The sequence below is a fragment of the Colossoma macropomum genome, unplaced genomic scaffold (assembly GCF_904425465.1).
Source record: "Colossoma macropomum unplaced genomic scaffold, Colossoma_macropomum, whole genome shotgun sequence".
NCBI lineage: Eukaryota > Metazoa > Chordata > Actinopteri > Characiformes > Serrasalmidae > Colossoma > Colossoma macropomum.
Genome location: NW_023494804.1, coordinates 33439384 through 33583562, shown reverse-complemented (window position 1 = coordinate 33583562; position 144179 = coordinate 33439384). Strand labels below are relative to the sequence as shown.

The window sequence follows — 144179 nt, the reverse complement described above, 5'->3', positions numbered from 1 at the left end:
ACATGACAGCACAGCGACAGCGGAGCATCCAGACATGGCATGAAACCACTTTTCATTCTGCAGTGCCAACACTGCAACCTTGAGTAACGCCTCATACTGATACCAATGTTTTTTCACTTTAAAACCTATTAAACTTATAAATCTTAAACTTTTCTGAACACTTTAACAAACTCCTTGAATCATGTCAACTAAAAGCACTATAGACCTCTGAGGTTGTGCATCATTCTGTAGTCGGCGTCATGCGCACATCTGGATCTAAGCTGGATTTCTGGATTTCAAAAATGAATGAGGTTTTCAAAAATTGCTGCTATCAAACCCTGTGCTAAACAAAAAGGTTCCACACCTGGCACATGTTGTGCTTTTTCCAGTGAATGTCATGGGAGCCTCTGAATTATAAGGTCGTTCAGCAGTCAAAATACAAATCATGCTATGTACATGCTACAAGCAAGCTAACGCTCCAGCTACTCAAACTGCTGCCTAAAGCTGCCAGAGCCTTTTAACTACCACATTTGATGAGACTTGTTGATTTGTGTGGGGTATCTTGGTTTTATGATGCCTGCATGTAACAATAGTCATAGTCAATAGTCATGGGGGCAGTCGTGGGCTGGAGGCTAACCCCCAACTGCTCCCTGGGTGCCGTGGATAGGGCTGCCCACTGCTCCGGGCAAGTGTGCTCACTGCCCCCTAGTGTGTGTGTTCACCAGTGTGTATGTGGTGTTTCACTGCACGGATGGGTTAAAATGTGGAGATGAAATTTCCCCGTTGTGGGACTAATAAGGGTCACTTAATTCTAGTCTAATATTTCAGATTCTTAATGACCTTGTAATTCAGAGGATCTGGTGACATTCAGAGGAAAAACATCTATGCAGCAAAATCCATCAGCTTTGGATTATTTTAGTTTACCACAGGATGTAACAGGGGTGATTTTTGAAAACCACATCCATTTTTGTCACAGAAAAATTCCTAAAATGATGACACAACTTCAGAGGCCTATGTTAAAACTTCTTAAATACACACTCTACTACCCTACAGGAAGATATACATGTAGCCACTGGCTATTAGCCAACAACATGACATGCAACTTTTTGACCAAAAAAAAAATAAAATAGTGGGAAAATGTGACAGGCATAATTTTAAAAAGGGAACTGTAATTGTAACGTAATACTTATATTTGTAGCGAGCTACACATTGTTCTTATGTTAATGTTAGGCTTTGCTGCTAGAATCAGATATAATATATTCTTTCTTTCCTCTGATATCCAGTCAAGTATTTTCTGCTGTTATTGGCCCGATGTCAACACTGGGTATCAGATCAGTGCCATCTCTACAAATATCATATGCAAGGCTTTACTCCATATAGATAGACAGGGTCTGTGCCCTGGGTTCTGGGTTCTAAACACTAGAAATCTAGAAATGCTAGATATATATATATATATATATATATATATATATATATATATATATATGTGTGTGTGTGTGTGTATGTGTGTGTGTGTGTGTGCGTGTGTGTGTGTGTGTCTGTGTGTGTATAGTCCTTTACATTGTGTGGGCCAAAAGAAATGGCCCAAAATTACCTGGAAAAATTTCTGGTTCCATTGACTTACATTAATAGTAAATTATGCTTTTTGCTATTCCTGTAAAGTTACCATTTTGGGATATATTTGGTGATATATATACTATATCATTGTTTTTAAAAACAAATAACTAGGAATGGGACCACTTATCAATTTATTGCTAATTACTGATAATAGCCATGATATCTATAAGATTGTTTTTTTAATTCATTTTGTAAGCATGACCATTATCAGCAGTAGGATGTCCTGAGAGTGAATGTCACACTAACAAAACATCTTCAGAAACAGTATTTTTAATTCTTAACGTTTAGTCGTCATGAGGCCGACATCATTTTTACAGATGAAAAAGCAGATGTGATTTTTTTTTTCACTTCAATTCACTTTTTATTAAACAATCACATGAAAAAAGTGAAGAAATGGATTAATCGATCAGTTAAAGCAACAAAGTTATCATTTTTATTTTAGCCAATGCGAGACAGAGACACTGGGTAACAGCCCATTCTGTTAAAAATGGTCAATGCCAAAAGGAAGTCAAGCACTGCAGCAGCGCTGTGAGTGTGCTGGAGTTGTCAGCTCTGCTTCGGTTTGGAGCTTTAAAAGAATCAAATGAATCACAGGAGCAACCAAGAGCTCCGAGGTGAAAGATGCTACTGGTGTTAATGCTTATGTTGGTCTGTAAAACCATGTTCCATATTTTATTTCAATAAGCCTTTTGAGTCCACTTGGCAATAATTTGTATAAATTTTGATCCTTCTGATTGAATAACGACTCCTTTTTTCAGAGATAATGAATATCAAGATATATACTGTTTATCACCAAAAAAAGGCTGAAAAATATTGAGATACAATTTTCAACCATATTATTCTACATGTGAGTCAATAAATACCTTAAATCTCACATTATAACAAGAACACAAAGAACAGTTAATGTCTGACCAGGCCATAACAGCTTTAACAGTGTCTAACTAATACCGAGCATAGGCTGCTTTAGTGTAGAGGACCTCACCCGTTTCAGCAGATTATCTCTGTGATCTCTTTTTCCAAGAATGTAGGTACAGTATATCATGTTTTTCATCTAATGCACTAATAGAGAGAACAATATGGTCATTGACACACAGACGCGCATACTCAGATGCATGCATAAATGCCCATATTCGCACATCCATATTTCTCATTCTTTCCATTGCATGTTTAAATACTGGTGCATTAACCCTCTATTGCATGAATTATTAGTTTTAATGTGTTTTTGGTATTTAAAATTGCTTAAATAATGGAAACGTGAAAAAAAATACATTTTTTTTTTTCAAAGTGGGGTATTTGGTAAATTGTTGCCATATGGCAACAATGCAATCATACCATAGCACTATAAAATCTAAAAAAAGCACCAGAAAATCTAATTTTTCTCTAAAAACATCTTTTTATTAAAAAACAAGACCAAACAAGTCCAACTTATACTTAGTAAAAACGTACGACCCAAAATTCACAAATATTGTAAATTAATACATTTTCAATTGGTATTTGGACTATCACAACATCATACTAAGAATTCCTGGTCATGTGATGTCATACATTATTTGTCCTTTCAAAGTAAAAGACCCTTTTCCCACAATTAAATAGGAAAACACAGTTTTTATATAACTGCTTTTTAGTAAAATTGAGATAAAGTAATTGTTGCCATATGGCAACACCGTGCAATAGAGGGTTCAACTAAAACAGTTTAATTTAAAAAACTACATTCGGTTCAAGCCTACATAACAATGTAGCAATATAGAAAAGAAATAGCCTGCCTTTCCTATGTCTTATTAGCCCTCTATTGTATATTGTTGCCATATGGCAACAATTAGTTTATCTCAATGAAAGAAATAAAAGGCAGTAATACAAAATTCATAAAATCAAATTCATGCTCTACTGTTTAATTGTGGAAAAATGGTCTTTTACTTTGAAAGGACAAATGCTTGATGACATCACGTGACCAGAAAATCCTGCACTTGCTTTTTTCCACAGACACTTGACACTGAGAAGGTCATGACATAAGACTCCCAAAGTTAAATAACTGTTTAATATTTAGGAAAAATTCCTTCAAGAAAAAACTGAAATACTGTCTAGTTTAAATGAACTTTAACATTTAAAAGGAAAAAACATTATTTTTATTTAAATTTTCTAATTTTAGACATTTTGTAACTTCAATTTATTATCTGGATTATAAATTACACCACTGGAAATCATAGTTTTAACAAAAGGAATTGTAGTATCCCATCCGACTTATACATTGGTTCACTGTTGTGTAGATTTCTAATCAAAAAAACTTGTTGATGATGACTAAATGAATGATATTCAATGAAAATAATTAAATAAAATTAAATAAGAAATAAATTGGTTTCACATCAAGAAAATTATGTTCAAATGTCTTACTACTGATGTATGTAACTTGTATGTAATGTATCTTATTACGATGTTATTATGACCCACATTACCACATAACAATTGAACCCGTATTGATTAAACTGTGTATATATTGGGTTATAAATTCACTAAGTATAAGTTGAAATTCGATAGTCTCGTTTTCAATAAAAGGAGGTTTTTAGAGAAAAGTTTGATTTTACCAACTACCACTCTTTAAAAAAATAAAAATTATTTTATTTAAAATATTTCCATTATCTAAAAAAATGTACATAATACAAGCACATTAATACATTTTTATCATGTTTAAGTAATAGTTCATGCAATACAGGGTTAGATCAGTCCTAGCCCATCAGAAATATATTAAATGTGTAAATACCACTCTTGTCAGACCCCTTAGTAACAAGAACTCAGTCATTAGCTGAATGTCAAATAGCTCCTTACTCCCTATATAATCTACAAGTCATACAATAATGTCTTCCACAAATATTCCACTAAATGTCCAAGTAGATTCAGTCTATCAGACTTCGTCCCAAATGCCTCCTTATTCCCTATATGGCGCACTTTATAGGTCATGAACTAAAGGCTTCTACAGTCATTATAAGTCCAGCCTCAGTCAGTCAGTCTGTGAGTGTCAGGTTTAGTCTCAATTGTCTCCTTACTATCTACCCAGGCGAATTCACTACGTACTCAAAAAGTTGAGTCTAATGAACAGTTTCTACCCACAGGCTGTTAGGCCCCTGAACAAGCTGTGATGCTGTGGGTCATTCCCCCATGACCATTTCACTCGGTCACTTTGTTAGTATTGTTTATTATATCATATCGCTGCTATGGGCAATAACACCAGCCACAAGTCACTTTAAAATGTATATATATATTCCTCTCAGATTATCCCTTGTTTAATGTATTTGTACATAGCAGAGAGTTTTTCTTACATAGGCCTCTATATTTTGTGTATATTTCAGTTTTAGTCTTTTCTGTTTGTATTGTTTTGTTTTGTCTGCACTGTTTTTAGTATGTATATAACGCTGCCCTGCTGTACAGTGATTAGCTGAGCCTCACCACAAGCATCTCAATGCATGACTGTCCTGACATGTTGTGCAAAAGACAAATAAACTTGAAGTTCACTTGGAAGCCATTTATGATTCACAGATTGTGTCAAACCAAGCCATTTAGGCTGCGTCCAAAAAAGCATACTAGCATACTAAATAGTATGTCAGAGTACAACAGTCCAGTCATTAGTGTAGTATGGATAGTGCAGTGGTGCGTTTTTTGGACGCAGCCTTAGAAGAGCTTAGAACTACTCGTCCAAAATAGTATGACAGTTTTAAACATGGACTCAAAGACTGCTCAGTCATTTAAACCGAATATTTACAGTGGGATAAAATAATACAGTTCGAGTAAAGAAGTTATCCGTGGCGGTTTGGCCGTCACGGCGCAGGCGGCAGCTGTTTTTCTGCTCTCCCACAGCGCAGCGAGTTGTTTTGGTGCTTTCTGCTCGCGTTGTTTGTGAGACTCTGCGGGTCGTACCACCACCAGCACCGCGGCGCGGCTGCCAGCGAGCGGCTCGCACCGAGATCTCACGGAGACAGAAGCTCTCGAAAAGTTTCATTCACTTCAGCCGCAAAAGCGTCGACTGACAGTCTGAAGCGTCTTTCCCTGGAGAGAAGCGCGCGTGACCTCAGCGCCACCCCCACCCCGCGCCCCCCCCCCCACCCCGTGGGTCCGACCGAACAGGAGATAAGACAGCGGTGAGCATCCTCAGAGAGGAGCTCAGAGAGGGAGAGAGAGGTACGGAGGCTACGGGCTACTTACAGTGAGGAGCGAAGAGGAGTCGAGCTCAGGAGCGGCCCCGCTGAGTGGAGGAAGATCACAGAGCGCCAGCCAACAGACATTAATGCAGATTGTACGAGTAGAAAAACAAAAAAAAAGCGGCAGAAACGCGTGCAGTCGGACGGCTGAGGGCGCGAGCAAAGTTTAGAGAAAAATAGTACTGCGAGGGCGAGGAGAGAGAGAGAGAGAGAGAGAGAGAGAGAGAGAGAGATTAGTGTGGAATTGATGTCACTCGAGTCCCAAGTCAGAGCTGCATGTGATGTGTGAATGCAGACTGCAGTGTTTTTTTTTTTCTTTTTTCTGCGCATTACGTGAGCTGTTCTTTCTCGAGACTGAACAAATTGAACTTAATTTGGAGGTAATTGACTTTAATTGCCTCCTCACGGGCAGAATCTGTCTCTAATGGCTCTGACTGTCTCCAGCAGGGGAAAGGAATCTGCTGCTGCTGTAGTCTCTGGCTGTAAATGAGACGTTCACAAAGGCAAAGCCACGATTCAAAAAAGCTTTCAAACCTTTCTCTGTTAGTTTGACCCTTTTTACTGCTCAGACCAGATATTTAGGCTATCAGATTTTACAGCGGCTCATCCAACTTTTCTTCCACAAGTCAAGGGTATTACTAGAGGGTTTGCCCCTTTGCTGCAGTAACAATTACTGGTAATAATCATATTAATATTAATAATAATTATTGCATTTTGCAAAGAAAGTGCAGAGTTAAGGCGCAGCTTCACCTCTTATTCTCCAGGGTATATTTTGGTTTGTCCATCTGAATTTACATGACCAAATCGTAAGGCAAATTATTCAGTAACTGCATGAAATAAATGTAAATTTTTATTTTATTTTTTATTTTTTTGTAAAAGCTCCCCTCAACTTAACAGAACATGTGTTTTATGATCACACATATTGCCATATGCTTACAATTTACTGCTGAAAGCCAAAAATCTTAGACGCTCTTTGTATTATTTTATAAAAATAATTTGTACAGAGCAGATCACTGAAGAGACGCCATCTGTTTATAGTTTATAGCCCAGATTTGTGGAAAAATGGGTCGACTTTCAGTAGAAAAACAAATAGTGAGTTCAGCTTCTTTTATCATAAGGGTTTAAAATTACATCACCCATCTATTTGACTGGAAAGAAAACAGTTACAGCTCTCATACGACCCCCACCTTTTGAATGTAGCTTATGAAATATGAAAGTTATGAAGAATATGACGAAGTGCGTTTTGGACTCACCGGTGGTCTCAAGGAGTTGAAGAGGTTTTAAGCAGTTCCCAGGGTGTTGCTACGTGTTGGCGAATAGTTGCTATGGTATTTTAGGTGGTTGCAAAGGTGTTGATGGTTGCTGTGGTATCACAGGTGGTTGCTAGGTGTTGGCGAATGGTTGCTATGGTATTTTAGGTGGTTGAAAAAGTGTTCATAAGTGGTTGCTATGGTATCCCAGGTGGTTGCTAGGGTGTTTCTAGGTTGTCATTTAACTATAATTGTATGAAAACTGAATGTCTGATCAAAGAGCTGTATACTAGCACACCATTACCATTATCAGACCGAACATTCTGGAGTTGGAACGATGGTGTCGATATCTCGGAAACTGTGGGATGAGTGAGCAGACAAATATCTGGAAGACAAAGAAGAAGAAATATATACTGATAACAATAGTGTTGCACACTTATAATAATAATAAAAATAATAATAATAATAATAATGATTTATATACACAAATAGCCCATAACATTACAACCACTTTCTTGTTTCTACCCCCCACACACAATTTTCCCTTTTATCATCTCAGCACTGCAGTAACACTGACGTGGTGGTGGTGTGTTACTGTGTGTTGCGCTGGTCTGAGTGGATCAGACACAGCAGTGCTGCTGGAGTTTTTAAACACCTCAGTGTCACTGCTGGACTGAGAATAGTCCACCAACCAAAAATATCCAGCCAACAGCGTCCTGTGGGCAGCGTCCTGTGACCACTAATGAAGGACTAGAGGATGACCAACACAAACTGTGCAGCAGCAGATGAGCTATCATCTCTGAGTTTACATCTACAAGGTGGACTGACAAGGTAGGAGTGTCTAATAGAGTGGACAGTGAGTGGACACAGTGTTTAAAAACTCCAGCAGCACTGCTGCGTCTGATCCACTCGCACCAGCGCAACACACACCACCACTACGTCAGTGTTACTGCAGTGCTGAGAATTATCCACCGTACAAATAACATCTGCTTTGTTGGGGGTCCTGACCATTGAGGCAAGTCTTCAGAAGAGAGTAAAAGAAGGAAATAGGATAGTTTTGAAGAGATTGTAAGAGGGAATTCCACAGTTTAGGGTCTCCAGCACTGAAAAATCTGCCCCCCATTGAGTATAAGGGACTGAGTAAACTGCTGCTACTGGACCTGAAAGTACGAGGAGGGCTCTACTCTTCTGGGAAGGCTTTGCACTAGACATTGGAACATTGCTGTGAGGATTTGACTGCATTCAGCCACAAGAGAATTAGTGAGGTCAGGTGCTGATGTTGGATGATTAGATCACAAATGTCACTCCAACACATCCCAAAGATGGCGTTTAAACCCCTCAAGATGATTTAGGCTTATGCACAACAGGTCCAGAGCATCTCCTTCTATTGGCAAAGCTTATTTGTAGGGATTGTATGCAGTTGAACGCCTGTATCACCAATGTGTGCACTTCAATTTAAAAGGACATCTGGATACCTAGCGACTTATTTTCCATGTGAGTGAGTTTGGAAACTTTGTCTGAAATTCTTACCATCTTTAACTGGGATACAAAAGCCTGTAGAGGGACTGGACACACTCTCCCTTTTGGGGCAGTGTGCGCAGTTTTGTCGAGCGTAGTCGAGGGTGTAGCTCTCAGTGCTGTCACCGAAGGGGTGTTTTCAATGAACGGCGAGTTATTTTAGCTCCAGACGTGTTTACATTTCTGTGGTCTAGTCTCGAACTTTCCCTCTTTCCCTCTTTTTTTCGCTCTCTCGTTTCAGAGCACAGCAGCAGGAGAGCGGCGGCCCGGTCCCACTGCATCAGACATTCCTTCGGTCGGCCAGAAAAACGGAGATATAATATAAAAGAAGCACACAGGGAGAAAGAGAGAGAGAGACCCCCAACCCCCATCCCATTCCATGTCTGGGTCGACAGAAACTTTATGGACACAGAATTATCCCCTCCCCACACACACACACACACACACATCTGGGTATGTTCCCAAATTTCAAGAGTGCTGACTCAGGACGCAGTTTGCTCTGTTAAACTTGCAGTCATTTCACCATAGAGCATAATGGACTAAGCAAGACAGTTATATCTTATAGGTCTTTTAGAAAATGCCACTCTGATAGTCAGGTGTGAGAGTCTGCAGTACTGTGCAAAAGAAAGAGACCACCCTACATCTATTTAATGTCCGGTCAATATCTCCATTAAGTACAAATTATTCATTTTTATATCAAGAAAATGTTGCTCTTAAAAGTCATGCAAGACCTGCTGGACCTCCAGAACTGTCACTGTCAAATAAACAGCACTTAAAGCTATCATCTTTGAGAGACAGGAGAAAATCAAGCTCCACTCTGAAAACATCTACAGCTGTTTCCGGAAGATGGAAAAGTAAAGTTACTAATAAAGAAGAAATTTTTAATTGAAGCTGCTGGAGTTCAAAAAACAACAAATTGGCCACCAGAGTCCAGACCACAACATCATTGAATATGTTTGGGATTATTTGGATCAAAGGAGCAGAAAATGCAACCAACTTCTAAGACTCAATTTTTGAGGTGTGTAAAAATAACCATGCAGATTTCTTTAAACGGCTGAAAGCAAGTGTGGTAAAAATAAAGGCAGCTGTAATAAAGGCAAAGTGTGGACACAGTAAATACTGAAAAATGTTGAGGCTTCTGTGTAATTTTCTGTTAAATACATATATTCTGCCTTTTTCCTAGTGCTGGAATAACTTGTACTTAAAGGTTGTTTTGACTGGAAATTACATAAATGAAGTGTGGTCTTCTGACTTTTCCAGAAATGTGGACTTTTGCACGTTTATTCTGAAATCATGGGTATTATTGGGAAGTGTGTCACTCCTTTGCTGCAGTAATAGGCTCTAGTCTTCTGGGAAGACTTTAAATGTTGAAACATTGCTATAAGGATTTGATTGCATTCAGCCACAAGAGCAGTAGTAAGGTCGGGTACTAATGTTAGATGATGAGATCTGGATCGCAAACGCTACTCCAACTCATCCCAAAGCTATTGGATAGTGGATCACTCCAGAAAACGCAGTTCTACTGCTCAACAACCCAGTCCTGGGGGCTTTGTACTCCCCTAGTCAACACTTAGTATTGGTCATGATGACCTCAGGCTCATGTGTGGCTTCTCCAGAGTATCCCATTCATTCCAATGACAATGCATTTCGATGGAGATTATACCAACTGTGTGTGCACAGTTGAACACCCGTGTCAGCAATGGGTGTGCCATAAAGTATACATACATACATCATCTAAACCGCTTATCCTTCTGGGTCGCAGTGTGCCATAAAGTAGTTGAATTTAATGATACTTTTGACACTCTAGACATTTTTACTTATATAAAGAAATCTAACCAGGTTAAATTATTCTACCGCACTGGCAGATCATTATACTTCCTTCAGGCATTATTTCTTAAACCAAGCAAAATTTCAGTGAGACAATTTGACAATAAACTGCTGAAAATAAGTTGTTACATAGAAATTGGTTGAATAAGTGCATAATATTTTTTCAAATCCTCGTAATGAACAATTCAAGATTCATTAAAGGGCCCATATCATGGAAAACTAAGCGTTGTCATGTTTTTGAAATGAAAGAATTTGATGTAGTTTATAACCTCGGGTTTTACTCGGATATCAGCTCAGGTTTCTCTTCATTCACACACAAATCTTTCGTCTTTTACTACAGATTTCCGTGGAGGGGAACGTCGATGAGTTCTTATTTTTTAACACTCTGCTTTCACAGTGCTAACTCTGTGGGGGGCAGTCATGGGCTGGAGGTTAGTGAACCAGCCTAGCCCCTGAGCCGACAGTACGTGAATGAAGTGCCCTTGAGCAAGGCACCTAACCCCCAACTGCTCCCCGGGTGCTGTGGATAGGGCTGCCCACCGCTCGGGGCAAGTGTGCTCACTGCCCCCTAGTGTGTGTGTGGTGTTTCACTGCACGGATGGATTAAATGCGGAGGTGAACTTTCCCTGTTGTGGGACTAATAAGGGTCACTTAATCTTAAACACTGTAAAAATTTCAGAACGTATTGTTCTCCCTCCAGTCCATACAGGGCTGCTTTGAATGTGTTGTTTCTGTGATGTCACAAAATACAATTCATTTACACTGTTGCCCATTCACACTGAAGACATAAGGGGCATTTCAATGAGGGCTGCTTTTTAAACAAGGCTTAATACAGGGCAACCAATCCTCTAGGATTTAAAAAGAGGTTGGAAGATGGTCATATAAACAAGAATTACTACTGTGTTTGGTGCATAAAACCACACAAACGTCATAAGTCAACCTCAGGGAAAAATTAACGTGTTAGGAAATAAATATCAGCGCCTACGTTCACGAAGAAGGCTGATATAAAGAGCCGCTCTGTCTACTGGACAAACCAATCAGGAATGCTTACAGAGACAGAGCTCTGCAGCTGGAGAGTGAGTACTTCTGCACAAAAAGAAAACAAAAATCATGGTAGAAAAGAGCAAGCGAAGAGTTTACTGCAGCCAGTTCACACACACACACACACACACACACACACACAGACAGTCATCTTCAGCAGTAAAATAGCTTCTTCAGGCTGCTGCTCTTAAGGTCCTTAATATATCTTGAAACACAATCTGTAATTCTAAAATAAACTAAAAGGCCGCCATGCTACGTACGTGCTATTCAACAACTTTCATTTGCTTCAGTTCAAAATAACTGTATTTAAGTTATAGTGAAGTTTAATTTGAAAATGTATTGGTTATTATAAATGGCTTAAATATTGATGACATATAATTCTATATCGTACCACATACAATTCTGTGTCTTGTAACAATAGCAGAAACCTTTATGGTGCTATATAGAGCCATATTTAAAGGGTTCTTTAAAGAAAGATATACAGGTTCTCAATTGTCATCATGCACAAAAATACTAATACAGGTAGAAGAAAAAGAATTGAGTCATATAATAACTGACCATCAAAACCTTGTGGAGGTACATGTGCCATCTTAGCAGTGAATGCTTCTTTGAGTTGTCATGGTTCCATATACAAGCATTGCTTTCACTGAAGAACCCCTTTTTAACAATGTTAGGCTACGTTTAGGCTGCAGATTTCGATAATCGAGATTGAGATTCATCCTAATCCTTTCTTGCTTTATAAAGCATACACTGTGCTATGGCTTTTTCTAAAGAAGAACTTAACGAACAGCTTCCATGTTCCTGCTAAAGCCTGAGTAGACTGATAAATCAGTGTGATGATCAGTTATTAATCTCAGTGTTACTGAGCTCTGCTAAAGCCTGAGTGGACTGATAAATCAATGTGATCAGTTATTAATCTCAGTGTTACTGAGCTCTACTAAAGCCTGAGCAGACTGATAAATCAATGTGATCAGTTATTAATCTCAGTGTTACTGAGCTCTACTAAAGCCTGAGTAGACTGATAAATCAATGTGATCAGTTATTAATCTCAGTGTTACTGAGCTCTGCTAAAGCCTGAGTAGAGTAATAAATCAATGTGAAGGTCAGTTATTAATCTCAGTGTTACTGAGCTCTGCTAAAGCCTGAGTAGAGTAATAAATCAATGTGATGATCAGTTATTAATCTCAGTGTTACTGAGCTCTGCTAAAGCCTGAGTAGACTGATAAATCAATGTGATCAGTTATTAATCTCAGTGTCACTCAGCTCTGCTAAAGCCTGAGTAGACTGATAAATCAATGTGATGATCAGTTATTAATCTCAGTGTTACTGAGCTCTGCTAAAGCCTGAGTAGACTGATAAATCAATGTGATGATCAGTTATTAATCTCAGTGTTACTGAGCTCTGCTAAAGCCTGAGTAGACTCATTTAATAGTCAAATTGTTTGTACAAATTATTTTTATTTTCTTGTAGGATGAGTTTAGCAGGAGCAGGAGCAATATGTAAAAGGCAAATCGCACACCTAGGTTTTAGTGATTCATCCTATAATAAAATGAGGTATTAATCTCTATGTTAATATAATCATGCAATATTAATATTATTTACCACAAAATAAAGAGATAATAAACAGATATGATGGAAAAATCCCTTGTACTCCTGAAGCTGCAGTCGTCTTTCTAAAGTCACCCATTGTTTTTATTTCAGACAAAAATAGTACTTTTAATCACTGATATTACAGACAACAAAAACACTTTTTAAAGGCAGGTCAATAAACATTGTAACTGCCAATCAATAACAGCAATGTGGCTAATTAAAGGGCCCATATTGTAAAAAAACAGAATTTTCCTATTTTTTTTTTAATAAAAGATTTTGATGTAGGATGTAGACACTGCAAGGTTTCGAAACATACCATTCTCTTCCCAGATCATATACAGGAACTAAGCCTGTTTTGCATTAATAATTTTGATGATGTCACAAAAACCAACATATTTACCTATATCTACTTATTCAGCCTACAGCAGCTTAGCTCCGCCCATTCATACTGAAGTTATACAAAGTGTTTCAGCCCAGTCTACCTTTTGAATAAGACATAATACAAGGCAGCCAATCAGAACAGAGCTCATTTACATATCGCTGTTTTCGGAAGAAAACCTTGTATCTGCATTTTTGTCATTTTTCAGTTTTTGACCTAATTTGAAAACACCTGTTGCTCTTTAGATTGTGTGTAAATTTCATGGTGAATGAACCAAAAGAAACGGCCCAAAATGACTTGGAAAAAGTCTGGTTCCATTGACTTACATTAAAAGTAACGTAGTTTTTTTCCTTCTCCTGTAAAGTTACCATTTTGGAGATACAAGGTTTTCTTCCGACAGCAGTGATATATTAAACTTGAAGGCATAGCAACAAACTCAACCTAAAGAAATAAAGGAAGGTTGGAAAATAGCCATGATAAGTTATGAAACTACATAAAATTACAAATTAAATAAAATAAAATATTCTATGTACAAAATGACATAGAACTGCAATGACATTATAAGTGGACCTCAGGGAATAAAACAAAAATGCAAGAAAAATGTAGACTGAAAATGTAGACTGAGGGCCTTCTGAGGCATATTTTAAATGTGTTCTCAATATGTTACTTTTCAATGCTTTGTAACAGAAAACATTACTGCATACATTCAGGACAGTGTACCTAATATTCAGCCAACAAGTTTTTAAAGTATTCTGCTCAACGGCTGTTTTGTTGAAATAAAAGAGGATTGTCTGCAACCAGAATGCGTTGCTAAATGATTTTTTTTTTACATTTGTGCCACCTCAGAGGAGTCAGTGTGCAATTATTCACACACGCGTTGGCTGTAGTGCTGTGCTACAACATCTGGCCTGCATGATTTTGTCACATGTCTCTTGAGGCTCCAGATTCAGCTACTGAGAAGTACTCCAGCTTAGGGCATTCAGTGTGTAGAGTGTGCAGGGAGGAGGGGGGTTTAGTGTGTGTGGTGGAGCAGGGAGGAGGGATCAGGGAAAAGGTGCAACGTAGAGTCTAGACAGAAAAGATTGAAGTGAAGTCTGGAAGCCATTGCGCTTAGCTCTGTGTGTGTGTGTGTGTGTGAGTGTGTATGAGTGCCTGAAGAGGCCTCTCTCCAGTGAGGGATCACATTTCACTGCCTAATTACACATGAAAAATGGCCACATTATATTTTCACTTTTTTTTTTTTTCAACAACGCAGGGTGGGGAGAGAGCTCTGAATAAGCTGTTCTGTGGGTGTTGGAGATTTTGTGCTTTTCCTACAGCGGCTCTGGGGATTTTATCAGAGCAGATGGCTAATAATACTTTTATTACCATTTCTGAGAGTAGCTGAACAGTTTTATATGTTTCTTGAACTGCTTTAGAGCAGCGATATGGCTTCATGAACGTCAACATGAGAAGACAATTGGTTTGTAAACCATTATTTTAACTCTGCGATTAATTCTAAGTTATAAAAATAGAGGAGTGCAATGGTGTAAGTGCTCAGTTTACAGCTGAACAGGTGTTCACTGGAGGATACAGGAACTATTTGACCCACTTCTGAAGTGCACCAGCACAACAAAACAGGAATTTCCATAATTACAGCTCTCGGCAATGAGTGCACTTACGCGCTTTTGGCCACCAGATGGCGCCATTCTGCCACAATTTAATATATGAGTTTTTTTTACCTAATGAGTTACAGCAGATCACCGTGAATAAAGGATTATGCAATCATACATGTGGGAGCTGTGGAGAGTTAGGAGCAGTTATTCAACAGGGCTAATTTACATTTTCATTTGTGTTTATTTATATTGAACCTCCCACGCTGCAATATCATTTAGGGAGGCGGGACAGGGTGTCTTCTCCCAAATGCGTCATAATATCATTCACCAGTGAAATGACTAGGATTTAGTATTAAATTAGTAGTCAGCCACACATTTAAAGGGCCAATATGCTCGTTTTTTACTTTTCATTTTTTTTACACTTATAGGCAAATAACATTTGTGTCATAAATCATTTTATATGATCATTTTCCAAATTTACTTTATTCCTTATAAAAAACTAGGCTGTGTCTCCAAAACTGGCATATCATTGCTGTAAAAACAAATTTTCTAACTGGTAACTTTTAATGGAAGTTAATGCAAAGAGCTTTTATTCCAAGCAATTTTGGACAATTTCTATTAATTCATTCCTAATAAAATGTTCATACAATGCAAAGGACAGCTGCTGTGTTCAAATGATGTTATGTATGTACGTATGTATGTATTTGTTTGTTTGTTTATGTATGTATTTATTGGGCGGCAGTGACATATGAAATGATATGTAGCCCATAATACAGAGCAGCAAGCCAAAAATAAGCCTTGTGAAACACTGCTTGTAACTTATACCTGTAGGTTAAACAAATACGTGGTTTTTATGACATCACAAAAACAATGGATTCAAAACAGTCTTTTCGTGACGTATATGAACCGTACAGATGGGGGCGTTAATGGAACATTTTGAAGCTTTAACAATGTTTACATAAAACTTGCCCATTTATTTATTTATTTATTTATTTATGAGGTCTGTTGTATTGGTTTAAGTACCTAAAATAATTCATTTGTATATGAATATTTCCACCCTCTCTTTATCCCTTAAAATTAAACAGGCTGTTTTTTTGCTACTGTGCCTTTAAGGCCGATAAATGTAAATGACATCTCTTCTGATTGGCTGCCCTGTATTATTATGTATCTCATTCAAAAAGCTGGACTGAAACACTTCTTAATAACTTCAGTGTGAGTGGGCGGTGCTAAACCTGCTGTGGGTTGAATAGGTGGACTTAAGTAAATGCATTGGCTTTTGTGACATCACAAAAACAATGAGTTCAGAAGCTGTTTTTGCAGCTTTGTTTCTATATGGACTGTATGGACAGGGAAATGAGGTGTATGGTTTAAAACCTTCACAGACTTTACATACGACATCAAAGTGTTTTGTTTAAAAACGTGAGGACACATGAGATTTTCCAGAATATGGACCCTTTAAACTCTTTCAACTCAACCCTCCACTGCACAATGTTGCTTCAGGGCAACAAACCCACATTACAATAATATTATTAGTATTTAACGTATTTGGTCATACTGTCACTTTGGGCACTTTTAAACCTCTTTTTAACATTCAATATAATTATTTTTCATTATGAGAATTTGAAGAAATATTTAAATAAAAAACTGTGTTGCCTAGAAGCAACATTGTGTGACAGTGGAAAGCATTTAGCCAGTCACAAGCACATGGCATTATATCATTTCTTCTCATAGTTGCACAATGTTGCCTCAAGGCAACAAACCCGTTTTCCTCACATTACAATAACATTACACGTATTTAAAGACACTGGCAAGGTTAAGAATAAAGGGAAGAGGTTGAGTAAATTAATAAAAAGCACGTATTTGGTCATACTGTCACTTACGGCACTTTTAAACCTCTTTTTAACATTCAGTATCATTTTTTTCATTATGAGAATTTGCAGAAATATGTTTGTTGCCTAGAAGCAACACTGTGTGACAGTGGAATGGATTTAGCCAGTCATAAGCACATGGCATAATGGCATCATTTTTTCTCATAGTCGCACAATGTTGCCTCAAGGCAACATACCCCAAAAGAACCCTTGGGCACATTATTTTTTTTATGTTTTTTTAATTTCTCTGTAACTGAATGAAAGCATTCGTAATATGCAGGAAAAGGGCGTCTCTGCTTTGATTTTCAATTTGATTTGGGCCCAAATGACAGTTGTTATGAAAACATCCCAGGGGACTCTCTCAGTCTCTCTCACTTTAATTGCATCATGACATTAAGCACAGTAATGAGGAGTGTTCAGTTGTTAGTTGACTGTGAGTGATTAGTATGAAACAGAAGCAGATTATTCATAACTTACACGAAGATGTGCGCTTACATGCATAATGTAATGTATATAACAGGGAGGAAAGAGTCTGATGGAACAGTACTGATGTAGCGAGCCTGACCCACCTGCGGCTCGACATGGAAAAATGATCATGCAGACAGAACAGAGAAAAGGCTCAGGGGAGATGAGATAAGCTTTTCTGTTTCTCTGAGAGCACTCAAGTGCTTCTCTAGGATCGCTTGTTTTTATTGCGTTTCCCAATGAATATTAATATGGACAGCCTAGATCGGCTCACTGTGATGGTCAGTGCATGAAGGCGGTGAAGCAGGGCTGTGTTGTGATAGAAAGCTAATGGTTTGGTTTAAGTGAGGACTGCAATTGGCATGTTTCATGAAGTAATAAGTAATGAAATGTGTGGTAAATAAACCTGTGAGCATGTTATATGCAGCATATCACTGCTGTCGGAAGAAAACCTTGTATCTCCAAAATGTTAACTTTACAGGAGAAGGAAAAAACCTACTTTACTTTTAATGTAAGTCAATGGAACCAGACTTTTTTCCAGGTAATTTTGGGCTGTTTCTTTCTGTCCATTGATCATGAAATTTACACACAATGTAAAGAACAGCAGGTATTTTCAAATTTTGTCAAAAACCAAAAACCAACAAAAATGGAGATACAATGTTTTCTTCCAACAACAGCGACATGCTTTTCTGTGGACAGCGACAGTTTTAGGGATTTTGGGGATTTCTTGGATTATGAGACGCAGAAAATGCAACCAACTTCTAAGACTGAACTTTGGAGGTGTTGAAGCTTTTGTGTACTTTTTTACTAAATATACATTTTTCCTGACGCTGAAAAATGATGAACTTACTGGCTGTTTCGAATGAAGTAGGCCAAACAGACCATAGATCAGCAAGCTTGCTGTGAGAAACTGCACATGTGCTGCGGCCTGCAGGAACGGCGTGAGCGATGATGGTGTGTGCATGAGGGAGGGAGCGTATCTAGCATGGTTGGTTTTATGAAGGCGTTTGTCACGCTGTGTGTTTGGCCCTGATGCTTCACCACAAACCCCGACCTCATTCTGTGTACTAAACAGACTTTGTAATACTCAAACTTGATCTCCCATTTGAAGATAAATGACCAGGATTGTGTGGTGCTTGTGTGATGGTGTGCAGTTGGTGGAGCGTTCTCACACGTTGCATTTGTTGCATGAGTATGTGCAGTGGGTGTGTAGCATGCACTGAAAAAAAGTGAGGCTTGGCAAGCAATGCAGTCATGGATTTGCAGATGCTCAAATTAAAAATGCATTGAATTGACTTCAAATGTGTTCACTGTTTGCTCATTATCAGCACAATTATCACCAAAAGTAAACTGGAGGGCAACATGCTTATTAATGTGCAGATCAATTAACCACATTTTTTCCCCACTGTGGGCTTCTGCAAGCATATGAGTGCACTGCTTGTGTGCGTGCAGTGCTTGTTTGTGCATTGGTCATATTATCTGTGAGTACATTTGCATATGCATTGCATGTCTGCATGCTGTGTGTGGGTGTGTTTGTATGTACATGCAGTGTTTATGTCTGCACTGTGTCTGTATCTGTGTGTGTGTGTGTGTATGCGCGCTGAGGGACTTGTTCTCTTCACTCATATTGCTGTTATGGACAGAAGATGAAGGCCACGGGTTGCTAAGCAACAGTCAATGTGGTGAAAACCAAAACAATACAAAACGTGGAGCGTTCAGCGCTTCTAACAAGAACGCTCACCCCCAGGCCGTCCATTTAAATGCTTCAAATTACACTTTATAAAAATGAGCACGGCTGCAGAAGCTTGTCATCGTTTGCAGGGCATGATGGTAATGCACACACGCTCTAAATGACAGAACTCTCGCTGCACAGGGAAAATTATAAACGCATAAATCTACACTGCAAAAAATGCAAGTAAAAGCATCTTAAATGCAGAAAACATATGTGCTGTTTCTTGTTATGAGACTACTGTAAGAATATTCTAAGATTATTTAGCCTATTTCTGGACACTTTTAATAATTTTAAGACAATATTTGGTAAAATGATCTCACAATTTTGTTTAAAAAAGTAATCCTTCACAGAAGTAAAGTAATCTGCCAAATCAGTGAAAAAAAAATCTAGAACTACAGTTCTCTGCAAAAGTCAGGGGCACCATCATTTACGTAACGTCCAGTCAAAATTACAATTAAGCACAAGGCATTCATTTTCAGCATCAGGAAAAAAAGCAGAAAGTTTATACAGGCAAGGGGGGCCCAAAAGCCTGAGACCAGTACTGACCAGTATTTTGCATTCCTTACAAATTATGTCAGCATAACAATTTAAGTGAAAAGTCAATTGAAATTTCAATACGAATTTCAGAATTAGTTATTAGTATATTAATGTCCCCCTTTTGCTTTAATGGCACTCGAGCTGACAGACTCCACAAGTTTGTGTTTAGGCTTCTGATCAGTAGATCAAATCCACCTAAACATGAGCCTCAAAGGAGGAGACTAAAATAAAAATCAGACCTTTTGTACAAAGATCTTAAAATGGTCAGTATCACAAATTTGTTTCAGTTTGAGTAGTGGCCTAGAAACAGTGCAGAGTCTTCCATATTTGTTCCTCATTTTACTTCCTATAACTTTTTTTTCAAAATTCTAAATGTTTCTGTTTTTTTCCAGGTTTAAGGGACAAAAAAAGATTTGCAATTCCAGTGTGGTCTCAGACCTTTGGACCCCACAGTATTTAATAGAAAAATACAAAGAAACTTCATTGATTTTTTTTTTTCACACCTCCAAAGTTCTTAGATGTTTGTAGCATTTTCTGCTTCTCATGATCCAAGTGATCCAAACACATTCAGTGATGTTGCGGTCTGGACTATGGGGTGGTCAGTCCATTGTTCTGAGAACACCAGCAGCTTCTTTGATTTGCAAATTTTCTTCTTATTTTGCCTATTTCCTCTTCTCAGTGAGGGCTTCTTGACAGCTACTCATCCTTTCAGACCCACAGCGCTGAGTCGTCTTCTCACAGTGGAACACCTGTGGATATTTTCAGATCTGAAGCAGCTTGATTTTCTTCTCCTTATCTGATGGGGTAGTTTTGGTGGTCAACCAGGGCTTGCATGGTTGAGTCTAATTTTCTCTGTATCTTTAAATAATAATTTGAACAGTTTTGGAAACTTCTGTTTTTTCATCTTTGACTTTCATCTTCCTCATGCAAGTGGATTATGTCCTCAGAAGTATCTTCTGAAAAATATATAACTTGTATTCAGTGGTTGGTTTGACTAGAAGTTAAATAAAAGAAGGGTGGCGTCTCATTTTTGCATCGTACTGTATGTCGAATATTCTTACAATATTTATAAACAAACAAAAAAAATGACATAACTCCACTGGTGGACCAAAATCTTGTACTTTCAAAATAGCAACTTAACAGGAGACCAAAAATCGTTCTTTTTAAATTTAATTTTCAATTTTAAATTAATGTAAAAGGTTTTCTCTTGACATACTCGCCATTAAATTGTCACACAAAGCTGGTGTTTTCAAATTATGTAAAAAAAAAAATCAAAGATGAAGATAAAAAGTTTTATTCTGACAGCGACTGCATACTGCCTATACTTGAGACTTGCCAAGATATGACATTTGTTATAATATCTCATATTATCTCTCATCTTATATCATGATCTTCTAGATAAAATACAAAAGTTCTAATGAAACCTCTGTTCTGCATGGTCTGCTGCTGTTCTAGCAGGTTCTACAGCCTGATACACTTTCATATCCGATGTTATGAGGACGCTTTTTCTGCTGGATCTCTGCTAGCATCCATGTGTCTGTATTTCCATGTAAAAGAACCAGGTCACACAGTTTGAAGAGTTATATAAACGTAGAGTTTATATAACAGCACTGCCTTTGTGCCATCAAACTCAAGGTTCTACCTCTTAGGAGATTTATCAAGTACTAAATTGCATATCACCTCATTCCACAGAGCGAGACACTGAACCCAAAAGAGAGAAAAGATTTTTGAAGGTTTTTGCTTTATAAATATTGGGTTTTTCCCTCTGCTGTGTGTTCTTTGTCTACTGTTTATCTCAGTAAATGGGTAAGTTTTCACTGTGCGGGTCTCAGTCTGACAGAGTGAGTCACTGGGTTTGCTTATCTGAAAGGCTTTAATGCATTAAAAACACATTATATGAATACTTGCTTGTGTTTTGCACAGTTTAAGTAACTCACACATTTCTCTCTCAGGCCTTTATTCCTCGAGAGCAGAGGTGGGCAGTATGGCATTATCTCTATTATGATAAATCACATCACAATAAGTTTGTGTGAGTATATTATGGGTGTCGTCAGTATATCTAGAACAACTGTAAAAAAGAAAACAATTCAGATTTACAGCAAAGAAGATTTATTCCAATTGTAGAGAGCCGGTAAACATCAACAACCAGTGTATAGAAACCGCATAAACTGCAAAGTATCAAATAGCTAACTGGAAGTCGGCTCATTTTGACATCATCTTATTTTTTGAATTTAATTAACCAATTATTTACATTTTTCTAATGTGTCTTCTTTTATTTTTAGTTTACTTTTTCAAGGGTTAAATAAAAGCAATATTTTTCCTGCCCTACACTGTTAATAAAGGTAATGTGCAGGTACATTGTTTGTTCATCAAAGTACAAACAAAGTAAATGTCCCCTCAAAGGTACAACAGTGGTTTTAAGGTCTGATTGTGAACCTTAGATATGTTTTTCCAGGTGAAAAGTACAGATTTGTACCTTTTCATAACCGAATGTTTTAAAACAGAGCAATAAAGTAAAAAGCCTGGAGACGAGACAGGGTGTGTGGAGTTAATACAACTCAGAAAATATCATTTTAATGGATTATTGTACAGTATTGTTTCCTGACTAAAGGTACTGAGATGTACCCTTGAGGGTCCCACCCCAGTGACAAGAGGGGTACTGCCCCAGTGACAGTTTACTACCTTTCTGAGAGTATATTATAAATGTGGCAGTGCTTTTCTTGATGCTGCATTTTGTCTGTTCCAATGTGTTATCAAACATGAAAAAAACAAAATATTGTATATCATGAAAACGTCTTTAAGTATTGTGAAGTTCCAGGCAGTTCCACAAATGTTTAGACAGTAGGTAACATGCAAATCAAAACAGAATGCAGTAGTTAACAACAGTCTGTTACAGATATGTAATTGAAAGTAGCACAAAATAAAAGATATTCAATATTTCAATATATCAATTATATTGATTTTTGAAGAAATATGCTACCGCTATTTTGATGCTTGTGACATTACAAAATTCCGGACAGGGCCATTGTAAGACTGGGAAGTTGGTAAAATGATGAGGTGAACTGGTGAAAAGGTAATGTGACGCTATCATGATTGAGTATAAAAGGAGCATTCATAAAGGCTGAATCACCACTTTCGCCAAAAAACTGTGTGAGTGAATAGCCCATCAGTTTAATAAAAACATTTCACAATGCATGAATTTGCAAGGAATTTTGGGATTTCACTGTCTACAGTCCATAACATTATTTTTAAAAATGATATATTTAATGATTTTGTTTACAATAACAAATGATCACTCACCGCACTAGTAATGAAAAGAGGCTGCAAAAATTAAAGAGAAGGATTGAATCAGACAATGGTTGCAGTGTGGAAAAAAGGATTACTGACAAAAAGAAAAGATTCCAGGTTGCAGTTAAAAAAGTAAAAGGAAGAAAAAAAATTAAAAAGCTATATGGCAGTGTTACTAAAGAAATGGCAAAACTGAGAGGCTGTGGAACACATATGGAGTCAGAGATGTGAAGAACATGGAGAGAGAATGTAAATGCCAGAAACATAATTCATGCCCCTTCCAATTTCTCCTATACTGACAAGCAAATTTGGTATCTGTGATAAATCTTTGGTATGTATGAAGAATCTCAAGTGAGGGAGTCAATAGGAGCAAAAAGAGTCCATAATATTATTAAAAGATTAAGAGAACCCAGAGAAATCTCTGTGCTTAAACAGCAAGGCCAAAAACTTATATTGAATCTGTGACTTTTGATCCCTCAGCATTGCATTAAAACCAACATGCTTCTGTACTGAATAACCACATGGGCTCTGGAAAATTCGGAAAACCCTTGTCAGTAAACACAGTTCATTGCTGCATCAGTAAACACAGCAACACCCAGAAACGCTGCCGATTTCTCTGGGCTAAAGCTCATCTGAGACAGACTCATGCAAAGTAGAAATGTGCTATGTTCTGACAAGTCCACTTTTCAAACTGTTTTTGGAAATGATAGAGGTTGTGTTATCTGGTTCAAAAGCCAATGTCTGTCATGGTATAGGGGTGTGTTAGTGCTAGTGGCATGGGTAACTTGCATATCTATGAGGGCACCATTAACACATGCTACCATCTAGATCACATCTTTATAAGGGATGTCCCTGCTTGTTTCACCAGTACAATGCCAAGCCACATTCTGCATGTGTTACAACAGCATGGCTTCGCGGTAAGAGAGTGCAGGTGCTAGACTGGCCTTCCAGCAGTCCAGACCTGTTTCCTCTAGAAACCATGTGGCGCATAATGAAGCACAATATACAACAACGGAGACTGTGGACTGCAAGAATGGAAAAAAATACAGCTGGTGACCTCAGTTACCAAATGATTACTGAACATGTTTAAAAGGAAAGGTGATGTAATACAGTGGTGAAGTCGTGTCCCAACTTTTTTTGGAACATGTTGCCACCATTAAATCAACAACAACATTAAATCGTCTTTGTACTGGTTTCATTTGCATACAGGATCATAAGGATTTCAGGGGAAAAAACTACAGCAAGGACTCAGAACTAAAATAAAGTGAAAGTAAAAGCACATCTACACGAAGATGGTACTGAGATTGCTGGGCTCTGTTTTTGACACAGAGAGAACACAAGCTTGTGAACAACTAAACAGCAAGAGCACATTAACGCACGTTAACATGCAGTTTTCTCTGTTAGTCTCGGGGCCTGCTGATGTTTTGTAACCTAGGATGTAGCAGCTGTGAGTCTGAGTGCCTCAGTGGGATTGAGAAGTAGAGGCGAGGGTGACGGGGGTCTGTAAATAAGTGATGGTGGCCAGCAGTGGGAGCAAGGAGGCAGCACAAAAGTGGAGAAGGCTGATCTCATTCACACTGCATAATGAATGAATGTGAGTGTAAAGCAGCACAGACGTGATAAACACTGGGGTGGGCAGGTGTGAAGCCCCCTGCTGTTGCTCACACACACACACACACACACATACACTCACACACACAAGCACACACTAAAGTGAATATGTATAGATTTCAAAGGTGTAAAAGGTCTTACAAATGTACCCAGTCACACTAACAGGGGTATCTTGAGCTAGACAGTTACATGTTTAATCACAAAGACATGATTTCTCTTTTGAAAAACAACTACATTAATATTACATAAATCTCTTCATAATTTCTATAAGACTCAACAGTAAATGCTGACAATTACTATAGTTTACTACAGGGTCCTATGCAAGTATTATAGATTACTATAAGAGAGTACCTCAGGAATACTATCAGAGGTGAAACAGAAGTATTACACAGCACCATATAGTATTACAGCTTAGTAGTAGAAACATTGAATTATACTACTACTACTACTAATAATAATAATAATAATAATGATGATGATAATAATAATAATAATAATAATAATAATAATTTGAATATACACAATTGTTTCTTTCTTTTCCACTGACTTCTGTTTTACTGTACCTAAATAACGCGAGTAATGCTGAGTAGCTTGAGCATCATAGTCCATTTTAGCTGCACGTTTCAATCAAAATTAGCTATGTTAAAAAATCGGAACAATATTTTATTACTTTATATCAGCTGATACCAATAGCTTTAATATCAGTATCGAAAAAGAAAACGAAGTATTGTTCCATCTCTAATTCTAAGCCCAACTGCAGTCTCAAAAAACCAATGGCTCTTTTCATTTTTTAAATCTGATTTTTTTGAAAAATAAATAACTTCTTTGTCGAGGCTAGCCGACTGACCTCACCAAGAGCTAAATATGTCATTATTTTTGACATAGTAAGTCATGATTTCAAGAAAATGGGTCTATTTTGAGATATGAGATTAAAAAAAATACGTAATTATGTCGAAAGAGTGAGTCATTATTTCCAGTCATAATTTCAAGAAAATAAGTAATTATTTTGAGATACTAAGTCAAAGTTTTGACATAGTGCTGCCTGAGGTCTGTTCTCTCCTCTCCCTGACTCTCTCTCTCTTTCTCTCTCTCTCTCACTCACCCTCTCTCTCTCACTCACTCACTCACTCTCTCTCTGTCTCTTTCTCTCTCTCTCTCTCAATAGCTGTATGAGCCGTGATGACTGTGAAGTACAGCATTGCTAAAGCATCACAACAGTAGCAGCGAACAATGAAAACTGAATAAAACAATAAAAAACTAACAGAAATATAACTATATTAATTATTATAATCACAGTGTTAAATTATTATTATCATCACTGTAATTATAATTATACTGATTAATAAACTAATAACATATTTGCAATTTTTAACGTGTATTAGTTATGTAATGCTGGGGGTCAGTCTCTCTCTCTCTCTCTCTCGCTCTCTCTCTCTCTCTGGCTCCTCCCTCTCAGACTCGCCTCGCGCTAAAAGAGCAAAGCTGCTCCCGCGGCTCCTCCATTCAGCAGGCGGATCTACAACGCTGAGCTTATAAAGCCTGAACGCTCAGATTTGCTGCGACGTTACAGAGAAACACACACCTCAGCAGAGAGACACGCACCTCAGCAGAGAGACACCCGGAGAAAAGGCTCTACAGCGCTGTGAGGACTACACGGGGCTGCTGTTCGCCGCCTGTCCGCCATCGGATATTTCGCCGCCCGCTGTGAGGAGACGCTCAACAGGTCAGTGCGCTCAGCTAACAGTGCCGCAGTGATGAGAAGAGACTCTGCTTCATGAGCGAATATCGATACAACATTAACGCGCTTTATTTCAGCCGTGCAGTTCACTTACAGAGCGACATTCACGCAGTATCTGTGCTTTAACTTAATGCCCTCACAGCTCACAGGCTACCGGCAGGTCAGCAGAGGCTGAGACAAACGGCCCTTTTTGCCTAGTGTGATTGAGGCTTGTGTGTAGTAAACCCATTATGTGGTGCCCGTTAATCTAATCTGAGAGGGACCATCCGCCACCGGTGACGACCACCATGAGTCATTTCTGGAACTCATTGAAACCTGTGGGCCTGTGCTTTTCAGTCTGGAAACTGAAATTCAAACTAAAGAGGAACAGAAAATGGCACTTAGCTCCAAGAAAACCCATCACGTAGACGTAATAATAACGACAGCCTTCTTAGAGCAGTTTTATGTGGTGCAGCTCCCTTCAGATTTAAACCTGTGATCAGTGTGTTCAGATGATAACCAGCTTCTTTTCAATCCACAGGTTCCAATGTGTGACCTCAGCATGGACCAGGTGACCCCCATGTCATCAGGCTACCGCTGCCTGAAGGTAAGACTGGCAGACTGAGCTTCTTTCTCATAAAAGTGGTAAAACAGCTGGTAACAGACGGAGCTCTGTAATATGTGAAAGAGGGCTTTATATATGCATTCTACGGATTTTTTTGTGGTAAAGTTTACAAAATAACACCACACAAGTAATGTAGATGATCATAAGACAGTGCTAGAGGAAAATTATACAGAGGCAAGAAGATCATAATCTTATAAATGCGTTATTATTGAAGTATTACAACTCTGTATAAATATAGTTTTTATTGTATCACTACAGCCCTTTTTTGCAGTCTCAGTGAGTTGTGCTTAAGTGTAGAGACAATCCAGGTGCTTCTCTCCCAAACTTTCCTCTCCACACTCTCAGAAATAAAGGTAGTAAACTGTCACTGGGGCAGTCCCCCTCTTGTCACTGGGGTGGGACCCTCAAGGGTACATCTCAGTACCTTTAGTCAGGGAACATAATTGCACCATAATCCATTGATATTATATTTTCTAAGATGTACTGACTCCACACACCCCGTCTCGTCTCCAGGCTTTTATTTTATTGTTCTGTTTTAAAACATTCGGTTATGAAAAGATACAAATGCATAATTTTCACCTGGAAAAACTGCACAGTCGGACCTTAAAACCACTGTTGTGCCTTTAAGGGAACAGTTACATTGTTTGTACCTTGATGAACGAAAATTGTACCTGCACAGAACCTTTATTTTCTAACAGTGGAGTGCATGCAAGAGCCCACCACCAAGCTCGTAGAACTGCAATCTTATCTGTTCTATTTTGGTGGTTCGTTTTGTTTGACACCCCCTGTGTACATCTGATCTAATGTATCTGATATGAACCTGAAGTGCTATGTTAACAATTAGAAAGGTTGTCAAAAAAAAACGAGCTTGTAAAGTGTACATGTCACTTGCAGTTGACAGAAGCAGCTTATTAAAAAAGCTTGCCAGAGATGTTTGTTGGACATCTGTTTGCACCTTTGCAGAATCATAATGAGGACGTGCAGGAGAAGCTTCGCTGCAGCAATCATGGGGAAAATCTGTGTTGACGCTAATCTAATCTAAAGAGAACAGTGGTTGATTTAATCTGATCTGAACAGAGTAGGGTTGCTGCTGCCTGATTGGAGGAGAACTCCTTTGGACTCTGAGCGGCCAGCGCCCACGCAGCCCCGCTGCTGCGGAACAGGAAAGCCAAATATGGTCGTGTGCTGGCGCTGGCTCGGGGCAGTTCACCCAGGCAGCTCGAGTTTGAGCAATCATGGCAGTTGAGAGAGGGAGTGCCTGCTGGGTTTTTCCTGCTGCCTGTTATCTGTGTACCAAATTACCAACGTGACTGTCAACAGCCAGTCTGAAGTTTTAATGATTCATTGTCTGGGTTCTATGAACATAATGAGTCTACCTGTCAATCAGCTCTTAGTGAACAATATATTCTTCACACATAATTTACCTCAATTAGTGACATAACGTAATGGCCTTTTAATGCAAGGCAGCAATAACTGTAATGTGCTCCCTCCCAATAAAGTGATCTGTTCTGCTTGTTTTCACAGAGGCAGGTAGCCTTTGAGCTGTTTGACGACCCCATGTCTCTGTTCTCTGGGTTTTACCCATCAGTGGAGGAGGAGCAGGCTGCTCAAGAGGTTCCATCAGGTCTGGACTGTGTTCCACAAGGTGAGATACCAACACAGCACAAGAGAAATGCCTGTTTATATCACTGGTACACAGTGTACATAAGATCTACTGACTATGTAGAGTGCAAACTGCTGACATATACAGCCACTCCATTTTCAGAGGCAGGTCAAGTAATTTAAAAAAGAATTTTAGCGGAAATACTGAGCCCACCAAAACAACATGAGCAACCCAAAGCAGACAAAAACACTGATTTATTCCTGTACTGTTTGACTGTGCTGTGGCCGCTCATCCAGGTCTTAACTGTGTTGTGTTTTCGTCTCTCAGACCTGGGCCCATGCTCCGTGCCTCTGCTGACGCCATGCAGTAAAGCAGTCATGAGTCAGGCTTTGAAGGACAGCTTTAATGGCTTTTCCAAAGTGCAGCGTATCTGCGGCATCTCCAACAGTGAGTATTTCCCCAGCCTTCTGTAGAACTCACTCATGAAAATAGCTGTGTAGGGAAACTACATTCAAATGCATTCAAATTCAGTAATGTTACATTTAAACATTTATTAACCAGACCCACGCAAATGGAGCAAGCAGCATGTCCTGCAGTGGCTGCACTGGGCCTCCAGTGAGTTCAGCCTCACCAACGTGAACTTCTTCAAGTTTGACATGAGCGGCCAGGAGCTGTGTGACCTCGGAAAGGAGGGCTTCCTGGACCTGGCTCCGGATTTTGTTGGCGATATCCTCTGGGAGCACCTGGAGCAGATGATGAGAGGTAAGCAGAGGTCTTCTCTCCTGCACAGTGTATACAAATGCATCCTGCATCACACGGACAGATCTAACCTGGACCTTTCTCCTGCAGCCTGTCAGGAGAGGAGTGAGGTGAAAGCGCTTTCCTGCCCTGCTCCAGGTGAATCAAACTGGAGGAGCAACAACTCCGTAGGTGAGTATTAAGACTTTTCTGTACTATAGAAACCAACTTTTATTTTTAAAGGAAATGAAATCAGTTACGGTTATTTTAAGAATAATATCTATCAGATCATATCTGAGCAAATGTGTTTTTATCTGAAGGTTTCGGACTAGAGGACACGCAGTGTGCGCTGCAGGTTTCAGACAGCAGTAGTAGCCTCCTGAGGGAGCTGTTTGAGGCTCCAGAGAATCCTACTCATTTGATCTCCGACCAGGACTTCTCCATGTTCCCCAAGCCTCAGCTGAGCACTGTCAATGTCAGCTACATCAGCCAGGAGTACCCAAACAGCAAAGTAACACCATGCCTCACCACACCTTGTAAGTGTCACTATCTCTATGTTCGGTTTTGCTTTCTTGTCACTGGTTAATATAGTAAGAATGTAGTTCCTCAAGCATCCTGTCAGTCCAGTTATTAAGCAATATCACCTTCTCTGCTCTGATTTTAAGTCAATGTGTCTGTTTTGTGCTACAGTCTCATCCCATGAGAAGACCTCTATAGAGAGTGTGGACAGTGTGGATGGATCAGAGTGTGTGCTGCGTTCCTGGGGCAGTCAGTCCTCTCTTGCCGACACCCAGCGCGTCCCCTCTCATGACAGCTTTGATGATGAGTACAACGCTGCGCCACTGAGTCTTGGCAAGCAGGGCCTGTCCTTTAAGGACTATGTTCAGGAGAGAAACGAACCACTGGAGCAGGGCAAACCTGTCATCCCTGCCGCTGTGCTTGCTGGATTTACTGGTAAGTGTCGTGGCTATTCACTTTTAATCTCTGCATTCTCTGGCACACTCGGTCTAATTAAACTCCTGCTTTTGTGTGCTCCTGTTTAGGAAGTGGACCTATCCAGCTGTGGCAGTTCCTCTTGGAGCTTTTGACCGACACAACCTGCCAGGGCATCATTAGCTGGACGGGAGATGGATGGGAGTTCAAACTCACCGACCCTGATGAGGTAAGAAGGCTGAGTTGGCCAGGAAAGAAGATTAGGGTGAAATGGGCCGCAAAATGCACTGATTCATTGTGATGCATCAGTCTAAGAGTGGAGATTAAACTGCATTAATCTTGAAATGTTAAAGTCTATTGTTATCAATTATAATAACGTCTAATAAAGCATGCACTCATTTACTACATTATACTACTGTAATCTAATCCAATCATCCACATTTGAGCCATTGAATGGCTTCTTTTAGAACTGTAATCAAATTGTAATCAGATTTACATCTTTAGTGTGACATGAAGGCACAACTGAACCAGAGGCCTCATTTTTTGGTCTTGTGTCATCTGCAGGTAGCACGGCGCTGGGGCCGCCGAAAGAACAAGCCCAAGATGAACTACGAGAAGCTCAGCCGTGGCCTGCGTTACTACTACGACAAGAACATCATCCACAAGACGTCCGGGAAGCGCTACGTCTACCGCTTCGTCTGCGACTTGCATAACCTTCTGGGTTACACTGCAGAAGAGCTGCACAGCATGCTGGGAGTGCAGCCCGACACAGAGGACTGAGCCAAGCGACTGCCTCTGAGGAGGGTGTACGTGTGACAGAGCAGAGGGGGAAAAACTCCTCAGGTCCGCTGTCATGGTCTAGGCCTTTTTTAAAAGGTCTGCGTTCTGAGTGACGCAGCACTGCGGTTGCACTTGAAGCCTCTGCCCCGGCTGAAGGAGCGGAGCGCCGATTTTCTTTTTCCAGAGCTGGACGTACCTCTGGCTGTTTATGACTGACTGCCATGCTTCAGCGAGACAGGGCCGCCGAAGACGGCCAAATGCCTGGTGTGAACCAAAAAACCTCACCAGGCTTTAAGCTGCACAGATATGACTTAATCTCATGCTCTATCCTTGGGAAATGATTATTTCTTTATAAAAATGGATTGCTTAAGTCAGCCAATCTGGGTAAAAAAGGGATCCAACTGAAGTCTGTTTAGGCCAGTCTTTTTACAGAGAGAATTGTTTTTTATGTCGTCAGGGAGAGCCCGGAACGCCTGTGTATCAAGACTGCTGTTGTATGACGAGTGCCATTGCCTTCACTGGCTTGCTAAGTGCTTTAAATTCAGTGCTGGTGTGCTTGCAGCCCTGCACGCCTCTGCTTTCTCTGCTGCGAGAGCGAGAGCCAGCACTGTGCCTCATTCAGTCATGTGACTGCAACTTCTACTGCCATCAAAGCTTACAGGCCGCATAGGTTTAGCTGTATATTTTGTTGCCATCTGATTACGATCTGACTTTTCACTAGACTATGATTGTAAATGAAATACATTGTACAATTAATTTTATGAATGTTTTGATCGCAGCTGCTGTATTGAGGCACATTTCGTGCAAGGTTTGGTTGCTTTTGCATAGGCCAAAGTGACATTCCAGTCAGTATTTATTACATTTTTTTTGTGCATTAATTGTGCACTAAAGTTAATGTCAAGTAAATAGAGAACAACACACTTGTAAAGCCTTGCCTGTAGGATTCAGATGTCAGATAGGATGTCATATCATGAAAAGGGAGGAGAGATTTGTGTGGGTTTAAACCATAATGTAAATCTTATCAACATGGGTTGCTCAAATGAATTACATTTGCTGTAAGTAAATTTTATTTATCTTTTTTTTTTTACATCTGAATATTTAGTTCTATTTATGTAAATCAAAGCCATAACGGCATTAGATACTACAGATGCTAATGATTGGAATAGTTCTTCTTTCTTGTGGCTGGTCCTCTTGTGTACAGGGCATTTTGATAGGAATAACTGACCTTGCTGCTCTTAGCATTAAGAAGTATCACTGCTATTGAAAACAATTAAGCTATATTGTCTACTCTGCAGCCACGTCTTGGGATGAAAATGCATAAATATAAAAGAAATTGTAATTTTTTTTCATTCTTAATATTACGTGTTAAAATTAAATGTTAAAAGTGATGCCTTCTTATGAAAGACAACTTGTTTGTGAATGTTTTGTTGTAAAAATTAAACAAGGTCATATTACTAGTTTAACATGTATTGTGAAACTGTCTGCTTAGACCTGTTTAATAGTCAAATGTTACCATCGTTCTTGCCTCATGTGTTCATAAAAAACTATTTTTCTACGTATTTTCCTTGTTATTCTCATCTATTCCTGTGTTGCAATCATTGGTGGGCTGTATTTAATACTTTACTAAAGTCGGCATTTTGTTTTTAATAAAAAGGGATTGTGAGAAGCAGCAGAGTGGAGCCATTAGCTCTTATTAAAGAATCATCTTGCAGTGATAGTGGGATCAGCTGTTATATCTTCAAATATAAGGGTCCATATAGATAAGAAAGACACAGCTGACCCTAGACCAGCACACTTTATCAAAGCAGTTTGACAACAGAAACAACTCACAGTCCAGGCACGCAGCTCGAAAGACAAATACAGCCACGTAATATGTGTGGAAATGTCAGAGAAAGTATGTGTCGCTAACACCGTGACACCCGCCTGTCATGAGTCAAGTATTCAGCAGTTTCACTGTTTTGTCTGGAAACAATGCAGATTAGACTTTAGGGAAGGTTTGAGTGACCAAACTACATTCTAATGTCCGTCTAATGCTTGGTCCTTATTACTGTGACAGAATAGTGCTTGACTAATAAGCATGGCTCTGCTTTGCTCATTGTTAGTCAGGTGGCTTGCATAAATTTTGCTATGTTGAAATTCATCGTTCATCGTTGTGGAGACACTGTTGTCTGTATTTGCTGTGAAATAAACATTTTTCAAATGACTTGATGTGTGGCTGCACGTCACTGTTTTTAATTTAAAATAATAGTGCGGCACTAGCTACGAAGCTAATGTGGCTAACAAGTAGCAGTGCCCCAAACTGTGTCAAGTTGTTGTTAACACTATATGGCCAAAAGTTTGTGGACACCTGATCATACCAATATGAACCCCCACCCCTCCTTTTTGGCTAAGGCAGCCTCTACTCTTCTGGGAAGGTTTCCCACAAGATGTTGGAGTGTGTTTGTGGGAATTTGTGCCCATTTAATTGAACAAGAATTAGTGAGGTCAGACACTGATGTTGTTCGAGAGGGCCTGGCTCACAATTGATGTTCCAATTCATCCCAAAGGTGTTCATGTGGGGTGGAGGTCAGACTGCTGCCACGAAGTTGGAAGCATATAATTGTCTAAAATGTCTCAATGCTAATGCCTGTAGCATTAACATAACCCTTCACTGGAACTAAGGTGGCGGTCCGAACTCTGATAAACAGCCCCAGACCATTATCCCTCCTCTACCAAACTTTACTGTTTGTACTACGCAAAGCCCAGATTCATCTATGAAAGTTCCTGATAGTAAAGTGTGATTTATCACTCCAGAGGACACATTTACACTCCTCCAGAGTCCAGTAGCGGAGTGTTTTACACCAGTCCAGCTGACACTTGGCATTGCACATAATGATTCTTCGTTGTTATCGCTTCTCAGCACTTTCATTTAACAATATTAGCATTTTGACCAGGGCAGATGTAGCAGATCAGAAATTTCACAAACTGATTTGTGGTCACTGAGCTCTTCAGAACAACCCATTCTGCTACTAATGTTTGTCTGTGGGGTCTTCATGGCTGTGTGCTTGATTTTATACTTTATACTGTTAGCAATGAGTGTGGCTTAAACACCTGAACTCAGTAAAATACACTTTTGGCCATATTTGCATATATATACATATGTGGCTTCTGAAACTATGACATACTGTCATCAAATATGACAAAAATGCAGACAAAGGTGAAGCTTTAAAATGACTGCTACTACTGTTTTAGCAATGTGTCGCACTTCTGTCCTTTTTCATAGATAACAGAGGGTCATATAGTGTCTGAAACCACATAAGCAAATCATTTTGAGATTACTTCACTTGACATGGTTGAGGCAAGTATGTGGTGATTTAGGCTACGTTCACATTACCGGCCTTATTGATCAAATCAGATTTTTTGCTCAAATCCGATCTCTCTGACACGATGGTTCACTCTCGTTTAGGTAGGTGATTCAAATCTGTCATTGATGTGAACGAACCGGCGTCCTGAAACGACCCACATGTGCACATCCTACTCAGTAACGTCACGTGAATGAATCACGTTCATCATTAGCACAAACTAACGAGCAGATCTGAGAAGATAATTAACTCTGATCAGCTCTCAGCTTCATTATTAGAGCGAGACGAAGGTGAAAAAGGTGAGATGTGTTGCTTTTCCACTGTTTACAGGCTTAAACTTCTGTTCGGCGCTGTTGCTATGGTAACACTGAATGATGGCACACGCGCAGTGGAAAAAAAGCACATGAATTCGATCTGAGCGTCACATTAAAGTCACATGGCCACGAATCGGATACGTATCCGATCTAGGACCACATATGAAAGTGGCTCAGGTCGGATATGAAAAGATCAGATTTGCGTGTCCACACAGCCCTAAAAACATCAGATCTGAGTCACATTAAGACAAAAAAATCAGATTTGTGCCACTTTAACGTGGTAATGTGAACGTAGCCTAATGCAGTTTGAAGCTAATTGATGGAGTTGAGGCTTCCATTACTTGTTGGCTACATTAACCTTGAAGCTCTAGTGCAAAATAAAAGAAACAAACTCTCGACGCCATGCTTTGGCCGATTAAATACCAATTTGATAATTCATTGAATTAATCAATTTGATTTTTTTTTTTTTTTTACCAAAGCAGTACTTTCATGTAAAACAGAGTTGAGTTTTACAGCACCAGCTTAACCTGTGTGTGTTCTATGACAAAGGCCTTCAGGCTTACATTCAACACTTAATGCCCAGACTGCAAAGGCTCACACTTACACAAAGCATTTAACAGCCCTCAGTCCTCCGTCATACACACACACACACAGACACAGCATGCAGCTCCACTCAACAGTCAGGAATCGCACTGAGGCAGCAGGGGGAGGGGAGGCTGTAAGCAAACTGACACATACTTGCACAGTCAGTTTTTTTGTGTACTGACATGGTGTGAACAGTGTTGTAAGAGTTTGATGTAAGTACACACTGTGCCCAGTGTTGACAATCCCTGATGTAATCCCTGTTCTGTACAGTAAATCCTATAACCCATATAACCTACAGGAAATCCTACAGCTCACATTAAACACAGTTATGAACAGTGGAAAAAGCCATCACAGGAAAATTGCAGCAAACATACAAATAAACTGTAGTCATCACTGAGAATGAGGGCAATAAAAAGTCTGCTACTCACCTCCTCCACTGTCTGATGCGTTATCTCCACTGCAATAATGTGAGTTTCATAGAGCAAAACAGCAGATTATTACACGGTGTACCTTTAAAGAAATTACGTTGGTGTTGGAGTCATTTCGTCTGCAATAAAACACAGGCCTACCTGTAGTTTTGCTAAACATGAAGAAAAGAGTTTTATTCTTCTATTTCTTTCTATAAATTCACTGAACACTTTATTAAAACACCTACCATTTACATCCAATCAATGGGCCTCATTTACCAACACACTGCTAAGTTTATTTCTTAAATGTGTTCTTGAGAAAGGTCTTAAAAAAAGTCTGCATCAGATTCGTCACGTGTTCTTAAAGTGCAGAACTGTTCTCACCTTTGTGCTCTTGAGTGTGTGTAGATTCTGCTCTTACCTAAGAACAAAGCCCTAATAAGAAAACACTGGTGAATGTCAGAATCTTTATAAAAAACGTTCTTAAAAGTTTGTTGTTTGTTCTTAAAAGTGGGTTTTAAGAATACATTTCTTCTTTGATGAATGAGGCTCAATGTTAGAAAGTAAACTTGATTTATATAGCACTTTTCTAAACCAAGGTCAGAAGAAAATATTACAGCAAATATGTAAAAAAACACAATAAAATAATACCGAGGCTCACTAAAAAATACCTAAAACACATTATAAAACACCAGAAAAACAACTAAGGTACACATTAAAACACAACATGCATTGGAAGGCCTTAAAAGTTGGGTTTTTATTAAAGTTTATTTTTTATTTTATTATGGCTGTTGAGTGTCTGATATCAGTGGGAGGATGGTTTCCGAAGTTTAGGTGCACAAACAGCAAATGCGGAGTTAACCCTTGGCTTCAATTTTGCCTTTGGAACAGTCAAAAGCCCATGAGAAGACCTCAAATACCTCAGTTGTATAGGGAATTAACAGTTTATGAATATCGCTGCTGTCAGAACAAAATTTTGTCAAAATTTAGTCATTTTGCAGTTTTTGACATACTTTGAAAATGCATGTTGCCCTTTATACTGTGTGTAAATTTCATAAAGAAGTGCTTCAATTGACTAACATTAAAAGTAAAGCAGGTTTTTTCCTTCCTAGTAGTCTGTCTGGCTGCTAAGAGTACATCAGGCTCAGCGGTGTTGCTGGGTTTTTTTACACACGTCATTGTCACTAGGCTGAAACAGTCTACCACCCAAAAATACCCAGCTAAGAGTGGCTCTGTGGTCAGACACTGACCACCGATGAAGAACTAGAGGGATAAAACAAGCTTCGCTTTCAGAGATACAGTCTGTAACGGCGCAAGAGGAACATAAAGCTACAATGTTGGGGGTTTCCAAAAAAGTGGCAGGAAGTGTCTCATGCAGTGTTTAAGTCAGGCATTGAAAAGCAGGTTATCATACACTGTTATGATCAGACTTGTGTATCAGAACTGTGTATTCACTGTATTTCAATATTCATAAAAGAGAGAATTCCCACACAAAGGAACAAAAGCTCCACCCCTTTTTGCCTCTCTCTCTCTCTCTCACTCACTCCTTCTCTCTCTCTCTCTCTCTCTCTCTCTCAGAGACTGGCTCCTCACGCCTCTGCTCCGGCATCCTCACGTGTCCGAGCTCTCGTCAGCTACACAAGGTTGAATAAAGTGAATTCGGGTGAAGGACCAAACAGAAACACACAGCGGCTTTTCAGTACGGCCAGATCCTGCGAGCTGAGACAGCTCAGCCACTGTTTGTTTTATTTCCCTACATCACATGTATCAGCAACGGGTGCACCTTAAACTGGCTTAATCCACTGATTGGATACGTTTGCATGTTTGCAAGTACATTTGCTTATGTGAAAATGTAAACCAGTGCTGGGGCAGTTGCGGTTTCATTTGTTTGCAATTCAGTTCATTTCATTTTAACTATACTTTACTATATTTTTCTCCCTGAGGTCACTTTCCAACAGTTGTCTATGGTTTATGTACCAAACACACACACACACACACACTTTCTAAACCACTTATCCTTCTGGGTCACATGGGGAGCTGAAGCTCATGCAAGCTGTCATTGGGCAGAAGGCAGGACACACCCTGGACAGGACACCAGTATACATATACATCCACACCTACAAACACACCTACGGGCAATTTAGCATCTCCAACTGGCCTGACTACATGTCTTTGGACTAAGGGAGGAAACCCACACAGAAACAACATGCCACCTCCACACAGAAAAAACCCTGGACTCCCAGCCGGGAATCAAACCTAGGACCTTCTTGCTGTGAGGCAGTAGCCCTACCCACTACTATAATTTTTCAACCTCTTTTTGTTCTTTAGAATAAAACAGGCCGTTTTCATTACTGTACCTTTAAGACTGGTTTATGTAAATAAAACACTCCTTATAACTTCAGCTTAAATTAGCAGGGCTAAGAAAAAAGAAAAAAAGTATCTCCATTTTTTGTCTATTATTTATTTTTCTACATTTTCAACACAGCAGCTGTCCTTCATATTGTGGAAGTTTCATGATGAATGGATCAGTAGAAATGCTCTGAATAAAAGACTTCACATAAATTCTTGTTACATTAACTTGCATAGAAAGTTAACATCTTTGCTTTCTGTAAAATTAGTATTTGGTAGGTACATGTTTATCTTTGGATGGCGATGTGCTTTTTGTGACATCACAGATACAAGGCTACAAAACAGGCCCTTTCATACATGTACAGACAGAACCAAACTTTGCTTCTCCTCCAGAGATAGTTTTAAGTTTGACAAAAGTTTTGTGCAAAACTTTTTTTTAAAGACAAAAGGGGCTGTCGTGCCTCCCCTCCCCCAGTGCTGGCTCCACCTATTTAGCCCCCCCCCCAACAACACACCAACTTGCTTTACCCTTATGTTGTCTAAGATGCTTGAGTGAGGGGCAAAAAAGCTACTGGTTAATTATGTCTTAAAACAGAATGTACGCATCTGCAGCCAGAAACAGGAAAAGAAAAATACATAAATGTTCATAATTTAGACAGATTGCAGTAGTCATTGTTATTAGTTAGCCTCTAATTTTACAATACATCAGCTAGCAAGATGCCCTCCCCCAGTGCCGGCTCCAACTATTAAGCCACGTAAGCAGCTGCTTTGGCCTATTTGGCTGCTATGGCTCCCCTAACAACTTCTGGGTTACTACTGTACATTACGTTGTCTAAGATGCTTGAGTGAAGTAGAAAAAGCCACTGGTTAAGTTTGCCTCAAAACAGAAGATACACATCTGGAGCCGAAAACAGAAAAAGAAGAAGAAAAGACAGAAAAGAGAAAAGCCTTAAGATAAAGGTATGTTTTGTTTATGTGGTGTTAACATTATGCCGTTTGTTTTTCCTTGTAGACGGACAACACAAGGTAGGGGATCTAGAGTCAGGTTGAACTTGAACTTTCTGACTAAGGTTTAGCTTCACAAAACCTAACAAACAAATGTGGTTAACTTATTTTACAACAACTTTCTCTGTTAGTCCAGGTTTGGCTACTCAGGCTGTGACTAATCCTTGTGCATGTGCAGATGAAAGCATGGTGTTTATGACGAATGGCCAATCGGTGAAACAGTAAGAAAGGAAAATAAATCATTCTATGTAAATATGTAGAAAGTAAAGCATTTATAACAGTCAAAAAGGAGCAGGGTTGCCACTGCCAACAGGGTTTGATCCCATTTAGCTTAAACTTAGGATCCAGAATGCTGAGAAGGATATTACTAATTTAAAGTACAGTTAGAATCCCAAACGAGCATCCAATCATCAGAAATATATAATTATCCAAACATCAACAATACATAATGTATATAATTTAGATAGCTTGTGGTAGTCAATGTTATTAGTTAGCCTCTAATTTACAATACACCAGCTAGCAAGACCCCGCCTCCCCCCAAACATCACAACATCCTGTTTAAGTAAGGCCCCCAGAAGGCTAGAGCCGCCCCTGCCTCCCCCCTCGGACATCATTGCTGCATCTACAAAAATCAGGATTTGGGCTGCTTCTGCTGTTTTTAGCCATTTAACTTACTTGTAGTTGTTTAATGGTTTAAAGTTATGTACATTTCATTATTGGCCCAATAAAGAGGGACTAAAATGGTATTATTAGCACTATACGCTCAGCAGCCATGTTATTAATTATACAGCTGGTGTAGTCAATCGAAAGTTGGAATCGACATGTTTTTGCTCCATTGTTGTGTGTTCAGATGACCAAGGTGTGTCTGATTGCAGAAACACTGCCACTAGTTCTCACTGTTACACTGACGGAAGGAATTTACTTGAAAAACTCGCCTCTCAATCCATGCAAGTGTTCTTCTCACCACAGCAGAGAAGCAGTTAGTGATACAGTAGCATGTTTGAGAATTTGTGTGTGTGTACGTGTGTTCGTTTCACGGTGAAGATCACTCGGTCCATCTGAATCACAGCAACGCCTCCAGAGCAGCTTCAGTGTCTAAGGCACGAAATAATATAAAACCCTCTCGTTTCACACTAACCACTTCTCTCTCTCCTTCTCTCTCTATGTGCCTTGCAGTGAGTCAGCAGTGGGAACTGTTTGTTTTGCACATTCAGGCCTACCGAAGCAGTTACAGCCTCAAGTCAAGGGTATTGCGTAACCTGTAATATTACTTTGAGCCAGGTTATTTCTTTTTAGTACTTTCTTGAGTGCTCATACAGTAAAACTAAGAGTGCTGGATTAACTCATGGAGTTAAGTTGACAGTAGGAGTAAATCTAGCAACTTTCTTCTTTCACACTTGATTTAATACTGATGAATGTACTAGGCATTTCTATTACACATTTGAAAGAATTCCAAGGCCTGTCTCAGAAGCCATTTTCCATACACACGTCTTCTTAGTGCTTTTACTGGCATAGAGCAATAAACTGTGAAACAGTGATTACTCACGGCTCAAACAGCCTCACTAGAGGCCAGTATGTGGGTCAAACGTCACGAGAACCCAATAAAAGAACAGTGGAGAGGTTGCTCCAGAGGCATCTGTATTTATCTCAAAGTAATCTGCTCCCCATTGGATAATAACAGGATTATTACTGCATTAAGCAATAAAGTTCACAAACTATGACAAAGCCAAAGCCAAAGTTACGAGATGTGACTAACCCTGGCAAAATAAAAGCCAAAGTTATGATACATCAACACCTCAAGCACAGTAAAAGCCAAACTTAAGGTTAAGAAACATTAATATCATAGATAATGTAAATGCTGAAGTTATGATACATCAACACCTCAGGCCTGTAAAAGGCAAAGTTATGATATATCAATTGCTTAAACACTGTGAAAGCTAAAGTTATGATACTTCAGTAGTATTCAATACTACTGACACTATAAAAGCCAATATTAAGACACATTAACACCTCAGGCTCTGTAAAAGCCAAAGTTAGGATACATCAATAGCTTAGTCACTGATAAAGCCAAAGTTAAGATATATCAATATCTCAAGCATGTAAAAGTCAAAGTTAAGATGTATATTAGCACCATATTCACTGTAACAGCTTAAGTTAAGGTGAATCAATTGCTTAAACAATGTATAAGCTTAAGTTATAATACATCAATAACTCAGGCACTATAAAAGCCAATATTAATGCACATCAATGCCTCAGGCACTGTAAAAGCCGAAGGAATACCAATACTTTAGGCACCGTGAAAGTCAAAGTTAAGGTACCTCAATACTTTAAATACTGTGAAAGTCAAAGTTAAGGTACCTCAATACTTTAGGTACTGTAAAAGAAAAAGTTAAGGTACCTCAATACTTTAAATACTGTAAAAGTCAAAGCTAAGGTACCTCAATACTTTAGGTACTGTAAAAGTCAAAGTTAAGGTACCTCAATACTTTAAATACTGTGAAAGTCAAAGTTAAGGTACCTCAATACTTTAGGTACTGTAAAAGAAAAAGTTAAGGTACCTCAATACTTTAAATACTGTAAAAGTCAAAGCTAAGGTACCTCAATACTTTAGGTACTGTAAAAGTCAAAGTTAAGGTACCTCAATACTTTAGGTACTGTAAAAGTCAAAGCTAAGGTACCTCAATACTTTAGGTACTGTAAAAGAAAAAGTTAAGGTACCTCAAAACTTTAGGCACTGTAAAAGAAAAAGTTAAGGTACCTCAAAACTTTAGATACTGTAAAAGAAAAAGTTAAGGTACCTCAAAACTTTAGATACTGTAAAAAAAAAAAGTTAAAGTACCTCAAAACTTTAGGCACTGTAAAAAAAAAAAGTTAAGGTACCTCAATACCCTAGGCACTGTAAAAGCTAAAGCTGAGATACATCAATCCCTCAGGCCTGTGACAGCTAAAATTATGATACACCAGTACCTCAGGCCTATAAAAGCCAACATTAAAGTTTGTCGATACTTTAGACATTGTAAAAGCCAAACCATCATTTGTTTAAAAACTGTAAAAGCTAACCTTACAATACATTAATACTTTAGACACTATATAAGCCAATATTATGGTACATAAACACCTTAGACATTGTAAAAGCCAAAGCTACAACACACTAATACATTACACATTTTAAAAGCCAAACTTAAGGTACACCAATGCCTTAGGCATTTATTTGTATACATTTACAAATAAAGTTTTAGGGAATAGATCAATTATTCTCCAATAAATGACTTCACAAAATAAGATGTAAGAAAATACGCTCCAATAAGAAAAGGTTCAATCTTGGGTCATGGCTGGAACGTCTTCAGAAATACGCTAAACACACATCATTCCAGTAAGTCACTTGGGGCTTTTTGCAGTTCTGTTATTGTGCAAATTGCATGCTTTGTCCTGCAGTATTTCTACTACTTTGGCGGCGGTGCACTCCATCTGCAAGTTGTTACCTGTGAGAAAGCCAGCGGCGCTGCTGCTCGCGTCACTAGAGCGGTTCCTCCTCCTGAGTAAGCCGGAGAGTATGCAGGGCTGGAATACAGCCAGACAGAGTCAGCGTCTTTCACACACATGGTCTCACACACTGCTAACAACTGTTAATGTTAAGGGCAAACCTCGTGACAGAGTACGTTCTGATCTCTGACTATACAGTAAGTCATATCAGAGGATTTTTTTAATGATCTGAGTTTGAAGTTAAAGACCCAATCAGGAGTTTCCAAAGCAGAGTCACAGCTACCAAAGGATTCACTCTATTTTTACTGTCATAGTTTAGGCTTTGTGAGAGGTCCTTTAGTAAAGGGAATGGTTCTGTTTAGAACCATAAGTTCTATATAGAACCATTTCATGCTTAAATGGTTCTTTGCATAGTGAAAAGTTTCTTCAGACTTATGTAGAATGTGCTGCATATGGTTCTACATAGAATACTGGTTCTATATAACACTAAATAGGGCTTTTCTGTTGTTACAAGCTTGACATGCTAACAATAACAGAACCCTTTTTTGGTTCTACACATTCTACATCAATCTGAAGAACCATTTCACCATACAAACAACTATTTAAGCATTACATGGTAATACATAGAAGTCAAGGTTCTAAATAGAACCATTCCCTTTACTGAAGAACCCTTGAAGAACCATCCTTTTTAAGAGTGTGGTATGTGGCATGTAAGATGATGCAACCTGTTGAATTCATACTCCACACTCCAAACAAAGAGGGGGCAACATGTCACCTGAAAGTTGTGGTGTCCTCCCCTATGGTAAGAAACAATGAAATGTACAGTCCCTCCTCCTCCCTCTTCACTCCTCCCCCTCCTTACTGGTCTAGAAGAAATGTTGCGAGTTCATCACTTTACTCGCCAAGAGCTGTCTCCAGCGGTGGAAATGTTGATGTTAACCCTTGTTTTTCCTCTGTTTATATGTCACGTCTTTTCTTTGCTGCTAAACATGGTTTCAGGCACTGTTGCGTTTACTATTCCTCTCACTGACTACCTGTGCTTTAATGGTCTAACATGATTGACAAAAGTTTATAATACACCCTCGAGGCGGTGTTACTTCTTCATCCTCTTACGTTAAGCTACAGTGACTCACTATTGCCTCCAGAGGTACAAAGTGGCATGCTAACTTTAGTAGATATCTCTACAACATGATACAAAGATGGATTTCATCACATTTTGTTGATAATTTTAGTGAATTCTGGAATGTTTTAAACTAAAAGTTTTACAAATTGCACCTTTAATCTCTTGCCAGTAAAAGGGGCAATGCACCTCCTGCTAGACCATTGGCTCATGAACTGCTGAATAGTTTTCTTTTATTGGCTCACCATCTTATTCATGTGCATAAATTAGGACATGCTTCATGTAAATGGTATGTATATGAGGGCAAATTGGTTTCCATGCACACAAGTATTATCACTGCTTGTTTTGTGTGTGTGTATATATATATATATATATATATATATATATATATATATATATATATATATATATATATGTACATATGTACATAATAAAGAAATAATTAAAAATTAAAGCTTAGTAGTTTCTAAAGAAGAAAACTGGGACTGCTATCAGTTGATATTTAAACCTACACTTGTGACTTGTGACTTGATTTGGACCTCTCTGGTGGAAACGTGTAATTGCACGCAAACTGTGGATGAATGTTTCGCAATATCGGTGGTGTTTTGAACCCCTTGCCCAGACAGACAAATCTGATGATCGCAAGTGAGTTGAAAGATCCAAAAACTCTTGCAAAATCCGACCCGACAACTTTAGCGTTTAACCGATTATTTCAAACTTTTCAGGGTGACTCACATCAGCACATGCACAGCATATCTTAGTGTTTTTGTTCCTCCTGACTAAGTAATGCTACTTCTTTCAATTTTAACAAAAACATAGTGCAGCTTCAAAGTTTCAATATCATTATTAGTACTTGAAAAGAAGAAGTGGTATCACGCCATTTACAGTAAATGTCAAGACTCACAGCAGAGAGTTACTATCAAACTTAATGATAAAGAACAGGAATACTAGCTTAGTGTCCTGCTTATCGCCTTTCACTTAAATTTCTCCTTAAGTTACTATGAAATTCATGCCAGTATTACATTCAATGACCAGACATTTTTCATTGCAAATCAATTCATCTTCCTTCATGGTTTGGTTTCAAGTTGACATTAAGCACCTCTTACATGCCTGCGCTTGCAGCTATTAAAAGCTAAGTGAGATAACATCACATGTTGGAAAGACGTTGCCTGGAGAAGCAGTACATCTACACTGATCTGATATCATTGTTGTGGCTTCTTTTGTGATAGCAAAGCTTTGTATTAAGACAAGAAAAGCTGGTCCCAAACCAATGCAAAGCAGTGTGAACTTAAAAGGAATCGAGCTTTGACTTGAACGGTTTTATGAACCTCAAGAAGAAACCTGATTCTTCTGGCTTGAAAGAGAAAATAACCACCATGTCAAGCAGCATTCTTTAATGTGATCAAGCGCTGCCATTAACCTGGCCCATGACGTCAAGCTGTCATGGAAACTGGTCCAGCATTTCATTAAGAAGGGGAAACAGAGTACCAGCACCACTGGAGCACAGCTGGGTGATTCTGTGATGTATCTCGCAGGAGTCAGCAATCTCCATAAATGCGACAATGCGAAAAGCAGGAAGAGATCTGTGGCAAAATCTACGGTTTATGTTAAGCGTGCGCTGAACCAACATTTTCTCTCTCAGTGCCGGTTCTGACGTCTGAACTCTGCTGTTGCTGAGGACCAACCCAATACAGGGTTCTGTCATGGCACTATGAACACAATCCATAGTAGCAAAACGCATAAATATGAATATACAGTAGAGACTAATGTACCACAGTGAAGACGGTCATACACCAACATTCTTTCTTAAAGTTTGTGTAAATATTTTACATTTGTTAAGATATTATTCTACAACAGGCCTATCAAACTTGTTTTAGGTAACAGGCCACATGACAGTCTGTCATGTGAGCTGGACAAAAAACCAGTTTAGTAGAATAATAACACATTAATTCCTCCTAAATGTGTACATTTTATGTCATTTGTTTAAAAGGTACATTCTGAACAAATAAACTGATCACGTACAAAACAGATTCAAAACAAGGTCAGACTCAAATTGTGCACGGTTCGATTCTCAGGATATGCCGTCCTTTACGCAAGGTCTTTTAGCTAACTTCAAAGAATGCAAAGGATTGAACAAACACAGTAATATTTCTCTTGAAATAGAACATTTCAAACCCAAATAAGAGCACTGCACAGTCCTGTTTAACTCCTTAACAAAGCATGGGCCTGCTGGTGGGCCCTAAGTTTTATTACACACTTCTATAACCTAAGAATAGCTCAATTAGTTTGCATTGAAGTCCCTGTAGTTACTGAATAATAAGGCTTGTATGTAAACCTGGAATGTTAAGGGGTTAACCTGACTGATTTTTTAAACTGGCAGCAATGAGAGCAGCATTGTTCTACAAGATTATTTATCATTTGATGTTAGTGTTGTAGTCAAGACCACTAGAGGTGGGCCCGAGTTAAGACCAAGACCTGGACACATTGAGTCAGAGTCAAGACCGAGACTTTGTAGCCATCAAGTTTGAGTCAGGAGCGAGACCAGTAGTGGTGAGACCGAGAAAAGATTAAGACTTTTTTTTATAGAATATAAAAATAAAAATATTTTTTTAGAATACAAAATTACACATTCATTGTCATTCTTTATACATGATTTATATTAATAACTAATATTTTATTTTGTAATATTTTGTAAAATATAACAAAGTTAATTAGTCTAAAAATATTAGTACCTATTATTATCTTATAGTCTTAGTCCAAATTGTTGGATTGTAACCTCTGAAACCAAATGATGGTGAGGTGATTCTCTGTCCCTTCTTCTCTGAAAAATATTTGGAATTACCACCTAAAGTCAACAGAATATAAACCCAAAAACAACCATCCATTTTTATTATTAAATGAAAACAAAGCAATAATAACATGCTGATCTGCCTTCAGAGGATGTTTGAATTTTGATACCAATGAACATCAACAAATACAGTTACCCAGTTAAGCCGTCATGGAAAGATTAATTAGATCCTGAACCGGCAGCAACAGATTTGATTTAAACATGTAGAGAAAGGACTGTTTTATTCAGTTTGAAGATTGTGTTGATATTTAATAATGATATTAAAAAATTCAGTTTCCGGTTACCTCAAGCAGGCAGTACACTCGGCTGGTCTTGACAACAATTTCTGAGACAATTACCATAAGACAGAGTCAAAAATGATGAGACCAGGCTTGAGTCCTACACTATTATGTCTCTTAATGCAGCAGTTGTGCATAATTGACTAGTTTTATTCACTTATCTGAATAATCGGTTTTCAATTTAGAACATAAATTCAAAATTTGTCCAGCAGGCCAGATAAGAATCACGATCGGGCTGGTCTCTGCCTGCAGGCCATATGTTCTTGGACAGGCATGTCAAAACTGGGGAGCTTCTGGGCCAAAGTGCTGCGGAGATTAGCGTTTACCTTCGTCTAACGCTCTGAATTCAGTCCATAAAGGCTGTACTAATTGGTTGATGAGCTGAATTAGTCTGAGAAACAGCTTCAAATGTGGATTAATTACATCGAACTGATATAAGAACCATATAATAAGGTTAGTATCTGTACTCATATCGATCCAGTATATTGGGGGAGCTGTATCTATATCTATATCTATACCCCATGCTCATGTACGATTCCATATAGTCTAGGCTTAAGCCTAACGTGGGTCTAGGAAACTGGCGCATTATGTTGAAATGCTTTTGCTGTTTGTTTGTTATTTTGGAATTTGAATGCACGAATCTGTCTCTGAAATGCAAATTTTTCTGGGGGAGGACCCTCTAGCCCCCCTCTTCGGTTTTGGAAAATCTCTCTTTTGGATTTGCAAGTTTTAAGGTTGGCACGTAAAGAACCAACTCCCACAGACATTGATTGAATCGAACTGAACTGTGGGCGTAAATCCAATACTGCAAGGGTTTATTTAAGACCGATGGCTTTATTGTGCATAATCTTTCGCAAAAGTCCAAAAATGCCTTTGTCTCTAGCCCACCGAAAAAAGGAGATAAAAAACTCCACGTGACCCGTAGGAGAGCATAACCGTTACAGTACGTGCCGAAACAGAGCCTGAACTGTACCAGTTTGCGCTGGAGGCCCGGGCCCAGCCTCTCTGAGGTATTCGGAGCTACGGGCTGCCACCCCCACGCTGCAGCCCACGCAGGCGCTAACTTGTGGGAGGGTTAATATCGCACACATCTGATCAAAGCAGATTGCTGTGTTTGTTTAAGGTGGCAGCGTTCCAGCTGTCCTCAAGGCTGAGCAGCAAAATAAAAGCGAGACAAAAGAGCAAATGTTTAACCAGGCCAAACAGCCCTTTTCTCTGGAAGTGTTCCGCCCAGCCTCCATTTACCGTAAGAGTGCCCGCCTTTCTCAGGCAAAGGAGGAGGCGGATCGCTCCTAACAGGCAGGTAAACAGGTAACAAGCTGTTGAGGATACAGTTTGAATACGGGGGTCTCTCAGGCAACAGCAGGTTTCGATTAGGGTCCGTTTCAGAGGGCTGAGGGTAGCTTCCTGGAGACAGATTAAGTTCAATGTTGGATAAGAGGAAATTTCAATGAAAGAACAGGTAGTCATAAATATGTACCTATGTAAATAATTATTACACATACAAAAAGAGGGAATAAGAGCCATAGAACTAGTGCAGCCTTGTAAATTTACTACCTAAAATCGTCTCCCACAAGTATTTAGATATGAGATATGCACTATTCATTGCAATGAATATATTGTCATATATTTTCGCTACATTCCAAAATGTGTACTGAATACGGATGGGTTTGGGCTGGTCAGAGTCCTGATTTAAACCTTATAGAGAATATTTTTGTCTCACATTAAACACAAACTAGCTTGGCAGTGTTTTGCAACTGTCTGAAGCCATAGATTCTGAGTGGAACACTATTCACTCTTATTTCTGTAAAAAAAAAACTGTCTGCAAGTTTATCCACAAAACTTCACCATTTAAAGAAATCAAAGGGAAAAACTACCCATACTAAGTTCTTCTTAAACTGCCTGATCCAGCTAGTGTTGCAGTAGCAACAGTGAAAGCAGAGAATCCCAGACGACCCTGTACAGTGCAACTTCCTCCAGCTCATTCTGGTGGATCCTGAGCTGCACTCAGGCCAGCTTTAAGATATAATCCCTCCAGTGGGCCCTACAACCACCTCTCGTCCCAGTTGTCCAGGCCTGGTGAAGCTCCAACGGGAGGCAGCCAGGGGGCAACCTGAACAGATGCCCAAACCACCTCAACTGGCTCCTCTCAATGTGGAGGAGTAGCGGCTCTACTTTGAGCTCCTCACCCTGTCAAGTAGAGTGTAGCCCCCCATCCTGCGAAGAAAGCTCATTTACGCCGCTTGTATCCGTGATCTTATTCTTTTGGTCATCACCTAAAGCTAATGACCATGAGGGTTGAAGGCTGACTGGTAAACAGAGAGCTTTGCCTTATGGCTCAGCTCCCTCTTCACCACTACAGTCCAGTACAATGACCACATTACTGCTGCTGCCTGTAAAAGCTCTTCCCATCACCTGTGAACAAGACCCCGAGATAACCCCCCCCCAACTGGGGCAGGTCTTCTCCCCTTACCTGGACTAGGCATGCCATGCTTTTCCAGCTGAGGACCATGGACTCAGACATATAGGTGCTGATCCGCATACCAACCATTTCACACTCAGCTGCAAAGCGCTCCAGTGCCCGCTGGAGGCATCCAGGAGCCAAAAGGACAACATCGTCTGCAAAAAGCCCAGACGCCAGCGTCCGGCCTCCAAGCACAGTGCCCTCCTGACCTTGGCTACACTTTGACACCCTGTCAATGAATATCATAATATAGTCTTACCAACAAATCATTAAATAAATAGACAAAGTAACTAAGTATGAATATTCCTGATACTGTTCCTTTATCTATTTAATGATTTGTTGTTAAGAACATTAAAAGCTTAATGTTTTGCCATTTTGGGCTCAGACCATTTTTCGCTTGGGAGTCAACATTCAATATAGTCCTATTCTGTATGGAATATCACAGAAAGTTCACCAATCAAACTTTTTAAGAAGTATTTTGCAAGTTTTGCCCTTTAATATGTGCTTTATAGCTGCATATAGGGACAGTCAAACATGATCAGAAAAAGTACAGGAGAAAAGCCCTCTCAAATAACCAACAGTTAGGCTAATGGTGTGTCTGGACCCCTCTGTCATGTGTAGAGGCCCAGACAGGTGAAAGAGGCAGATGAAATATGTTGTTCAGACGTTTCTGCTTGACAAACAGCTGGCAGGAGGTGATTCTGCTGGTAGAAATAGTTCTGGAATAGGCTTTAAACACAACTAAGGTCCACACTTATCAGAAAATATTCTGATATTTATCTGAACTGTTAAGCATAGTGCTGTAAACATAGTCTGTGTGTTACAGTCAAACATGTTTTTGCTCCACCTTTAATTAGACAGGTAATTAGTAACAGGCCATTTTCATTAGACCTATAATTTGTTGTGTGCACATTTTATTTCTCTTCTACTAATCAGGATAATATTTTTGAGTGTGGATTTCTTGCTGCTGTCATTTTCTCTTCTCGTTGTCCTGCACTTGTTCTTTGTGTAGCGGCTTCTTGTATTGGATTAGGCTTTGACATTGCACACCATTATAATCAAATGTAGTTACAACAGTGATTTTGTTTACCATTATAACCATTACAGGTTGTTGATAAAATATAATGATTTATCAGTATATTTTTCTTCACTATTTCTTCTTCATATGCTTTGTTATAGGTGATCTCACTCTCCAACAATTTAAGCCTTCCTGTCCCTTAAGAGCAGAAGCGGAAACTGTTTGAAGTCCTTTCTGCCGATACAAAAAGAGGCTGAACGTCTTGTGTGGTTTCCTTAGCAAGCCCTATCCAGAGCTTTGGGCTTTTTGCCAGAAGCTGCTCTTTTTGTCCCATGGACAGGCCTCTGTGAAGCGAGGCTTCTCTGTGAACAAAGAAGTGGAGGCTTGCGACATGCAGGAGAACACTGTTGTTGCACACAGGCTGGTGTGCGATTATGTCACTCTAAATGGGGAGGTTACCAAGGTTCCCTTGACAAATAAGCTCTAGAAATCTGTGGGCTCAATCAGGCCCAGGTACCATGTCCACCTTGGTCAAGAGAGAAGGAAGCAGGAGTCTGAAGCACAGGGCCAGAACAGGGAAGAACCTCTAAAAAGAAGAGGAAAACCATCCAAGAGGTTTCTGATAGTCTGGCCAGAGACGTAGAGAGGCTTGTGGAAAGCTGAGGGCAAGGCTGGCAGTCAGATGGCCAAGCTAACAACAAAGCTGAATGCCCTGAGGAGGAGCTCAAGAATACTGAGGAGGAGGAGATTGTGGTCAAGGGAGAAGAGCTCAGATTAATGTAGCCTAGTTCTTGTGTACACGCACACTTACACACAATTGTGTACACACAGTTCTGTGTGGTCATGCTCAGTTGAATGTTCATGTTGAATGTGAATAAATGAATTTACTTTGCAAATAATTCTGGGATTTTCCGCGTGTCCTTCAAACTCTTTTGCCAGTACGGACGCGAAATAGGTCTTGAAATGCATTCGTAAAGGTCTTAAAATGGCCTTAAATTTAACTTGTTGAAACCTGCAGAAACCCTGGAGGGAGACTGGCTGTGGGACGAGAGAGGCTGGAGTTCTGGCAGCTTCTACTTGGAACAAGAAGGCCGGACCCCCCTTCAGCTGTGATAGGACTGAAACAGGACTTAGGAACAGGGAGGAAATGGGGTGGTGGGTGGGGATTGCGAAAAGGAAACGGAAGGTAGAGATGGAAATTTACAGGACATTAGACTGGAAGGAAGAGGGTCCGCCCCCTCCCAAACTTCAGCTATTACACAACTCCGTTTAAAACAACAGTGGAATGTAACGCTAGAATGAAATGGTTAGAAAATTGTACATACAAAACATTTATTGAAACATGAGTCCAACTGTATCCTTACAGTATCAACACAAACTACAGAGCAGCTCTGTTAATCAAAGCATTCATGTTTGATGTGAAACTCAAAGTGCCTTATATAAATTTCTGCACTATAGTAACATTAAGCTACTACTATGAACGACAATAACCTAATGTTGTTTGTTGAACAGTAGAAATCATGTGTTAAAATGTCATTCTGTACTACTAGAGCCTACAATAAACTATGTATAATAAACTTTTATAATAATAAACTTTATTTATACAGCAGCTTTCATACATTGGCATGCACCTCAAAGTGCTCGACATAAAATCAGGAGAAGACAGACATCAGAGAAAATAAAAACAACGAGTATTAACGGGAGTAAGAAAATGAAAAATGAAAAAATACTAATAGAAAATGTAAAAAAAAAATGAAATAAATGATTAAATAAATACAATAAAATTAGACTAGAAACCACAATGGGTCAAATAATATAACAGAACTAGTAAAAAGCTAAAGTAAAAAGATACAATTTAAGCTGAACATTGTTACTGAAGACGCTTGTCGTATGTCTTGTGGGAGGAAGTTCAGCATCACATACACTAAATGCCACCTTGTGACTTCTTCTGTCTTTTGCTCTAGCAACAGAGACGAATCCTGTGTTTGCTGAATCTGTGTTTGGTGTATCTAACAAGGAATTGTGCAATCATTCGTCACATAATGACAAAGATCATTACATATTCCACATGTGTAACTCTTGTTTTGTCACCATGTGTACGCGGAACCTTGGAGCTTACACAATTAAAAAAGACGGTTCTTCAAGAGTTCTTTAGTAAAGAAAACGGACACTCAAAGAACCCTTTGCATGTTTAAAGGGTTCTTTGCATCATGAAAGGGTTCTTCAGACTAATGGAGGATGTGCTTTAGATGGTTCTTTATAGCATCAACAGTTTTTCTACTGTTACAATGTCAAGCTTACAACAGACAATAGAAGAACCTTTTTCAAAAAGGTTCTATATAGAAACATATACAAAAGATTCTCCATAAATCTGAAGAACCTTTTCACTTTGCAAAGAAAGGTTTAATCATGCAAGGGGTTCTCTGAGTGTTCATGGTTCTTTTATTTACTAAAGAACCCTTGAAGAACCGTCTTTTTTAAGGGTGTAAAAGGGCTGTGTGGTGTGACAACAACACATTGTAAGAGATCCCAAACTAAACTGCCAGAGATTTACAGAAATTTACAGAAATCAATCACTCACTATCTGACATCATCTCGGTTAAATATATCTGAGTTCCAAGAATTTTGACTACTACGTGTCCTGCCCACTGAACAGTTATCATGCGAAATCAAAGGCTATGTCTTCAGTTTTACCTAAAAAAAGAAAAAAGAAAACACCTTTTTGAAAGCAGACTCATTTATTTTAAAAGGTACAAACTTTATATTCAACTGTCAGTTAGGTGTGTTTTTTATCATAAGCAGATATTAAAAAAAATTGTATTCAAATATGATTTCATAAGGGTGTTCAAGCCTGGATCATCAAGTTATCGGCCCCTGGGCACAAATATTTGGTTGGCCCCTGTCTGGCTACCTTTTTTAAGTGGTCAGTGAATTTTTGATGATATCATAACGGTCAGAAGTTGTCCACAAAGACACAGTGGGTGTTTCCTGCAGAAACTCATTAACCCAAAGCTTTGCGTTTAAAGCTGTTGCAAATTTGATAACCCCAAGATTTAAGTTTTTCAGGTTTTGCTTTAATCTATATTCCTTATGTAGAGATGACTTAATTTGATTGCAGAATACTTTGCCTACACTACCTCACCAGGGCAGACACGTCACTTCCACCCAGAGAAGTGACCTCATCGTTGTTGACACAGGCTGTCACAGCTAAATCGTCCTCAAACAAGACAGAAATGGCAAAGAGCAGTCTAGTGTATGGAAATGCTTTTGGTGGGGATATTACAGCCTTCAACATAAACAGTCAAGGCTAAACTGCAATCTGTTTGAAAATATACATGTTCTCAGACTTTCTAGATGCTGCAACAAATTGGACGTACAGACTACGTTCTCCAGAGACCTATTGGTCTGAGTTAATGTGGGTAAACGCTAGTCAGGAACCTGCAGATAAGCCATACAAAAACCTTCATGAGGGCTACTGGTCTATAATAATTTTCACAAGGCATTAAACATGCTTCATCTGATTTATGTGGCACTGCTTTAAGGACTACAGGCCTACAACAGCTGCTGAGGAGACATGTTGAAGTCATCTGTGAAGATGGCAGCTGAGGCTTTACCTGGCCCCTCTTTATCCACATATGGAACTAATTTCCAAATTTCCTATAGGACTGCGGTCAGAAAAATAATGAATTCTAAGATGATTCTACAGCAACATCATAAAATGTCATCAGATATTTTATGATAGACATTAATGAAAGCAATAAGCCACATGAGGCTGTGCATTACTTTGACATTATCCTGGTTAGGGGTGTTCTTAGGCATGGTGCGAAGCACAGCCTAGAGTGGCTTACTGCTTTTATAAAACAGCAACAATGTACAATATAATAAAATATAACATTTTTAATGAATAATTCATGTTATAATTAGTGAATAACCGCAATAAAAAAAAATGAAATGTAGATTTAGAGCAGGGCTGTCCAAAGTGTGGCCTGTGGACCAAGGTTAGCCCATAAGGATGTTCAGGCCTGGATCATCAAGCTATCGGCCCCTGGGCACAAATATTTGGTTGGCTCCTGTCTGGCTACCTTTTTTAAGAGGTCAGTGAATTTTTGATGATATCATAACTGGTTACATGAGATCTATTCAGCACCATGATGGTAACATACTAACTATAGTGATGGGCATGTCACTCCTATAAGTGCAATTGTTTTTTTCCAACCGAAACAAAACAACAGCAAGATTACTTACACTTTAACAAGAGAACAAGTTGACATTAACCCAACAACCAACGCAATACTTCCCTATAAAGCATGTGTCTGCTTCTGACAAGCAAGAGATTTACTACAATGAAGACGACATAAAGTAAAATCAAGAGTCTGCAGATCACTGCTGACAAGGACTATGCAAATTTTTCTTTAAAATAGGTGGCTGGGCTTTTATGTCTGGTTTTGGAAATGGGCATCATCTACTCTGTCAAAGTTTCCAGTCTAGCTTTTACAATCCACCAGGCACATCTTTGGAATATCTGGAGAGTCAAATTTAAAGTACATCCACAGGAACACCAGTTCACTACTAAAAGCTGAAAGCTTGATGGAGGTAATGGCGGACAGTGTAACAGTTTCTAAGCAGTGACTGGAAGAGAAAATGAAGACATGTAGACCATCAGGATTATGATTGGCTGTAACACGATGACAAATTAGTTCATTTCTTCAGTTGCGCTGCCAGTAAAGTTTCATCCGTGAGTCAAAACAGCTTTTTAGCTTTTTTTCATAATTGCTCGAAGGGGCCCGACCGGAGGACGTCTGATTTAGCCTGCCATAAAGTTACTTGAACCCATCCCCTCACCAAATGAAATACAGATTTTTATAGTATATAACGCCTTCATTTTCTTTTTAATTTAGATTTTTGGAGTGCTTTAGTAACTAAATATATTGTAATGTTATACACTTTTCTAAAACTCAATTTAACACCTGTTTTGTTCATTGTTTTGTCTTCTTGTCCCTCCACAAATATTGCATTTTGGCCTCTTTGAGTGACTTGAACAGTTCTGAATTACTGAAAAGAATAATTAAACACTACAGCTGGAAAAAGTTTAATAATAGAAGAGGCAGTAACATTAGCATTAAATTATTACTCCACCGTTTGGGAGCTTTTGTGGATGCATTACACAAGGTCAATTTTATGAAATTACATTACGTAACATTCCTCTGCAGTTGGATAAGATACACTCCCTATTCATTTGATTCACTTTCTAAGCATGACAAGCCTGACAAACACAATAAAACTGCAGCTCATGAAGCATGTAAACAAAGAAAGAATCCTGTCAATATGGCAGAACAATCCAATAACGGACCACAACGTGACGTCAACTCTCAAGCCCTATACAAAAAGTTTGGGCACTCTTGGTTAAGAATATGCTATTGTTGGCAAGCAGGACAAGAACTTTCAGTTGCCCATCACTGTACACTGAAGTCAATTCATGGACATTTTAATTTGTCATATAAAAATAACACATCAGCATATAGCAGTGTTTAATGCAGACAACTTTACCTTGTAAGCAGCTTTTGTCATCAGATTACCACCACAATGACACTGCTAATTTCTGATAGCATCTCAACGCAATTTCCTGTCTTAGTGTCAAGATAACGGTTCCACACATTTGCTTCCCCACACTTAGTAGTTTAATACTACTTTAGGCTGATCTAACCAAAACAGAGACATTTGAAATGCAAGACATTAAAAAATAAATTCCTCACTTTCCAGTTTGCTTATTCACAATTTTACAGTAAATCATTCAATAAATACTTCAAAGCCAGCACTGAATATTAATGGAGGAGCAGTTTAGCCTGCTATCCTTTGGCATGTTTAGCCGGCTAGTTGTTAAGGATATAAGTGCCCCTCAATTTAAACAAAACAGTGGTCCATATAGGCGGCATAACGGTCCATTCACAGCACGATGGGTTTTTGTGATAATACAGAATTCAGTTGTTGTGAGGTGAACATGAGTGTACACATATCTGAGATCTGAACATGGTGCGACCAACCAAGTTTAATTTTTTATTGAAAAATGTCAACAGTACCAAACATTCTGGAGCTAAATGAACACAACAGGCTATGTTGTATACAAGTTGTCAGCAACGCTGGTCCTGGAGACACAGCCATATTCAAAAGTTTGGGTGCCCCTGGTCAAATAACATTTATCTACAGAGGACACATTTCTGTATTGTGCACTACAACTAGCAGACATTGAGTGCATTTACATGCACTCAGTAATCCGATAACAGCAGAAAATCAGATTTTGTCAGTAATCCGATCAACACATTTACATGCACTTGAGTAATCAGATCATGGGGAAACTCCAGGTCTACATGAGACAGACAGTAATCGGATTTCTGCTTTGCAATGAGCCAATAGACTCACAGAAGCAGATGTGACGTAAACATAATGTAAAACTTCATACTGTGGCTTTTTTTTTAAAACTTCGCCGCCACTTTCTCTGAAAATATGAACATACATCATTTAGAAGATGAAGAATATTCAAATCCGCTCCAACAGTGTTTTGCTGCGTCTCGCGAAACACTGTCTGATCTTGCGCATGTGCAGACTGAGAAATCCGATAAAAATCAAAGTAAGAGTTTACATGCACTCAGAAATCTGATTACTGAGCTCAAATCCAGCTCTCTATATCGGATTTCTTAATCGGATTTCTAGATTGGAGTATGGTGTTTACATGACCATTTGAATAATCTTATCACTGCAGAAATCCGATTATGATCGGATTATTGAGTGCATGTATATATGCATGTGTTCCCTATAGAGGAAACTTATTTTCACTTTCAATTTTCAACTGTCATTTGACTTGAGGTGATCAAACTTTGGCATCTGACTGTACACCTTCCTGTGGCGTCTAGATCCAACCACGATCTGGTTCAGTTAACTAACTTCTTTAGACGTCCTTAACTGGCTGGATCAGATGCATTAACAGGCATATTCAAACTCAACTAAGCTATTACTACTGGTAAAGATGGACTAATCCAAAATTAAGATGCATAAAGAATTGTTTTATCTTGGCATACTGAATCAAATCAAACTGTGGAAGACTTGGATCCTCCCATCCCTACACTCTCAAAAACAAAAACAAAAAAAGGTACCAAACTGTCACTGAGGTGGAACCCTCAAGGGTTCATCTCAGTACCTTTAGTCAGGGAACATAACTGAACCATAACCCACTGAAATCATATTCTCTAAGTAGTATTGACTCCACACCCCGTCTTGTCTCCAGGCTTTTCATGGTATTGTTCTGTTTTAGAACATGAGGCCATGAAAAGGTACAAATCTGTACTTTTCACCTGTGAAAAACTTATTTAAGGCACACAGTTGGACCTTAAAACCACTGTTGTACCTTTGAGGGAACATTTACATTGTGAACATTTACATTGAACGAAAAATAAACCTGCAAACCTTTATTTCTAACAGTGCATTGAACCCATGCAGAGTTTCTAGAACTTACTGTGCTGAGTTGAGCAGAATAGAATGTAACTATGGTTGGTGCTAGTTTCACATGTCAATGTGGCTTCGAAGTGGGTGGCTCCAACGCATTTCTAAGGCCAACCAGAGGACACTGCTTCACAACTCTGAGACCCATTTCAGGTCTTCTAGACTTTACAACCACAAATAACCGAGAGCTAAAACCTGCAGCGGAAAGAGCCGTGTGCCTAGCACTTCCTTTTTCTAGCCAAAACATGAAAAAGGGAGCAAAGAAGTCAACTACACTGCAAACCACAAACTCCTTTTAGAGAACATTTGCGCAATCTCATATGATTTCCTCTCGAACGTTGGGACCAATCGCCTCTGTTGCAACGGCACAGCTCATGTATGTTACAGTCTGTTCTGCGCGGTCAGGATGGCTGTGATCAAGCGCGCTTAATGACGCACATATATCTTGCGATGACTCATTCAGAAACTAAGCCATAAATATAACATATATCATCTCTCGCACTCTGACTGCGAGAAATGAATGAACACACGTAATCAAGCCCATTCACTGCTGTTTAGCTTAATATTTGACGTGGCAGATAAAGATAAAGAGATGGTGATGAGGTTCAGGGATGTATGCAAGAACAGTAAACACAGACGTGACACACCTGCCTTTAAGGTTTACACAGCAACCTAGTCACTAAACTGCTACACATACCATAAACCATTACTCTACATTTATGAGCCAGCTGATCAAACACAGGAGCTGGCATTACATTCAGACTATGAATGTGATAATTAACGATGTAGATGTGTTCCCAGCTCCACTACCCTTGTGGTTCTAAATGTGGCCCTCTGTTATCACTCACTACAGTTATGGGAGGTACTGCTCATCACTCATCTCTGGCATCATTCTGATGCCTTATCTCAATCAAGTTTTACTACGAAGTCATAAACAAAACTGCTGAAGAAAGGCCGTGTTATTCTGAGATGTTCGTGATGCGCGGAAAAGTCCTGAGTTAGCAGAAACAGCACTGAGGCATGAAGCCTTTACCAATTAAGGGCAGAGAAGTGGAGGGAAGGGCCAGGCTCTGGTGTGCGGCTGTGCCGGCCTCGATTGCATCACAGCAGGGACTTCCCCTCGGATACACAGAGCGTAATACATCTCAACACCACTGAGCACAACTCACACTGTTTACTCTAGTTAAACCCGGTTTTCTGGAGCTATATGACTACTGTTTGGACACACCTAGTAATAAGAGGGATTTCCTTTCCCTCCTATTTTCAAAGATAGACTAGAAAACATCATTCTGACTTCAAACAAACAAAGATTAAATAGGCCTAAACTGTGTCAACATCAAAGACTTGTAATAAGTTCAAATCACTTTAGTGGTTACAAAGTGGTTAGTGGTTGACTTTCCTGCACCGGTCAGCGCAGACATGTGAAAACAGTTTGAGCAGCAGCAGATAAACAGTGAACCCGTCAGTTGCACGGAACTATTTCACGGTTTCGGTTTCTACAAGGGACTTCAGACGTGTGATTTATAATCACTGTTTACGCTAAGTATCAAAAGGAGGTACAAAACCCAAGAACTTCTCCATTACAGGTCTGATACCACTTGAAAACATGACATCCTGCTCGATATGCGGAACACAACAAAACAACAGAAGCAGAAAGGAAAGTGAGCACACTGACGCCATCTGTTGCTACAGTTCTTAAAATTATGAAAAAATACACAAACGACAGAGCCAAAGTGCAAAGGATGACCAAAAAAAACTGAATTTACTGCCATGGACAGCAAATCGTTCTCTGTTGTTGAGGATATTAGATTTCAGAATAATTCATACTGTGATAATTTTAGTAAGCTCATTTTATGTAACTTGTTTTTATGTATTGTTCGCTTTTTTGGCTTTGGCTTTCAGACGAGCATGTCTTGAATTCCAGTTTCGGGCAAGATGTTGGTGCATCACTATTTAATTTGACAATTTTCCAGATTTTAGAATAACAGTGAAGACATCAAAGCTATAGAATAACATTTGGAATTACGCAGAGATCAAAAGTCCATCCTATTTTAGATCCTTTTAAAAATTAGCTCCCCTTTGCCTCGATGCAGCTCTACACAACTTTGATTACTCAAGTGGCTTCATGAGGTGCTACCTAGGATGCTTTTCCAACAGGACTAAGGAAGGTACCGGAACACAAAAATATTCTTAAACTGTGTAAAATTCCTCCCTATTGTGGAAATGTTGCAGAGACACTTTGTAGTGATATGTCTTTCAGTTGCTCCATAGTTATTCTCCAGTCAGTTCACTATATAGCAAACGCTGTGTAGTGAACAGTGAAAGAGAGTTAATGACCAGCAACAGCAAAGCGGGGTTTCTTTCTGATGCTTGAAGTTCCAGAAAAGATCCACGTTTTCTTATTATTTTTTGCTATACGAATTGCTATTTCTTTTTATTTTGATCTCATGGCTCTCATGGTATGATGCTAGTTATTTTATGAAGGCTACGTCTTAAAATTAATGACTGTTACAGCAATTGACGGACTAGACATCAAACAATACAGGGTGATTCAAAAAGATTCATCCGCTTTCTGCTCAGGGGTCTCCATCTCCTCGCAGCCTGAAGGGAGCCATCTTTTGGTGACAGTCGGAAACTTTATGACCCCCTCTTTCAATTGGTATGTGATTGGTTCCTAGGCACCTCAAGGTTGTAAAAATATGGCACTTAAATAATAAACAATATGAAAATATGAATCTTTTTGAATCAGCCTGTATAATTATGACCATCATTGTGGCCAACTGTTGCACAATTACATTGTTATACATAAAAAAGAAGCACTGAACTACAAAGAACCACCTAAGCAGTGAACAACTGTAAGTTGTTCTATATATAGCCAAGGTTGGGAATGCAAGCATTTGGAATAAGTATTTACAATACAGAAGTTAAATATTTTAATTCAGGCCACGTTAATTTTGAAAAGGCAGTACATTTAGAGTACGGTTGCTTTTTTAAAAAAAGGAAGTTTTAAGAGAACTCTTTCAGAATATCCACCAATAAATAAAAAAACACTATCAATGACTGCTGATTAACTATTTTAAACTCAGTGCAAAAACTCAATAAATTACTTGCTTGCGAAGTTCCTGCAAAAAACATGACTAGACGGAAGAAAAACAAGCTCAGCGCATTGATTTATCTCTGTGTTACTGAGCTCTTAAGGAATGATCAAATAAAACAGGCTCCTCATTAGCGGACGTTTTTCTACAATATAAAAAGCTCAGCACCAGTGCTGTACAGGACTCGTGTGTGTGTTTCGTGGCACTCAACTTTACATAGCTACTCACTTTATGGTCAAATGTGTGCATATATATCTTTATATAAATTACATGAATAAAACTGCCAACCAGTAACAGTCCTAAATTTATACAAAATATGAATATGTTACTTTTTTTGTATTGTAATGGAATATGTTGCAGTATACACTTAGGGCAGCATATAACCATCGCCTTCACTAAAGAACCCCTGAGTTTTTCAAACAGTCTTCCATAAGCATGACTACAAGTACTATTTGTTTATTGCTGTGGTGGCTCTGGATTCTGCTGTAAGATTTGGAATGAGTTCATTATTTTCAGCATTTCGCAACATAACGCAATATGCTGTGATTTTAAGGTTCTCACAGAATTTGGAATTTTCCTCTGCATTTCATGAACAGTATTGCACATCAACAACGGTGGCCGGGCAACAATTGCGGTGAGCCGAAATTCACCATGTTCCTCTTTCGGTCATGTACTGGCTAGAACTGCTCAGCACTGCGTCCTCCCTGCTGAACAGAGACTGTGGGAGTAACGCAATCACAGATATACACACACACACACACACACACACACACACACACACACACACACAGAGAACAGTGTGAACACACACTGTTCCCGACAAACATCTTTGTGAAAAATCGCACTGAATTTTCACCATGATTTCATTCATCTAGAGCAGCTGAGGCCTGTACTTGTGGACTCTTTAGTTTTGGGGTAGGGTGAGTGTATGTAAGCACGTATATTTTTTTTATATATATATATATATATATATATATATATATATATATATATATATATATATATATATATGAGAGAGAGAGAGAGAGAGATCATTCTCAACACTGCACTAACACTGATGTGTGTTAGTGTGTGTTGTGCTGGTCTGAGTGGATGTCCACCAACCAAAAATATCCAGCCAACAGCGTCCTGTGGGCAGCATCCTGTGACCACTAATGAAGGACTAGAGGATGACCAATGCAAACTGTGCAGCAGCAGATGACTATCTAATAGAGTGGACAGTGAGTGGACACAGTGTTTAAAAACTCCAGCAGCACTGCTGTGTCTGATCCACTCGTACCTGCACAACACACACCAACACACCACCACCATGTCAGTGTTACTGCAGTGCTGAGAATGATCCACCACCCAAATAGTATCTGCTCTGTGAGGGTGCATGGGGGTCCTGATCACTGAACAACAGGGTAAAAGGGGGCTAACAAAGTATGCAGAGAAACAGATGGACTACAGTCTGTAATTGTAGAACTACAAAGTGCACCTATATAGTAAGTGGAGCTGATAAAATGTACACACACACACACACACATACACATACACATACACATATATATATATATATTTTTTTTGGACAGTGACGATATATACACGATATATGCACACACCACACCCCAAAACTGAGAGAACCCAAAGTTTTTGTCCTGGGGGCTGAAGTGCAACGTTCATGGTATAATATAAAGTACTATAAAAATATAAAGAAGGTAGCTTGTTTTTTTTAAAAAATGTATTTTATAACACATTTAACTCAAAGCTATTATCATACTACAATGCGGTTTTAAAAGGGATATAAAAATGTAAAGTTCAAATCAAACTGCTATCTGGATTCAGCTTATTTAAGTTCAACTGATTCAGTGAACTCAGTGATGCTTCTCTCACTGAAATGGCTGGACTCTGATCTCTGTCTTCAGACCACCATGCATTTAGCATTCGTACTGTTTCAATGATTTTACAATGTATTATTCATTACAGTTTATTAGGTCACTACGTCAGTTTAGAAACCACAACGTTCCATATTTCACAGTTCCCAGTTTAGTAGTACATGACTTAAAATTGGGCAATGCTCACATACGAAACAAAGTGCTGACAAATGTTTTTATTTTAGTGCTTTGGAGTTTGATGCGCCTCTTAAGATGAACTATACCTCACCCTTGGCCAAGCATACAGACTAACGCACACTGAGCGTTACACAGTATGTAGCCCATAGAGTAAATCCACAATAATGCAGAAGCACAGTTTTGACCATACTGTTTAGATTTTTTCCATATGGGCTCCATCATGCACTCCTCTTAAAGGGGTCTTGGCTTCAATGAACAGTATATAGAGATTCTTTAAATTAGAAAAAATATTTTTTTAAATCACATGCTTACTAGTGATGTGTTGCTTGTGAATAAACTGGCCCTTTGAGTTTACCCTTTTACATAGGGAGCTGACTCACATGCCAGATCAGCCAGGCAGGGGACATAAAGAGGGAAGCCAGTGGAGGCAAGGGTGGTGACATGTTCCACAAATGGGGGGCCTCAGACCAAACAAGTTTGAGAACCACTGCTTAAGGGAATCTATGGCACCGCTCCAAAGAATCCTTCTGACACTTTCATTTTTAAGAGTGTAGAACAGATCTTAATGTACTGCAACCTTTGTGATTTCACAACTGACATTTGAAAAGCTTTATAAAAGCTTTATTACGACCTTACCTATGATCAAATTAATTTTCATCGCACTGTTTGGACAGAGCACAGCCTCATTCATCCAATACAGAACAGTCCAACTTTACCCTGGTTTTCATAGGCTTTAAGCTAGTTCTACAGAAATTCTGAGGGACTACAGAGTGATGTCATCTGCTTCCAGAAAACCAGCCCCTGAGAACTACATGGGTAATTTCGTTTAACTGAAACAACATGGAAGCAGAAACCAAGTCTTGACAATTAGTGCCACCTGCTGTCCCGAAAAATAACTGACCACATCTTGAAAAAAAGCACAGATTCAAATTACTGTCACTGTGTGTTTAATAGCCATAAAAATATATATTACAATACAAAAGGTAGATTCAGATTTGCTAAGATGCTACCTTTACGTGTACAGGTTGCTTTGGGCATCGTGAATTCTGGTTAATTTCTGCAGCGTTTCCACACTCAGGCAGGTCTCCAGCTAGAGCAGAGGAGAGAAAATCATGACCGTTCTGAGAACAAGCATATTAAGTGATGTGTCATTTATGAATGTGTCTGTTTCTAAACTTCTCTTTTAGATGAACGTTGAGACTCTAGAAGCAAGTGTTTTTGGTAAATGTAGACAAGACAAATAGTTAGATCCTATGACTTTGACAGTAGGCTAAATGCTGTTATCACATACAATGTAACACTGATTGAAATTCATCCACTGAAATTTCGGACTTTTTGGTATAACCAGTCCTGCAGTTTTTCTATATTTTTTTTAAATGGTTTTTAGAACTAACAAAACATAAAACATTTTGTTAATAAATAAGGTACTATGTTTACATGTTGCCTTATAGTGGAACGTGACCAATGGCAACATTCAGCCATGGAAACACTGCTATGGCAACAGAGTTTTAAAATAATAACAATAACAGCAATAATAATAATCACCACCACCAACCCTTTTCTATCTTGACCATTACATGAGATCACAATTCTCTGCATTTAAAGATATTTGAGCACTTTCCATTTAGGAAGGCTGTAGCGTTTATCTGGACATCACTCTCTGTAATAGCTAAAAATTGGCAGCAAACAATGCTCTTCTCCCCCTCAGTTCAGCTACACACTATACGTCCAAAAGTATGTTGACACAAGATCATATCTATACAAGGCTGCTGCACATCCCATTCCAAAACTATGGGCATTATTACATTGGGCACTGGGAGTTGGCCCCTCTCTGTGGCTATAAAAGCCTCCACTCTTCTGGGAAGGCTTTCCACAAGATTTTGAAGCGTCTGCGGGAATTTGTGCCCATTCAGTCAAAGAGCACTTGTGAGGTCAGGCACTTATGTTGGACGAGAGGGTCTGGTTCACAATCGATGTTCCAACTCATCCCAAAGGTGTTCAGTAGGGTTGAGGTCAGGGCTCTGCACAGGCCACTAAAGGTGGCCTCCACACCAAACTCGTCAAACCATGTATTCATGCACCTTGCTAGATTCATCCATCAGACTACCAGTTAGTGAAGCGTTATTCATCACTCCACAGAACATGTTTCCACTGCTTCAGGGTCCAGTGGCGGTGTGTTTTACACCAGAGGTTCTCAACCTTTTCCACCTTAAGGCCCACCTGCGTTTGACTACAAAGCATAGCAGCCCACAGAAAAACTAAATTCAGCTTTAAGTACAATTTTCTTTTTCTTTTCTTACGTGCTGACACCGAAAACCTGAGAATCAGGGACTGAAAAAGATCAGATCATAATTTTCAGTGTTTAATTCACCTATTACTCTGCGACATTTTTACTTGTACATCTCTATTAATATTTATATTGATTACAACTTAAAAACGTTCAATTCCTTAATTTTTAATTATTATGTTAGTCTTTATTCCACTTATGTTTTTGGTTACAAAGTGGCATTACTGGCCCAGCATGAACTACTGCCTCCCCCCCGAGTACAGACTTGCGGACCACTAGACGGTCCTTCACGGCCCACAGGTTGAGAAACGCTGCTTTACACCACTCCAGCTGACTGTGCATTGCGCATAATCATCCTAGAATTGTGTGCAGCTGCTTGGCCATGGAATGTGATGTCATGAAGTTCCTGATACACAGTTCTTTAGCTAATGTTGCTTCCAGAGGCAGTTTGGAACTTTTTTATGTGCTACACAGTTCAGCACTCAGTGGCCCTGCTCTTTACGTTTGTGTGGCCTACTGCTTTGTGGCTGAGCTGTTGTTGCTCCTACACACTTCACAATAATAGCACATACTGGTGACCAGGGCAGAAATCCCATGACAGTGCCACGTTTAAAGTCACTGAGCTCTTCGGTATGACCCATTCTACTGCCAGTGTTTGTCTATGGAGACTGTATGCCTATGTGCTAAACTTTATACACCTGTTACCAATAGGAAACACTTGAATAATATGGAAGGGTGTCCACATACTTTTGGCCATATAGTGTGCCTCTCCAAAAGGTTCCCCGGACTGCTGCCAGTGGCAACGGCAGATATTTAACATGCTACTCCACTGAAAACAATGGAATATCTGGTTCTCCGTCAATCGTCTACTAACATAACGTAAAAGCAGCAGAACTGTGTGTGGAGTGGGACGGCATTACTATTGAACGAAGAGCCATTTGGGAACTGAGAGAGCCGACTCTTACTGGTGAGCTGAGCCAAAGAAAGGGGCTGCAATTCACATCAGTAATACTGAATATAAACATGTGGAGAACACATAAAAAAGCATGCATAGGAAGTAAACAAGTAAACCCTCACCTTCACCGATGTGCCGAGACATGACAGGATTGGTTTATAGGTTTCCATGGTAACCGAGTCTGGGTGGATCACATCAGTGAAGCACTGGAAGAGCACAGCTGGGATGCGCTGAACCTGACAGTGGCTGAGCACTGGGGGCCACCAGAACAAACACAGGAGCTTTAGTCATTCTCTGAGCTTTGCAGTGGAGTGAATTGTGAAACCCTACGCTTGTCTTTAGTCTAACTCCAATCCAGGAAAACACAAGCCAAAGAAACCCTTTGGACTTTAAACACACTTATAATAATAACCAATTGGTAGTTGCTCAATTCCGTCAGTTATCATTTATACCGATTTTCTTTTAATTCACAAATTTGTGAGTAAAAGTTACTCATTTTACGGTCAAAATTTATATATTTGTGCTTTCAGACATGGGACTAATTTTCCAGTGGTAAGACTGTGTGGTAATATGTTACCAGCACAGTGGTATGAGTTGAGTTTTAAGAAACTCCTGCCTGAGCATGGAAGCGTACCAGACAATCTTATGGAAATCAAACGTAACTGGAATTGTACTTGACTCTGTTGCTCTGTTGTGTAAAAATTGGATGAAACTTCATAAGATCAGCTTTGTTAATGCATTTTCTCATGTCTGTCTCATCCTAAGACCTGTATTGTTCATAGTGTAGTGAATGTAGTTTCAAATTTGTGTTATATATTCACTTATTTCAAACATTAAACTAAGGAATACTCCAGCAAGTGACCAGTGTCTTGATTACAAGTGGCTTTAAAGTCAATCTTTTTTTGTTCTTTTAGGAAATCCATAAGAATTACTGTCCACTGTCCGCTGAACAATACTCTGAGCAGACAGACTGCTGGAGTTTCTTTCACTTTATGGTGAAAAGTGGGCACAGGCTAAAGGAGAAGTAAAAGTACAGTGAGTATGAGCCACTAGGTGAATGGCTGTTGAAGTGTGTTGTACCTGCGGCAGGTAGGCCAGTGATAATGTTGGGCTGCTCCAGCAGAGGGCAGGGCAGGGTGCTTGTGTAAGTGATGGTTTTCAGTGCACGCAGGAACGGAGCATCACCTCCACTCAGGTAGTCTGGAACTTTATACTCGGCCAGAGGGGCATCAGACAGCACTGTCACACTCAGACTTCTCCTCTGCATGCTGCCCAATACCTGCAGGACAGAGACCAGTGCTGGGTGGTGAAGGATTGCATACACTACGATGAAATGAAGACACAACTGCTCCACATGGAGAATTACACTGCTGCATACTGCAAATGTGGTATATTTTATGATACATTAAGAACACAATGGCGAATCCTTGACAGAACATAGATGAAGACTGGTCTGCATAGTTATAAATTTGTTAGACCACATAGACGGCTTGACTCATCCAAACATGCAAAAAACCATCTTTGATTGGTCAGACACAACAGTCACAACACAATTAAACATTCAGTTTTTGCTAAGAGGCTTTTTTGCATACTGCACCCTTCTGTGATATCAGTATCTGACGAATAATATCACTATAACAATTAAAAAACAAAACAGCCTACAGTGCCTCAGAAGTATGTGTCCCATTCTAATTCTTCTATTTTGCTTTATTTGTAATTTCATTGTTTCAAACATAATTTTATATCAAGCTTAAAATTTTAAACTACAGCAGTTTTATACGTTTACTCCCTGCCACATTATACTAGATGCTGCAAAATATGCTAGATTCGTGGACTTCAGTTATGCTGCGTGCCAGATTAAAAGATTTTCGGGTGATAGATTTATGCTGCAAGAACATGAAAACACTTGTTTATGTGGAAAAGTAGGGCCAAAAAAAGACCAACAGGTGTCAACAAGCACACTATGCCATGATCAAAAGAAATTCCACAAGGGTAAAAGCCATTATCTCTAAATGTTGAAAAAGTGGCCAATCTTTCCAGGAGTGGCCTGCCTACCCGAGTTCCTTTAAGACCACAATGACAACTCACAAATGAACCCAGAGGAACATCTAAGGAACTGCTGCAGGGGTCCCATAACATCTGGCATAAAGTTAGCACAGTATTCTACAATAAGAACATCACACCAACAGTCAAACACTGTGGTGGTAATGTGATGGTGTGCGGATGCTTTCGTGCTTTAAGGCCTGGTCAAAATGCCATTAATAATGGAACCATGAATTCTGCTCTCTACTATAAAATCCAGCAGAAGAATGTCTGGTTATTGGTCTGTAATCTGAAGCTCAAGCACAGTTGAGTTATGCAGCAAGACAGCAATCCAAAGCATAAGAGAAAGTCCACTACTGAATGGCTCAGAACAAAATTAAGGTTTTGGAGTGGCATAGTCAAAGTACTGATTTGAACCTCACTGAGACGCTGTGGCGAAACCTTAAACAGGCAGTTTTGTGGTTCAACGATTGCAATTCTTCAAAGAAGAATGGGTCTAAATTGTCCAAATCAATAGGAAAAACTGATCTTTAGTTATAGGAAGTGTTTAGTTACAGTTGTTGCTGCTAAAGTTGGCACTATGAGTCATTAAGTTTAGAGGTCCTTTCGTTTTTTTTTAAATATAGGTGACACACGTGTTGTAAAACTTTTTTTCCTTCAATAAACGAAATGATTATTGAAAAACTGAGTTCTGTGTTTCTTTATTTTGTCATTGTCTTATAGAACAGTTTGTACGAAAACCAGAAATCAGGAAACACTTTTTCACAGCACTGTAACTGAAGCATTGGTCATGTGTGATACTTGCATGTCAAACCTATAACTGCATGTACAAAACTCCTAAAGAATTTAAGAATGCCACTTTTGAGAATAAATACTATAAGATATATAATATAAGAATATACTTAAAACATCAAAACAACTTCATAAAAAAGAACCATCAACAAATGCAGCCCAGAGAACAGTCATAAGTATACTCAAAGAGGTCTCTGTACTTCTTGGTGCCACTTCCACATCAGCAAGGAAACAAATAAACAGGAAATTACACAGCTGCTCCTCTATGGAGTGACAACTGTGACCAAAGCAAACATGGTATATATGGTACAAACTACACTGTAAAATCAAATCATCATGTCTACTGTCTTCTCTTTTGAACAAAACACACCTTTTTGCTTCTAATCATCTGTTTTGTTTGAAATATACAGTCATCTTAAGTGGAGGCAGAACATATCTGCATGTCTCCACCTTGTGGCCAATATGAAATTTCTCTAACTTCAGCAGTACTAAGAATTATCCTTGCAAACATGCACACAGATTAAATCATTAAACTGAGAAAAAGAACTGAAAGACCATTATAAAAACTTACTTCTGACTAATCATTAAACAAATGTCTCTAAAGAAAAAAAAACAGGAAAAAGAATGAATCCTCTATTCATTCTAAAACTCTCCCTAGCTTACCTTTTCAGCCCACTGGAACAGCTGATCTTCAGCAATGTAACATGTACACTGGCAAATAAGAACCTGTAACAAACAGCAAATAGTACTTAGTTAGCTTATTTTTTGAGGAGACCCTTGAATGGCTACGTTCACGTTACAAGCCTCATTGCTCAAATCCGATCTCTCTGACATGATGGTTCACACTCGTTTAAGTAAGTGATTCAAATCTGTCATTAATGTGAACGAACCGGCGTCCTGAAATGACCCACATGCGCACATCCTACTCAGTAACGTCACGTGAATGAATCACGTGTGTCATCAGCAAACAAACTAACGAGCAGAACGAGCTTCGCTGTGAAGATAATTAACTCTGATCAGCTCTCAGCTTCATTATTAGAGCGAGACGAAGGAGAAAAAGATGACGTGTTGCTTTTCCACTGTTTACAAGCGTTAACTTCTGTTCGGTGCTGCTGCCATGGTAACGCTGAATGATGACACGCACACGCAGTGGAAAAGAAGCACATGAATTCCGACCTGAGCGTCACATTAAGGTTGCATGGCCACGAATCAGATACGTATCTGATCTAGGACCACATATGTAAGCGGCTCAGGTCGGATTTGAAAAGATCAGATTTGTGTGTCCACACAGCTCTGAAAACATCAGATCACATTAAGGCAAAAAAGTCAGATTTGTTCCACTTCAACCTGGTAATGTGAACATAGCCAAAGGGTGAGATGTTTTATACAGGCAAAGACATTGGTGCAAATGTGAGGTGGACATAGACATTGTATGTCAGTGTACTCACTGATGGACAGCTGTTCTGCCGGTAGATGACACAGCCCGGCTCTCCAGGCTGAGGAGCTGTGTCTGGTCGGTTGGATCCGCGGCTCCTTTCGTTCCACAGAGACACCCATCCCACCTGTGTCCAATTTTCAGACCTCAGTACATACGCAGAGATGAAACCTTACTCCAGAGAGACAAAGATAAGACAGATGCTGTATTAATTTACAGAAAAGCAACATTCAGATGGACTGTGGAACACAAGACCTTCTCTGACAGTATGTGATTGGCTGATCTCTAACTGAGGATGCAACAACGAGTTGACAAAGTCGACTACATTGATTCTAAAAAATTGCTGATGTGTATTTTTTATGTCACTGGTTTACTTAAAAAAGCTGCATGGAGCTTTTGCCAGAACAAAATCGTGTATCTCCATTTTTGTCATTTCTCGGTTTATGACATAATTTGAACATGCTTTTTGGATTTTACATTGTCTGTAAATTTTATGATGAATGAACCAAAGGAAATGCCCCAAAATGACTTGGAAAAAAGTCTGGCTCCATTGACTTACATTAAAGTAAAGTATGTTTTTTCCTTCTCCTGTAAAGTTACCATTTTGGAGATACAAGGTTTCGTTCCGACAACAGCGATATCATTTAATTAATGCCAACACATTGCTGTACATTCTATACACACAGTCAGAAGCAATATGGCCTCTGTCATTTCAATGTGTTGTAAGCAGAAATCGTTTGTGGTAGAAACAGCAATTTGAATGATGGCTTCAGTCAAGGGAGACGAACTCGAGAAAGCAAGACTCAAAAGTAGATATGCAAAGCAAGATGACAATGGCAAATAAAGTGAAAGTACCCAAGTTCCTACACATTTTTGCTTCCACTGATCGTAAGTGACTAAAGCTACATTTACACAGGGGGGAAAAGTGGCCCAAATCCAATTTTTTTCCTCATATGTGACACAGATGTGTCACCCAGCTTGTCTGTCAATGAAGCTTCAGATGAAGCTGAACCCTCCGAGAGCGACTGGCGTTCGTTGGCAGTCTTGATCGTTTACCTCTGGATGAGCCACATGAAGCATTGTTCTTTTAAGCATGCAGGTCAGTTTAGGAGCTCATCTGTTCAGACTTATGTTGCATATAGGTCACATTTAAAAGATAATGTGAACAGCCAAACAAAAAAAAAAAATCAGATTTGGTGAGAAAATCCGATTTGGGCCACTTTTACCTGCTGTGTGAATGTAGCCTAACAAGCCTATATGGCTAAAGTCCGCACTAAAGGGACCACTGAGCTATATAGTGAAAACAGATAATCTCAGAACACCAAGACGGTGTTAAATCTGTTTTAGAATGTTGTCAGTAATTTTTACCTTAAATATATAAAACACACAGTTCTAAATGACAACAGTGCCACTCGTTCCTAAACTTGGTAATGTTTAATGCAGAAACCTTTAGCCAATAATACATCAGACGTCACAGAGGCAGAAATGCCCAACTCACAAACACAATGATGGAAATGAAACAGATGAATGTTTAAGTACAGTATGTGCTAGAACTGAGTAAACAAGAAATGTGACAAGTAAAATAAAAATAGCCAGGAAATGATAAATGAAGATGCTCTAGAGCTGTGACCCATTTATTTTATTAAAGAAATAGACATCAGTAAATAAGGTAAAAAGGTTTTCTTTTTTCATTCCAGAAATTTTTGTATTCAGTCATACATACAATTTTAACTGAGAAATACATCTTGCAGTAATGTAAACAAAAGCATTTAAACATTTTAGATATTTTGGATGCTTTCTTGTGCCGTTATTTAAAGGTATTTTTCATTAAAAGTGGAACATGACTGCTAAGCCATTTGCATATAAAGTTTGGTCTAAACAAGGCATACATACCCTAAAAGACATTTTTAATGAGGAGGGTTTGAAGTAATTTCAAGATCTCAGAAAAGAGTGTATCTTGCCTGGTTTTTCCTTTTTTTTTATATATCTAAGACAGAGATCTGCCCTAACAGCTTATGGTGTCCCCTGGTCCAACCAAATCATTTCACACTCTCTACAGAAATGGACAGATTCTACTACTATATCGTTAGGCATGGTATCTGTGGTGTACAAGTCACTCCTTAAACAATCAAATTCTAATCCTTCAGTGTCTTTGTTTTAGGAGAAAGAACTTAATGTTAAACTTAACTGGGTTTCGGTGTGAAAGAACTGCTTTATTACTTCAAAAAAACCCAGCACACCACACAATTCATTTCAAGTTCAGACTAAAAGCATGTGTCACACCTAATCTGCTGTATAAATTTAAAGTTAGACAAGATCCTTACTGTCATTTGAGTAACTCAGCAATAGTCGGTATATATATGCATATGTTTTGGACATGTCCTACCGTAGACGTCTTTTGGTCATATATTCAAGATACTCTTTCTAATATTTTGGGAAAATCTGTATATAAAGATCCCCGGACCTTCCTCGTACTTGATGACTCTGCAGAATTGTTTTCTACTCATCAAAAAAAGGATTTTGTTGGCCAGCCAAAAAGAAAATACTGAAAATATGGTTTGAACCCTCCGTTCCTATGCATCTTCTTTGGCTTACTTATTTTCGGGACATCGCTCTTTTGGAATGTACAATAGCCAAGATAAATAAGGCCAAAAGAAGAACAACTGTGACCTGGACAAATACTGAGAATGAATTTTTAAAAGCAATGAGAGCATAGCAACCTTTGCTAACTGATATGAGGGTGGAAACCTCAGTATACTGAACTTATTAATTTTTCTGTTTAGGTATTCATTTGTTTATATGTCTTTTGCGTTGGTGTGTATGTCTTTTCCTCTTGTGTGGGTGTGCCACTGACCATCACCGCTGTCGTTGCTACCTTGATGATTGTTGACTCTGTACCATGTCTGTTGTGGGAAGCCCTATGGGCATGTCCTGGGCTTTTTGAACACAGTTCTTGTGTTCTTTGCGTTTGCTTGTTAATAAAATATTGATCACAAAAAAGTGGAACATGATTGCCAGATTATTTGATTTATTTTTTTTAAGAAAGACTGACCGATAATAAAAGTAATCGTTAGCTGTAGCCCTAGTTTTAAACACAGACATGGTTTACAGTTACAGCTGTATCAAAGGCTAATAAGTGGAGTAACAGGGTGAACAGGGAATTACCTGCAGCATTGGGTCCCACTGCTATGATCAGGTTTGAACACTGGAGCTGTTCAGAGCTCCCTACAGACTCTGAAACCTCTGGACACCACCTAACACGAACCTCCCTGTGAGACACAAGCGAGAAGGTTATTTTCTTCACCTCTTCAGAAAGTGGCTGATTTGTTTGTTTGTCAAGAAAAAGGTCATCTGGATGCTGGAAATGGAAGATACAGATGAAGTGAAACTGAAAGCAAGCAACTACCCAGCTAACCTAGCTAAGCTAAGTAACGTTAGCGAAGCACAAGCTTGCACAGTCATTCATAGCTGTTGGCTAAGTAAACTCTCTTTAACGTTAAAGCTTAACAGGTTTAACGATTTACTTAACAAGCATGTAGCCAAATAGCTAGACATCTTTATATAAATGAAAGTTATATAGCCACAATTTGCCTGAACAATCTATAAACTAGCTAGTTAGCTAGGTTAGCTAAACTGCTGGTTGGCTATATTAGCAACACCCGAGCCGCCCAGTTACCTTTTCTCTTCTATTTCACGACGGATTTGTGCATCTTCCTCGTTTTCGTCCTCTAAGTCGTCGTATTCATCCTCTTCCACCGCTCTCGAGTAAACTGATAAAACCTCACCAAAAAATGTTGCCATGGCTACAGTCAGCGGAGCCGCGCGGAGCCGAAAGCGTGCGGCAACTGCGGGCTTCACAGGACAACATGCACGCTGCCGGTTACGTCTCAAATGCCCCCTGCTCCCTATGTAGTGCACTACAAGTGCCGAGGACTTGTAGAGAGGAGAATTTACCACTCTGCGATGTCTTCTGGGCTTCTCAAACGCTAGAGGGCGCACCCGAGCGAGTCCAAAATGAATGGGTTGATATGGAGCATTTCAGAATCAGAATCAGAACCAAGCTTTATTGGCCAGGTGTGCTTACACATACAAGGAATTTGGTTTCGGTTACAGGAGCTCACAGTGCACAGTATCAGACAGACATTAACATGTAGTGAATAAAATAAATATAAAATAAAATTCAATGAAATAAAATACAATACAAAAAAAGATTTGAGCAAAATCATAGTTTATAAACGCTTAAACATTTTTAATGTAAAAGAATTCAATCATTTCCTGAACAACATAAAACATTTTAACACTGACGTTATATTTTTAAGAGCTTTTAAACTCGAGTTATAGGAGTTTAAAACGGCGCCTCATGTACGTTCATGACGTCATTGAGCGCCAACAGCCAATGAGCTGCTCCGCTCGCCAACCAATCAGCACTCAGTAGCAGTAATGCCAGCGTTCTGCTGCCCAAAACTCGTTTGCTGTAGAAAAAAGGAAAAATATAGGTAATATTTATTTGTTGTTTTAGTGAAATACATCCTTCTACTTTCTAAAATTAAATAAATGTTCTGGGCGAGTGATTAGAAACTATTTTAACTTTTCATTTTCAGCCGTTGAGTTCCATTTGCTCCCATTCATTGAGGACTCACTCACAAGCGCCCTCTGCTGTTTAGCAGTCCTGTTTTTGATGTAATGGGGGAAATAGGAAGTGGCCAGGCTCCTCATAAACCAGCTCTGAAAAAGTGCATTATTTCACACGGAGGCGTTTAGGATTTATCCATCCTTGTAATGTACATAGGTCATTTAATGAGCGGCTTCTGCTCCCGTAGTGGGTTTTTTTTCATGACTGCAATGCTTTCTGTTTTTTGCATATCCAAAACTCCTGATAACGTTAACTGTACTCAAATGAACGTCAACTGACTAATAAAGAGTTTTAGCTAGCTGCAGAGCAATACTATGTAATATTTTTGTTAAAACTGAAAGAAGTAGCATTAATGAGTATGGAGAAAAAAGAACACATTGAAATATGGTGAGATTGCAACACTGTGAGTAACTGTAAGGCCTAAAATAATCATTTGAAAGTCAGAAGTACCAGGATGGGAGTTTTCATGTCATACAACTTTGATGTATGCACAGGCTGAAGCAGAAGTTCAGACTAGATGTTTAGGTCTCAAATGCAAGATCAACATTATTCTGATGAAGACGATGACATATAAATAATTCAGTTACATCATTAGAAGACGCGTCCTTCACCAGGTTTTGGCTATGTTCTCTTCAAATACTTTTTCAACACACTTACAAAAGTCAGATTCATCCACTTGTGGGGGACTGAAGCACAACCCACGTTACAAAATGTTCTTCTGTATGTTGCATGCAATTACATATTTCCACCAGAGAGGTCTCCAAATCTTCAAAACCTACATAGTGTTGCTTTAAGTAAACTGTCTGACGAATTTATACATTCATACCGATAATTCTTATACTTGTATTTCTGATAAACAGAAAGCGAGAGCGAGTCCAAAAGGAATGGGTTAAGATGGAGCATTTGAGCAAAATCATAGTTTATAAAAGGTTAAACATTTTTTAATGTAAACAAATACAATCATTTTCTGAACGCAGAACAGCATAAAACATTTTAACACCGCTGTTATATTTTTAAGAGCTTTTAAACTCAAGTTATAGGAGTTTAAAATGGCGCATCATGTATGTTCATGACGTCAGTGAGCGCCAACAGCCAATGAGCTACTCCGCTCGCCAACCAATCAGCAATCAGTAGCAGTAGTGCCCGCCTTCTGCTGCCCAAAACCCGTTTGCTGTAGAAAAAAAGAAAACCTACAGGTATGTTTTTATAGCTTTTTTTTAATGAAATACATTCTTCCACTTTCTAAATTTAAAGAAACGTTTTGGCCGAGTGATTGGAAACTATTTTAACTTTTAACTATTCTAACGTTTTTAGCCGTTTAGCTTGATTTACTCCCATTCATTGAGGACCCACTCGCAGGCGCCCTCTAGCGCTTTGCAGTCATGTTTTTGATGTAACGGGGGAAATAAGAAGTGGCCATAACCGAAGTGGTCAGACTCCTCATAAACTCGCTCTTTAGGTTTTATGAGTGCTCCCAGTCTGTGTCGTGGATGATGTCGCTACAGCACACACACAAACAGATGCCGGCACCAAGCCAAAGGTTTTGTGGTTGAGTTGCATTAAGTTAAATGACGGAGCAAAATATTCTGCTATTATATACAAATAGCCTGTTATATCAAAAACAGGACTGCTAAACAGCAGAGGGCGCCCGCAAGGGAGTCCTCAATGAATGGGAATAAATGGAACTCAACGGCTTAAAATAGTCCATTCATTTTGGACTCGCTCGGAAGCGCCCTCTAGCGTTTGAGAAACCTTGAAGACATTACATTAAACATCTAAATCATTGACACAGTGTCTAACGGGCACCTTACATCCTGCAGCAGGGGGCGAGCTGACGACATACCTTCCTATAGCCAATGAAAAAAACCTGGGGCGGGGCTACACGCCTTCCAGCTGAAGTCCCGCCCCCAAACCGAGTAGAACAGCCAGTGTGAATAGTTGTGGGTGGGATTACTCGTCTTACTCCTCCTCATACGACCCCACAGGAGTCGCAGTGAGGGCTGTTTAGATGGGTGAACCTCAGTGCTGTGATATTTATGTGCCAGAAGTGCTAGAAGATGGAATCGAGGCTCTCAAATCCCACATTTAACAGTGTTTTGTTCTGCATCGTTGCAGTGTGGACCACCACTGGTGAGTTAAAAGCTTGCTTATAGGGTCCGCAGCTCAGCCCAGTCTGTTGTAGAACTGTTCTGGGATTCCGTCTCTCAGTTATTTTAATTCATCTGTAAAATGTGCAGCTGATACTTTTTATCTAATATGAGGATTAACACGTCAACAAAACGTACAGCGCTGACTGGGACATATTAAAAAGAGAAACCACTGTAACAGTGTTAAACAGTGGGTGTTAAAAACTGATATATGTCCCCATCAATGCCATTATAAAAGTCCTCTACACGTTTTTTTCTGTCCACAACAGTGTCTTCTATACAGCTCCTGTCTAATGTTCTGCTAACAGAAGAACATTTTGTGAATATGAGTTTTATATAGTTTAGAAGATGAACAGTCATTCAATAATAAACTCAACAAGAAACAATATTTACGCTAAATTAACGCCCTCCATCTGGGTTATTGTGTCTGATGAACACTGTTAGAGCTCTGCAGACAATAAACTCCCACAGCAAGGAGTGAATTTTTATGTACACAATAAAAACTAGTTCAGAGTTTTAACTCAAAAGCGTTAGTAATCTGACTGGCTTATTTTTTATTTTACTGTATTTCAAGTTAACGTTAACACATTTATCTGTTTACTGACTATTACATGCTCAGTGAGCTTTAAAACAGCCAGTTTACTGATTTTTGTAAGTTAAAATGACTATTTTACCGTGGAGTAGATTTGCCTTTTTACATAGATTTCAGGCATTTTTCCCTTGCGCTCTCTCCCTCTCTCTCCCTCTCTCTCTCTCTCTCTCTCTCTCTCTCTGTTGCTCTCGCTCTCTAAGGTCAGGCCAGACGACGCCCCTGCTTTACAGTAAGCGAAACTAGCAGTAAGCGAAACAGTTTAAAATAGACTATAGATCACCACGTCCTGGACTACAGAATGTCGACATGACTAGAGTGGTCTATTCGCAGAACAGAGAAAAGGAAAAGAGAACTGTACTGATATACAACAAAAGGTTGTTAAGCTGCACAAATCAGGAAATGGCTACAGGAATGTAGCTAAACAGTTGAAAATGCCCATCTCCACTGTCAAGTCATTAATAAAGAAGTTTAAAACAACTAGAGATGTTAAGAATCTGATGGGAAGAGGCCATTTTTGTATACTGACCCCACGCACAGTGAGGAGGAGGGTTCAGATCACAGATGGGGAATTTTAGAAATTACTTAGGTCACAATGTCTCTCAAACTACTGTTATCTTTGCAAAGGGAGGCTGGACAAAGTATTAAATGAAGAGGTGCCAACAATTGTGGCACACACAGATTTGAGAAAAATATTTATAGCGTGATAAGATTTAGGTTTGAAGAATGTTTTTATAGCCTGTTTTGCTCATGTCTACCAGGGGTGCCAATATTTGTGGAGGGCACTGTACATAAAATGCAAAAGTGCAAATGCAGTCAAACACATTATGTAAAGCCATTTATCCATTTATCTTAGCAGTAATTGTGTTTTCCTCCTGTAAAATCACCTCGTATTGTTAGAATAAATGTAAATAAATACAACACAAGTTTGAAGAACAAAGTTTGGTTCCAGATTTCTTCTGGACGCCTCCATCCATCACACGGATTTGTTGCATTCAATCACCAGCACACTTGATTTAATTTAACAAAGTACTGATTAGCCAACCCAGGTACTGGATGATAACATATAGTAAATGTAATACTGGGCTGCTAAGAAGTTAAACATACATCTTGACTTGCATGAAATCACCCATACCCTGCCACGCGACCCAGAAGGATAAGTGGTTTACATGCTTGTGTGTGTGTGTGTGTTGTTTTAAAAATCATTTTTTTTCACAATACTGTATATACACTGACGAGCCAAAACATTATGACCATATTATTATCACAGATCACATGAATTTTCTCTTAACTGGGCATGTGAAGGTCCTGGATATATTAGACAGGAGGTGAACAGTCAGCTGTTGAATGCATGAGAATTAGGCAGGTGAAGATCTGAGCGGCTTTGACAAGGGCTAGTTGTTATGGTCAGACGACTGGGTCAGAGCATCTCCGAAGCAGCAAGGCTTGTAGGGTGCTCAGTAAAGAGGAGGTCTGAGGAAGGGACAAGGATGGCAGGGTGCTGGGGGTCCACGGCTTATTGATGTGCATGGGCAACAAAGGCTGTCTTGTCTGGTCCGCACCAACAGAAGGACTACTGTGGCAATGCTAACCCCTGTCCACTATGAGTAACACATACAAGACATGCAAGCATTGGAACTGGACCTTGGAGCAATGGAAAATATTTTTTCTTTCTTTCTTTTTTTTATGTGATGTTACTTGTTGTCTGGCATAGTTGTCTGGCATGTCCAATATGCTTCTCATATGTGCAGTTCCTCCCTCCGCTATTGCCATCTTTGTACTTCTATTTGTACTTATATTTTTTATATGTAGGAGCAAGCTGCTGCAGTATAAATATTTCATTGTATATTTGAATGTCCTGTATACTGAATACATATGACAATAAACCAAACCGAATCTTGAATCTTGCAAGAAGATTGCCTGGTCCGAGTCCCATGTATGTCATGTGGATGGCTGGGTATGTGTGCAGCGTTTTCCTTGGGAAGTGATGACACCATGATGCACTGGGAAGAAGACAAGTCAGTGGAGGAAGTGTGACGCTCTGGGCAATGTCCTGGGTCTGGACATTCATGTAGAATTCAATTTGGCATGTGCCATCTACCTAAACCTTGTTGTGGTACACGCCATATCATGGCAATGGTATTCAGTGGCAGTGGACTCCTTGAGCAAGATAATGCGCTGCATGCATTGTACAGGAATGGTTTGAGGAACATAATGAAGAGCTCAAGGTGTTGCTTTGGCTTCCTAATTCCCCAAATCTCAGTCTAATCGAGCATCCTTGAGATGTGCTGGAGCAATAAGCCCACTCTGCTACTAAAGTCTTGGTGCCAGATACCAAAGGGCACCTTCAGAGGTCTTGAGTCCATACCTAGGCAGATCAGAGCATGTTTTGGTGGCACATGAAAGACCAACAGCATATCAGGCGGGTGGTCATATTTTTTTGGCTAATCAGTGTATACATAACTCTTGACAATGTATTATTGTATAAGGTGTTTCGCCATTGTAAGAGGTCAAAGTAGAGAGAAATAAAAATTCTCCTGAGAAAATAAAAATTCCATGCGTACTTTCCAGTTGTGGGGGTTAATATATGCAGATTATTATCTTGGGAAAATTGTCTAAAAGTACCCAACTAAGAGTAGGTGTGCTGTAGATGACTCCAATACACCATTCAGGCAGCATTTCTTTTACTATGTTGTCCATTTTTCAGGGGGGGGCTGAAAGTTGTGTATCTGTGATTGGAACTGTTCTAATTGTAACTGACTAGTATATAGCACCTTATTTTGAGCTTGGTCTTAAATACACATTTTACTGCTTTTTATACTTTAGCAAAGGCACTAGAGCTGATTAGCTTGGTCAGTTGTGTTGGGAGCAGGGAAAACAGTGCAGGATAGTGGCCCACCAGAACCAGGGCTGAGAAATACTGCTTTAGGTAGTATTTATATTACTAATTTAGCTATATGTGTATATATGAAATTACTTGCCAGCCTCATGCTGTTGTCTCTTAGGTGTGTTACCCTTTACACCGTATGTAAATTTAATGATGAATGAACCAAAAAAAACGACCCAAAATGACTTGGAAAAAAGTCTGGTTCCATTGACTTACATTAAAAGTAAAGTGTTTTTTTTTCCTTCTCCTGTAAAGTTACCATTTTGGAGATACGAGGTTTTCTTCCAACAACTTATTTATTTATTTATTTATTTATTTATTTATTTATTTAACATAATAACCCAAAAGGATTAGTGTAAAGCCATTTGTACATACTAGATGATACATTGCGTTTCTCCAACAGGAATCTACCCAGCTGCTGCTATAGAATTGGACACCCCTGCTGAGATATTTGTAGAAAACGGAACCACTGGGACGCTTAAGTGTTGGTTCAAATCCACTGAAGTGATCAGTAGTCAAGCATCAGTATCGTGGTCTTTCATCCCTGAGGGATCTCCAGAGTCCACTGGCGTGGCTGTAAGGCTCCTCTGCTCCTCTCCGCTATTAACATTTTTATATTCTATTTTCAGAAGTGATATGAATCAAAAAGCAGGACCTTGTTCAGTTATATAGAATACCACATTCGACAAAATTTAAGATTGTCTTTATTTTGCAGCAATTTGAAGCTCATAAGACAGACTTATATACAGTAGGTGGCGTATATTGGAAGTAACACTTATGGTAATTAGTTCAGAAAGTCCCTACTGCTTACCTTAGACACAGATATATCTGTAAATAGGCACCTGACATATGAAAAAATTCCCCCTTTCCAATAATGTATGCATGAGATGTTTCTATGGGATGCATGTGACTTGATCCCAAATTTGTTGGTTTATCATATACTCAGTGCTAAGAGTACAGACAATGCTTTAATGCAACGGCAGTCCTTAGCGCAGACAGTGGAGTATGTCAGTGTTGCATGGCATATATCTTACATATATAGCCCCCAAAATTTATCTCTCCTAACCGTTAACCAATAAATACACAGGGGTCATTCCACAGCAACGCAGGGCATATTTAAATCAGAATTCAAGGCTGATAGAGTCTAGCTGAAAGACTAAATTTCAAAGGTGAACAATTTTATACTCTAACATATGAAGTACATTCTCCAAAAATGATCCTGTTCTGGTATCAATCAACCTTTATTTAAACTCTGAATGCATTTGAGTGACCCTTATTTGCAGTGTAGCCAAGATCACAACACAAAACAAGGGATTAAAAAAGTACATATAAATCTTTGATAAAATACAAAGAGATATTAAAATAGTAAGAAAGGTCAAATTTAAGCAATTAAAACAAGTAAGACTGAAACAAGAACCAACAAAATGATTACATAAAAAATCAGATCAAACAAAACAATCATATAACAGCTAAAATAATATAATAAAAATGCAGGTAAAAAAAAAAAAAATTATCAAAGTTTGTATCAGTCAGTGCAGCATCTGGGTCTGACTGTGAGATCAACCATTTCAACTGATTCGGTTTATCACGTTGAAGTAGGCTCCTAATAATTAACTGAGCAATTCCTACATATTAACGTGAGACCGGTTTACTCTAGCTCGGAGCAGTAGCTGCCTAAAACTCCAGCTCAAGTTCTCAGAGTTCCCTCCCCTCCTACAATCATACTGTCTCTTCACATACTACAACCTTGTGTTAAAGGCGTGGTCTGAACTAGCCTAAAAACAGTTTGGAGTATTTGCATGGTTGCAAGAATTAAATAGAATTAAATATTTAAATATTTAAAATATTTAATTAAATATATTTTTTTTTTTACGTGAAAATCCGTAAAGTGACCCACCAGGCCCTAGGACAGTGAACATGGAATAACCCCAAAACCATAGATATGTCACATTTAGCAACAGCAAACAGAAAATTGGATGAATGAAGAATAACTTGAATCAAAAGAAATGTTGAAGAGTAACCAGGACGATGGGGTTTTAAAGACTTTAGAAATAGGAGATTACCAAAGCATGATCTCAGAGGACACAAATTCCTCAGTGACTTGTATATGAAGGTTTTTGTAAATGGAGAATACCTGCCTGTCAGTGTGGGATGGTCAGAGCTGCTTTTGTTTTTCAGATTTTCTACTACTCGGGTGGAAAGTCTTTCCCAGATAGCCCTCAGTTTAAGGCCAGGGTAGAATGGGCAGGAGACCTGAACAAAAAAGACGCGTCTATCCGCGTCACTCAAATGCAGTTTTTGGACAATGGAACTTACTCCTGTGATGTGAAGAACCCTCCAGATTTAACTGGTAAACCTTCACTGACCAAACTCAGGGTCGTGATGAAAGGTAAGCAAAGTTTTTTCCTTTTTTCTGAGAAGTCGGTATAAAAAATTCTCGTTTTCTGGTTCTGCAGTGCCATCAATTCACTATCAGATATCTGTACTTCTCTCTGTAGAATTCCTTGAGGAAACCAGCCCAAGAAAGACTGAAGAATACTGTCTAAGAACTGTTGCCTGAAAGAGTCTTGTTCAGGTGAAAGAATCTCACCAAATGTTATGTGAAGTTTATGGCTTTTGCTCCTTCAAGCAGGAGAAAGTAAAGTAATGTCTTTTTTCCTAAATAAAAAGATGAAGGTTCAGGTAAATGTAGGTTCTTCTGTTAGGTGAAGCTGAAAACAACTGGATAGCAAACCAAGCTTAAGCAGTAAGCTTAAGAGATCTAATACAGGGAGTGACACATAAACAGTTACGTAATCATACGTAATCAGCTTGCAAGTAAATTTTGTTTGTCATTGTCAGTGGCATTCACCATATACAACATACAAATACACATACATACATACATACGTACATAAATAAGTAGCGACCGGCCACTTCATTAAAACCACCTCCTTGTTTCTACGCTCATTGTCCATTTTATCAGCTCCACTTACTCTATAGGCGCACTTTGTAGTTCTACAGTTACAGACTGTAGTCCATCTGTTTCTCTGCAGTCTTTGTTATCCCCTTGTTCTTTAATGGTCAGAACCCCCACTGGACCACCACAGAGCAGGTATTAGTGAGTGTTATGCTGGTACAAGTGAATCAGACACAGATCCATGATTTCCAAAAAGAATTTAAAATTTTGATTCATTGGATCACAGGACACTTTTCCACTTTGCCTCACTCCATCTTAAATGAGCTCAGGCCCATAAAAGGTGGTGGTATTTCTGGATCCTGTTTATACATGGTTTCTTCTTTGCATGGTAGAGTTTTAACGTGCATTTGTGGATGCAGCTATGAACTGTATTCACAGACAGTGGTTTTCAGAAATGTTTCTGAGCCCCATGCAGTGCTGCCTGAACCTAAGACCCCTTTGTGCAATGCCAAGTTGTGTAAAGCATAGCGCCATTCTACTCCTGGGCAGTGGAAACATGTTCTCCAGTGTGATGAGTCGTGGTTTACTATTATGCAGTCTGATGGATCAGGGTTTGGAGAATGCCATGAGGGCACTGTCTATCAGAACGCATAGCGTCAACAGTAACGTTTGGTGGAGGAGGGATAATGATTTCAGGGTTTGGGCTCGGCCCCTCAGTTCCAGTGAGGGATAATGCCATAAAGACATGGTTTGATGAGTTTGGTGTGGAGAAACACCAGTGGCCAGTGCAGAGCCCTGGTCTCAACCCCCTAAACACCTTTGTTTTCTTGTTCAACATTAGTGTCGGACTCATATAGGTGCGATGTTCAGGTGTCCATATGCTTTTGGTCACGTAGCGTGTGTGTGTGTGTATACCCTTTTGACATATATATATATATATATATATATATATATATATATATATATATATATATATATATATATATATATATACACCAATCAGGCCCAACCATTATGACCATCTCCTTGTTTCTACGCTCATTGTCCATTTTATCTGCTCCACTTACTATATAGGTGCACTTTGTAGTTCTACAGTTACAGACTGTAGTCCATCTGTTTCTCTGCATACTTTGTTAGCCCCCTTTTACCCTGTTCTTCAGTGGTCAGGACCCCATGGACCCTCACAGAGCGGGTACTATTGTGGTGGGTGGTGGATCATTTTCAGCACTGCAGTGACACTGACGTGGTGGTGTGTTAGTGTGTGTTGTGCTGGTACGAGTTGATCAGACACAGCAGTGCTGCTGGAGTTTTTAAACACCTCAGTGTCACTGCTGGACTGAGAATAGTCCACCAATCAAAAATATCCAGCCAACACAGTGTTTAAAAACTCCAGCAGCACTGCTGTGTCTGATCCACTCATTCCAGCACAACACACACTAACACACCACCACCACATCAGTGTCAGTGTCCACCACCCAAATAGTACCTGCTCTATGAGGGTCCATGGGGGTCCTGACCAAGGAAGAACAGGGTAAAAAGAAACAGTAAAGAGAAACAGATGGACAACAGTCTGTAACTAGAACTACAAAGTGCACCTATATATTAAGTGGAGCTGATGAAATGGACAATGAGTGTAGAAACGAGGTGAGTGTCCCGTGAGTGTCCTGTAGACAGAAACATGTTGTTGATGAGAGAGGTCAACAGAGAATGGCCAGACTACTTCGAGCTGACAGAAAGGCTATGGAAGCTCAGATAACCACTCTGTAGTGGGTAGAAAAGCATCCCAGAATACACAGCACTTTGAATCTTCTACAACAGCAGAAGACGTTGGGTTCCACTTCTGTCAGAGAAGAACAGAAAGCTGAGGCTGCCATGGTCACAGGCTCACCGAAACTAGACAGTTACAACAAACGTAATCTGGGCTGATGAATCTCGGTTTCTGCTGAGGCACACAGATAGTAGGGTGAGAATTTGGTGCCAACAGCAGGAATCCATGGACCAAACCTGCCTTATGTAAACAGTCCAGGCTGGTGGAAGTGGTATAATAGTATGGGGAATGTTTTCTTAGCACACTTTTCCTAGAGTGTCTTACCAAAACGGTTTATGCAACTTTTGAAACACTGTATCAAAACTTTGCCTAAGGTTTTCTGGTAACCATTTACAATCAGACTGAAGCTTGTGAAAATACCACCCACATCACTACACTGGAAACGATTTACCACAAATTCTTCCCTCTGGAAAACTAGTCCCATCTCTGAAAAAACGAATTGTACAGATTTACAGCCTACTTTAAAAACAACTCATGAAAGTGTTCTATAGAAACCAAGAAACCAATTAATGACAGAATTATGCAACTGCCCAATGTCTGCTCTGTTTTTTTTATTCTCTTCTTTCTTGTACACAGTAGATTCAATGCATTATAGGTGCAGACAATAGAATTTAAGTTGAAAAATACGGGAATGTTCCTCAAATACCTCATCTTGTTCATCCTTTCATCCATTACATTAAACTATTCTGACATTGATCTATTTTCATGTAGAATGAGTTTTCAGCCATACTATCTCAGGGACAAAGATGCTGTTGGAAGATTAACTACCTCTACTATTGTGTGTCAGTGGAGAACTGAATAGAAAAAAACAATACTGTAAAGGTCTGATACTGTTCTCAAAGCTCTTCTCTATGTAAAAGTATGTGGCTGATTTGATGTTCTGTTTGTGCATCCAGAATATAGATGACGATCCACTACTAAGACTGAGGTTTGAGAAGACAGAGACCCTGTGACCTGAGCTTTTGGTCCAAAGTGTTCGTCTAGGCATTAAGGATGCGATACAAGAGATCCTGAGTTTTTTCTCTTTTGAGATTTTTTTTCCTCTTTCTTTTTTTTTTTCTTGAAATCAAAATACTCTCTCTGATTTTATAACTTTTTGAGACCAGTAAATGTTATATAATTCAATCATTGCCTTTAACTTTTACTAAGAGTAGTATTCTGACGTGTAAAAGAAGAAGCATCTTTGTGGGGTCTGAAAAGGATTTCTGCACTCCTCACCTCTATACCTGTAGGGTAAAGTACAGAACAACAACTGCTTGCCGTTAATCACATCAGTCCAGGGTCTAGAGCATTGTATCTTTGTTCCCACGGCACACTGACCCTTGGAGGCCGCTCCCCATCGCAGGCACCACTTAGGGACATCCGCATCAGCAGTAAAGATTACAAAAGATGCCATTTTGTGTTATCTAAATATAGTATGATGTTGATCCACTGAGACCCATACAGCAGAGCATAAATTTCATTTATGAGGTGTTTCAGAATCCAGCTTTTTATATTAGAATTACAAAGCATTCTGCTCATCCAAAAGGACCAAAGTCCTGAAGAGACAAAAGAAAAGAGCTCAGTCTGGGAAGGGAATTATCACACAATAGTGTTCTTAAAAATAAATATAACCCGAAAAAGGTTATTCGGAGTGATAATGTTTACATTTTATTTTTTTTAAATCTGGTCAAGTTAAAATTGGAAGGTAACTGATTTTAGTTAATTAGTTAACTCCTCAAGTTTAGTCAAAAGCTTTAATACCTTACATTTTTAGTACTACATCTCAGTTAGGTCGACAATACAATTTAAGTTGAGCTCACTCAAAAATAGCAGTGAATGTGCTCTTTAAAAATTGCTTACATTTTTAACTTATTCGAATTTTTCCCAAACTAAGATGATTTAACTCAAACAGCTGCGAAATCATGTACCTCATAATTTACATTTAGCTGACTTAAAAATTAAAATACCACTCCAAAGAACTCTTTTGACATATTTATTCATAAAAAAAAATACATCATTGTATAGTAATTTAGCACAGTCCATTTGGATAAACCACATATTCTATAATCTAATATAAAATCCAGTATTATACAACAAGAATGTAATGTAAACCAAGCCAACCAAGGAAAACAGCAGCAGTTGATGACAGAAACATTGTGAGAGCTGTGAAGAAAAAAACAAAAACAAGAGTCAGTGAAATCACTCATGGCAGCATCCTCCACAGTCAACTGTTTGAAGAAGACTTTGAGAGCGTAAAAAGAGGCGACACCACAAGATGCAAACCACTTATAAGTAAGAATAAGTAAGAATCGGAAGGCCCGAATGGAATTCGCAAAGAAATCCAAGCAATGAGCCTTAGCAGTTTTGGAACAGAGTTTTATGGGCTGATGAGACCAAGATTAACCTCTACCAAAGTGATGGAAAGGCCAAAGAGTGTAGAAAGAAACGATCTGTTCATGATTCAAAACATACAAACTCATCAGTCAAGCATGGTGGAGGTAGTGTCATGGCTTGGTCTTGTATGGCTGCTTCTGGAATGGTCTCACCAATATTTACTGATGATGTAACTCATGATGTTAGCAGCAGAATAATTTTGGACATCTACAGAAACATTACATCTGTCAATTTACAAAGAAATGCATCCAGTCTATTCAGTAGTGGGTAACACCTCTGCCCTTCATTGCACAGAATGTGATTTGATCCTGTTTGTGCAAACACCCTACACTATAGCAGAGACATAATGAGACAGGTCACTGGTTTAAATATGAATAGGAATGCTTGCAACACTCAACATGGGGTCTGTTTATGGGGAAAGTCCCACCTTTCAATAGAATCATTGTGAAGATCTGCGCAAGTAAAAAAAATTGTTTTGTGTTGACAAACTACGAGCTATTTAAACTGTTTTTATGTCCGATTTTATCAGTGATTTCAAATATGCCTTTGAAATGTTGATGTGGATTTTAGTTTCGGTTTTATAGGTCTCTTTCCATTCAAAGATATAGGGGCCTGGAAATAACTGGTGGCCAAGATGGCCATTGAGTGGACAGACTTTCCTATAATGACTTTGGCTATATGTCTACCTCCTACAAAATGATCACATAATAGCAAAATAAACAACAACTGAAAGAATGCAACAGTTTGGTGATGTCAGTGGGTCCTCAGCTTGTTGCAGTTATTGCAAGCAAGGGATATGCAACCAAATATTAAGTGTTACTTACTTTAATTTAGTTTAAGACTATCTGTTCCTATCTTTTTGCTCACCTATAAATTGGGTGGTCTGCCACTAAAGGTGCCAGGTCGTTTAACACATCTAGATGTAAATATCAAAAAGTAAAAGCTGAAATTCTGTCCTGTCATCTCATTTATCTTTTGATGTCAAAACCAAATGTTTGCAGTCTATAGCAAAAACAAAAGAATTGACCTTGCTGTTTCAATACAGAGGAGAGTGTACGTACACTGCAGACTCCATCAGTGTCAGAAATGCTCAGGACTGGAGCTCCCCATAGGGCTGAAGATGTTGGTTATAAAGTTAAGGTATAAAAGATGGTTGTTTTTTGAAGCAATGTGGTGGGATTAGTTAAATCTCAGAAGGCCTGTGCTGGCAAGTTGGAACCTTTCAGAGCCTCAGGCCTTGTGCTTTAACTCACAGATAGCTTTCCTGAAGCAAGGCAGAAGAGAGCTTTGGCTCTTTGGCCACAGATAGGATTTATGGTTAACCTTTTTGCTGCATTATTTCTTTTTTCATAATTGTTCTTTTTTTCCATTTCCTTCCATTTACTCTGTGTCTTTTTTGCTGAGCCATCATAATGTTTTTTTTATTAGAGTAAGTTAACATATCCTCTACAGAGAGCATACTTCTGCACATTTTAGTGCATAATTACTGTTTACTGGTACCCCCATAATTGAAAAAGTGTCACTGAAGTGCCCTCTAGAGTGCAGAAAAAGAGAGGAAGTGCCCTATTGGCTGCCCTTCTATGCCCTTGAATGCCCTCTAGGGTGCCCCTTTATGTAATAAATTATGACGATGTGCCTTCTACAGCAAGAACATTTATGTCTCCCTTTTAGCGGAGAAAACCCTGTAAGTGCCATTATAATGGTCTAAGCTTGACATTCCCTGTGGGTGCCCTTCCAATGCAAAAGCATGTTATAAAGTGCCCTTTATGCTGCCCCTGCATGACAGTGTCCCAAAGTGTTCCCTTTCCAGTAGAGAAAATGTGATGCAGTGCTGTAAAGGGTGTCCCCATATGTGGAGAAGTTTCCTAACGCTTGCCTCTCCAGTGGAAAAAATGTGATGTGGTGCCATACAGGTGCCCTCACAAGTTGATGTTCCCTACTCTGATGGAAAAAAAACTCCTAGATGCACTTCCAAGTGAGAAAATATGATGAAATGCTCTTGCAATGGATAGAAGAAATCAGTCTCCCCTACAATGCACCCTCTGGTGCAGGCTTTTCCAAAGTGGGTGCCGTGATGACAGTCTAGGGGTGCTGCCAAATACTGTACTAAGATTTTAAATTTAAATTTTTTAAACCATTGCACGGCTGCTAACAAATATTTTCTGTGTTTTTCACAAGGGGCTGATAAGTTCGGCTAATACCTAGCTAGCATTTTGATATAATCTCATCTGCACTATTTTTCAATGTACTGTTTAGGTTAGGTTAGATTATGTCAGGTTATCTGTATTTGATAGTAAAAGACAATGTGAATAGTTGTCAATAACAAAGTTTAAAATACTTATTACCATTGATAAAAACTTACATCTATTGCACCCATTTAAGTTTTCAGTTTTAGCCACACCCCCACTAGAATGTTCAGATGCCAGACAGGGTTTAATACAGTCTGAGCTGTAATCCTGACATCCTACTACAGTGTGTGAGAAGGAATACAGCAAGCGTTATTGAAAATATTGAATTTTACCAATGATGCATTACTAAATACTACTGTATGTACACTGCAAGTGCTTTATATAGCTGAATCACATTTTTAGCCTAGATGCCTGGCTAAGAAGCTAGCTAACTAAGCAGGTACCTTACTTAGCGGATTCTGTGCATACCTGTGGACTCAATTTGGACTCAAATCAAGCAGAAGTGTAAAAATCAGTTATTAAGTTAATTAATTTTAGTTGATCAGCTAGATTATTGTTTTCATTTTGGCAGATCAGCCAAGTAAGAGCCCTGGGAATGAATCAGCTTAATGGAGTGACCATTTGGTCAAGTTCAAAGTAGAGATACCAGCAGTTAACATACTTTCATGAAATAAACTATAAAAATCAGTAATGACAAAACAAAAACACAAACAAAACAGCAAAATGAATATTAAGGCCATTAATAAATGAAATATTAGTTAAACATTTCATGCTACATGAAAATGATTTCCCAGTTACAAGTCAGAAAACAAGCACCACATGTACTTTTAAAATCTTTTTAATTAGCAAAGTAACTGATTTGACTATGTATTGAAAAAAGGATGTTTATAAAACTTAAAAGTGGGGACAATTTCCAAGAATAAGCCCGCTGTACCGTTCCAGAGTGCAAACGCTCTCCGGGTGAATGGCCAATGTGATCAAGCTGTATCAGTCACACTGTCATATCGCTGATGTAATGTAGAGGTAGAATGTGTGAAACAGGCCTAATAACATCTGCAGACGTTTTCTCGGTCACGTCTGAAGCCTCATAGGTTCCTCAAATAATCTTGACACGTCACCTTTCACCTAGTTTCACAACAAAAGAAGTCCCGAGTTTCAGTTCCTTAATTACTGCACTGCCATGGTAGGACAGTTTGGAGATTAGAATAAAAATACTTATCTTGACCTTCTCCTGGAGCAACCTCACCCCTCAGGCACTATGATGCCCATGAAGACAAGAAACAAAGCACAAACATATCACAGACCTCACACACATAAATTCTAAGAACAGTCTGAATTCTTTGTGACATGGATTCAACAAGGTACTGGACACATTCCTTTAGAGCAGGGGTCGTACCCAAATGTTAAGAAGAGCCATTTTGTCCTTTCAACAAAAATCAAACCACCTTGGGAGCCGCAACATTTTATGTCTTTTTTACCATCTTAAAAATAAAAGAATATTAACCAAAACGCAGACTTACTTTACTCTGCTTGAACCTTTAGGTCCACTATAGCCTCTTCGCATCTCGGTCAGGAAACTTTACCGCAAAAGTAGAGCTTCTCAACGTTTGACTTATAACAAGGCTGAGGTCAGCTGCTCATTTGAATTTTCCTGTTCTACCTTAAATGACGCAGTTACGTCTTGGCACCTCAGACGCCATTTAAGGTGGAACAGGAAAATTTAAACAAGGAGCTGCGAATAAGAAACTGACTTTAGTCTCACAACTTTTTAGTGTTTCACAGTTTTTGGTTGCAGATTAAATGTATCAGGAAAACAGCTAGAGTGATTCTGAACGCAAAGAGGAAATGTTCGTCTTAAATCTTTCTCTTTGTCTTGTCATTAGCTACTAGCAAGGCCAGATTGTTGTCTGTGTTGCTGTGTGACCAGCAGTCTGCACACCAACCTTCAGGGTTAAGTGTTGGTGAATCAGCAGTTATACATTAACTCCAGCGTTTATTTTGAAAAGTAAGAACTGTGTGTTAGAACGATCAGCAGAGCTTTATTTTACTGCAAAGAAGGAAAAAACATTTTCGTAATAGACTGTTGCTAATAGTACTCCGCAGAGCCAGCGCCACAGATAAGAACTTTGAGGCTGAAGTGTTACTGAAGTTTAATGAAGGACTCTGAATGTCATGTCTGTACAGATCTGGCTGAAATGTTTAAATTGGAGCAGTTTTATGTCAACAGCTGACAATGCTTTGCACAAAGTTGTTTGGTTTGTAATCTGTTATTTTTGTTTATTTTTGTTAGGAAAAACCTGGAATGATTAACTTTGCCTTTACTTGCCTACATTTTTGTTGGATATCACACCTTTGGTTGTGTAAGTTTGATTGTTGGTTACATTTAAACTCACTTTTTGGTGATCTTTTTGTATATTTGCAGCTTTTTAATTGTATGTTTCTTTCTGGCACCTGATTAAATGCAGTGTCTTGTTCACACATTCAGTTGGGCTTGTTTTGTGTGTCAGGTGGAGATTCACAAACATTGGCGCTTTGAAAGTAGCTAAAAAGTAGCCACTACTTTTTCTGGAAAAGCAGCTCAGTTGTAGCTAGTTACACATTTTGGAAAAGTAGCTAACTACTAATTTTTCAGTAGCTATCCCAACCCTGCATATCTCCAGAAACAAACATAAAAATAAATTGCTCACCAAATTAGTAATGTGCATTGTCCATTTTATCAGCTCCTCTTACTATATAGGTGCACTTTGTAGTTCTACAGTTACAGACTGTAGTCCATCTGTTTCTCTGCATACTTTGTTAGCCCCCTTTTACCCTGTTCTTCAGTGGTCAGGACCCCCATGGACCCTCACAGAGCAGGTACTATTTGGGTGGTGGATCATTCTGAGCACTGCAGTAACACTGACGTGGTGGTAGTGTGTTAGTGTGTGATGCGCTCGTCTGAGTGGATCAGACACAGCAGTGCTGCTGGAGTTTTTAAACACCTCAGTGTTGCTGCTGGACCAAGAATAGTCCACCAACCAAAAATATCCAGCCAACAGCGTCCTGTGGGCAGCGTCCTGTGACCGCTGATGAAGGACTACAGGATAACACAAACTATGCTGACACACATGAGCTACTATCTCTGACTTTACATCTGCAAGGTGGACTGACAAGGTAGGAGTGTCTAATAGAGTGGACAGTGAGAGGACACAGTGTTTACAAACTTTTTCAATTTGCCAAATTGAAAAATAAGTCAAATTAAAAAATAAATGGCTCAGTAAATTATTCAATAAATAAAAAAAACCTAAAGTATATATTGCTTATTGTGTTTGTAATTATACACATATTTCCTTTTTCTGCAGTTATACATTTCTCAATTTATTTATTTCTGTATTATTTATTTTGTTTTATTAATGCCATTTTTACATTTTTTCCATATCTATATTTTTAACAATTGTTCATTTTATTCATTGATTCATGTATTCATTCATTTATTTTTTTCATTAATTCATTTATTTATTTCTTTTTTCATTAATTCATTAATTTATTTCTGTATTTCTTCGTTCATATGATAATGAGGGGGCGTGTTTTTCACGTTCAGGCTTAGCAATGAAGACCAGGCGGAGAAGAGCTGATTAAACTGTTCTATCACTCCATAAAGAGCTGCACAGACAGACAAACCTGCCGATAAATAACTCTCGATGGCTCCACAGGCAGTATGTGAGAAAGGCGTCCAAATGTCTGGGCGTGCTCTGAATTTTGCAGAAAAAGACGCTGAACCACCTCCTCCAAAGTTCTGAACACTACTGGTCGACCTCTGAATCAGCAGAGGCAGCAAAATGGATCAAACTGTCCCCACAGCCTCCACACGAAAGAGTGAATAACCCAGACCTTTCGGCCAGATCAGCCGAGACTCTCAGATCTCTGCTTGTCTGCTGCTGTAAACAGCCATTACTGTACTGTCTTGTCCTTAGTTACCGCTGAGAGAGCAAGACATGTACAATTGATCTCCAGAATCTGACATCGATCAACCAATAGGAATATTAAGAGGCTGTGACATCATTGACTGACAGCCCCTTTATTAGCATAAGGACAAGGAAATACAGAAATAAATAGAGAAATGAATAAATAAATATAGAAATTAATATTTATGGAAATAAATTAATAAAATAACTTAATAGAAAAACCGAAAAAAATGTTAATAAAGAAACATAAATAACAAAAAAATAAATAAATACAAAAATTAGTGAGAAGGGGAAATGACTAAATAGACATATATATAATAATTTATGTAAGATTTCATGTATTAATATATTAATTGTTATGTATATCTATTTATTTTTAGATTTATCATCATTATTCTTTGCAATTCTACTTCATATATTAATTTACTAAGTCATTTATTTTTAATTTTATTTATTTTTCATTTTGGCAAATCTGCTCCTCCATATCCTACCCTCTTCTGCTTTTATTTCCTTCTTGACTGCACAGAGCTCCCACACTGTGGGGGTGTTTCCCCCCATTGTATCTTTATTTATGAAAGGACAATGCATTAAAACAACCACACTGGGCGTTTCCTGTGCTTTGAATAACCGCTCTGAACCTGAATCTCCAGTAAAATGCTTCTGCGGTTTGGTCAGCTAATGTTTGCAATCAGTGCATTATTAAGGAAGCCAATTCACATCAGCCACAATGAAAATCCAGCACATTATTGTTTTTCATTATAAAGTGAATTGCAATGCCATTAGTTAGACCTTAGTGGTTATTCTGTGAGACTAAGTCATTATTTTGAGCACCTGCCTCATTATGTATTAGGAAGGTGGTTTATTTTTATTTTAATTGGCGGGAATGGACTTCCAGTGTAGGAGCCCCACAGTGTCTGGACGGGTTTGGGGGGTTTTTGGGTCCCTCTAGTGTTTCAGCAGAGTAGACGGCTCCTGTGAGGCTTCAAGCAGGAACCACAGGAGGACATTCCGGGTGGAGGGTGTAAACACACGGCTTGGACAGAGGTCGGATATTTATGTGCTCAACAGGATGGAGCTGAGATTCTCCAAAACTTCGTGTTACAGTGTTTTAGTTTGCTGCTTTTTGATATGCGCCATCTTTGGTAAGTCAACTGCTCACGATATGACTGGAATCATTCCGCTCGGTAGCGCTAAGTAGCCAACAATGCACTCCCATAAAACAGGGAGCTAGCAGGCAGGCAGCTGGGCTGACTGGCGTTGAATCTAAATGAGCCTAGTTAGGTCGCCATAATAATTATTTCTGATCTCAATTTACATTAAGAACGGTGTGACTAACAGTCAGTGTGTTGTAAAAATCCGCCGCTGCGACGGACGAATGACGCTGTCCACCCACCCTTGTTAGCTAGCCAGCTATGCTAGCTAGTTAGCTGTGTTAGCTAGCGAGCTACTTTCCCACCGCTGAACCTGTATTTCCTTAGCCGAATAGTGTGCTCTGTTTTACTCGACTAAAATGACACAAAGCGTCACTAGCTGCTTACATCGTCACTTAAATGTACAGTCTTAGTGACACTGGACAACAGAGGTAATAATAACATTAACAAACAGTCAACCTATGAGCTCAGGCGATTGCTAGCTTAGCTCGCTAACTAACGTTAATAAGAAACACCCGTACAGTCATGCTAACTTAGGTAGGATAGCTCGTTAACATTACTCATTTTCAGCAGTTCCTCTTACAGTTCAGCTTTCTAAGACCACAGAAAGAAAGAAAGAAAAAAAGAAGTTCGCCTGTCTGAACAGCAAAAAAGAAAGTCATGTTTGTTATTCATCTAGCAGAATTTGCTCTTTAGCATTCAGGCTCTACCCTTAGGTTTCATAATTAGTCAGAACCGTTGTATGTTCTCATTGTTTTGTCAAATAAGCTGTAATATTCCCTCACTTCAGCTTCTAATATCCATGTAGGTTAGGATTCAGCTGGTCATGTGTACTTAGTGTAGAACCTGAGTTGTCTATATGGTGCAACAGCACTACAGAGTAAGTAAAATAGCATCTGTAGGTTAGTTAACGTTACTGCCTAAAAACGTTGCCTTTCTCAAACAGGAATGTACCCAGCTGCTGCTATAGAAGTGGACACCCTTGCTGAGCTGTATGTAGAAAACGGAACCATTGGGACTCTTAAGTGTTGGTTCAAATCCACTGAAGTGATCAGTAGTCAAGCATCAGTATCGTGGTCTTTCATCCCTGAGGGATCGCCAGAGTCCACTGGCGTGGCTGTAAGGCTCCCTTTTCTTTTCCTTTCTTTCACATTTTAATATGCATCACACTGTGATCAGAGCTTGAACTATAGAGGATTTGGATGGAATAAAGTCTGATTTGTGGAATTAGCTTCATTTGCACCAAATTGTAAGACATTGGTACTGTCTTCAAATCATAGTTTGGCATAAGTACGTTTTGGGCTGAATTATGTTGTAAGAGCACTTTGTGAAATTTGATATATATAAAGGTATCTTGTAGCCATTTCACAGGCTACTTCATATAGTCTTTCCGTTTTAGCATGCATGAAGTAATTAGACAGGATGCTTAGTTATTTCCTGACAAGCTTTGTGTTGTTTCACTATTAGTACCTGCACCAGAAACGAAAGGTCTGCAGTTGATTTGAGGTGTGTCATTTGCACCTGGTGTCCCTTTTAGCAAAATACAGAGAGAAGTGTCTTATGGTGAGATGATTACCCTGTACCAAAGTGAAGGAAAGAGGAAGCCTGTATGAGACTGATGGAAAGAGGAAGGCGTTTGGTAGGGAAATTACTCCAAATCAGACCAGCCAATCTGTGAAATGTGGTGGAAGAGGCACTGAAACTGGCCACTCGTCCTTACTGATGATTTGACTGACGGCACTAGTAGCATCAAAACAAAATCTGAAATGTGCTGAACTAAAGCATATTAATTGCTCAAAAATAGACAAATTGTCCAGTGCTTTGACTGTAGACTTACGCCTTAAGCAACTGTGGACTTTTTCCAAGGCCAAAAGGCAGAAGCTTCTAGACAAGTAAAACACAGAATCAGGAAGCAAAACTGACTTTTTAAACTTGTTGGTTTATATTTGTGGTCTTATTTATACCAGTTTAAGCAAAGTTTTTGTTTTCCTGTAATCTTCAACCATAGTGTGGTGACTCTTACCTGCCTTGTAGATTTGTTTACGTCTCTGTGCACCAGTGGGTGGGGAAAAATGTCATATTTCAGTTCGTCCTTCTTCAACCCCCACCTGTCATTGTGCAGAATTCTTAGCTATCTCAGAAACCTGCTCTTATACTGCGTCTTACTCAGAAAATCATCACAGTGTAGAAAGAAAAGGCATTACAATTACATTACAAAGGCATTACATGGATTCTTTTCAACTTTGAGGAAGGCAGGACTGAGGGGGTTTGCTGATGTCTGTGAATTATGGACAAATTCCTGCATTAATCCAGTATAGATTTCATCTCAAATGAAAGACAGGCCTACACTGTGCGATTTTAGCCCGTTTTTAAGCCCGATTTGGTGGGAGCCGACTGAATTTTATGATCGGGACGAATTTCAGCTTCATCAGCCGTCGTTTGCTGTGCAATGTGAGAGGGGAAACGATGCCCGATTAACTGCCCAAACGAGCTCCGATTGAACAGTCGGATGATCGGATTGATTTTCTGACATGTCAGAAACTCCCTACATAGAGGCAAAAAGGTCAACGTTTGCAGCACCAGCGTCTGTGTGTGCCGACTTTGCTCCATTTGACTGAGTTGAATTGTGAGGCATAAATAAATACGGTGATGTTTTGTCTTTGTAGAGCTGTCTGTAGACCGCCTGGTCTTCAGCTTCAGTGCACTGTGCGGCACAAGTTAGCAAAGCTGTTGTAGCGGTTTGTCAATGGCTGAATCTCAAACAACCCCTATTTCCTATGTAGTGCACTAATTTCTGGCTTCTACACCAAAATGGTGCACTGTTAGTCCAGTATAGAAATGGGCACACATGGCTGAACCTCGGAAGGCTATTTATTAGTCATGTGATGCACTTTATGGGTGCAGGAGCACTCTTTTAATATGTGGTGCACTATGTAGGGAGCAGGGAGTCATTTTTTGAGTGAAAAAGCTTTATTGTAGACAGAGCTGTCTGGAGGCATCCATGTCGTGTCATGTCAGTCGGATCGAGTGTTTTCGTGCAGTGTGAGTATATAAATCGCAGGCTTTGGCCGAACACGATGAGCAATTCAAACGCAGAGTGTGAGTTTTCACCAAAGAACAAGATTTCTGAAGTTGCACAGTGTATGCCTGGCTTAAGGCAGAGATTGTGAACTTTAACCTCAGTCATAGTTTTCAGATCTTGAAGTACAGAGCGAAAAAAAAAGGTGTCACTGTTCAAATATCTGCTTTCTTGTAACAGTGTCTTTTGATATAAATGAAAAGAAAGGTTTAGTAAACAGAGGTTCAGAGGTTCATCTGTCTGTTGGCTCCGTTTGTTTTTCAGATTTTCTACTACTCGGGTGGAAAAGCTTTCCCAGATAGCCCTCAGTTCAAGGCCAGGGTAGAATGGGCAGGCGATTTGAACAAAAAAGACGCGTCTATCCGCGTCACTCAAATGCAGTTTTTGGACAATGGAACTTACTCCTGTGACGTAAAGAACCCTCCAGATATAAGTGGTAAACCTTCACTGACTAAACTCAGGGTCGTGATGAAAGGTGAGCAAAGTTGTTTTTTTTGTTTTTTTTTTTCCCCTCCTCCCCTCCTTACTCAGAAGTGCAGTTCTCTTTGTAGTTCTCTAGTGCTGTTTTTCCTGTTTTCAAGATATCTGTATTTCTGTCCACAGAAGCACTCCCTCAGACCAGCCCAGCAGTCATAGTGGGTGCAGTCATTGGTGCAATCATTGGAGTCATCATCATCGCCTTTGTTGCATATCTGCTAATAAGATTAATACCGTCCAATCATGATTATGAAGGGTAAGCTCTTCCCAGATGATTTAAACTGTGATATTTAAGACTTTATTACAGGTATATTACAAAAATGCACTTTAGTTTAGAGGCTCCATGCAGTGAGGTTTGTATTAACAGGGGGCTTCTTTGGGTAAAGCAGGCTTTGCACAGACTCTCATCCATACATGAGGTTTGAAATGTCTTGACAACAATGATGAGTGATTTGAAGACCTGTGTAAAATCTGGGTTACTTAAACAAGTCACTCTCTGGACTAACTCTTCCTGATGTTCCACTTACCCAACTAACTCCTGCACTTAGTGGCGGGGTGGAAAGAAAGCATGAGGTGTTACAGAAGTTAGCTAATCCAAGTAAAACAAGCTAACCTGTTTTTTGGATTGTGTTGCCTTGTTTTTATGGCCAATAACCAAAGCATAAACATAGGTGTTCCTAACATCTGCTTGAGTTTTCCACAAAATTACATGCTTTACTGTGATTATATGGACCAGATTCAATGCTGATTCCTGTCGAAGGTCTTTTAGTTTGTGGCAGCTGTGCCTGTAGCACTCACTACACAACTCTTAGCCTCACGGGTTGATGCATCGTCCTCATAAAATGTCATTTCTTAGACGTCCAGTCTTAGAAAGACATTGAGTCCAGTAGCATGCTCGACATTCGTAGGTCGAACAAACGCTGTGTGTTTCTTCATGTGTGTTGTGAAATATCATGCATCATCCAGCATCTGTATGTTCATTATTCATTAACACAGCCTCTTCCTAATGTCCAGTAAGCCTGCTGCTTTCTGTTCTTCTGTGCCAACACATGCACTAACCCTTGTCTGAGCAAGCATAACATAACATGAAAAACCCAATGAAAAATCCAGACATGAATTGCTGCAACTGGCAGTCTAATTGTTGGTTCTGCCAAGGATTTTGAAAGCAGTAGTGTTTTAGTAAAGGCCATTTACTGTCTACAGGGGTGGACGATATGGCAGTGTTATCACAGTAAATTAAATCACCATGTGCTTTCCTGACCACTTCACAGGCTAGCCCATTATGCCATTATCTGACTGAGCTGTTAAATTTTTGTTTCGCTTGGTCCTTCATCAGTGGGCCTCATTAATGAAACTTGTAAATAAGTAAGTAAGCTGCAAGTAAATTATGAGTGAAATAAAAGGGACCTTACCAAAAAAAAATTATAATCCACACCTATGAATTACTAATAGCTGCTATAATGCTTCAGATTTGCTGACAAAACCAAGTAGTAAGCCTTCAACCTGCCTGCGCAAAAGAAATTAAAGGAAATAATTAAATTATTTCTATTATTAAAAAACCTTTTGGTCAGGTTGATTCGCCCCATACACTTTATAAATTGATTTTAAAAACTGAAGTAACCTAACTGCTTTAAAATGTAGGTTTCATTCATTTAAAATTAATAAGTTCACATATTTAACTGCATAAACATGACGGACCTAAGACCAGGCTCAAAGGAAGCCACTCATTTAAACCTGTCTCCAGAGGAGGAATGTAGTGTGCGTGTCCCAGTTGGCAAAAGTACAACGATTTTATCCTGTTCAGCATGAAGAATGGGAGCTACCATGTTTCTAAGATGCGTAAGTCTTTCTTTATTTGATGTGTCTTTTTTTCTAAGAGAGCATTTATAATTGGCCTAGATCCCCCCCCCATTTCTTCTTTTTACCCCTCCCCCTTGTTTTCGAGTGTCACCCTAACCCCTTGGAACTAAGTTACAAGGGGTAGTGGTTAAAATCTTCCCCTATGAAATGGGACCCTCAAATAAAAAAAAAATAACAATATTGTTTCATTGAGAGGCTACTAGCGCTGCTCTGTAGGTGACCCGGCCCGTCATCAGCGACAGCAGAGAAGGGAAAAGTTCAGCAACCTCACTTCTGGGCTTTAATTACATTTAGTGCATCATATGCTTTCAAAGAGGGGGAATAAAACAATTATTTATTATCACCCACTCCAATTATTTGGTGATACGAAGCTGAAGTCAGATATTCACCAGCTTCTTGTCCGAATTTTCCCGTTCCATCTTAAATGGTGCAGCAGTTACATTCTAGAGCTTCAGGCGTCAGAACTGCTGGACTATTTAAGGTGGAACGGGAAAGTTAGCTAGCTAGCTACCGAGACATTGGCATACTATTAGCGATTTTTTTTATGCTTGCTGTGAAGAAAACGACCATAATACATTGAAATGACTTTAAACTAAGATAATACAGTGATTATCATAATTTTTGTTATGGAGAAAATTCTCACATTTGTGGGTTTCTTTGGTCGCTTGTGCAGGTTTTTCTTTTTTTTTTCCTCATAACACTCCGTTTGGAGTGAGCCTCTAAAAAACCTCTGTTTGCAGGGCTATGTAGCCCTAACACTTCGCCCTACCCCTGTAACTCAACTAAAATTGGGACACCCTAACCCTAGATGTGAACGTGCAAAACGGAGGGCTAAGTGGTAGGGCTGAGGAGTGAAATGGGATTGGGCCTTAGTCAATAATAAAATGCAGCTGACTTGACAAAACTAAATAAAATTCTCAGAATTTTTGCCTTCGTTAGATCAGGGTTGTTGCTTTAGATAAAAGAAACAGTGTTCAAATATAGTATTATTGATAGAAAAGAGTAAATAAAACGGAACTTTTTCAAACTTACAGAGTAAACTTAGAAGTTTGGTAAACATGTTAGGTGTGCCAGGTTACTTTTTTTTATGAAGTTGTGCCATTTTTCACTAGTTTACTGGTTCACTTTATCACTGTTCTTATACTATAATTAGGCATGGCTATCAATATAAGTTAACACAAACCATTTACAGACATGTTTAGAACATGTTCAGTTAACTTTTCATGCCAAATATTATAGCTAAATGTCCACATTTTTGAGTGAAGACAGTTAAAGCAGAATGGAGGGTGGAAATGGACCCTCTTCGTTTCGCAAGTCCTGTTTCATGGCGGTGTTACACATAATACAATAAGCCAGTGGGCCTGTTTAGACCTGTAAACACTCTGCTACATCCAAACACAGACATTGAACCTCCAGTGTCGCATTCGTGACAGCATCTGTCAGCGCTGAGGCTTAATCAGTGGGGTAGACTGACTTATATTTAAGACTTGTTCTGCTGAATTATAGCCTATCAAATGGTGCTCTAAATAATGACTCATAACGAAAAGGAAACCGAAAATGCGTTTGTTTTCTTTTATTGCGACTACCAAGTTTACTTTTTAAGCTTTTTAAAAACGTTAGTCAGTTGATCTTTGTATCAAAATGCAATCATATTATGTGTGGTCCTCATATGTGTGGAACATTTTGAGACAGCGATTTGCGTAAAATTTAATTCTGCTAGTGTTCCAAGAATGAGGCTCATTGTAATTATACTGTTGTTAGCAAACCTTCGGAAAAAAAAAACAAATATTATGATACTTGATTTTAAAATGTTTGGCGGTAATACGTTTTTGCCATATCACCTACCCCTGTCAAAAAAAAGAAACCCAAGTTAGTACTTTAGCAGCGGTTTCATCAGTTCCTCCTTTCAGAAGTAAGAGTTCTCAGGATTATCTGCAGTGTTAAACCGGCTTGCTGATAGCTACTGTCTAATATGTTTATGTTAGCGGTTTGTTCCTTTGGTTTATTGTCCATGTTTTTCACCCAGTGCGCCAAAGTCCATGTTGCTTTTTGTCATTTTTTTCATCACATTTGTGTCTGTCTCCATCTTTCTCTCCATCGGTGTGTGTGTTTTTATGTATGTGCGCGTGGGCCTTTGTCTGTGTCGTCATCGCTGCCTGGTCATCTCGCACACATGAAAATGGCTCTGGCTGAAACCTGGCTGCCACAGCTGCACCTCCATAGAGAGTGTAAGCACGCAGCCGGCTCGGCCGGGGAAGAAAGCTGAGTCCAGCACGGAGGGCTCGCGCTGTAGCAGCCCCTCAGCCCCTGTACAGGTACGAGTATGAGTGGTGACAGGGGGAGGGTGTATGAATGAAAGAGAGAGAATCTGAATGCATGGCTGGGTTGGATTGGTAGGACTGTACAACATGCCAGTACTTGATTTATCACAAGAAAAATCTGCTGTGTGATGTAGCAAAAGCATACAGTGACAGGCATTCATCCAGTTCAAGAAATATCAGTAGGGTTTTGCAGGTCTTAAGTGTTTTGCCATATCATTTGCAGCAGTATCGTTTTATTTTTTGTGCATTTTGTGCAGTCCATGTGTGTTTGTGTGAGTACGTACACAAGTCTCCCACACTGCCCTGTGTTCAGCGTGTGCTAGAGCTTTAGTAGAGTGCCATTTTGTTGTTCTGCATGTTTTTCCCCCACCTACAGAGACGAGTTACAACATGCCAGCGGTAAGGTCCAACAACAAACAGACATTTCTGCTGTTCAGTACTATGGGCAGTTTTGAATAAGAGAACCCGAGCTTTCATAAATGTCTTAGTTTCATCTCTGGATGTTTCTGCAACTACAGGCCTGTTCAGGTCCTGGCAGTGGATTTTGCATAATACAGTCGTTTTAGTGGTTGATTTTTAAAGTGAAAGAGGAAATACAGCCTCATTTTGGACACCTTTCTGGTACATTGACTGAATAGAACTGGTTAGACGGGTCAAGAATTGTCGTTAGAAATTTCGGCTGATCGCAATTCCAGAGCGTAATACGTTGTCTGAGGTCAAACTTTGTTCAAACAATTTAACAAACATAGGCCCCTCTAAGCAGTTGGCTGAGGAGCTGAAAATAAACTGAGACTTTTGTAATGCCCCTCAGAGTCCCCTGACTTGATCTGTGGGTCGATCTTAAACAGCCCAAAAATGCTGCAAAACTAAGAGCATTCTACAAAGTTCTTAAAGTATAAAGAAACTCTGCATTAACACTTACAGATTTTATATAATAATTTGCTTAATATGTTTTTGATTTCCCCTGACTTCAAAGGCAACAAAATATGTTGGCCTTGGGTGCCCAGACTTTGGCTTGCAACTGTGATGGAGCCAGAGAGCACCAGGACAAAACTGAGGAAAAACCTAATTTAAATGTCTGTGTATTCACAGTATTTGTTTTGTATGTCCTACTCTTGGCTCTTATGAATAATGTATTTTGGATTAGATTTAAAGCAGTTTAATGCTCAAGCTAAACTTGAATATATTAGAAGTTATCAGTAGTGACAGGCCATGTTATTTGCCTATAAAAACAGTGAAAGTATCTGTACTGTGACGTCCTTACTGAAACACCTGAGTGCTGAAATTTGCCGTGAAGACAATTTCAGTTCAGATGAATATTTTATCCATTAAATGCAGTTTGGTTTTGGTTATCTTCTTTCCAGATGTCTGGTATTTGAGATGTGTTTTAGGACAATTTGGATAACCAGAACTGGTAGTAGTTGCTGAAACACCCATCCATATATATACACCAGCCTCTTTGTTAAGTACACCTACCATCTAGGTGCACTTTCTGTAGTCCATCTGTTACTCTGCATTCTTTGTTAGCCCTGTTTTACCCTGTTCTTCAAAGGTCGGGACCCCCACAGAACAGGTACTATTTGGGTGGTGGATCATTCTCAGCACTGCAGCAACACTGACGTGGTGGTGGTGTGTTAGAGTGTGTTGTGCTGGTACGAGTGGATCAGATGCATTAGTGTTTCTGGAGTTTTCAAACACTGTTCCACTCCTACCTTGTTGGCAAGCCTTGTAGATGTAAAGTCAGAGATGATAGCTCATCTGTTACTGCACAGTGTGTGTTGGTCATATTCTAGTTCCTCATCAGTGGTCACAGGACACTGTTGGCTGGATATTTTTGGTTGGTGGACTATTCTCAGTCCAGCAATGACTTTGAGGTGTCCAGCAGCACTGCTGTGTCTGATCCACTTGTGCTAGCACAGCACACTAACATGCCATCACTACGTCAGTGTCACTGCAGTGCTGAGAATGATCCACTGCCCAAATAAAGTTGCTCTGTGGGGGTCCTGACCATTGAAGAACACAATAAAAGGGGGCTAAAAAAGTATGCAGAGAAACAGATGGACTACAGTCTACAGTGTATGGATTGTAATGAAGCTGACCTTTGATTCTCTGTTAATGAACTTTCTTTTTTTTTTTTCCTTTTTTTATTCATGTGCTGGATGTAGCTCTTGCTGATTGCCTCTCGTTCTTCTTCTCTTCCTCATCCCCTTTTTTCTCAGGGACCGGTGATATACGCCCAGCTGGATCACTCTGGCAGCAAGAATCTGAACTCCTTCCACAAGATGGAGCCCGTGGTGTATGCTGACATCCGTAAGAACTAGAGAGAGGGAGAGAGAGCCAGAGTAGAGAGGGCAGTCATCAAACACCTCCAGCAAAACTCTGTTCTGAAATGTTTCATAGTTTTTTGTTTTTTTTTTTTCCCCTGAATGAATGACAGTGTCACATGGAAGTCATATCCCACATATGCAAAGGCTTCAATACAGCTTAGCATAGCTAATATCATGAAAAGAAAATCTACCACAGAATGTACAGTTACTCCAAGCGTCATCAGCTTTGCCCCGCTTGTAATTGCATGTAGCTGACCATGCTACCTCCTTCACCTATCAGATTTCAGAAATGAGGGTACCAAAACTTCAGGGACGATGTTCCTTTTACTGCCGCTGTGCCACTTAGGATTAAAACGAAACCCAAATGTGCCACATTTTGACATTGTTAAATGTATGTGTTGTAAATGTCTTATTGATTCAGTAGTGTAATGATGTAATAGTGATAATGAGCATTATAGCCTAGTTTCTATTACTGACTTCAGCAGGGCAGCCGCTCAGACCACAGCAAAAATAGGTCAAAACACAAGCTTTTAACTTTACAGTACGAATGGGTTAAGTATTGTTGTACAGATAAAGGTCTTCGCGCTGTGTTGCATGGAATTTGATTCGACACTAGTGACAGTTAGCAGTGCTTCTCAACCTTTTTGTATATTTTTTGTATAAATATCTTAAGGATGAAGTTAGGCCAGTTTTCAGGATCCAGATTAAGCTTAGTCTTAACTAAAAAATGTACAAAATTAAAAAAAAAACCTCACGTCTACATTATCAGACTAGGCTTAACCTGCGTCTGGAAAAGTGGTCCAGAACGTCAACAGCCTTACTGTAACATCCAAAAGCTTTTTTATTCTTTTTTTTTCCACTTGAATTTTGCAAGTGCTTGGCCAAAATGTTACAATTGACATTTCTACGTTTTAAAAATTCCTCCAAAGGTTAACAGCCATTTCTAGCTCTAGGGAAGACATTGGTGCACTCATTATACTGCCTTTTTTTGTTACATGCCAAAACATTTGGGAATTAAACATTCCGTTGTTATTATTATTCCACTTCTAAGTCTTAAATATTTTGCACATTGTTGGAGGGTTACAGTTTGATTTTGTGTGTAATGTTTTATTTTATTATGATTTTAGAAAGGGCGAACACTAATGACGACGAACATTACCAAAACCGTTACATTCCTTACAGTCGACATAATGCTGGACCTTTCTGTCATGCAGTCTTGTGTTTGTAGTAGCATGTGTGTATAGGTTATTTTTCTATTTTAAAATCTTTTGTTGTCTACTAAATCTGACACCGATAAATTTATGCTCTTAAGAGTGCAGTTTACAGAAGCGTCGCATTGTTCAAATGTGCCTGTTCTGCGAGGGTACTTTATGTAATATTGTACTTTTGGCTGGAAAGTATGCATTATGTCTTACAGCATGTTTTGACTTCAAGCACTATCGTCCTTACGTTTCCTGTAGAGAAAAAGTGAAATTAATGCAGGACGTGACCATTCGTTTTAAAAACTGGAACGTTGTGAATTAGTGCCTTTCACATTTCATGTACTAACTCGGTCATCTGCCACAGGCTCTGCGTATGTTCTACCCACTTTTATTTTGTATATGAATCTGTTGTATCTGTCTAATTTTTTATATATATATATAAAAATCAGATTCGACCTAATTCAGCATTTTGGTCTTTACTGCCGACGCATGTAAGTGATCTGTGTCCCTGTCAGTCATGTCAGAATTGTTACCCACAGTTCTCATATTGTTGCATTTTATTTGGTTTGGTTTGTTTATTCATTTTTTTGTATGTTTTATCTGACCAAGAGTACAACAAAAAGAGAAGAATAGAGCCAGAACAAATGTACGATTCTGTGCTGATAGATGGTAGATGAATGTACTAAGAAGTTCCACTTTTTCCCCCCACAGAAAACAAGGGCTCACTGATATGAGAATTGTGGGCCCGATGCCAATGCTCGATATTTTTTCATGTACATATCTGCTGATGCATTACATTTTATAAAATGCAGAAACTGAGACTAGATCTACCTGTATTAGTGTATCACAGATATATATTGTTGTTGTCAGAAGAAAACCTTGTATCTCTAAAATGAAAATTTTACAGCAGAAAGAAAAAACCTACTTTACTTTTAATGCAAGCCATTATGGATGGAACCAGATGTTTTTCCAAGCCATTTTTGGACGTTTAATTTGGTCCGTTCTTGATCAAATTTACACACAATGTAAAGGCCACCCAGCATTTTAAAATTTTGTCAAAAACTGAAAAACGACAATAATGGAGATACAAGGTTTTCTTCGATATTCAGCGATATTTACACTTATTTCCAAAGGATTACAGATGAAGTAAAGTGCATAAAAAGGAAAGGTTTGAGCGCACCTGGACAAATTTAGTTTTTTTTCTAAGTAAAAAAAGTGCATGTTCTCTGCAGAGAAAAACTGTTATTTGCTGAATATACCATAAAAAGTGGCCTTTTTGAGAAAGTTATGGTGCATTTTACTTTCCCGTGCTTGAGTGTTTTTCATTACATTACTATTTCACTGAGCTAGAAATACTTTTAACCGGGATTTCAGCTACTCTTTGGTTCATAACTGTAACCATCAGCTGTTCTTTCTAGAGAGGTTGTCCCAAATTCCAGACTCTGGATGCAACAACAAAAAAAAACAATGAATACAACAAAAACATTGAACATTGTTTTAGTGTAAGCAGGTTAAATTTATTTTAAAATGCTTTTGGGCCACTTTGACCTGGTAGATTTTTCTGATTCGTCATGGCTGAAGAAGCAGAAGTATTCCAGATCGGGTGCCAAACATTCCCCAGATACCCTCTTCAAACTGGAAAACCATCTCGGACATGCGAGATACGTGGATCATATTTACTCTTCCAGTGAAAGACCGGCTGGACAGGTCACTGTTGCACGTTCACTACAGTTTCTCGCTTTTTGTTGACTAAAATTTCTCGGGAAGACTAAAAAGGAAGTTTTCAGCAAGTTAATTAGTCTTTATCAGATTCTGCATGCCTGTGTTTTGAGACGCTTTGTTTACACAATCTGAGCTGCGGTTTTTGAGCCCCATTAAGTGCTGTCCAGTATATGATCTTGTCTTCCTTATAAAAGATGAATAATTTGAATTCTTCAGTGTTTGGCACTAACTCGACACGGAAAAACATTCCTTCAACTCATAGACTGAAGCACTGACTTATTACAACAGGAAGTTGACTTTACAGTATTATTCAGGCTTTATCTAATACGCAGACATGCTATTAAAAGTGATTTTATATTCTTTAATCAATTCGTTCTGATTTTAAAGGCTAACCTAGTTTTCCTGACGTAGATAAAGACTGGTCTCAGATTCTGCTACGCTACTACAGAAGATTTCCTATTGAAGCACATTACCTCAGTGACCAGGCCCAATCAGTCTAAGCATTGGCCCTGGTCTTTTTGGCCTTGGCCAAATCAAGTCAAACCAAAAACACTGTACATTTTCTTTTGGCCGCTGTTCATATCTTTATCTCGGGCAAACCTTGTCATCAGAAAACTATGTCTCTCATGTCAGAAAATACGGAAGATGTTTGTACTGATTTCCTCTTCCAGTGAAAAATCCACAAAAAACTGGCTGGACAGGTTGCCTTTTTGAAGTTCCTCAAGGCTCTTTTGTCCTTTACTGTAGAATTTCTTTGGAAGGATAAAGATCACCTCCACAAGCTTAATGACCTGGCTCGGATTACATCTACAGCTTCCAGCCAATTATCTTGCCGCACATTTGGGCCACTGTGGGAGGAACGCAGATGTGTTTTGGTAGAGCAGATCAAGCTGAATCCTGCCTACATTCCGAAACACTTTCGGTGGAAAATCAGCACTAGGCTTTCTGTCGTGTTTACCAGTTTTGAGCCTTAAAGAAAACTTAAGCGCTTTCCAGACAAATCTGTTAATGCTGTGTCTGTAACAAACCACCAATTAGCACAGACAAACACTGGATGCGTTCCTTGTACTCAGTCAAACAGAAAATGGAACGGGTTCTTTTAGCAGAAGCTAACAGGCAGATGCTGCAAACAGAGATTAGGCTGAAAAAGTATGCAAGTAGCCTTCAAGCTAATAATTTTCACACTAATGTAATTTTATATATATGAAATGTTTCCACACATTATAGAAAGAATTTTGTTATATGATATGTCTATGCTTGTATCATATAAAACATAATTTAAAATAACCTACTGTCCTTTACATTGTGTGTAAATTTCATGATGAATGGGCCAAAAGAAACGGCCCATAATGACTTGGAAAAATGTCTTGTTCCATTGACTTACATTAAAAGTAGGTTTTTTCCTTCTCCTGTAAAGTTATCGTTTTAGAAATATGAGGTTTTCTTCTGACAACAGCGATACACACACACACACACACACACACACACACACACACACACACACACACATATATATATATATATATATATATATATATATATATATATATAAAAATCTTCTCTTCAGGCTGACATTCAGCAGTCAGTAGCTGCCAAATAAGATCAGCCCCCGCTGGCTGAAAAAACGAGTCAGAAAAAACGATCTGGTCGCTTATATCTTCTAGTGTGCTTCAGAAGCTTTTGCGGTCATTTGTGTAGGTCATGGGTTGCAAAAGGTTGGGAACCCCCGATTTGCATTTTCATACTCATCCAGCATTTCACATATATATTTTATATATATATATATATATATGTGTGTGTGTGTGTGTGTGTGTGTACTGGAAGTCTGAAGCATTAATATTTCCCATCACTGGAATTAAGGGGTCTAGACCAACCCCTGAAAAACAACCTCACAGCATTATCCCTCCTCCACCAAACTCTACAGCTGGCACAGTGCAGTCAGGCAGGTAACGTTCTCCTGGCATTCACTAAACCCACACTCGTCCATCAGACTGATAGACAGAGAAGCGTGATTCATCACTCCACAGAATGTTTTCACTGATCCAGAGTCCAGTGACACCATGCTTTACACCACACCCTCCCTCAATGCTTGCCTGTGTGCATTTTAATCTTAGGCTTGTGTGAAGCTGCTCCACCATGGAAACACATTTCGTGGAGCTCCTAACATGCAGCTGTTTGCTGATGTTGCTTCCAGAGGCAATTTGGAGCTCTTTAGTGAGAGATTCAACAGAGGATAGGCCCTGTACACTTCGGCACTCAGTGAGTTTGTGTGGTCTTCTGCTTTGTGGCTGAGCTGTTGTTGCTCCTAGATGCTTCCATTTCACAGTAATAGCACTTACAGTTGACTGGGGCAGATCCAGCAGGGCAGAACGGTCACAAACTGACTTGTGGCAGAGGTGTCATCCTATGACAGTACCATGTTTAAAGTCACTGAGCTCATCAGTATGACCCATTCTACTGCTACATAAGTAGACACATATATAGCATCATAATGATGACAACTAGACACATAGCATCTTCCAGACATGGTGACTAATTGTGATTCTTTAATGAAGCTGAGGCTTTGTGATTTGTGGATGCTGTATGAGTCTTGTGCAGATTCCCAGTGTTGAATAATCACCCTGCCTTTCAGTTTTGGTTGTACTGAACCCGTGTTGACTCATGACGACATCTGCCGAATGAGCGGCTGAACAAAAGGCTCCAGGACTGTCAGGTGTGTGTGATAAGCATCTGTGACATTTTATGAGGAGTTACAGATGCTTTGATCTAAAAAAAAAAGAAGCTTTGTTTACAGATAGAACAATCATTCTGTTAGTTCAAATTGTCACGCTACACTGGAAAAATAATTACATGGTTAAGCTGAGTTTGTAACCTAATTGCCTTTTGATTTTGACTTCATTGAACTTTAAATTATAGGTTAACAAAACGTATAACATAGATTATTATTCTGTCAACGTATTAGTAGAGTTGTTGAAATATTAAATGCTTTTTTTTTACACTGTCTAAAGCTGTCATATTAGTTATCCTCCAGTAATTAATGATTAGATTTGGAAATGCACAACAACATACAGAAATCATTATTTGTTATATTAATATTTATTTTTATTTATTATGATTTTTGTGGGGTTTTATATACATACAAACACACACACACACAGTTGTTGATTTTATGAGTGAAAATAACATTCTGTATGTTTAATACATACATATATATATATATATATATATATATATATATATATATATACATATATATATATATATATGCAGCAACTGTTCCACAGGCTGCATTTTATGTTCAATAATATGCCCAAGGTCGTTCTAGGATCCACTGGTGGGATTATATCTCCAAGTTGGCCTGGGAGAAGTTCAGGGTTCCCCCTAAATCAGCTAGAGGGAGTTGCAGAGGACAGAGTTGTCTGTATGGAAGAGATCAAACTAAAAGAAGAAAATCTTTTTGTACAAAGGCCCTGGTATCACAAATTTACATTCATTTGAATAGTGACCCAGAAATAGTGTAGAACCTTCAATATTTCTTCTTCATTTTATCTGCCACAACTTTGTAAATGTACGTAATATTTATAATGTTTATATAATTATGTCTATTGTTTCATACAAAAATAAAAAAATTAATACATTATGATTAATACCATTGTTATTAGAGAATTGTTTTTCTATTCAAATCTCTTTACATCCTAAACTGTTACAAGTGGATTTACAGCATTTTAGCATGAAACTCTTCGTATATTCTCCATCCTCTCTATCGGTACTCATACATACACAGAGATGGGAAAAAACCTCTGTAGGGCTTGGAATAGTTCTTGTAAATTGATTTGACAGACATCCTCTATCAGCTGTGTCAGCATTGCTGTACTTGATTTTACTCAGTTGACTACAATGACTAACATACAGTTCTGGCATAGGTATTAATTTGTCACACACATACTTTCTAAGCCGCTCATCCTTCTGGGTCGCAGGGGGAAGCAGGAGCCTATCCCAGCAGTCATTGGGCGGAAGGCAGGATTCACCCTGGACAGGTTGCTGGTCCATTGCAGGACAGACAGACAGACAGACATATACATTCACACACTCTCACATAGATATTAATTGTGAGTCCTTATTAAAGCTGCACCGTATCTCAGAATAGCTTTGGGTTTTCTGGAGGCTGTGTGTGTTTTATTAAGACTTTGGGTGTTGATTGATCAGCAACATCAACAAGAGCTGCTGAACACAAAGACTCCAGGACTGTCAGGTGTGTGTCATAAGCATCTGTGACATTTATGAGGAGTTATAGATTAATTCATCTCAAAAAATCTGTTTATGACGTTGTTTAGGTTTAATTTTAAACACACAAATATTATGCAAAGTATTTTTTAAAAACATAGACAGTGTAACTTCAGTTAGATTTTGGATGGATTACATTTAATCCCTGGTCTTAGGTTATGCTTATGTTTGATAAACATTGTATTGAGCGTTTGAAAAGCCTTCATGGTATGTGACTGATTCAGAGGAAATGGAACCTGAAAAAGAAAAGACGTCTAGACCTTTTATGCACTTCCTGGCGTTGACAGAGACCTGGATCACTCCCATGAATTCAGCAACTCCAGCAGCCCTGTCCTCTGCTTTTCACTTCTCCCATTCTCCGAGACAGTCTGGCAGGGGTGGTGGCACAGGTTTGCTTTTATCCAGAAAGTGGCGTTTCACTCCACTTGCTTTTTCTCATCTTTCAATTTCCTCCTTTGAGTACCATGCTGTCACTGTATCCTTCCCCACTAAACTCCACATCATTGTCCTTTATCGTCCTCCTTCTCCTCTAGGCTACTTCGTTGATGAGTTAGACACTCTTCTGAGTCTCTTCCCCATCGACGGAACCCCACTCATACTCTTGGGTGACTTCAACCTGCCATCGGACAAACTGCAGTCATCCGGCCTGTTACCACTGCTGTCATCCTTCGACCTCTCCCTCAACCAGACTTCTCCGACGCACAGAGCAGGCAACACTTTGGACCTGATTTTCACCAGACCTACCTCCACGCTGGATGTCACAGTAACTCCCCTTCACTGCTCTGATCACCACTTCCTATCTTTCTCACTTCTCCTACCTGCTGCTCCTGTCCATTCCACTCCTTCACGCTCCTCTCGACGCAACCTGCACTCCACTCCTCCCTCCTCTTTCGTCTCAACTATCCTGACCACTCTTCCCCATCCTGATTCATTTTCTTCTTTCTCACTGGACACAGCTACAGATGCTTTCCTTTCTTCACTCTCATCTGCAATTAATTTTCTGTGTCCTCTCTCCTCCAGGCCAGCAAGATCTTCCCCACCTGCCCCCTGGCTGACAGGTGTCCTGCGCAGCAACCGGCAAGAACTAAGGAAGGCTGAGAGAAGGTGGCGGAAATCCCAGCTCGACTCGGATCTTCACTCCTACCAATCTCTACTTTCCAAGTTCTCACTCGAAGTTACTGCTGCAAAGTCATCCTTCTACAGAGGGAAACTGGAAGCATCAGCATCTGATCCACGCAAGCTTTTCAGCATTTTCTCCTCTCTCCTCAACCCTCCTCCTCCCCCTCCACCCTCTTCTCTCACTCCTGAGGATTTTGTCACCTTCTTTGAGGAGAAGGTTGATAGAATCCGCCAGTCTTTTCCCTCTGTCCCCACTCCTTTCACTAGACCTCCTTCTCTCGTTCTCAATCCCTTAAACTGTTTTTCTTCTCTTTCCACAGACGCTGTCCTTCAACTGATCAAATCCAGTAACCCAACCACCTGCCCACTGGATCCCATTCCATCTGCATTGTTCCAGTCAATCTCCAAGGATCTACTGCCCTTCATCACTTTTCTCATTAACAAGTCCTTGTCATCAGGTGAAGTACCATCAACTTTGAAGACTGCAAGAGTACTTCCCATCCTGAAGAAGCCCTCGCTTGACAGCTCTGATGTCAACAACTACAGACCGGTATCACTCCTTTCTTTCCTTTCAAAAATTCTTGAACGTGCAGTCTATAATCAACTGTCTCTCTTTCTCACGCAGAACCAGCTCCAGGACCCCAACCAGTCTGGCTTCAAACCAGCGCACTCAACAGAAACTGCTCTTATAGCAGTGACAGAGAAGCTCCAGTCAGCAAGATCAGCCAGTATGTCATCTGTCCTGATTCTTCTTGACCTCTCAGCAGCTTTTGACACGGTCAACCACACAATCCTTCTGGATGTCCTCACCAACCTTGGAATCACTGGCTCTGCGTGGAAGTGGTTCAAGTCCTATCTGGAGGATCGCTCTTATCAGGTAACATGGAGAGGGTCCATATCCTCTCCATGCAGGCTCTCCACTGGTGTCCCACAAGGCTCGGTGCTAGGTCCTCTTCTCTTTTCTCTTTACACTAGCTCTCTTGGCAATGTAATATCATCTCATGGCTTCTCTTATCACTGTTATGCTGATGACACTCAACTAATGCTTTCTTTCTCACCCTCGGACACACAGGTTTCCAGTCGGATCTCGGCATGTCTGTCTGACATCTCTTCATGGATGGCAGCTCACCACCTGAAGCTCAATCCTAGCAAGACTGAGCTACTATTCATCCCTGCAACTACAGGTCCTCATCAAGATCTTGCCATCTCATTCGAGAACTCTCTGATTGTCCCGTCAGCAGAGGCAAGAAGTCTTGGTGTGGTTTTGGATGGCCAGTTATCGTTCTCGACTCACATTGTGAACATAACTCGGTCATGCAGATTTCTGCTGTTCAACATCCGGAGGATCCGACCCTTTCTCTCGAGAGAGGCCACTCAGGTGCTAGTGCAGTCTTTTGTCATCTCAAGGCTTGACTACTGCAACTCGCTCTTGGCTGGTCTTCCGATGCAGGCCATCAGGCCTCTGCAACTCATCCAGAATGCAGCAGCAAGACTCATCTTCAATCTCCCAAAGTTCAGCCACGTCACCCCACTGCTGCGCTCCCTTCACTGGCTTCCTGTAGCTGCACGCATCAGATTTAAAACCCTTATGCTTGCCTACAAGGCCAAAAATGGACCAGCCCCTCCCTACTTGATGGCAATGGTCAAATCTCGAACTGCACCACGAGCCCTTCGAGCTTCGAGTACAGCTCGGCTTGACCCGCCATCCTTCAAGGCGCGTGGAAGGCAAGCAACTAGACTGTTCTCTGTGCTGGCACCCAGGTGGTGGAACGAACTCCCACTGGCTGTCCGTACAGCAGAGTCTCTCGCTGTCTTCAAACGCAGACTGAAGACACACCTGTTTATTCAGCACTTAAATGAGCACTAAATTAAGTATTGATTGTAATGTATTGTACAGCACTTATGTATTTTATCGTATTGCACTGTTCTGTGTTTAACTCTGTCCCTTTTTCACTAGGTGTCAATGACCTTCTGATTCTACCAGTATCTGAGCTTAGGACTGACTTTCTCTCTAACCTATCGGTAGCTAGCGAAGATTCTTTCTCTGGATAGACAAAGCACTTTTTGTAAGTCGCTCTGGATAAGAGCGTCTGCTAAATGATGTAAATGTAAATGTAAATGTAATACATTTCACAGACAACTGATGATGCCGAAGTGATATTCCATTGTTTACACACAAAAAAGACTTTTCAGACTCTTTTGATCCACTGCTCACTGTACAAAACACTGTAGAGAAAACAAGAATACACACACTGCATCGATTAGTTAAACTCCATCAGCAGCATTTAATGTAATGAAGAACTGAGTAACAGAAGCAGGTATTAACTATAATTACTAGACTTCCTCAAGGAGAGCTTTGAAAATAGTTAAACTAACACACTGACGCACATAAAATCATTATTTATTGTTTTAATGTTTATTTTTATTTATTCTTATTCTTATACTGTTTTATAAACAGACCAGGGTGTGTGTGTGTTCTATAAACAATGTATATATATTTGTGTATATATATATATATATATATATATATATATATATATTAGGGTTATATTATGTGTGTGTGTATTATGTATTATATTATGTGTGTATGTTTGTGTGTGTGTGTTCGTTCTATAAACAATGTATATATATTTGTGTGTGTGTATATATATATATTAGGGGTGGGAATCTCTAGACGATTATGCTGCTCTACTTTTGAAGAAAAGTTTTCTGGCAGAGATGGGAGGAAAGCGGCTAAAGCTTAAAGCAGAGCGAAGTAAATCCGAGCTCTCGTTTAAATTGTTCAGTCTATACTAGTACATTATCACACACTGAGACATACTGGACATTAAATGTTGCAGCTCCCAAGGTGGTTTGATTTTTGTTGAAAGGACAAAATGGCTCCATTTTTGTCGTTTTCCAGTTTTCCACATAATTTTAAAGTACTTGTTTTTGTTTTTCTCTAATTTAATACAAAGTTTGTTTGTTTTTCAGCCTCACAATTTGAATGAAAAGTAAAATCTTACATAAATTTCATCATTTCTTAGTATTTGGCATATTCCCCTTTTTGCTTGGTGACAGTGTGCACTTGAGCTGTTTGTGCAAAAGCCAGTGTAATTCGTCTGTTAATGTTATGTGGAAAAATTCAGTTATTCAAATGAATGCAAAAATTATTACATTATCTCTCATGGCCTGCTTCAGTCCACTGCTACTCCCATAATCCCACTGCCCTTTCATGCCACAAAATGCATCCACAAGTCCAGTACAAAGCCAAAGCTGAGACTATGATTCATAAACATATCCACAACTGAGGACCCTGTTCAGTTCTGCCATCCCTCAAAAGAGTTTGCCAATGCTCAGATTAATAACGTCACAGTGATTTATCAGTCTACTCAGGCTTTAGCAGGAACTTCAGTGTTGCTATAGAGGCCGCTTTTAGAGCTCTTCTTTTGAGCTCTGCTATATATATATATATATATATATATATATATATATATATATATATATATTTTTTTTTTTTCATTAGTATTCTCATAAAAATGTAACTAGGACTTAACACGTTCCATCCCAACCTTAAATATTTCTTCTTCATTTTACTTTCCACAGCTTTTCTCTGTTTTAATGTTTTCAAAGTTGTAAATCTTTGTGTTGTGTTGAACACGCTTAAATACGGCATCATTCTGTATATTTTGGGACACAATTTTTCAAATTTACAGTTTAACATACTGTAATAAAATTAACAAAAATATGAAATGTGCCCTAACGTTTGCCACATTCATGTTTAGTCTCAAAACACATTAAATGACAATTTTATGAATGTTTTTTTTTCTTTTATAATATATGCTGTTACACATACAAAAAAAATATCAAGGCAATATTATGATTAATACCATCTTTATTAGGGAAATAATAATAATAATAATGTGTTTTTTAAAAGTGCGATATACATCAGATTTTTTATTCTTTTCAAGCATCTTTATATCCAAAAGTGTTAGAAATGCATATACAGCATTTTGGAATTGAACTCTTCATATATTCTCTGTCCTCTCTATAGATATTCATACATTTACAGGGATTGGAAAAAGTCAGTAGGGCTTGGGATAATTCTTGTGAAGTCTCTTGAGAAGCATAATGTTTTGGACAGAAGTCCTTCATCAGCATCTGTCAGCATCTGTCAGCACCTGTCCAGAACATCACGTTTCTAGAGAAGCTTTGTGTGCTACCTTAGAATTTTCCAAGCTCTTCATGAATTTCTGAAGTACTGCAGTTCCTCAATCACTCCCTCCATCACTCACTTCATCACTCACTCACTCCTTCGCTCACACGCTCCTTTAGTCACTCATTCCCTCACTCACTCCCTCACTCACGTCCTTACTCATTCCCTCGCTCACGCCCTCACTCACTCCTTCACTCTCTCCTTCATTCACTCCCTCGCTCGCTCTTGTATGTCACAGTTTGATAGTTCTTCACAGTATGTAGTTCATATTGAGATTAGGAGTTTCCTGGAATGTGTCATTGTAATGATTACAAGTTCAGCATATATTCACATTACTTGTACAATAGCAGCTGACGACGTTTCACTGGCTTCACTTGTTCTGAACGAACTCAAGTCCAAAAGCAACTGGAGTCTTAACACTCAGACACCGCTTTACTTGGGTTCTAGGTGCTGTGTGATGGTGGCACAGCCGTGATTGCTCAAGCTGCGCGTCATCGGCGTCTCTTCGGTCACCCGGCCGCTCGCTGGGTCAAGCGCCCACATGCGGTCAACGGCAGCTGCGAACTCATCTCGGCCTCCCACCACATACACCTTTCCATTGCACACGGTCAGCCCACAGCTTTCCTGAAATACACACACACAGCTGTGGATTATTACTGTGCTAAGGTATGCTTACAATCTGCATCCGAAATCACAAGGCACCTTATTAAACAGTATGTCAGAACAGGACACTATCATTAGTAGTGCATTCATTAGTATAGTGTGTGTATTATCCTGTGTATTAGAGGCTGCTATCTGACCCAAGCCCAATAGAGCCTGACAAAATACTGGGTTTCGGGTCAAGTCTGGGGCGACTGCCCATGTACAACATCTGGCTGAAGTCTGGCTGTGGTTTGTTTTCAAATGCACACCAGACTCTGTTTCTCTCTAGTACTGTTATAGTCTATATCTGTGTTCAGGATAGCTCCAGAGTTTGAGGAGTCGGGGCCCTGAATGAAATCAGGCATACAGTTCAACAGTATATCACTGCAACTGGGGTCGAGGTGGCTGGTAGCCTAGAGGCCGGAGAGGTGAGCCATGCACTGGAAGGTTGTGTGTTCAAATCCCATGACTGAGTAAGTATACCTGGCTGCACCCTTGGGCAAGGCACTTAACTTTGCCCCAGGTGGCGCTGCTTTGCATAGTTAGGCAGCAAAATGACAAGTTTCCCAATAACGTATATAACATAATTGTGCCCACTATTTATTCATTCCTTCATTTATGTATGTATGTATTTATTTGCACTGGTAGGTTTGCTTGAACTCACCTACTTACTCACAATATTCCCTCGTTCATGCACACTGAGTGGGCATGGTCTTTAATTTAGTATAAGCTTTTATTCAAATTTAGACCGATAGTTAAATCTGCCTTTGTGGGTTCCTTGACCTTTTGGTAGCTACAGCAGGCAGAATTAGGAAATGAATGGAGTTATTGATCAGATCCACTGAGAACGCAGATTTGATCGCTCTTCAAAAACGTCCCTCACGTTCAGCAGGAACACCGACTCTATCACAATAAAAGCCCCACATAATTTTACCATTGAATGTAATTGATCAACATACTCATTAAGCACATTATGTATTTATGCCACTACTATTATTACTATTAATACTATTATTATTATTATTATTATGTCGGCTTGAAAATGCAAGCTAATTATGTTAAAACGTTAAAATGGTGGAGGACTGTTGATGGTTGTTAAAGTGTTCTTTAGATGTTGCTAAGTGGTCGCTACAAGCAGTGCCACCTTAAATTCAGTGCTAACTTAAATTAAATTCAGTGCCACCTTCAATTCAGTGCTACCTTAAATACAATTCCACCCTAAATTCAGTGCTACCTTAAATTTCTTGATAAATTAACTGCCACCTTAAATTTACTGCCACCTTAAAAAGCACCTTTTCCTAGTATTATAGTTTACAAAGTTGAAATTAAGTTGAAGTTTATACTTGAAAAAAATGATTGGACACTTATTCCTTGCATTTTTTTTTCAACCACCTCCCCTACCATCCCCTCCCGCTTTTCACAGGTAATTTAAATATAAAACCCCTGGTATGAGGCAGTGAGTTTGACATCGGAGCTGAAGTAACTTCATCAGAGGATAAAAAAACATAAGCAGGTAAACAGCTCAGTCATCTGATACTGAGTAAAAGTCATCAGGCTGTTACGCACCACTTTCATGGGCAGGTCTGCTGCTTTGCCCCAGGTGTCGTTTCGGGGAGTGTAACAGTAGATCGTATCCAGCAGACCTCCAGCCACGTAGATGGAGCCATTGAGGGACACTGCGTTTATGCATCTCTGAGAGAACGGACAGGGCGACACGTACGTCCACTGATCCTTCATGGGGTCATAGCACTGCACCTGAAAATCAAACAGCAGATTACAACATGACTCCTAGGATATGATATTAGAGGGACCAAGTATTACTCAACTATTTTATGTTAAAGGAACCTTTTTGATGATTTTGTAGACTCAAATGGCATTTTTGAGTAGGCAACTTTGAAACTGTCACACTAAAAAAAAAACATCACTGCTGTTGGTTTTAAACGTTTTAAACGTTTCCCAAATCCCATTGTCAAATGTGTGAAACTGAGCTGTGCTGTTTAAATTAAATACAGGGACTTTTGTTTGGTCGATACAATCGTGTTGGGTAAACGTTTCTTCTTTCCCATTGGCTCTTAGCCACATCTATTTGCATACAGGGTCTTTCCCCATTGTTTCACTTCCCATCCACATGTGTTTTATTCCCCCAGGCTTACTTCCTTCAGGTGTACACATTTTTTAAATGTTTTGTTTAGCTCCCTGGCATCATGTTGTTTGTTAAAAGGGCGAATTAGCATTTTCCCTGCTGCTGAGTGTGATCCTGGGCTGGCTGGGTGACCACAGTGACCACATTCACACATAAAGGGTAACCCATCAGTGTTTGACAAAATGATCAATATTAGTTTACCGGAAATACACAATTAGCTATTAAAATATAGAGCATTCTATCAAATTAGTCCAAACTGCAGTCCCACAGTAAAAAAAAATACTATTTAAAAATATATTAAAATATTAAGATATTTAGAAGGATTATGTTATGATCTAACACAAGGCATTCATAGAGACAGTAATAAGTTCAATATACACAAAATCATCATTTATAGGGTAGTTTCTTTTGGGAGGTAGCTAACGCAAAACCCTAACCCCTGAAATTCAACTTATAATAATACTTCTATTTTATTCTTGTATTTTTTTAAATAGCTTTTTTCATTTTTGATAGTAAAGTACAACGAATTAGATTTATCATGAATTTAGTTTTTAAATAAAAACCCTGCTGTCCCACATTTTCATGTCACTACTAAAACAGAGTTTTAGTCTGTAGGTGTGGTGTAATTTTAGCCACACCCCTGCATTTTAGAGTGAGACTGCATCCCTGGTGAGCAGTCAGATCCTACTGAATTGATGCAAATGTGTCCCAAAGTCAGAAAATCAGTACATAACATTCAGAATTGTCACTACCGAAACACACGTTCTGCAATTAAGTAAACTTTTTTAATGAAAAAATATGATTATGATGTGACTGAAACAGTCACTACAGAAACATTTGGTAAAGTTAATCTTAAAGTTTCGTAAGTTAATCTTACGATTGCTTACAGTGCAGAAAGGAAGGGGCAAGTCATTGAAATCATCTTGATGTACACTGTAAAGAAATGGCTCATCAGATCGCTTCATGTAGTAACAAGCAATTGAACTAGTTTTATTCAACTCAGGAAATGACTTCGATTGAAAGAATCGTTCATTCAGGTGTTTATTTAGATTGAATAAAACAGTTAATGTACTCGTTTGACCAATACATTTGCACGTGCTTAATCCAGCTGTTTCATCCAGCCAATGTATTGCCAAAAGTCACTAATCTTGAGATATACTTTTAACCAGTTGTGATGTGATCGATCCAGTAGATTGCAAATTATGCATATCAGTTTGTTATGGCTGAAGGCCATATTTTCAAAACAAGCCTGGCACATGGCCCCTTTTGAACTGCCTCTGTCATCAAACTCTATTTGTTTGGGCACCAGGTGCTGTAACGTCTTGCTGCAGGTGCCTTTACGCTGACTGATCTTCTACATGTTGCCCACACGCTTCATAAATATTTGAAAGGTTGCATAAGAGTGTCCGGTATGCAGATGTAGTAGCCCAGATAAGTGGCCATAGCATACATTTTTGAACTGAATGGTCTGTCTTTTCTGAGGAAGTCTATTTTCTAAGGCAATGTCGTGCTTTCAACATCACGGCTATGAAAATGCCATCTGGGTTGTTCCTGGAACGAGGAAATACAGGCTTCTGTTTGCCAAGGTCACACTGTCATGAGGCACGAGGGCATGATGTAATGTGACATACAGAAAGCTGACCTCTTGCATCAAGTTATGCCACTTTTTCAAAGCAAGAATGGAGCCGAGCATGACAATATTTCTTGGTCATCACCGAAGACTGTCCCATTTTGTAGGACCCTTGAAACACAGCTGAGTAATGCACCGTAAGTTGTTAAGAATATGAAGTACTCAGGTGGTGCATCTTTCCAGACCTGCAATGCTTCTGAACGCCATTTGAAAAATGGCAGGAACAGCAATGAATGTAATGTTGCAGTACCCTTTAATGATTAAATGTAAGCTGTACACATGGTTATTGCAAAAGATCATGTTTTAAAAGAATGTGACACTGAGTATGTTTACATGCACTCAGTAAACCAATAGGATTTCTGCAGTTATCTGAATATTCAAATGGTCACGTAAACAACACACTCCGATTTCTTAGGTCAAAGTAAGGTCTAGAAATCTGATTAAGAAATCCGATAAAGAGAGCTGGATTTTAGCTCAGTTATCAGATTTCTCAGTGCATGTAAACTCTTACTCTGATTTCTTTCACATTTCTCAGTCTGAGCATGTGCGAAACAGACCACAGTACCAGAAATAAGCAAGCAGCAAAACACTTTTGGAGTGACGCTGAAACCAAATACCGATACTGAAACAACTGTACCCTTAATGATCCAACAGCAGCGGTAAGTTACTTAACAATTGGGCTAAACTAACTACAATAAAACAATTTGCACAGTTCAAAACCACTCTACCCTGAACAACTAACCTGTAAAAATACTTTAAATGTGATGACTATTGTGTGTGTAATATGTACCTCCCAACAATGATTATTTAAGAAATAAATAAAAAAAACAAAACAAAACATAAAATATGAAATGTGCCATAACTTATGCACATGCCACAGGAAAGACAAACAGAAACAGTTGCCACCTGATCCACATCCAGATAAACATAACCACTTCGGTGGAAACCAAGAGTGATAACCATCACACGCTACTCGTGCAAGGCTGCGTAATCATGCGATCCTCGGACTGTCCTGAGTGTTCTGATGTTCTGATGTTTGGGTTATTTCAATAGCTGTTACATTTCCAATCACTGCTATTAATGCATGATGGCAGCTATTAACACTTCATTGTACAGGCGCATGTGAATGTTTGAACACCGCTGGTGAAATTACATGTTTTGTTGATTTTGTTGAAGTGAACAAACATAAAAATGCTGTAAATTTTGGTGCACCATTTATATTGATTTGCTGAGTCTAACATACAGGAAACAAATAAAAAAATTAAATATAAAATGTTCCATAACTGTTTGCACAAATCACATTTGACTTTTTTTTCAATACGTTAAATCAGCAAATAAACAGTAATTGTGCATTAATATGTGTTCTCTGTAGAGGATGTGTTTATTTATTTTCACTTAGAGAATCAACAAAACATGTAATTTGACTACACTGTTAGAAATAAAGGCTCTGTGCAGGCACATTCTTCATTCATCAAGGTACAAACAATGTAAATGATCCCTCAAAGGTACAACAGTGGTTTTAAGGTCTGATTGTGAACCTTAAATAAGTTTTTCCAGGTAAAAAGTTCGTATTTGTACCTTTTCATAACCGAATGTTTTAAAACAATAAAATAAAAAGCCTGGAGACGAGACGGGGTATGTGGAGTCAGTACATCTTAGAAAATACAATTTCAGTGGATTATGGTTCAGTTATGTTCCCTGCCTAAAGGTACTGAGATGTACCCTTGAGGGAACCACCCCAGTGACAAGAGTGACATTGACAGTTTTCTACCTTTATTTCTGAGATTGTAGAGGCGGCCAAACCTTTGCATACAACTGTACCTGAGGGGCCCAATGAAGATTGTAGTAGTACACCATAATGTGCCAGTACAGCTCATTAACATCTCACATTAACGGCCATTAAATAGGCTTTGGTTATTGTTCATTCTACATGATTCACGCTAGTTCATTCTGTTTGGAAGCTTCACATCTCCTGCAGGTTCTCTGTGATACGATCTCTGCTCTTCTTGCACAAAAATACAGCACATTTCTAACCACATCATAGCACTGAAGGTAAAGCTTTGTCTCCGTATCGAGATACCACGTTTCAGCTACGGCTTGTTTTCATTTCTATCTTAAATTCCCAATTAAGGCAAGAAGAAGTCACGTCTCCTGACCAGCTGAGGCAAGCTAGTCATTGTCTAGGCTAGTGGTCCCACACCTCCTCCTGGAGATCTTTCTTGCACAGACTAGTTCTGACCCACATGTTACATACATGCCCCTTCCCTCACCTGATCCAGCCAGTTGTGGACTTCTGAAGTTAATTATCAGAAGCAGATGTAGAAGATTATAGTTGGAACTAGACTTTGCTTGAAGGTAGATCTGCAGGAAAAGGTTGCAGGCTACACCTAAGAAACTCACCTTGTTGGTGTTGCATTTGTCGCTCACGGCCCCGCCGATAACGTAGAGCTTTCCGGCGCAGCTGACCACAGCGGCTGAGCTGACCGCCAGCAACAGAGGAGCCACAGCTTTCCAGGCATTCTCGAACACGCTGAAGCACTCCACACTGCTCAGCCTCTGATGCCCGTTGTAACCTCCCACAGTGTACAGCTACAGAGGAGTCACAAACACATAAGGTTGTAGATGTAGAGCAGGATTTGGAATAGGGTAGCATTTTATTTAGAGAGTGCACCGTACATTTTGATTAACATTCAACTATCAAATCACTGTTGTCGGAACAAAACCTCATATCTTCAAAATGGTAACTTTACAGGAGAAGGAAAAAACCTGCTTTACTTTTAATGTAAGTCAGTGGAACCAGAGTTTTTCCAAAGAGATTTTGGGCCGGTTTTTTTTTGGTCCATTCATCGTGAAATTTACACACAATAAAAGGCAACAGGCATTTTCAAATTATGACAAAAACTGAAAAACAACAAAAAGGAGATACAAGGTTTTTTTCCGACGGCAGCGAAATGTAACTGAATTTAACCGATTCTGCTAAATCTAACCTTAAACCTGGACCCAACCTAGAACTCTAACCTCAACCCAAGAGTTAAACCTAACCCTGACTCGCTGAATTTCACCAGACAGTCTGATAACAATTAAAGCATCTATATATGATCTATAGAGGGCTACCAGAATAAAGAATGATCAGAAACACACATTTCAAATTTCACCATGAATTGGTTTGATTACTTTGATACAAAATGGGAATATAGACAATACAAACAATGCAACAAGCCATTTATTTTATCGCTGTCCATCTCAATTTTTTCTGATTTTTGTTTTTCTCATCGTGAAAATTTCATGACGAGTGGACCAATGCATATGCTCCAAAATTGCTTGGAATGACATTTACTTGACCAGAGGCGATTTGAAAATAGCCAGAGCCATTTTACATTTGCCAACAAACACTCACAATTTTTTTTAATATCATTATAATAGACATTCCTGCATTTGAATCGGCAACTTCAGATCCATGCATCCCAAAGCACTGATGCATTTTTACAACTCTAGACACGGATCTCACCTTTCCACGCAGAGAGGCCATTTTGTGTCGCCATCTGCCCTTCAGCAGGCCGCCCACACGCACCCACTGGTTCAATGGAGACATGAAGCGCCACACGTCCGAGCTGTTCAGCTGCCCACCTGCAAGCACACACACGCACTTTAACTTCAGTCCATAGACACGCAGCTCCTCTGGACTGCCCCGCTTGTGGATAAGGCTTTGAGGAAAGACAAACAAAAACAGTCGCCACTGGATCCACATTCAGATAAACATAACCACTTCAGTGGAAACCAAACACGATAGCCATCGCACGCTACTCTGCAAGGGTAGATGGTCATGTGATCCCTGGAGTGTTCTGATATGTCGTTTGTTCCAATAGCTATTACATTTCTGATCACTGCTATTAATGCATAATAACAGCTTCTAAGTGAGCAAACATAAAGATGCCTTTTTACTGCAAATTTAATGCACGATTTCTATTGATTTGCTGAGTTTAACATACAGGAAACTTGAAATATAAAATGTGCCATAACTTTTTTGCACAGGCCACATTTTAGTTTTTTTCCAATATGTTAAATCAGCAAATAAACACTATTTGTGCACCAAGATGTGCAGAAGTGTGTTCACTATTTAAAGATGTGTTCACTTATTTTCACTTAGAAACTCAACATGTCAAGATGTCGTTTGACCAAGGGTGCCTAACTTTTGCATACGACTGTATACCTCAACTAGATCTTGTACAGAATTCACATTTGTACGTAGCAACAGAAACAGTACCCGTTCACCACAGTTGTAGGAATTTGTGTGGTTTGTTGTGTTTATACCTGATAAATAAATGTCGTTCTGGAGTTCACAGACAGCAAATTCACATTTGGAGTATCCTGGCAGAGTGGCTGAAGGGAGCCACTTCTTTGAGATCGGATCAAGTTTCTCGGCGAAAGAGAGTCTAGAAATGCCGCTTCTGTCACAACCTCCGATCACCACAATCGTCTCAGCCCAACCTGATCGCCTGTGTACACACACACACACACACACACACACACACACACACGGAAACACATTTAGCTCTGCATGCTGGATACCACCTCAACTACACACAAACCATGTTTGGATTTTCAAAGGGCTTGCAAACTGTAAATATGACTTTTCATGACACAGTCTTGCCTAGACACATAGTGCACTATTTTGTGGGTATAGCAGATGCTAAGTATGTTACCAGTCTTGGTTTCACTACCTTTGATGTACTGGTCCAAATTGTCTGGCTACAATAGGTTTTGAGCATTGTAATTACTCTAATCCTCTGGCCACACCGATCCTAGAGTTTGAGCTTAAACGTGTTTGCACCTTGACAACATTATGCAGGTACAATATCTCTGGTACCTGTTCAAGACCGAATCTATTTCCAGGTAAGGAAGCTTATGTCAAAGTTGGCATAAATAACAATGAACCCTAAATCAAAATTACAGTTAATGTCAAGGAACTCTAATTTGATGTCAATGTCAAATCAAGGAACTCTAAATCAAAGTCACTGTCAAGGTCAGTGAACCCTAAATCAAAATTACAGTCAATGTCAAGGAACCCCAATTATACTGACCTTAATTTAGAGTTCTTTGACACTGTTATTAACATCGATTTAAGGTTCCTTGACTTTTGCCTTTGACTTTGATTTAGGTTTGCTTGACCTTCACACTGACTCTAATTTAGGATTCCTTGACCTTGACATTGACTTTAAATTAGGGTTCCTTGATTTGACATAGACATCAATTTAGAGTTCCTTGAGACTCACTGTAACTTTAATTTGAGGTTCCTTGACTGTGACATTGACTTTGATTTAGGGTTTCTTGATTTGACATTGACATTGACTGCTCTGCCCAGCCCATCCCTTCCCATTACACGTACGTGCACCCACTGTACTCCCGCACTTTACTTGCATAGCTGGACTTTGAATACCTATCCAAAGACAATACTCTCCCCCTGCGCTTCCACTTAACTTCCTGTACCTTGCACTTTACTAAATACTCTGCCACCTACTGTACCATCTTCTACCTCCACACCTAGTGTGATTATTTGCACATCTACATAGCATTGTAATATCCATTACTATATATAGTATATAGTTGATTACACTCACTCTACATTCCCAGTGCAATATTATATGTCTCGGTGCAATATTATTATTTTTAAGTTATTGTGTAAGATTATATGTATATATTTTAGTTAAATTGGTTTTATCTATTCTTCTATCCTATCTATAGTTTTGTTTATCTATGTGTAAATACTGTTCTCTGCATAATTTGTGGAACTCGCACTCAAGTTTTTCACTCACCTGTGTCCCTGTACTCTTGTGATGTGACAATAAATCTGATTTGATTTGATTTGATTTGATTTGACATCAAATTCAGTGTCAGGTTCCCTAAATCAAACGGTGGTTCACTGTGCTCAAAGTCTGACTGACCTCCTGGGTTTGGTTCTCTCAGAGCTGATCTCCCTGCCATACATGTGGTACCGTCTGGCCTCCTGCAGCAAGGGCCAGCACTCGCGACATTCCTGCACAAGCTCATCTGCCTCCAGCCTGTCCGTGAAGAACACAGGGTCCAGCAGGGGCAGCCGGAGCCTCTCCAGCAGCGTCCTGAGTGCTGCTCTCCTCTGGTTGCGCCGGTGGTAGACCCAGCCTAGCGCCACCTCCACCAGCACCTCCTCTTGCACCTGCAGCTTCTCGGAGTCCAGCAGCTCCAATACCCTTTCCAAAGGCAACTCTAGGAACTCCTCCTGCTTGGAGACCATTTCGAAGTCCTGGTACAGGACGACCTGGCAGCGCTCCAGCAATGGCTCTATTGAGTAGAGCCCGGCAAAGTCTATGAGGCCCAGACAGTTAGAGGGGCACACTCGTTGCTCCAGGAAGTCCACGCAGGCCCGGGACAGCGCAGGAACATCCAGCAAGTCAGCAGCATGGAAGACCCTCTCCACACTTTCCTCCTGCAACCTTACCCGGCCCTCGTAGATGAAGTCCAGCAAGTGCTCCATGGCAGCAGCCGACACCTCTTCCAGACGCACCACGGCCTGCCGGCTCTCGCGCAGTTGCCCTGTGAACATGGTGCGGAAGTAGCGACTGCTGGCGCACAGAGTGGCCCGGTGGCAGGGGAACTCTCGGCCCTCCACCAGCAGCACCACGTCCGTGAAGGTGGCGCTCTGCCTGAAGGCGTTCAGGACCTGCAGGATGTGTTCAGCGTGGCACGAGCCCGAGCAGAAGCTGTCTTCCGAACTGCTGTCCGACCACGAGTCACTCTCGCTCCCCAAACCCATGAATAGAGATGTTTAAAACACTTCAGAAAGAGAAAGAGGAGTTTTTAATTAGCTTTCAAAGAATTAGTCCTTGAGAGTAATGCACTTAAGTGGATTTGTTGATTTGCATTGCATTTGTAGGCACTGGTTTTGTGTGGCCGACCTCTCAATACAACAGTGACACTGACCTTGTAACAGCGTGGTTGAAGGAGTAGTGCATTAATTGTGTACACACATCAGTGTCTCTGCTGGGTTGAGCTGTCCACAACCCCAAAATATCCAGCCAATAGGAGTTCTGCGGTCAGAAACGGATGGTATACACCACTGATTGGCTACGGTTTACAAGGAAGTGGGCTAGGAGGAAGTATTTATCTCCAAAATGGTACATTTACAGAAGCAGGAAAACAATGCGAACTTTTAATGTAAGTTAATGGAACATCACTTTACTCCAAACAGTTTTGAACCACTTCTTTTCATCCATTCATCATGAAATGTTCACACAATGTAAAGGGCAGTTGCTGTGAGATATATTGACATATATTTTACGGTAAAGAAAATATATGACAAATGCACTGTGATATTTTAATAGTCTAGTCTCACATGAATAGTCTCTGAATATATGATTTATAGCGCAATACATTCTTAAATAAAGGTGAAAAAAAATTGAAATATTTTTGCATATTAAAAAGTAGACTCCCATATTCAATAGATCAACAGATTTAGAAACAAAGACGCATAGGACACATCTTGTCCGTTCAGTTTTTCCTTAGAAATTACAACCAATACAGTTTTGCCAGTAAAAATAATGCATTTACGTAAACTTAAAAAAATCGCCTTGATTTGTTACCCTTAATTTTTACTAAATATATTTCTTTCAATCATATATTTCAATAGTTCTACAGTATTAGTTAGAATATATGTCTTCCAATATATTCCAATATTTGTGCATATATTTGTATGCCATATTTAATGGTTTCAATTCAAATGTGTGTATATTCTAAAAATCAATTTTAGAAATATAATACATTTCAAATATATGAATTACTTACAATGTGACAGAATGGAGGTACTACGAAACCAAGTTGTATTTACTTGGCAATAACCACAATATTGAAGTTGGCAGAAACTCCAATTCAAGTCTAGACAACATAATATACATCACTACATTACTAACTCGCACCAACTCTTAGCTCTTACTAACTCTGTTGCAATGCAAAACATGTCACAGTTCTGTGGAAATCATGGCGTCTCTGCACTGTAAAAAATCTCATTCATAGAAAATCAGCTGTCAAATCTAACAAGTATAACTCACCTTGCACTGGATTATGTATACGGCCGTAGCTGGTGGCCATGCACTATGGAAGTCCTCAGTGTTTGTGCAGAATGTGCTTCACCGCTCTGAGGCTGCGTATAAATATGCCCTCCCTCTTCTGTAGTTTTCACCCACACGTGGGGACGGACCTTTTGTGGGAGGGATATGGGGCAGAAATAAGCCCAGCAACACTGCACCATCCTCTGTTCACATAGTTTACAACAGGGGTGTCAAACTCAACCAGTAAAAGGGCCACATGAAAAAAAAAAAATAAATAAATAAAATAAAAAAATAATAAATCTGTGGGCCAGAAAAAAAAAGTTTTTATTTCATTTTTAATTAATGTCGTGCTGTAACCTGAACTGGTCGTTCTTTATTCTAAATATAATGTAGTAAATATAATGTAGTATGGGTAATGTAGTTTTAAACCCTTATAATAAAAGAAGCTGAACTCACTATTTGTTTTTCTACTGAAAGTCGACCCATTTTTCCACAAATCTGGGCTATAAACTATAAACAGTTGGCGTCTCTTCAGTGATCTGCTCTGTAAACATTATGTTTATAAAATAATACAAAGAGCGTCTAAGATTTTTGGCTTTCAGCAGTGAATTGTAAGCATACAGCAATACGTGTGATCATAAAACACGTTCTGTTAACCTGAGGGAAACTTTAAAAAAATAAATAACTAAATAAAATAAAAATTTACATTTATTTCATGCAGTTACTGAATAATTTGCCTTACGATTTGGTCATGTAAATTCAGATGGACAAACCAAAATATACCCTGGCCAATAAGAGGTTGAACTGCAGCTGAAATGCATTTGGTGATATGACTGGTGTGGAATTGAGTAGAATTGTGTAAAATTGAGGTGTAACCGCTGTCCCATAGACGGTTGCTGGGGCAGGAGAGTCAGGGAGCACGTTACATTGCAGTGCATGCTGGGCACTGTAGTGCAGCTCATTGTGAAACGAGCTAACAATAACAGAAAATTAAAATACTTTGGAGGGCCGGAGAGAATTGAGTTGCGGGCCTGATCTCGTGTTTGACACATGGGGTTTATAAGAAGTATAAGTGAATTAGAGTTTAGACAAAGTGGGACATCAGAACACAAAATGCCTCAACACTTCTAAAATGAATGCACTATAATTTTACTGTACAGCACATTTACTATAGCTTTACATGCGGTAGGCTAACCAAAACCTAAACCAGGAAATGGAATGTTGATACAGTTTTGCTTGAAGTGAGCAATTATTGTTTATTAGTAATGCAAAGCTATTTTTTATACTCATATTTTCTATAAAAGGAATCACATTAACTCATTGTGAAAAGGCTTTATGAGTGTATTTGTATGTTGCTAAAGACCATAATAATATAAACATTTACATTTTCTACACATTTTTCTCTCTCCTTTCTGCTCCTGTAATTTCCTTCTGGTGCCAAAAGCCTACCGTAGCGTCTAAATGCCGTCAAGTAATTGGTTACTAGTTAAAATAATAAAGCTATTATAACTAATGTGCTGTTTGCAGTAACTATGGATTGAAGACTTTGAAGCACATGAAGCAAAAAAGACTGCATGCACTGTAAAAAACAGTCAGATCAACCTAAAAAATCACCAACGCTCTCAAGATGAGTGAACTCAAAAAGCTGTGAAGGAAGTTGCCCTATGATTTTAAGTTGACTTTTATTGTACTTTATTATTATTTTTTACAACAAATGGGTAAACTGCACAAATAGCCACTAGATGGAGCTGCTTACTCTTCTGTGAGTGCAGTATGTTCTGCAAGAACACTGTTCACACAGCACCAATAGAGAGAGAATAGCACAATCAGCACCACCACCACAACCAACGATATCATCAACAACAACAACAATAATGATGATAATAATAATAATAATAATAATAATAATAAGTGTTTTTAAGCTTAAATATATGAATTCATTGTTCATCCTTAACATATTGTATGATTTATTGCATTATTGCATATGAAAAACATGTGATTTAAATTGTTTTTATTAATCCTGGATATTTTACACGTCTGTATACACAGTCATTGCATTTCCATCTCAAATATTGCTAAATAAAAGTTGTATTAAGTCCAAACTTTTGTCCTGCCCAAATGTCTATGGGCCATTCAAAATAAGTTTGAACTGCGTTCCAACAGTTAAAACAACTATTTAAAAATAATTAAGGATTCAGACCTCAGATATACAAGGATTGTGTTGTGATCCATTTAAACCCAAAACATTAACTGAGACAGTAATAAGCTAAATATTTACAAAATGACCATTTATAAGGTACTTTCTATTGGGAGATGTCTGTTTAATACTTGCTTTATTATTATTATTATTATTTTTTATTTTTTGCTTTTTTAAAAAAAATTTAATTGTTCTTTTTGATATTTTTTGATGTTGAAAGGTTTAGATTTTTCATGAGTTTAATTTTTTTAATAAAAAAAAAACTTTGTTTAAAAAATTCTGTCCCACATTTGCATGTCACCACCCAAACACGGAGAGTTTTAATCCATAGGCGGAGCCTTATTTTAGCCACACCCCTGCATTTTAGAGCAGGAAGTGTGGCTGCATCCCTGTCCCTCATGGCCACATGTTGAGCAGTTAGATCCCATTGTTTTGAAGTAGGGAGTGCGGGAAACAGCCTAACACTGGGCACAACTTAACATAGACTTTTTATGTTGTTATACAAGGTCAAGCATGATGGCTAGGCTTAAGTACAGACTCCGTACTGTGGGGTTACAACTAAGACACCTTTAGTAAACAAAGACAAATGAAGTCAATTTGGTCTTTTTGTTCCACATGTTTACACAGATTTTATGATTAAAAAGAGGAAAGATTTGAAAACAGGAATTTTCTTCTACTTTATTAGTGTCTTTCAGATGTGAGTATTTTGGTTTTGAATTAGTATATTAACGAAATTGACAGTAAAAGTTCATAAAGCTGTAGTTATTCAGAAACAATGTTCCATATTTTACTGATGTGTGATGTTTTTATTTGCTTCTCTACTCTGAATAAAAAATTAATCTGTTGTTGTTTGACACACAGACTGTCAGTTTTCATATATAATTTGACGTGTGTGTGTATCTATCAGTTAAGCTCTCTGTCTGTCTGTCTTATAGATGATAATATATAATGCAGTACAGATGGAAAATATATTCACTTCTTACAATGTAGAATTATATTGAATTAACTTTGTTTGCACAAATTCATCAGACTTTTTTTTAGCAAGTGTTACAACTAACCCTCTGTCTGAAAATATTCAGATTTTATGTGTGTACAACTGTTTAAACAAGGTGCAAAATACAGGGGGTCCTGATGGACCTGGGGGTCCTAGAGGGGTTCTGAGGGGGGAGTCCTTAATTTCTTGAACCCCCTGAATGTCTCAAAGTCAACATGCTGGGGGCTTCCTGAAAATGAACTTATTCTGACCTTTTGCTGTCTGTGAAAAATAGACACTCCAATACAAATTCATGGAAAGATCACTGTTTATCTGCTTCTCCCACAGTCAGGAAACTTCTATCTTTAATATTATTAACTAACTAGAGCTGCAGCGCTGGTCTGCCTCAGGGTGGCGCTGTAGCAAACTGGTTCATCCAGTTGGCCATACACAGCCTAGTAAGCGTAAGTATGCTGAGGACTCCTCTGACAAACTTTACAATGAGCCACAGCATATTTGTAAACCTGAAAACTCACCCAATTTCCCAGGATACTGGTGGAAAAAGAGTGACTCTTTTCATTCCTCAAACTGAAGGCAGAAGAGGAGAGTGTAAGATCTTAGTTAAGGTGAGGAAGTGCATTACCAGACCTGAACAGAGCGTTTACATTAGAAGAACAAACATTTTGGTGCCATTGAAGCGCCACTATGGCGAAAGAGTTAGCAGCTAGTCAACACTGTGGTAGCCAGTAAACATGGGACCCCCCCGGAATATCAAAGGGTATTTCGCACACTGTGTTCAAATCAGTGTTTGCTAGTCATGCCCTGGCTACTGTTTTAGTTCTGCTCAAAATCAGAGAGTGTCACTACCAAAATATTAGGTCAAATTTCGATGCTCAGAACAAAAAGTATTTTAGTCTAAAGTTCAAGTCAGTTAAAAGTCTGAAATGTGTTTTCAACTCTGCTTTGAGCCAATTTAGTAGATCCACATTGATAGTTTACATATAAATTTAACATGAAAACATCAGATTGAGGAGATTCAATCACTTATCTGTGTCCCTGAGTTTTACTTTTAACCCCATTACACCAACTAATTCAGCTACAGAAATGATGTACTGTCACATTAAATCACACAATGAAGACTCTGGGCTGTTACTCTAGCCCTCAGAAGCTGGCAAATTTTGCTTTTATTCATAGATAATTTGTTATTTTCTCCATTTTTGAGAGGGTCTGTCAAGCATAACATGCAAACAACATTTTTAAAACTTTTTAAATAAATTTGTTTGCAATAATGACAGAAAAGTCATGTGATTAATTGTGTCAGCTTGTATAAAATATTCCATCCCATCACAACCTGACTGTGATGGAGCTGTAATTATCATTATTATTGCACAAAAAATAAAAACAGTGGTGAGAAAATCTGTTTTAACAACATCAACAACAACAATAATAATAATAATAGTAATAATGATAATAATAATATCTGATGGTATATTCTTCTTCTTTTTTTTTTTTTTGTTCTTATTTTTCCACCAGAGTTTTGTCCTGCAGTTTTCGAGATATCGGCAAATTGTACAATGGTCATAAAATGGCGATATTTTTCCCAGAATTGGGTTTGCAGAAGTTTGTGCACTCCACTTACGTTACAATAACACAAATACACTAGCAACGCCCTAGCAACCACCTGGAATCCCTTAGCAACTATCTAGCAACATCCTAGCAAGTACTCCGGACACCCTTAGCAACCACCTAGCAATTGCTTAGTAACATGCTAGAAACCATCTGAGATCTGATGGCAACCACCTAGCAATACCCTAGCAGCCACCTGGAATGCCTTAGCAACTGCCTAGAAACATCCTAACAATCATCTGGGATACCATAGCTATGACCTAGCAATATCTTAGCAACCACTTGGGATACTATAGCTATCACTTAGCAACACCTTAGCAACAAACTGTGAGCTGCTTAGTCTGTGCAATCACTGCATTTTGTTCAAGATGCACTTTTTAAATTATTATTATTATTATTATTATTATTAGTAGTAGTAGTAGTAGTCGTAGTATTAGCAGCAGCAGTATTACACCATCAGTTCATATTTACAGTAGTGTACAGTTCAGCAGATGTGAAAGGAAAACTAAACTACGTGAGCAATGCTGTGAAGCTGAAGGGGAATCCTGTCACAGGCTATATTTGGATACAGGTGTCTGATATATACCTGCTCATCACCGTCTGCTCTGATTAAATGACATCAAATGACCGGCCTAACAGTCTGCAGTGCATTTTAACATAAGAAAGAACTGTCCATGGAGGAAGAGCCACCCGGAACGCAGTGAGTAAGTTTAATTTCCTGTTCTTGCATTCTAAGGAAGAGTTTGAGGGGAAAGAGTGAGGAAGATACAGAGCAAGAGAGAGTAAACAGCTATAGAAAGAGACACGAAAGGCAATAGTGCAAGAGAGAGAGAGGAAAGAATGAGGAAAAGTAAGAGAAAGAGACAGAGACCAAGAGAGAGGAAAGAAGGAGACGAGAAAGGAGATAGGGAAAGAGAGGAAGAAAAAGAAAGGGAAAGACAGAGAAATAAGGGGAAAGACAGAGAGATCATGAGAGAGCATGACAGAGGAAAGATGGAGAGAAATGGGAGAGGAAAGAGAGAGCAAGAGACAGGAAAGATGGGGAATGAAAGAAGGAAGGTGGAAAGAGAAAAGACAAGAAGAGAAAGGAGAGAGAAGGAAGAAATAGATAGATAGAGAGAAAGTGAAGGAAGAGCAGAAAGAAAGGGGAAAAACTGAGTGAGTGAGAGGAAGAGAGAGAGAGAGAGAGAGAGAGAGAGAGAGAGAGAGAGAGAGAGAGAGAGAGAGAGAGAGAGCTCCCCATTCCCATATAAGGTATGGCCAAAGAAGCCAAGTAGGGGAGGACAACAATAACGAAGGCAGGATATTCCCTACAGGATGTGTAGCAGTGAGAGAGTGAGAGAGAGAGAGGGAGGGAGAGAGAGGGAGGGAGGGAGAGGGAGAGAGAGAGAGGGGAAGAGGAGAAGAGGAGAGGAGAGGGTAGAGGAGTATGTTGTAAGAGGCTGCAGGCAGCATGAGTGAGTCTCTGTGCAGGAGATAGCAGCACTGGCACTTTCACTGCTACGGTAAGAGGACTCTCTCACTACAGAAGTAAGACATAACTCTCTCTCTATGTCTCTCTCTCTCTCTCTCTCTCTCTCTCCACTGTGACCTGAGTGTGAGCACAGAGTGAACGGATTTGTAGGGCTTTTAATAAACGGAGGTTCTGTGGTAAAGGCAGTGGTTATATATAGAACCATGACGACGTAAAGAAACATTCGACCGCTTAGATTTCATGTGCCATTCTAATCATGCTACAGTTGCCTGTAAGGTTAACTGTAATATTACTGTTTATAATACGTAATAGTTCACAGTACCATTCAAAAGTGTCTAATAACTGTTCTCATAAATGTAAAGTCAGTTTCATTGCAGGTACATGTATAAAATAACTGGATTAAGATGTTACTGTGCTCTACAACTTCAAAGCATATTTGTAAAAGCTCTAACAGATGATGAAACCTTAGATGTGTCCTGAATGATGAGCAGGGCTATAGACGATTCCATACTGACATGCGAACATTATGATTTTATAATAAAATGAAAATTCTGAATGTCTCGCATTTGAAAACTGGTGACCAAATCTAAGGCTGATAGCTTATCAAGGCATTGCTCTGAAAAATAATGACAGTATTCCATTTATCATTTAATAACTTCTCTATGATCCCCAAAAATGTAAAATATTAAAAAGACCATATTAAAATTGACTGGTAAACTTGGTTTCTGGTTCCTAGTATTTAAGTTCTACAATGTGTTGTTGAATAAACCAACAGCAATTTAAGTTTTTTTTTTTTCCAAAACACATTATTAATCACTTCTATGGATTTTTTTTTTTTCATGATGTATAGGTTGTTACCTATACAAGAAATATCAATGCTATATTATTGTTCCTACCACCTTTATGAGAGAGAGAAAAATGTGTTTTCCACTGTACATCTGTTATTGTTTTAAAAATTTTTTACAAATTGAGAGAATTTTGAAATGAAAGTCTTCAATTAATTATATTTTTATTAATATGACAAGTGGTTCCATTTGTGTACCATATATATCAAAAATCGCTTGGGACCAAGCCAAATTAAGAAAACATGGTTTTTCAGAGACCGTAAGTCTCTGAAGAACGGAAAGCAGTAAATAGCAATAAAGTTAAATATAACAAGAAACAGGGTTCTGCTATTGTTGCAGAAGCCATAGAACCTTTTCTGGTGCTAGAGCCCTTGTTGTTAAGAGTGTCCAAAGTGAATAACGGGACTCGGCCTGAGTGATGCAGTTTCCTCTAAGGACAGTCTCTCACTCTTTCCTGTCAGTCTGCAATCAGTTGAAGTGATTTTGAGAAGCATTGACATTTTTCAGTGCATTGTCTGTTCTGTGTTGTGAAGCACTGAACTGTTTCATTTGCATTCAGAGCTGAAAATGACACAAGTTTCTGCCCCCCCCAAACCACCCCACCTCCCCCCTCTGATGACTAATCTTTCAGATTTCTGCTTCTGTCTGATATGTGGGTGCTTCCTCTTACGTCAAATATCAATTTAAGAAATGTTACATTGGAACTGAAACAATAATAACATGTTTTTCTGCAGTTCGTGTCTCACGTATGTCACAAATGTTCCACTGACAACAGAATATTTGAATATTTCCACTATGTTCTGTCATGTGTCGTGAAAATTCGGACAGGAGAAGACACAGCAGTAGTAGTCAGGAACCATGTCTCAGCAGAAAAGCGAGCCTTACGTCAGGCATGCAGCGCGCACTTCCCCATAAGAGCGTTGACCATAAACAGAGTTCACACTGTCTGACTGCCTCTTTCTGTCCCTCTCTCTCTCTCTCTCCTCTTATGTGTGCCGTCCTCTGTGCGTCCCTGCAGCACGATGGGGGCCTGCCTGTGGTTCCTCTTCTTCGCTGTGAATGGAGTCGCAGCCTTTGTACACCCGTCACAGCTCTCGTCCTGCCGAGTGGTAAGTGACCTCACCGAGCACTGCCCGAACTTGTGGAATGAGTGCTGTGCTATTTCAATATGTTGCATGACTTTTGTAGCTTGTTCATTTAGTCATTTCTCATTGACTGATTTAGAATCTGTCATAACAATTGCAAGACAAACTGCAACAGAGTTCAATCTGGATGTAACTAATGCAGTATTTTAAAGAGGTGTCCTAATAGTCTCTAAAGCAAAGGCAATCAATGAATTAATCAATACGTTTTTCATCAGTTGTGGCTGGTCAAAATGTTGTTTTACTTTATTTACTTTACCTTTATCTCCAAAATGGTAAATTTACAAAAGTTATCAAAAAAAAGATTTTATTCCAAGCAATTTTGGAGCATTTCTATTGATCCAATCAAGATAATAATTTTCATACAATGGAAAGTTCATCATGTGTTCAGATGAAATAGGTAAAGACGTGATGCTGGTAATTTGCTCAAATATAATGACAATTTCAGATATGCTCAAGATTTTATAACAAAATCATGGAATGAATCTGTATCTGTGGATCGTATTGTGTAATGGGTAACACCTCTGCCTTCTATGCTGTAGACTGGTGTCCAATCCCTGGCTTGGGCAAGCACTCTACACTATACCAATAACAGTCCTTGGGCAAGACTCCTAACACTATCTTTGCCTACCTGTGTAAAAATGATGAAATTGTAAGTTGCTCTGGATAAGAGTGTCTGCTAAATGCCGTAAATGTAAATGTATCTGGACCATCCTTGGGTCCCTCTCAGACTGGATATAAGCCAGGAAGCATAAAATGACATTATATGCTTCTGCAGATGATTATAATGTGTGAGAATTCCCAAAGACTACTTATAAAACATATACTTTACTAAGAGCAACTGAAATAAAGTATCAGATGAAAAGATCAGAAAACAAGTGCCAAGTAAACAGCCACTGTCGCAAAATTGTCGGGTGGGGGGATCGCCAACTTTTTGAAATTAAGCAAGAATATTTTGGCCAGTTGCCGGGTGGTTGGCAAAAATTACACAGCTTACATTATTGATAACATGTTTCTGAGAGTGTCTTTTTCATAAAATCCTACCATGCTGATGATATCTTGTTGTCATTACAAGCTAAAACACTGTGGCCACATGAGTGACGACAAGCACACCAAGTTTTGCCATAAAAGTTGGGCAATGTGAATCAGTGCTTAGCCAAGCAGCTACCCTAACAGCTAAGTTCAGTCTGCTGCATGAAATTACATATAGCTATGTAAGTTTGACAACAGTTGTCCCAGGATGTATGACACTGAGCATGGCTTGTGGGAAGGAAGTTGTGGGAAGGGCTGTGTTTCAGTGCCATTCATGCCTGTATCCCCTCCCTGCACATACATCTCGTAGTTCTACAGGAAAGGAAGGGCTGCTAGGTGACGCGAATGGACCTCAGTGGAGAAAATCTTTTTGTCCTTGACTGCTACAAGTGGTGCACTTCAAAATCTGTTTATGTAGATCTTTATGACTTGGCAGACAGAGAAAAGTTTGTATAAGTTTACTGAAAAATTAATGAAATATTCCTGGAAAAGGCTACTGGTGGAATATCAGAAGTGACGTATGACACTGGTCATGACGTATGACATTGGTCATGATATTGTGATGGACGTCATGTGGTCTCAGGTTTTGCAAGATCACTATGACTAATTGACTTTGTGGTGTCTGAGTAGTTGTAGTGTCTGCAAAGGCTCTGTGGACAGATGGCTAATGTTGGTTCTTCTGTTCTCCTCCACAGCTCCAGAAGAATGCATACTGCAGTGATCTGAACCTGACGAGTGTCCCACCCCAGCTGCCACCTGGCATCCACATGCTCGACCTGTCGCGCAACTTCCTCCAGAACCTCACCGAGGATATCCTGTCTACCTATCCCACCATCCGCCAACTAAACTTCCATTCCAACAGGATCCAAAGCATTCAGCCAGGCCTCTTCAGAAACATGAACCACCTGCAGGTTCTTGATCTCTCCAGAAACCAGCTGCACCTTTATGCAGCACTGAAAACTAATGTGGGGCCACTCACTTCAGTCCAGAAACTGGACCTGTCTGGAAATGGCCTTTACACGGACATGAGCGACTACTTTCTGAGAGATGCTCCTGCCCTCACAAACCTCTCTTTAAATGGAAACAGCATAACCAAAATAGGCAAAGAAACATTCAGTGGGTCCCTGGCCTTGAGAAAAATAGACTTACATAACAATGTCATTCTAGAGATTGAGGAGGGTACATTTAACTCTCTGCAGCATCTCACCGAGCTTGATTTGTCAATGAACTCAATTTCTTGCATTGAAGACTTTAATCTCTTTCCGCTGACATCATTAAACCTAAGCAAAAACAGCATGACCTCCTTCCAGTGCACTGACTTAGACAAGGAGTTTGAGCTGCTGTACCTGGACCTCAGCGAGAACAAGATCCACTACTTCCCCATTCTCCCATACAAGAACAAGATCATCCACCTGGACCTCTCTCGTAACCAGCTGCGCAGCGTGAACTGCACTGGTGCAGCTGAGGAACTACAGTACCTGAAAGACAGACAAGAGTTGACACATGCCCCCCGCTGCAGCAGCAATCACCACCAGGAACTACCTCGGCTCCGCTACTTAGACCTAAGCTATAACCATTTTACGGCTGTGCCTTCTGACTTCTTTAACAGTATGGTGGATCTAGAGACCCTAAACATAAGCAATAACTGTCTGGGTACCTTCATGGTGGATACAGAAGGCCCTCTGAATGCACTGAAGACCCTTGACCTGAGTTTCAACAATTTGCAGAACTTCACATTTTGTGAAGGCACCTTGCAAGGACTGAGGTCTCTTTATCTTCAGGGCAACTATCTCAGCACCTTGGACTTTTCCCGCCTACACAGCATCACAAATCTGCATCTTCAGCTCAACACGCTGCATGTCTGTGGTTCACAGGACCAACCCAGTGGCTGTGTCTCTTTTTCCTCCATGCCCAGTCTGCAATACCTCTACCTCTCAGAGAACAACCTGATTTCTGTACCTGCGCATGCCTTCCAGGGCACCCCACTGCTCATCCTGGACCTGTCTCTGAACCCTGGTGTGAAGATTAGTGAGCAAGCTCTCTCAGGCTTGGAGAACTCCCTCATATACCTCTCTTTGAGAGGGGACCAACTCCAGACACTTAAAACTGACCTCTCTCTTCTACGATCCCTGAGAATGGTGGATTTGTCCAGGAACCAACTGACCAGCCTGTCATTGAGCAGAGACTCTGCCATAGAAATTCTGCATCTGCAGAACAACAGCTTGGAAATCCTGGAGGATCACACGCTAATGGCTCTAGAGGGAAAGCTTAGAACTCTCCACATCAGCATGAATCCACTCAGCTGCTGCGCAAACACACGTCTGATCGATTGGGTGCAGCAAGCTAGTGTGGACATTCCAGACATCACAATGGCTACCTGCCATTACAGAAAGGATGCTGAATATGTGAAGATCAACCTCAGAAATGTGAAAACTGAGCACTGCGATACTCTGAACGGCAAAGTGTTTGTGATTAGCTTGATTGCCGTGCTAGTTTTGGGACTGATGGTGGTTTTGCTAGTGGCCATAAAGTTGTGCCACTCAAGAAGTCACAGATTCAACCACAGCTACAGGGCCTGAAATACTCGTGAAGGAAAACCAAGAAAGGAAACTGAAGGTGACATATAGAGATGTGACAATCACATGAGTTCAGCAATAGGTCCATTCTTGGTGACCTGCTGGTATTTTTGATATGACTGAAGGGGAACTGGTCTAAGTTTAAAAGTTTGAAACACTAGGCCCAGTCACTGCTGACATTTCAGTCACAACTGACATTTTCTTTCATCTGAAGTTTGCTAGTGAACAGAGGCTTGCAGTGTTATTTTCGAATGACTGAAAAAAAAAACAGGAAAGCAGCCTTGACCAAATACATAGGCCCTTCTAACTCTTTAGAGAAGTACTTTAAGAAAGGTCTATATATGTCTCAGAGAAAGAGCACAACACCAGCACAGATGAGATCCAAGCTCAGCACTCTCATGGAAGTTTGATACATGTGAAGGACTCGATGAAGGACAATGTCTGCTGCATGTGTCTTGTGTTTAGAAGGACTTCTTATTATTCTGATGATACTGTCTGTTTATATGCTCACTACATTTCCCAGGGTTAGCTTTGCCTAACTGATTCATTATGTTGCACTTTAAGGACTGTGTTGCGTCAATATGAAAGATGTGTAAAAATCTATATGTACTCCTCTTAAGCATAACCAAAGCCATCCAACACTACAGATGAATGAAATAATATACTTCATGCAGATTTTTAAGAAAGATCAGAGGGGTGTAGAACATAGCTAGGTTCCTGATGTTGGTGCATAACGTTGGATTCTACTCAAGCTAGCTTTATACTAAGCTACCCTCCTAAAAAAGTTCTTCAATGATTCTTTTATTGTTACAAGCTTAGTATTGTAACAACAGCAGAACCCTTTTGGTGCTATATAGAACCCTTTTCAAAAAGGTTCTACATAGAAGCATCTACAGCACATTCTCCATCAATCATTTAAGTATGCAAAAGGTTCCTAGAATGTTCATGGTTCTACTTGGAACCACTGTCTTTACTAAAGAACCCTTGAAGAACCATCTTTTTTAAGAGAGTAGCTAAACCAGTTTGGCCAGTGACTTTCATACCGTTGTCATTTTTACTTTTTTGCACAATTTGAAAGCTACACCTACCCTTTGCATGGTCTTAAAACCAACAGGAGTGATTCAAAATTGCTTGTTACATTGACTTCCATTACAAGTTAGGCATGTTTTCTACTGACAGTGACAGTTAAATGTAGCTTTCTGTTAGCATGTTAACAACTGAACCCAGCTTTGTAATATGCCCCTCAGTCCGGTGTGGTTCAGTTTGAAGGTCAGTGGCATAGGACCAGTCATGAGACCGGACAGAGAACACGTGGAGTGTAGCGTACGTATGTGTGTGTGTGTTTTTGTGGGTATGTGTGGGTGTGTGTGATTTGATTTAACCGAGCCAGGGCAGAGGAAGTGCTGCTGTCGGGACACCTGGAGCAAAAATGCAGTATGTTTTCACAGCTTTAGGGCCACTGCAGATACCTTTCCTGTTATTGATTCAGTCTCACCAACTCCCCATAACTCTTAACAAGGAATTCGCTGATGCAGGACGAAAAAACGCAGCTTTTGATTATGTCGCTATAGCCGTTTATTTACATTGCTTGAAAAAATTGAAGTATTTTATGACACTCAAGGTATACCGAGCCTCACACTGGGATACAAGCTGGCTGTGATCAAGCATCAGTTATCCATCAAAGCTATGACATTAATAGAGTTCAGTGCCAGGAGCAGTTTAAGCCAGCTGTCTATACCAGGAGTTGGCATGACTGAAATAGACACAGGAAATCCCTACGTGTTTGGATGTGTCATCACCTCATGTTATAAATAGGAGTTCGTTTAACAACCTGTTGACTTGATAACAAGAGGGACATTTCCTCCTATGGCTTTCATGGTCACTACCACTTCTTGTTTTCCTCCTACGCAATCTGTTCACACCGAAACCAGCAGTGATCTCACACACTCACACACACACCCACGCAGTGCTGCAGAGGCCAATGACGACTGCTTCTGCTTCATTCCACTAAATATTTATGCTTTATGAAGGAATGATTCCGATGTGTGTGTGTAAAGAATGTAAATGAACTAGAGACATAGTTCATGCAGAGATATATTTATGAAGTTTTATATTTTCGTAAATAAATGGTCTGTCTTATACAAATGTGGTTTGATAACTGTGGAACACTAACCTGGTTGTCTGATGATACTTGAAAAAATGTATATGTTTATAGGTTTTTATATAGAAGTACTGTGCAAGGTCAGAGACCACCTGTTAGTTATTTAGTAAAAATAGCCATTAAGTACAAGTTATTCATTTTTCAGTAGGTACTTCTGTGGAGATTAGATACAAGATAATCCACT

General features: G+C 39.3%; 7 protein-coding genes and 1 non-coding gene across 10 annotated transcripts in view; 5 read left to right on the top strand and 3 right to left on the bottom strand.

Moving 5' to 3' along the window:
- erg (ETS transcription factor ERG) overlaps positions 1-6019 on the bottom strand; it is a 108684-nt gene extending 102665 nt beyond the window's left edge. Inside the window, exon 1 of one of the 2 annotated variants that reach the window (XM_036594602.1) lies at positions 5788-6019. The gene's annotated coding sequence lies outside the window, so the exon portion shown is untranslated. The remainder of the gene's footprint in view (positions 1-5787) is intronic. The other variant, XM_036594599.1, reaches the window with a different exon arrangement.
- Positions 6020-10667: 4648 nt separating this feature from the next.
- On the top strand, positions 10668-10779 carry LOC118825306. The gene has a single exon (XR_005008651.1). It is a non-coding gene; the product is annotated as a U5 spliceosomal RNA (small nuclear RNA).
- A 15186-nt stretch (positions 10780-25965) lies between these two features.
- ets2 (v-ets avian erythroblastosis virus E26 oncogene homolog 2) lies at positions 25966-33083 on the top strand. Its single transcript, XM_036594894.1, has 10 exons — positions 25966-26207; positions 26743-26808; positions 28351-28471; positions 28757-28876; positions 28991-29191; positions 29279-29359; positions 29488-29703; positions 29858-30121; positions 30211-30329; positions 30665-33083. The coding sequence occupies exons 2-10, from the start codon at positions 26749-26751 to the stop codon at positions 30878-30880; spliced, it is 1398 nt and encodes a 465-aa protein (XP_036450787.1). The 5' UTR covers positions 25966-26207; positions 26743-26748; the 3' UTR covers positions 30881-33083.
- A 30579-nt stretch (positions 33084-63662) lies between these two features.
- Positions 63663-74139, bottom strand: psmg1 (proteasome (prosome, macropain) assembly chaperone 1). Its single transcript, XM_036595777.1, has 7 exons — positions 73921-74139; positions 73410-73513; positions 70258-70415; positions 69473-69535; positions 67055-67253; positions 66097-66227; positions 63663-63822 (listed from the first exon to the last, which is right to left on the bottom strand). Exons 1-7 carry the CDS (start codon positions 74043-74045, stop codon positions 63745-63747), a joined length of 858 nt encoding a protein of 285 aa, XP_036451670.1. The 5' UTR covers positions 74046-74139; the 3' UTR covers positions 63663-63744.
- Positions 74140-76882: 2743 nt separating this feature from the next.
- Positions 76883-86791, top strand: LOC118824421 (myelin protein zero-like protein 1). The gene is made up of 5 exons (XM_036594563.1): positions 76883-77007; positions 80904-81076; positions 82679-82889; positions 82999-83075; positions 86124-86791. Exons 1-4 carry the CDS (start codon positions 76935-76937, stop codon positions 83058-83060), a joined length of 519 nt encoding a protein of 172 aa, XP_036450456.1. The 5' UTR covers positions 76883-76934; the 3' UTR covers positions 83061-83075; positions 86124-86791.
- Positions 86792-94691: 7900 nt separating this feature from the next.
- On the top strand, positions 94692-105982 carry LOC118824420 (myelin protein zero-like protein 1). Its single transcript, XM_036594562.1, has 6 exons — positions 94692-94878; positions 95834-96006; positions 98231-98441; positions 98570-98699; positions 102513-102618; positions 104844-105982. The coding sequence occupies exons 1-6, from the start codon at positions 94806-94808 to the stop codon at positions 104943-104945; spliced, it is 795 nt and encodes a 264-aa protein (XP_036450455.1). The 5' UTR covers positions 94692-94805; the 3' UTR covers positions 104946-105982.
- Positions 105983-117905: 11923 nt separating this feature from the next.
- On the bottom strand, positions 117906-129984 carry klhl35 (kelch-like family member 35). Its single transcript, XM_036595254.1, has 7 exons — positions 129970-129984; positions 127831-128698; positions 126200-126384; positions 125397-125515; positions 124289-124477; positions 119682-119870; positions 117906-118097 (listed from the first exon to the last, which is right to left on the bottom strand). The coding sequence occupies exons 2-7, from the start codon at positions 128676-128678 to the stop codon at positions 117906-117908; spliced, it is 1722 nt and encodes a 573-aa protein (XP_036451147.1). The 5' UTR covers positions 128679-128698; positions 129970-129984.
- A 6164-nt stretch (positions 129985-136148) lies between these two features.
- lrrc32 (leucine rich repeat containing 32) lies at positions 136149-143975 on the top strand. 2 transcript variants are annotated; one of them, XM_036595320.1, is made up of 3 exons: positions 136149-136270; positions 138103-138193; positions 139954-143975. In XM_036595320.1, exons 2-3 carry the CDS (start codon positions 138107-138109, stop codon positions 141835-141837), a joined length of 1971 nt encoding a protein of 656 aa, XP_036451213.1. In that variant the 5' UTR covers positions 136149-136270; positions 138103-138106; the 3' UTR covers positions 141838-143975. The 2 variants fall into 2 exon arrangements, with proteins under 2 accessions (XP_036451213.1, XP_036451214.1); XM_036595321.1 differs by having other exon boundaries at positions 136149-136295.
- The last annotated feature ends 204 nt before the right edge of the window (positions 143976-144179 follow it).

What these genes read in the sequence shown, in the direction of transcription:
- ets2 (XM_036594894.1), top strand. Translation starts at nt 26,749, where the DNA reads ATGTGTGACCTCAGCATGGACCAGGTGACCCCCATGTCATCAGGCTAC. An exon ending in CCTGGAGCAGATGATGAGAG is followed by an intron (nt 29,192 to 29,278) that starts GTAAGCAGAGGT and finishes TTTCTCCTGCAG; the next exon opens with CCTGTCAGGAGAGGAGTGAG. An exon ending in TGTGCTTGCTGGATTTACTG is followed by an intron (nt 30,122 to 30,210) that starts GTAAGTGTCGTG and finishes GCTCCTGTTTAG; the next exon opens with GAAGTGGACCTATCCAGCTG.
- psmg1 (XM_036595777.1), bottom strand. Translation starts at nt 74,045, where the DNA reads ATGGCAACATTTTTTGGTGAGGTTTTATCAGTTTACTCGAGAGCGGTG. An exon ending in AGTGGGACCCAATGCTGCAG is followed by an intron (nt 70,416 to 73,409) that starts GTAATTCCCTGT and finishes CTCTGGAGTAAG; the next exon opens with GTTTCATCTCTGCGTATGTA. An exon ending in CACTGGCCTACCTGCCGCAG is followed by an intron (nt 66,228 to 67,054) that starts GTACAACACACT and finishes GGTGGCCCCCAG; the next exon opens with TGCTCAGCCACTGTCAGGTT.
- LOC118824421 (XM_036594563.1), top strand. Translation starts at nt 76,935, where the DNA reads ATGGAATCGAGGCTCTCAAATCCCACATTTAACAGTGTTTTGTTCTGC. An exon ending in TGCAGTGTGGACCACCACTG is followed by an intron (nt 77,008 to 80,903) that starts GTGAGTTAAAAG and finishes TTTCTCCAACAG; the next exon opens with GAATCTACCCAGCTGCTGCT. An exon ending in CAGAGTCCACTGGCGTGGCT is followed by an intron (nt 81,077 to 82,678) that starts GTAAGGCTCCTC and finishes TTTGTTTTTCAG; the next exon opens with ATTTTCTACTACTCGGGTGG.
- LOC118824420 (XM_036594562.1), top strand. Translation starts at nt 94,806, where the DNA reads ATGGAGCTGAGATTCTCCAAAACTTCGTGTTACAGTGTTTTAGTTTGC. An exon ending in TTTGATATGCGCCATCTTTG is followed by an intron (nt 94,879 to 95,833) that starts GTAAGTCAACTG and finishes TTTCTCAAACAG; the next exon opens with GAATGTACCCAGCTGCTGCT. An exon ending in ACTCAGGGTCGTGATGAAAG is followed by an intron (nt 98,442 to 98,569) that starts GTGAGCAAAGTT and finishes TTCTGTCCACAG; the next exon opens with AAGCACTCCCTCAGACCAGC.
- klhl35 (XM_036595254.1), bottom strand. Translation starts at nt 128,678, where the DNA reads ATGGGTTTGGGGAGCGAGAGTGACTCGTGGTCGGACAGCAGTTCGGAA. An exon ending in GAGAGAACCAAACCCAGGAG is followed by an intron (nt 126,385 to 127,830) that starts GTCAGTCAGACT and finishes GTGTGTACACAG; the next exon opens with GCGATCAGGTTGGGCTGAGA. An exon ending in GAACGACATTTATTTATCAG is followed by an intron (nt 125,516 to 126,199) that starts GTATAAACACAA and finishes GTGTGCTTGCAG; the next exon opens with GTGGGCAGCTGAACAGCTCG.
- lrrc32 (XM_036595320.1), top strand. Translation starts at nt 138,107, where the DNA reads ATGGGGGCCTGCCTGTGGTTCCTCTTCTTCGCTGTGAATGGAGTCGCA. An exon ending in AGCTCTCGTCCTGCCGAGTG is followed by an intron (nt 138,194 to 139,953) that starts GTAAGTGACCTC and finishes TCTCCTCCACAG; the next exon opens with CTCCAGAAGAATGCATACTG.